General features: G+C 47.6%; 3 protein-coding genes and 1 non-coding gene across 12 annotated transcripts in view; 3 read left to right on the top strand and 1 right to left on the bottom strand.

The window, feature by feature from the left end:
• Positions 1 to 44,219: 44,219 nt before the first annotated feature.
• LOC144175304 (uncharacterized) lies at positions 44,220 to 55,953 on the top strand. The gene is made up of 3 exons (XM_077704387.1): positions 44,220 to 44,235; positions 51,993 to 52,376; positions 55,724 to 55,953. Exons 1-3 carry the CDS (start codon positions 44,220 to 44,222, stop codon positions 55,951 to 55,953), a joined length of 630 nt encoding a protein of 209 aa, XP_077560513.1.
• Positions 55,954 to 58,767: 2,814 nt separating this feature from the next.
• On the top strand, positions 58,768 to 58,841 carry Trnap-cgg (transfer RNA proline (anticodon CGG)). Its single transcript has one exon. It is a non-coding gene; the product is annotated as a tRNA-Pro (tRNA).
• Positions 58,842 to 70,623: 11,782 nt separating this feature from the next.
• LOC144174763 (uncharacterized) lies at positions 70,624 to 121,103 on the bottom strand. 9 transcript variants are annotated; one of them, XM_077703625.1, is made up of 9 exons: positions 120,981 to 121,103; positions 118,675 to 118,826; positions 110,445 to 110,604; positions 107,836 to 108,012; positions 106,260 to 106,356; positions 99,174 to 99,296; positions 92,815 to 92,995; positions 87,782 to 87,953; positions 70,624 to 71,082 (listed from the first exon to the last, which is right to left on the bottom strand). In XM_077703625.1, the coding sequence occupies exons 2-9, from the start codon at positions 118,816 to 118,818 to the stop codon at positions 70,952 to 70,954; spliced, it is 1,185 nt and encodes a 394-aa protein (XP_077559751.1). In that variant the 5' UTR covers positions 118,819 to 118,826; positions 120,981 to 121,103; the 3' UTR covers positions 70,624 to 70,951. The 9 variants fall into 9 exon arrangements, with proteins under 9 accessions (XP_077559751.1, XP_077559755.1, XP_077559749.1 ...); XM_077703629.1 differs by having other exon boundaries at positions 121,012 to 121,086; XM_077703623.1 differs by lacking the exon at positions 120,981 to 121,103 and adding an exon at positions 120,407 to 120,586.
• A 22,224-nt stretch (positions 121,104 to 143,327) lies between these two features.
• The window catches only part of LOC144173314 (uncharacterized), a 22,008-nt gene continuing 21,156 nt past the window's right edge, over positions 143,328 to 144,179 (top strand). The window contains exon 1 of the mRNA XM_077701797.1: positions 143,328 to 143,462. The gene's annotated coding sequence lies outside the window, so the exon portion shown is untranslated. The remainder of the gene's footprint in view (positions 143,463 to 144,179) is intronic.

Here is a 144,179-nt window from a genome sequence, read left to right as displayed (position 1 = left end):
TATAATCACGGTACTAAAGCACCGGGAAACTCGCTTACGCCTCACGCTGGAACGTAACGCGTACTAAAAAACAACACCGGGACACTCGTTTACGCCTCGCGCTAAAGAGCTTCATGCTTCAAAGACAGGAGACTTTTACAGCAAAGCTGTATACCTCTACCCCCCAACGGTTTCATCTCTGTTGGCAAAAATGCCAAGGCGCCAAGAATACACCTATACATACTCATGCTTCGCCCCTCACCAGGTTTCGCGTAAGTGGAGATGGCCCGGGATTTTTTTTTTTCTTTTTCAGCACCCTAGTCCTTCCAGTCTCCCCAGTCTATCAATGGGCTCAGGCGACCTCTCATGCGATTGCCTGAAAATAGGGGAACCCAACATCACGCCATTCCGTTCACAAACACTCCCCTCCACCGTTCGACCATGAAAAAAATGTTCAAGTTAAAATATAAAATTGGATATATGAAAACTCAGATGAAGTTGTGAGGTATTGCGGTCACACTATCATGGAACAGAACGAGGGCCGGGAGTTAAACACAAAACGCAGCGTCCATTTGAGCTAGCAGAACGGTGAGCATGACGTGTGTTAAGTACTCGACCGCTCTACGGAACTCGGACCGGCACACAAGTATTAGTTCATGGTTAAATAATAGGTCAGGTACAGCAACAGGTGAAGGCTTCGTAAGATGTTGTATGCTCGGCAGCACTTCTCAGTTTCAGTTCATTATCGCCATTATACATGTGAAGTGCATGAAGCTTAATACCCGTGAAATCTCTTGCGCGCACTTGCAGCAAGAGGCAATTGAAATCGTTATTTGGTAGCATAGGTCGGCAAAACAGAAAGAACTAACTCAAACTCAATCACTATTTTTTTCATTCACGCTGTACTCAATCAAACTTTCAGACTCAAAAAGTTCGTCTGTTCACAAAATCACTCGTACTCACTCATCAAATACTCATTTGTAATCGTACTCACTTGTACTCAAACTCATTTGTCCTCACGAGTATTCGTACTCAATCTGTACTCATGAGTACTGAATCTGTACTCATGAGTAGTCATCTGTACTCATGAGTACTCAATCTGTACTCATGAGTACTACTCATTCTGCACTCATGAGTACTACTCATTCTGCACTCGTGAGTACTCAATCTGTACTCATGAGTACTCAATTTGTATTACTCACGAATAATCAACTTATCTGCACTGTTAGCTAGGTCGTAGCTCGAATGAAAAACTAAGTAGAAAAAATAAATTGTTTAATTGATTAGAAAAACACAGGTTACATATAAATCAGGACAGAGGAAGAAAACGTTTGACGCGGTGCACTGTCGTTGGGCGGCTTACTGCGCGAAGGCAAGTACATGTAAGAAAGCGAAACGGAACGTAAGCACTCGCGTTGCGTCTGGCGTCTTCTCTTGTTCTCAGGCCGGGTCGGGCTCAGGGGAGCTCGGGGCTTAACGGTGCAGCCGTGGCCGTAAACTGCGTTTTTCTGCGTGTCTTCGGGTGGCAGCTTTTGTCGTCCGTTTTCTTGTTTGCACTACTGTTTGCACTACTCAGGAGTGCATATACTCAAGAGTGCAAGCACTCGCAAAAACAGTATTCATGAGTATTGTGCTGTGTACTCATGAGTGTTGTGTACTCATGAGTGTTGTGTACTCATGAGTACTCATACTCATGAATACTCAAACTCATGAGTACTCATACTCATGAATACTGTACTCATGAGTACTCATACTCATGAGTAGAGTACTCATGAGTACTGTACTCACGAGTAGTGGACTTACCCCTGTACTCACTCGTCATCGTACTCACTGTTTTTTTCTGGGTGTGTGATCACTCATCATCATACTCACTCGTGAGTTTGAGTACAAATGAGTATAAATGAGTGTACTCACGAGTGAGTACGCCGACCTATGTTTGGTAGTTTCTCGGAGCAAAGTACCCTTTCATCCACACCCAGGTTTCATCGCTAATATCACCCTTTATATACCAAGAGATCTTCGGCAAGGCAACCACTTATATCCTTAACTAGCCGGCTTTTAGGAGACGCAGATACACGCAGTTACCATGCCGACCGGTTAGCATTTCGCCGTTTCAAAGATTATATAGTACAGCTCGGATAGGATGAAAACAAAGGTTGGCTTCTCAAGGCGTCATACCGCGTAATAAACAACTCGGTGGATGGTTGGACGAGTTGGCGGTTGTTTATATTGAAGTGTCACAGTGGAAATGCACGAAGGACAGAGGAAGACTACACAAGACGGGCGCTGACTCGCTACCTCTGTCCTTCGTCTGTTTGCGCTGTGGCACTTCAACACGATCGCGTAATAAAGCCCAGACCGGACCAGTTAAATAGGCCAGCCATAAACAACTGCGTGCTCCGTCCGCCTATACAAGGGCGCCGCGTTGTCGAAAGAGGCTGACGCCATGCTGCTGTGAAACCGCTTGTATACACGGGCGCGCGCGCAAGCGGTTGCGCAGACACGAGCGGATGCGCGGAACCCGGAGCCAGGATCCCGTTCCGGGAACCGCGTTCGGATTCCCGCGGAACGGCTTCCTGCGGCGGGAGGCTCTTCTTCGGCGAGCCTATTTCTCACCGCCGCCCGCAGTGCGCTGCTGCGGTGAACGGCCGACCACCACCGCGCCCGGAGCGGAAGCCGCGCTTTGCCTGCTTGCCTGCATGCTGATCACTGCAGCGTCCTCCCTGAAGGCCCCACTCGGCTCTCGGGAGAGCAGGGCTCTGACCGCACATATGCACCCTGCCTCGCGAGGGAGACTCCAGACCCTTGCGTAATGGGTGCGCTGCTCGCTTTCCGAGTGGGCGTGCGTCTGTGTGTGTGTGTGCGCCGCAAGGGAACGGTTGGCGAACGGAGTCTGATGGTTCTTGGCTTCTTAGCTGCCCTTCCAAAGAAGGCCAAAGCCGAAAAGGTGTAGTGTTTAAGGTGTGCGAAGGGATCGGCGCTGAATACCCCGAGGAAGAGAAGACGCGTTTACTACCAAGACGTTCTGCGAGAGGGAGAGAGAGAAACAATTATTTATTGGAGAGTTTAGCTCCAACCCAAACAGGAGCTGGCTACTCCAGGCATTGGAGTATACAAAAGGTACAATACTTGCCCTAAGGAACCACAAGGTTAGATTAAGTACATTCGGACAGCAGCAGCTGAAAGATCGCATGCGCACTCAGTAACTACTTTCTCTGTAGAGTACACAAGCACACACACATATATATATACACATGCATCCTTACAGCAGCGGAATATAGTAAAAAAAAACCTATATACATTTTTTTACAAGCAATACAAAATATCCACGATGCGACACAGATACTTTCACCAATATACATACACCCTTGTGTGTTTCCACACCCATTCAGAGGAATGTACACGCATTTAATAGTGTTCGCACATCTTCGTCACTTGAAAAAACTTCCTTAAGGCAAGGAAGGCTTTCGTTTGGTTGCGTACATTGTCCCACGGACCCAACAGTTTCGGCAATGATAGGGGTGTCCGAGATAGCAGGCTAAGCTTGTCACTTAATTTTTTTCCGCTCGGTCGCATATAGAGGGCACTCAATTAGGACATGAAGCACATCTTCAGTTTGGTGTCCACAAGCACAGCAGGTGTCATCAGTGAATCGAATACGGTAAAGAATTTCTTGGTGTAGGCTACGTCAAGACGAAGGCGATGTAATAACGTGTCGACCGAACGACCGAGATGAGACGTAAGAGGGTATGCAAGGTACGGGTCCACTTGGTATAACAGCGATGAGCGATATTTATCGGTAAACCTGGTTTCCAAAGTAATGTGTGCCCTTAGTTTGTTCAAATAATTTTTAGGGCTCTACAAGCCCTAAATTCAATTGCGGCTTACAGTCATCACAATCTCTTGGCAAGACTCATCTGTGATGTGATGGCAACTGAAATAGGAAAAACTCAGAGAATAACATTTCAGTGGATTTCCGCGCACATTGGAATAAGTGGAAATTCACGAGCTGACCAACTAGCAGCAACCGTTCATTCAAATTCCACGTGTAGCGCCGTGCCTCTTACGTTCTGCGAGATTTTGCGTAACGGGCGGCGACTGAAATTTGGAAGTTCTTCATTGACAAGGGAAACGACACGCCTGGTTACATCCGTGTATGTATGGTCATACGCGCTGCGAGCGCACAAGCACAGCCAACGCGTATTACATACATACATACATACATACATACATACATACATACATACATACATACATACATACCTACATGCATGCATACATACATACATACATACCTACATGCATACATACATACATACATACATACATACATACATACATACATACATACATGTACATTCCAAGTTCATATATATGTATGTCATTCCATTGAACTGAAATTAAAAATAAAAAACAATATTTTATACCCCTCAAAGTTGCTTACTTCCAAGGGTATCAGCTGTCCCTGATGCTGAGATCTGTTGCCTCAATATGTAACCACGTCGAGCCCATCAAGTTTTTGCGGCACCAACAGCACTCATGAGCACACGCATTTCTGCCTTCGTGACAAGTCTATGTAGACTACACCGGGCCATCTCGTTTACACTTGACTATACTGCCATACTCCACCAATTCTTCTTCGCGGTCGGCCAGCATCACAGCCTTGCAGACGGCGTTACTGCACCGCATAACGGGAATCGCGAGAGGTCGTCGCACTGTAGGTCGGAAAATTCGCGAAGGTAATCGCGTGACCCCTTATCTATCTTCCTTTAACGTGCTCCGGTCGGGCGAACGCCGCTTCACTGCGGGACTTCCAAGGGGCCGGCCATTTTGCCGCTCTGTCTTAATGCATTTTTTCGACAAGACCGACCAAACTCCTCTACCACAACCGGTAATACAGGACCGGCTTTGGATCTCAACGCATTTACTGGGCGAGGGGAGGGGGGGGGGGATGTGCGCCGCGACGGGTTGCTCCCCCTCGGAACATCCTTCTTTTCCAGGCACGTAAGAAGCATGCGCAACCGTCACGAAACGTAACACACACACACGCACAAACGCACACATACTATACCACAATGTGGCGCAACAAGCGGTGCATAACAGCGCAGGCGTGCTCCGCAACTGTACGCAACCATCCCCCTCCCCCTTCCGTCCTCCCTGATTCTCAGTATCCTCTTTCTCTCCTATTCAGCTGTCCGCTCCACCCGACGTCCCTTTCCTGTTTTTAAGCCTCAAGGGCTGCACGATGCCCATTTGGGAAACAAAACAAGCACCCCTGTGTTCGACGAAAATCCGCAAGTTAAAAAGAAGCTCCAAGAAGGAAAAAGAAGAGAGGGGACGTTTTCAGAAAAAGTGAAAAAAAGTTGAACAGGAATCATCATCAGAGAGGGCGGCCGCCGGCAGAGGCCAACGACCTCGTGACGCAAGCATCCCGACTCCGGCGGTGCCCCTCTCAGTGGAAATACTCGACAACTCCCCGCCGATCCCCCTTCTTCCTCGGCTCGCTGCTTTCCATCTCGCCATCTTGTTCCGTATTCCCAGTTTATTTTTTAACCAGCCCTCTTTTTTATTCTGTTGCTTCTCCTCCCCGGTTACGTGATTCCTCCCTCCCTTCTGTTCCTCCCCTTTCCAGTCGACCTCAGAGACAACCCCCTCTCCCCGAACCTTTACCCTCGGTGAACATAGTTGAAAAGTTTTCGACCCCGGCATGCTTAGGCCTCGGGCCACCGCGTAAACCACGTTGTCGGGAATGCGCTCCACACCCCCCCCCCCCTTTCTTCGACTGCTATCCCCCTCCCCATCAACCTCCACAAAGGCCCCCTCGCCACACCGCTCTTCGGCAAACACAGACAGACCTCTTAGGTGCATCCGTATTTTTATCTTGGTCGCCGTTATTTTCGCCGTCCCGAACAGGAAGCGTATATAAACTTGAAATATTGGCCTACACGTGTACGCGCTGCATTCTATGGTGCCGGGTGTATTCGCAGAAGTTGGTCGTCAAAGGACGCGTAAATTTGCATTGCAGCCGCGAACGTGCCCGCTGCGAGCTCGCGACGAAATTCTCTGTCTGCGCTGCCCGAGCGGAAACGACGCGGGTAGTCTTGTTGGGCGACGCGCTTACACGTCTAGTGTAATATCCTTACCCACATATATACACCATATACAGCCGTTCGTGACTATTCGAGGCATTCGCTCGGTAAGGCCCTCGGGGATATTTTGCGACCGCTTATATCTTATTTCCCCTAAAAATGTTTTACCAGCAATGCATTTGTGTATAGTGGTGAAACAGACGTAAAGGAGCTGTGTGGCTAGCGTTTACTAAGGAAGCATAGAGTCTTATGGAGGCATTTATTATAAAAACGCCCTAGGGTCTTCATCGACATCAGAATGCCTATATTGCTCTTGAAAAACCGTGTTTCTAGCAACGCATTTGTGTATAGTAATAAAGCCCACTTTGAATGGGCTCGCTGTATAGCGGTCTATAGGGATACAAAATAAAGGCCCTAAGGCGGTCGCACTTTCGCATAACAGTGCTTGCATTTCCCATGAGAAAATATCGTTTTTGCGATGCATTTGGGTTCGTTAGTCAAGCCAACTTTAAAGGGGCATTTTACTTTTTCTAATTCTCTCCACGTGTTACTTACGCAACTAATGCGACGAAAGGATGCCGCTGATTGCCTCCACGGTTGAAAAGAAGGGATAGGTTGCAGCGTCTAAATGCCTAGGGCCACCCGATATATGCCTACGTAACATTTTCCCTGTTGGAAACTTATCCCCGTGAAATACAATATGTACTAATACTCGGAAAATGCCTCGACCTTTGCGCATAGACCCCGCCTGTGGTCGGCTTACGCAATTGTGCTGGACAAAAAAGGGCTGTCGCTGATTGCCTGTGGACTCAAAACAGCAGCAACAACAAGAAGCGTGCTTACATTGCTCCGTCTGCTCTAACGTTAAATGCCAAGTATCAAATTTCCCCCTTCGAGATTTTAAAACTCGGGGGCTGTAAACACACATCTACATTTCTCAGAAACATAGAAAGGCTACGCAACATGCACAGCCGAGAAAATACCTCTTGATTGAAACAGGGGCCCTTGCGACCCTCCCCTTGATGGCAAGGAGAAGCTATAGTGCAGAGGTGCGAAGGAGGACGAACGGGGACAATGGAGGCGATTGGAAGTTTTACTGCAAAACATGGTTAAGTAGCGCGTTAAAGATGGGACAATATAGAAGAGATCACACAGGACTAGCGCTAGTCCTGTGTGGTCTCTTCTATATTGGCCCATCTTTAACGCGTTGCCATGTTTTGCAGTTCGAACCAACTAGCCCACATTTATGCGCTGGGAAGTTTTACGCATCGGCAAACCGGGGAACAGTGTACGTGTTAGTCGTTGACCGATCACCCCTTCATCAAATGGGAGCGGAAATGAAAAAAACAAAAAAAAAAATGTGCACGCACAATTTTGAGCGACTGAGGTCGAACTATATCTGACCTTACTATATAGAATACACACATGACAGTAACGTAGTAGTCATGACCACTGTCGTTACAAGAGCGCGGTTCTGAATTCGCCCGCAGTATACCGTGGGTGTTTTTTAAAGCGAAGCTTTGTATTCTTCACTAATGGTGACCATCCCGTCACCAAAACGCTTTTACCAATGGGTTTCCCAAAACGACGATGATGACAAGCTGAGGCCCATCAAGAGACCCAAGAAGAAAAAACCGCTTCTCCGTGGCCGTGGAATCAAACCTGGCACCCTACAGCGTTACGAAGCCGCCGTCTACCCGACTGCGCCATTACGACACGGTCGAAGCACTTTGGACTTGAACTTTGACTTTAACTCAAGCTGCACTTTGACTCAGCTTCGCGTTGCATCCATCTTTCTCGTTAGATGAAAGGATCTTCAACTTTTTCTTCAACCATCTGGACATCGCGAGTTCCGAGATTTCACAAAACAGCAAAACAAACTCGTGTTGATTATCTTCTACGCCAGAAAAAAGCTACACTGAGAAGGCTTGTCCGGTGTGCCCTCTGCAGCACACGGTGCGCAGAAGATGCACACTTCGGGTGTTTCGCATCATTACACAGCCCTTTATTTCAACACGCTATGCGCTTCTACCGCGTTTTGTTAAGCCACTGCTAACATTTTATACTGCACAGCGCGGACGTATACTGCCTAATTTCTAAACCCTGTGCCCTCGGAGGCTGCAGAAATCGACCCTTTTCGGTTAAAACCCAATTCGGCAGAGTTTTATCCGTTTTTATTATCGGTGTGAACGTCGAAAACGCGCACATACATGGTATACGTATTCCCGATAGATCGCACCGTTCTTCGCCGTACACAGCGCTGAAAGAACTCTGCCCAGACGTGACCAAGCTGAGAATCTCGACTAGGCCCACAGCGCAGGCGCAGCCGGCCACGCGAGCACCTGTGAGCGCGCAGCGGCACACCTCCCCCCCTCGCGCCCTTCAACGTCCCCAGCGGCCCAGAAGGGCTCGAGTGGAGGCGAGCCGGGGCCCGGACCCGAGAACACGGATCGCCTCTTAGGCACCTGATGAGCTTTTAATGGAGGCAACGCCGATTCGCAGCGGCCCTCCAAATCCTTGCATTATTCCGGGGATGCATTAACCGTTCAAGCCGCTAATTGGCCATCCGAATCCGCGCTGAAGGGTGATAAAAGGCAGCCTACGAGCGGAGGGCTTTAACTCTACGACGCTCTTTCTCTTCTTCGAGAGGCCGCTGTCCCTTTTCGCTGCCCGCAGCTTCCCGGCCAGGGTATGTAAATATATATATCTATAGGCCGCGGCATGTAAACCGAAGCTCCTCGTATGGGCCCGTGCACGTTCCAAGGGCCCGCCAAGAACGTGCGGCTTACTTCCTTCCACCTTCGTTTGCTCGCTTCTGTGCCGTGCCTTCGACCGATATCGGCTGAATCTACTTTCGAGAGGTCCGAGCACGTTCCAAAAGTTTCGTCCCGGAACCCGCACGGGGATCAATGATTAAAATGGACAAGAGATAATCGTGGTTGGCAAACTGGTTCTCCGATGCTCCTTTAGATTCCGGCTTCTGTGCAACATTTTTTTCCCCTTCTCTTCCCCATCCTTGCATCATTTGAATGTATTTGAATGCGAAGTTTAAAGGGAGACGAACGGGATATTATTACAGTTTGAGAAAAATTTCCTCGCAATCCCTTCTGCGGGAAGGACGTGGATTAAAGGTGAATGTATGTGCTTACCTGCAGGGAACAAAATCCCGGGTGGTATTTCAAGGAAAGCCCCGACACAAATTGCTTGAAGCCTTAAACCATGAAAAGGGAAGGGTCGGAGTTACGCTTTGGGATAGGGAACGAGCGACCGTACATGAGCTATTGCGATTCTTAACTTGTTCCCGAGTATAGACGTAGGGGAAACATAGGGAACTCCATACAGGGATGAGATGAGGAAATGTAGTGACAAATAAAGAGTGTGTACAACGCATGAAACTGTGTCTATGGAAGAAACTGTCTGCAGCCGACATAAACATGATGATCATCATCATAGTGATGATGATGACATCTGCATCTTTCCGTAAAATCGTATGATCGAATTGGCTAAGGGCCGTATAACGAGCAAAAATTATTTCAGCTGTAAAAGTTTTAGCACGTCTGCCTCGATCAGAGGCAGAGGTACGATAGTCAAAGGGGAGAGGTTAGGAGATATGGGCTTGCACTCTTCTTTTTTGGTGAGCGAGTTTTCGTCCAGATGGAGCAGACGCAGTGAAAAACCTGTTTTATAAACCAGTTCTCAATCGCCGCCAGTTCTTCATGGCGTACAAACCACAGCGGCTGCTGTATGAAAACATGGCAGAGAAGACACGTGGCGAAAGAGGCCATACAGGAGAAGCACATTACTCCGTTATATCAGGGACATCATGAGATCTGGAAACAATGTATTCTGCTCAGGGTTGGTGCCGAGGAATACAATTTCGCTCATTAGTGACTGATAAATACCTAAAAAAGGGGGGATTCGCTGGGTTGAGTTTCAACTGCAGGGGCAAGGTCGCCATAGCATATGCAATCGCCATGGGAGCTACGAGCTGCCTTTAGCACCCTTTCCCGGCAGCTCGGAACGGCCGTAGAGCGGCGACATGTGGCGTCGCACCCCGAGCCTCCTCCGCGGCCGAGGACCCACTGTCTGCGGGAAGCGGCGACTGTCCGCCGCAGACGCTCGGACTCGGAGCTGAAGGCGTCTCCCTGCGTAGGGGGGGACGCAGCAGGCAGGGGCGAGGAGTGCATTTCCTGGTGGCATTCCGGAACGGGATCCCGCTTCCGGCAAGGGGTTTTCCCACGACCCGCTGGCCGCCCCCTGCACCCTGGCCATCAGCCCTCCTCCCCCGTTCTTCCCTTTCTTCCCGCCCCGTAACGACCATACCGGGCATCCGCGCGGAAAGAAGAAGAAAAAAAAAAACGCATCCAGGCCTCGGGATGCGATGGTGACAGTTTGTTGCGGCACGGTTACGTCGGCTCTCCGAGCTCGTGTCGTCAAGTCGTTAGGTCGGCCGCGGTAAACCCGCACCCAGTGCCGCCGATTGCAGCCAGCGAGTGCGGTGCGGATGTGTGTTGATGCTTGGAGCGGCAGCGCTGCCTTGGCACGCGCGGTGGTAGTGGTGCCAGAGCAGCGTATGGCGATACGTCATCGTGACGTTGCTGCTGAACGCTCGAAAGAATATTTTGCTAATTCTATGCGATTGATGACTGGAGTGCGGCGGGCTCAACCTGACCCTCCAGAGTGGCTGTCCGTGATGGAGACGCTAACGAACCTGAAGCAATTTTAGCCGCTTTCTGCTAGCGTGGTTTTTGGCTAGCAGTTTTTATTGTTACTTTGTTTTGTTTCTTTGGTTCAATGTTGTGCCCAAATATGGCAATAAAAAAAGTGGTAGTGGTGCCAGAGGTATGACTCATAGTTACTCAGGGGGATTGGACTGGAGAAACTGTTTTACAAGATACATAAATGATGCACTTAAAGTAGCCTTCTGGAAAAAAAAAAGTGAGTCGATAAACAGAAATACATGCGTTCTAATTATTTAATGCTTCTGCACCCTTTTTCTTTACCTTCTTAGATGTAGAGGACCGCTGAGACCAAGGACGCTGGTCCGATCCCGACCATGGCTGCTGTTTTTTTTTTCATTGTCTTTTTTTATGGGAAGTGAAAAACGAGAAGCTCCGGTGTGTCGATATTTCGGCGCACGCTAAAGATCACCACGTGGTCGAAATTAATCCGGAACCCTATATTAAGGCGCGCCTCAGACCCAGGTGTAGATGAGGCGCGTAAGCGCGTAAAACACCATTTTTTATTTTTTTGAGTATGCGAATGCTTGCTCTGTCGTGGCTCCGCGCGAAATAGTGGTTTGGGCTTAGCGCGGTGATGTTTCACCGGCCGGATGCACAAAAAAAAAAAAATACCATAAACACAACGCAGCACTGGCGTGTCGAAAGTTAGCTATAGCATTTGTATCCTCCCTTAACCGTCAGATGTACAATAGATGAAAACGGTTCAAACACAATTCAATAATTCCACAACATACGTATGCTAATACCAAGATCAAAATCATTACTCCGAATTTTTACTCTCACGAAGCATTCAACTTTCGGTGCTATTATCCAGGAAACGTGATCGTTAATTACTGGTGTCGCACGCACACTTACGAACGAACGTAGTTGCGCGTAGAAGAATGACACATGTGCTACAGCTAGCCCAGTTGGCACCGCTCGGGGTAGAATGAGTTCATGCGCCTGAACACAGGAAATACGCGGTTAATTAAACCAAAATATCTCTGCGAATCAATGAAGAAACGCAGAGAGTGTATCTCGATGTCCCTAAATTGTTCAGTTTGGGGTCAAGAAACGCCCGCATTTAGAACGCCGATTAATGTGCACTTTATTCGTTGCTGTGACGTTATACTTCCATATAAGTATAGCGCCATGCAACGGAACGTTGGGGAGATGACGTGCGACGTCCGGAGCGCAATGACATAAAAGCAGGCTAGAACATCGATGTCGCGGGCCGGTATACCAGCGATATATATGACGCCACACACCTGCTGCGGAGTCGAATGATGTCGCATCCTGTCCTGCTGGCAGGTAGGAGAGAACTCACGTTCTCTCCGCCGCATCTGGGTTTGCCGTATCCGCAACTCTTTCAGGAGCAACCACCTTATTTTTTTTTTTTTTAGTTACGAAACCGTCCTTGACGATCTACAGAGTTTTATTCACACCGTAACGCCAATTCATGAGCCAAAATTGTAACATTGATCAGCCTGGTACGACTTCTTCTGGAAGGTTCGCTATGTTTTAGGCTGGACCGTGTTTAATAGCGATCAAGAATTGTTTGAAAAGCTCAGAACGGCAATGCGAACAAAGTGATGCCTACGTGTGTGCTGCAGACTGACGAATAATTATTTCAAATTGCAAACTATTTTTGATGCACCATGTCTGTATCAGAGCTGTACGAGGGCCTTTCGCAACACTCCGTACCTGTCCTGTTATATCTATAAATGCCTTCGCAATTTTCCCGCCGTTTCGTTCCAGCCCATACATAGTCCGCACACGGCCGCTACAGTTGCCAGCTCCTACCTCCCGCAGACGGAACCTTCTCTACGCGAGCAGACGCTCACCGCATTACGTAACACCAAGGCGTCTCGTCAGACGGTCTTTCCCGCAACGCCCCGATGGAAAGTCAGTACCTAAAACTAAACGCTCAAACGCACGCGATTTCTCGAGAAAAAAAACACACTCACAAACACGAAGTGACCGGCCAAGCCAAACCGCGGAACGGGGGTGTTCATACGTTCATCTTCTAATTCTGGAAGTTGGCCCGAATTTTAGGGTATACCGTGCCCAATGTACATGCGTGTTGATATCGCGACGGGCCTCTTGCCACCCGTCTTCCTCCTCTCTGGCCTTGGTGGTACGGATGCGCACTACCGTTCTGCAGGAAGTGAGAGTGACTGCAAGGCGGAAGTAAGCGTCTCTGCGCTCAGGGAAGAGCAGCGTACGCGTCTCGACGATCGAGGCTTTTGTATTTTTTTGGCAGAAACTAGGCGAACGTGTGGGAGCACGAATTTGATTGATAACCCCCGTACAAGCCTCACTGTAAGACTAGCTGTCACCACCGCGGAAAGCAAAAGAGACACCGTACCCGATACGCCTCCTTCAAGCAACCATAAAATTGCCATTGAGTTCCTCATTCGTCGACATGGGAAGTGAAGACATCACGAACTTCTTTTGAGGGCTTCCTAAAACGCCACAAAGCTCCAGGATCGCTTTCTACGTGTAGATGCATGTGGTTTAGAGGCGTCGGTTTCAGCTTGTATTATTATTTTTCCTTCCCTTAACAAAAAAAAAAAGCGGAAGTTAGCTGCTTATATTGTGAGTGACAAGGAACGGTGGAATTAAAAGATGACGAGCAACACCGGACGTCACTGCGTGGGCGATACCGGAAGTGACGTTGCGAGTAAATAGGTCGCGCATTGTCTCAACTGAAGCAAGTCCCTCCTAGTGAAGATGCTTCAAGAATTGGCGTGATGAGTTAGCCATTTTTCAACGAAAATAATAGTAGACCATGCAATTCAATTGGAGCTTGTTCTTACCTGAGCACGAAAGGTAGTTGAACTTTGTTTTGAAGGGCCGCGCGGAAATGGTTTACTGGAATAGTTTGTAAAGTTTTCGTGGATTTCACTAGCACCTATGAGATGTTTCAGAAACAGAAACGAATAACATTTGTTCTGTTTGAAAGCGTACAGGTGCCGTCAAAAGTAGTTGGAACACGTTCTCGTAAATTTACAGGAATTTCTTCTTCCGGAAACTGCAGTGGTGTGAGACAGTGAGACGGGTATTTTGTGATATTCAGACGGCGCCTGTACCTATAGCTTAATTCAAATTGCGACGTCACGAAGACCCGCTGGGGCTAGAGTCACTGCGACCCCAATAAAAATAACAAGAACTAATGTCGGCGGTGGATGTCTACATCTTTCCCTCTGTTTAGAAATGTGAATCATTTCTGTAAAGAATCTGCAGAGAATCAATAGAGAGAAGCAAGACATGTGAATCATTGCTGCTTTATATCTAGAAATGTAGGTTACGACTTGAAATAAATCTTTGTGTTCCCGCGTCTCTGAAGGCGCACGAAAAATCTTTCTGGCGAAGCTTGGAAAGAACGGTCGCAGTTGCTCTTGTTTCCTATACCACATGTGAGTAGTAGTAAAACTTCCGCTGAACACGACCTTTACGTGCAGTGATTGGAAATGAATTGAAATTTCCCGTTAAAAAGTTTCAAGGTCAAAAATAGGCTGACGGCGAGATCGATGCTGCGCTACATAAGAAAAGCGATATCTGAACTAGAGCAGAGGTGTGACTTGGGAAATTTGGTAAAAATTCTTGTTTGACACAAGTGAACATGCCCGCTACATCCCCGAGACACATCCATACATTCCGGTCAAATCAGTGATATATTTGAGACGAAGCATGTAGAAGCACAATAATATACAATCATGTTGAGGTACAACACTTCATAGTTAAATCGCCGATTTTCCTTTTTTACCGTGATCCCAAATTTACACGAATTCAAGGGGTATTTCGCTTCAATTAAAATGCAGCTGCAGTGACAAGAAATGGAAGCCCCAAAAGTTTTCAACGGCACAGTACATTTAGACGGCACGGCTCTGTAGCGAAGCACCAACAACTTAACTTGTACGCCGCTGCTCCCAGAAGTTGGTTTCACAGCAATGCGCTTCAAAAAGAACGCCGCAAATCTTCTTGTAACGCAATTTAATTCAGTAGAATCGACTTCCTCGTTTAGGTGCAAGCTTCAATAAATCCACGAACCACAACCCCCACTTCCCCCTCCTCCTTCGCGCTATCATCATCATAATATAATAATCAGCATTGTCATCGCTATCACCACAACCACCAATTTGTTTGTGCCCCCTACAGGATAAAAATCCTCGTGCATATTTTCCAACCGATGCCCTAGTCTTCCGGTGCCCTAAAGGAGAGGTCCACGCGCGGATCCTGGTGTTCATCCAGGGCGTTTCATAAATCCGCTAAGCCCTCCCTAACCCCCCCCCCCCTCCCCTTTCGCTATTCTTATCTCTTTCTTGACAAACATTGCTGCTAATTCAAAATGCAAAAAGGTGGCTTCGCCGCATGACTTGTACTTCAAATTCTCCGCGGGGCACATGTTTTAAAGTTGGCTTTTTGCATAGCATGTCAACTATGCTAAAAAGCGTTGGCTTTTTGCATAGCATGTCAACTATGCAAAAAAGCGAGACACAAAATACACTGCTATAAAGTGCTTGGGTAACTTCTAGCTGCAAGAGCAAATTGTTAGCCTATATGACACGCGTCGCCTTAAAAATTAAGCTACAAAATGCTAAAATTGAATAAGTATGTGGGCGACTTTAGCTGCAAGTGCAAATTGTTTGCCGTTATGATACGGATCAACAATTATGGATCAACAATTTTGGGGGGTACCCCATCGCTTTTGCAAGCCTGAAAGGGGTCTGCGGTAGACTCATGGTCGAGATCCTCTGCCCTAGTCCACTACTTGCCTCCGAATCTTCCGCTCTACATTGAGTTAATGCTCTTCCTTCGCTTTCGGTTCTGTCTCTGGGTAGCCACTCCGTTACCTCGACAGTCCACCGAACCGCATACGAGCGGCAACCGCAGGTGTGTGCCCGCCACAAGCGCACATGCCTCGTTCGGCCCTCGGCTGAATTCGAGCTGCGGTCGTCTCTTCCGTAACCCGTCAAATTCCACCCACACCAGAGCCTGCGCCTCCTGCTGTCAACAGATCGTGCGGCATCGTCCTCGGATGTTCTGTTCGCGGACTGGTTGATTGCAACAAAGAACATCACCGGTGCGCTCAGAGAACGTCCGTTGCAGTGCCGCCACTCATCCATTCACTCACTGGCAAGCGGATGCGCACCAACAAGTTGATCCCGACTCACGTGCACCGCGCCCCCGCGGGAAGGTTTCTTCTCTCCTCCTCTTCTTCTCCATAGTATTTTTGTACGTCTGTGTGCGCGCATTACGTGGCTCGTCATCATCGATGCGCGGCGGAAATTGGGAGGGAAAAAAGAAAGAATGAAGGTCGCGCGCGTGAGGGAGTGCGGAGGAGAAGGAGGAGGAGGCCGCTCGGCCTGCGGGCTTTTTTACCGGACTGACATGCTCTGGGGTGAAGCCAACGTGCGACGCTGCCGAAGCCGTTCCGTCACGGCGGCGACGGGAAATAAGCGATGGCAGCGGCGCGGAGGGTGGCTCTCTTCATTGCGGGGGTGGGTTTTTTTTTGTCTCTTCCACGCAACGCATCGTGTCTCCCGCTCCCGCCGAGCGCAGGAAAAGGGGAACTGGAAGCAGTGGGGAATAATAATAAAAAAAAGAACAGGGAGAAAAAAGACAGCGCAAGCACGCAGCCGCGTGTGTCCACGGCCACAATAACGTCCACTTCCACCCCCGCCGCCCATTTTTTTTTTCGCCTCTCCGGAGAGAAAGGAAAAGAAAGGGGGACAAGAAAGGAACCAGAGAGGGATGTTGGATGAGGCCACTAGGGAGGATGAAGAAAAGAGGGGACACCTTTCTTTCGGGTCAGAAAAAGAACGTAGAAGCAAGCGAAGAAGCGAAAAAATAGAAGGGGGGAGATTTTTGCGCGGTGGCCGCTGTGTTTTGCTCCGGCCGTGACCCGTCCAGATGCGGGGTCCAAAGGGGAGGGAGGGTTGGCCCGGGCGACACTGAATATGCCATAAATCACCCGTCCTTCACCCCTTTCGCCGCGCGTCGCGGTCGGGACGGCGCGATGAATGGAGGCGATCGCCGCTGCGGCCGCGGTTGCGCCACGTTGCGGAGCGGTTGCGGAAATGCTGCGGTTGTCCACAAACAAGCGAGCTGCCACTTCCGGAGACTAGAAGGCCATTTGCATGCGCGGGGAATAGGAACGGGAAGTAACGACTGCGTTGTTGACGCCAGAAGGGTGAGTGGGCAGCCGCAGCACGGTGGGGTTGTTGGGGCGAGTCGGCGTTGTTGTTCAGCCGTTGGCGAGGACTTGTGTTTCCGCGGACCGGCGCCACGGCCGAGCGCCGTTAGCCCGACGAGCGCCCTTAAGTGAGCTCATTTGGGAGTCGAGGGTAACCCCTTAAGCGGATATAAAGAGGGGCAAAAGAGGCTTAACTTCCTCGCTGACTCCGACAACGGCAGCGACAGCGATGACAGCAGGCACAACCAGCGGAACAACGGGGGTTACTTAAACTCAAAAGGCTTCTTAGTTTGTGCAGCCTGACCCACCGCGGTGGCTCAGTGGCTAAGGCGTTGCGCTGCTGAGCACGAGGTCGCGGGTTCGATTCCCGGCCGCGGCGGCCGCTTTTCTGATGGAGGCGAAAAGCAAAAACGCCCGTGTGTACGAGATTACGGCGCACGTTGAAGATCCCCAGGTGGTCAAAATTAATCCGGAGCCCTCCACTACGGCGCGCCTCATCGCCTGTGTTGCGTCGGCGCGTTGAAACCTTACAATCAAAATCAATCAGTTTGTGCAGCCTGGGACGACAAAGGGCTGGACAAATGCCCCCTTATGTCTGGGCGCACCCATTCTGCAGCGGTGGCATTTATGGAGAAGTCGAAGCCGGGTGAACTTCTGGTGCAGCTGGTCGCAAAATGTTATTTTTGAAATCTCCATATTCACCTGAAACCAGCTAAATCTACTTTAACAAGCTAGGGAAATGCGGGGAAAAAATCAGTTAGAAAAAAATGGTTTGTTTTTAGACTGCGTTTAATCTCACGGCAACCGTGAGAACTACCTCCGGGTAATTCTCACGGCAGTTCCTGTAAAGCTTGCTGGCCTAAAAGTTGCTGAGTAATATCCCCTCCCAACGTAACTTCACATTACCTAACCTCGTCGAACCCAACCTAACGTAACCTAACCGAACGTATTATAACCTACCCAAATCCAGCCCAACTGCAACAGACCTAACCTAACGCAGGCCAACGACACAGAACACAACCTATATTAAACCTAATCCAGCCCATTCTAGAAGTCGTGTACGTCGATCTCTTGGTATACTGATAACCAGAATGAAAAAAAAAGAGCAATAACGAAATCACGATGAACGAAAACTTCAAATATTCCGAACGCAAAAGAAAAACTTCACCATGCCGGACTCGAACCTAAGCTTTCTCGTTTAAAAGCAAGTGCTATACCACAGCGCTACAGGAACAAACGTAGGACCCAGTTTATAGGAAATGTTTGTCCCAGAGAATCTCCAGGTGGCATGCTAAGCCAATCAGAGGCGACTGCGGTGAGAAATTTCTGACGGTAATTCTCACGGCTGCCGCGATATTAGATACTACCTTGTTTTTATGAAGAGCGTGGGGAAACAAATATGCTGAAAAAACGAACGAATGAAAAAAAAATGAACCTTGTTTCGCTGAACTCTCCCACTTTGGGAGAGACACACCTGAGGTGATCGCGTCTTGTACCTTTTTATGTATATAGGAATCCACGTCAACCTGCTCCTGATTTCTAACCTCGAGTTTTTTTTTTTTTTCTTTTTTCCTGCATTCCAAGATCAAAACCACAGCTAGGGTAGCTGGATAAAGGCTACTGCAATTCAAAAGTATTGGAGAGGGGGGGAGGGAGGGGGAGGGTCTTGTAACTCACCTTTAGTAACTCTTTCTTTCATTTTTCGCGCCACGTGAGCACTATAGGCTCAGAAATTGGCATACATTTTCTGAACTTACACGAACCAATCTGTTTTATAAACTGCTCCTTGGTGCGGTCGTGTGCAGTGCAAGTCGATTTTTTTATACTGCTAAGTTTGCAAAACGGGACATTTTAGTTTTAAAAATTTGCTGCAAAAATAAACTGTTAGCAGTTTCTGTGCTTCGCGGAGTGTTATTTAGGCTAGATAAATCACGTGCGAATTATGTGTTGTTTTTTTTCCCTAACCTCTGATATTGCTCGTTGCCGAGAAGCTGGCGGAAGCATCACCATCCCCTTCCAAAAAGATAGGTGCCATGGTACCTCAAGTTGCTTTCCGCAATCCGCAAGTTGTTTTTCATTTAGGGGAAAACAGAAGCGGGTGAGGCGAAGGAACCTGACTATGTATATTTATCAAATAAATTAGATATGAATATAAGGTAACGTTTGAAGCCCTTCTGTACAAAAATAAAATGCAGTTAGGTTCCGTACTTTCTGTCTTATTTAATAGAAGACGGAAGCTGGTTCATAATTCCTTCGTCACTGTGCGTGCAGCAGTTCTCACAGCGCATATATAGTACACCCAACAGCATCAGCGGCAATGGGCGATAGGCAAGCGGGTGACGGTGGTGGTGGGAAGATTTATTGAGCAGTTCTGTAAGAGTGGGCCCTCAGTCCAGGGAACCATGACACGGTCGGGAGGTCTTCGCAACTAACGTAGCTTAGGCAGGTCTTTCTCCAAATTGAAAAGAGCTTTTGTCGAACTTCTACCAAAATGTGAAAACTAATAACGTGTTCTTGTTCGGAGTGGCATTACAGCGGAAACTGGCGGCCGCAGTATTCTTAATTAATTTAGTCATTTTTAAAAGGGCACAAATGTTTCTTGTGCCCCCCCCCTCCAACCTCATGTGACAAGTGACACCCAGCCTACACCTCCCCTCTCGCCTCTCCAGCCCACCCATCACTGCTTGATAAAAAAGGTCTAATAGACGCCTAAATTTCACGACAAAGGACCCAATACAGAAAATGGCTCGATTTAGCAGAGCCCCTTGTATATCCGGGCTTTGGGTCATCTTGATTTTGCGTAAGGCAAGGCGGCATAAGTGTGCAATTAATTTAAGTTGAGGTATACAACAGTTAAAGACACAGATCTGATCTCACGTGAACTGAAGAAAGGAAACAAAACAGCCCCTCGCCTTGTATGTACCGAATAAATCAAACAACAGTCGTCCTTCATCGGTGTGAACGCTGTTTACATTGTTTCCAACATAACCTTCAAGCGCTTTTGCTAGAGCGTTTCCGTATACGCCTTCGTTAAGTTTGACTGATGCGTAAAGGGAATGCTATATAGCCCGACAGGCTCAATAAGCATAACACATAGGAACAGCTGAACAATACGTCAGCCTCCTTAGAGGCGGGATTGTTCGTCTCAGGAACGCTGCTGTCCTAGGTCCTTCTGAAGAGCTTGTATTACGTTCATCGTCATTTCCACTGTTTTTTTTTTGTTTCTTCAGCGAGTAACATACGTCCATCGCATAATATTTTGCACTAAATAATTATGCTCAGAAGTACGCACTACGCTACCATGTGCTTCCCTTGTACGAGAAAACTGTACATACCGAACGTTTTTGCGATTGTCGCGAGTGCTACTGTAACGAGATATGCCGTTATGCGCACTCCATAGGTTCGCAGTGAAAGAAAGTTTCGGAGTCATGAGCGAAAGCTTCGTAAAGAGCTGAAAGAAAAACGTCAGTAAAATAAAAAATTCGGAAAGTTTGGAAGTGAATTGAAGGCCAGAGTACGTGCAGAGTTAAAATTGTACGCCCCTTGGTAAACTATAAGAGCGGCTGCATTCGGCTCCCGGCCCCTTCCCTAAATAAGTCGCCACAATGGAGGTTTCTACCTCATAGTAGTGAAGCATATTTCATGACTGTGGGCTGTTAAGAAGATTTAAAGCATTAGAAAATTGTGACGAAGTGTGGGGGCCCACTGCTAGTCAATGAGATACTGAAAGATGGGAAGTTGGTCTTAATATTCTCGAAAGCAAATGTCTAGACATTCAGGAGATCGTATAGGGCACGGACACACAACATAATCCCTCCATGAACTGTTGCGTCAAGTTTTTGTGCATTTAACAACAGCTCCACCCCCCAGCACACACACCTCTTACCTCAAAAGAAAAGAGAAAGACAACGTGAAGCGAGCTTTTCTGTAAGTGCCAATCAGTGTCGCAGTCACCGTATTGAAAAGTGGTGTAAACACAAGTGTTGTAAAAATGTTCGCTTTCAAACATTGCAGTGTCATCATTCATGATTTACCAGCGCAAATTAAACGGGACGAGAGAGGAGCACACAACACGAGCGCCACTCCTCTCTCGTCCCGTTTATTTTGCGCTGGTAAATCATGTATGTATACCAACTAGCCCAGTTCTCGACCTTGTGTCATCATTTAATGTAAGCTTCGCAACTCTCTTATTGTTGCATCAAAAGCAAAGAAAAAGACGGCAATCCTTAGTAAAAGTGTCAAGAATCTGCGGTTTTCTCACCTCAGTGCTTACGTATTTCATCGCATTATACTCGAACCATGGCTGCTCTGTGCCTCCACCCGAACACGAGAAAGTGGACATAAACGGACAAATTTTAGTAATACCTATTTAGGAACGAGCATAGGTTCGGGAACAATGTTTTGGACTTCTTTGGGACGTGTGGTACTGAACTACAGCTCGAAAACATGTCCTGAATTAAGTAGTATACACTGGCAGTGCACAGAGCGTCATATAGCGCTCGAGCAGCCCAATGCATACGCCTTATGAAGGCGTCCACAACCTCAGGGAATAACGCTGTTAGTGTCGTGGCTCGTAAACGCAGCCCGAATGTTAAAGCTTCATATACATGAGCGTACGTGTGTGCCGCAATGTTATGCTTGAAACGTGCGTTCTGTGTACTTTACTGTGCGTGTAATTCCCAACACTGTGTGTATGAGTGCTAGTAATAAGCACGGTGTCATCTATCGACTGTAGTACTTTTTTTTTTCGTCACAGCCCGTCGTCGTCTTCAGAATCAAACGTTTCACGCAATAGTATGCCTGTTGTGAGCTAAGTAAATTGTTTTATTTTGCTTTCATCGATATTGACTCAAGATAAATTATGTGATCCGTTAATACCTGATGTACGTCCGGATATGACGCCGTGGTCCCTGTGCTTTGTTTCCTTTCAGAATACAAAACAACGTATGAAAAAATAATCGTAAAAATAGGAGATGAATGTTCGGTGGTCAGGAGGAGAGGTTGCTTCCCGACCAGTGTATGGAGGTCTTAAGCGTACCGTTTCATTGTTTCCTGCCGGTGTCATCGCGGAGTGTAATTACCAAGTTCTGTCTTTAATGAAAAGTACCTCATTTTTGAGCCACATTTCCCTACAATTTCACCCTCAATGATGGCTAAAACGACGGGGCTAAACCCGTTACAGTAACCCTCGTTATAACAAATTTCTCGGGACGGGCTTTGTTATAAGTGGTGCTTCGTCAAAAGCGCGTATGATTTAATCTCTATGCACTGCAGTTGAAACCTCAGGAAAATTTCAACAAAGCGATAGTTCGTATCAATTCATTTCGTTATAACGAGGATCTCCTGCTTTTAGAAATATTTCCGTTTACGAAGCAGAGACGCTACCGTCCTAAAAAGTTTTTTTTTTTATGTCAAGAAAACAAATAATGTTCTTAATGCATAAAGCCTGGAAGCTGTCTCAGTAAAAGAGATCAGCACATGGTTATTCGATTATTAAAAAGTTCTTTTTGTTTCATTGACGGCTACGCAAACTTTACTGGAAGGAAATTTTTCGAGTTAACGCTGTTTCCGAAACCTCAAGTGTACACGCTCAGAGAAAATGACTATGGGCCTTAACGCCAGCCCATGCGTGCTACTGCAGTTTCTTGTAACAATAAATTAAAATGGTGATGAATGGTGACATGCCCAATGCACTGACCACCTTAAAATGACTGTTGAGACGGTGAGACGAAGGAGTAATCGCTGCCACGTTATTACTAGTTGTTTGGTAAAACTTAGCCGTGTCAAGGTATTTCGGGCTACAAATGAATCATTTCTGCTCCTTATTATTTCCTCATTGATGGCAGCCGAACCCGAATTGATTCCATGTGGAAGTGATAATCTGAGTTGTCTTATCAAGGCAGCATAGCATCGTCCTATCTTATCACCAATAATTTTGAAATCTATGACGCCGTGAAGAGAGTCCTTCAGTGCATTCATGTGACACAAATAAAACTTTCGTTAAAAAGTTCGTTAACTGAGTTGTGACACGCACTGCTGGCCTGTACAATACGGAAAGAAAAGTGATAGAAGCGGTGAGTGGACTCAAGAACGACTTCTTGTTAGCGAGGACTATGACAGGATTGTTATCGGTATCAAAATACGTGGCGGTTTAAGGCATAATCCCAGATTGTAAAAAAAGCATACTTTCGGGCATTAAGGTGGGTCGTAGGAGCGATCATCCGAGCATCATAGACACCATCCAGTAACTTGCTTCCCCCATATTCCGCTGCTCAGACACCCACATCGATGATAAAGATGAGCATGACGCCTCTTTAGGAGGGAAGGTTGCGACAGGGACTTATTTTCAGAACAAGTGCAATTTTACTAGGTAATTTTACTTTTGTTTGGTTCTGGTATAGCCATCATCAGAAGAGACTTTCAAAAATATACTTGGTGAGAGCTTCCTCCCCTTTCACACGTAAAAGTAATCAGCTTCCTTGAAATGGGAGGTAGCGCCGAAGTGAAGTTTTGGATTACAACGCTCTCAATAAATTTTTCAAGAATGAGTTTTTACATTCGGACGTGTGAAACCGGCCGCATAACGAGTGTAATTGTGTATGTTTCTGGGTGTTTCGAAAACGTCATCTTCAATGTTTGCTTTGGTCCAAAGTTTTCAGTGTTTGTGATGCGTGTAAAAAAGTAAGAACGCTTGTGACTACCGTGGTTTCGTCACTTGCTACTGTAATTCTCAACTTTTCGTTACGCCGTTTCAGATTCACCTATCCTCCCTTCCTTCTCTTTCCCTGCCTTTCCTTCTTGTCTCGTTCTCTTTTATGTTCGTACGCTAAATGGCCTGTGTTTGACTAATTTATAGCGCTCTGGTTTGCAACTGAAACGTGCTCGGCTGATTATTTATGGAAGGAGTGGTCGCAATTGAAGCGGCTATACACGAAGTGGGAAAATTCCCACGTGCACAGTGTAGAAGTTTGGACACGTTAAGAAATCTCACATTGACAAAAATATTCCGCAAACTTAAACCCCGAAACTGGTTTTATGTCGGATCGGCGTAATAAGGCAATAAAAAAGATAAGAAAAAAACGAGCGAAGAAAAAAAAGAAAATTTCCCACTGCCGTTTTTCTTTTGGTTTAGTGCCGCAACTTCAGATAAATAAGCGCAGACGTTGTACTTCGACCTCAGAGGTGGCATGAGCTTATTACCTTACCAAAGAACAAAGCGAACTAGGTGTTTCAAACTTAAAGACGCGCACCTGCCCGAGACTCAAATTGCTCTCTGTTCCTGAGGCGGTAGAGTAGTTCTTAGTGGGGCTCTTCGAATTACAGTTTCGTACTCACCACGGACAGTCCACGGGTATTCCGAGGATTCCGCGAAGCCATAGGGACACAGGAGAAAAATTACACCATCTTCCCGTAGGGGAACCCTGAGTAGTATGCGAAGCAGCCATGGGGTCGACTGAAGTTCCCATTAGTTTTCAGTTCGTCGTTTCCGTTGACGTTCAGCGTCGCGTGCGTTCGTTGTATCAGTAGCTTCTTGACGTAGTTTGAATGAGTGAAGGACATAAGGCGCGTTCGTAGCACATGCTCCCGTCTCGGTTTGTAGCGCAGTGGGAAGAGCGCCACGTACCTCCCGTTGCGGCCGCAGAGTTGTGGGATCGAAACCGGGCGCCGCCTAACTACTTCTTTTTATAGTGGACTGCGCTGACGTCAGCCCAAACGCTGACGGGGCTGAAGAGACGCGCATGCGCAGTAGAGTGCGGACGGCGGACAACGACAACGAGGGAGGCAGGGACACAGCCCCGAGCATGAGATGCTTCGCATCTAAAAATCGAATGCTGGACTGCTTCTAGGGGAGTCTACTGTGATCCCGAGACTCTAGATCGAAGAGCCCCAGTATTTTGTACCACCCCCACCCCTCCCCCCACCCGCGAAATTCAAAAATTGTATATGTCGCGCTTGCCGGCTTTCAAAGCGATGACGGGCCCAGTCCGCGTGAACCGAGTGCCAACGTTCGTGTTACCTGTTGTGTACCACAGTGTTTCCAGCCACGGCATTAAAAGTCTGCGGCGAAGACCGCCCGACATAGAGTTTCTTACAATATACACTAGAGAGGAATCTGGCGCTAGCGTCTATGCGTCTCACATCAAGGCCGGCTGTGTCGTCATGAGCCGCCATTATACATCACGCTCGCCTTAGTTTCATCATTGGCTTGGATTGAAACGTCGTAGTCACTGCAAATTTAAACAAAGTGCCACAAAATGCGAAGAATAGTGTGCAATTATGTAAGCGGAAAATAAAAACAGGCTGTTTTAAAACTAAGGAAAAAGGAAGTATAGCGTATTTTTGCCGGAACAGTTGTGCCTGCTATTCCGCAGGCCAAGGTTGTAGTTACGAACAAGGTTAATATTTGGTGGGGAAACTCATTAGAGACTCTGATTTTATTAATTGTACCATTATTGCAAATATTAAGTTGCTTGGAGAGTTCGGAAAGTGTTTTGAGCGTGCCTATTAAAACGTTGCCTTCGTGGTGAACCGGTGCACCGACCGCCAGCTAGTTTAACAAGAAAAAAAAAAAACGTGGCGTTAAACATTCGTGGACGATGACAAGATAGGACGCATGCAAACGCCCGTATCTGTCGTATCTTGTCTTCGTCGAAGTACGTTTTGTTTCTTCTTTTCGTCGGCTACAAATTTCGCGGCGGCTCATTAGCAGCTCAGTCATACGTCCTTCGACTGCGGCATGAGCAACGTCAGGTGCGATCACGCACTGCCTGCTGTTTCACCGAACACGGCTACCACAGAACAGGGAGGATGTCTGCTTCTTTGTAGCTCGTAAACGTGTTAATGCATAGTGAAGAAAGCAAATCCCGAAAACCGCTTAAGAATCCAATTGTCATGCCAAGCCCAAGCCAAAAACGGGGGTCTTCCCATGAACCCCACGACGACATGGCTTACGAGGCGCAGTTTCCTCTTTAGTATACTTACTAAGAAACTCTATGCCGCCCGACGCGCCCGTGGCCAATTCTTCGGCTACTGGCGCGAGAGCTTCACTTCGGTAACTGTATCCAGGATGTCCGCGGGCGCCACCTTGTTGCCGAGCTCAGTGTCTCCGCTGTATAAATGACGACCCAAACTTCGCTTTGCGAGGGGTGTTGCCCATTCTTTGGAATGTGCTAAAAATGTGTGTTTGTGGAAAAATAAATATTTTTACCAGATCGCGAGTGTTGTCAGTCTCTCTTGTCGCGTATAGGCAACCCACCGCTGTGCTGCTTGTTCAGCATTTAAAGTGGTTTTGGGTATTATATTCAGGCAGCACGCGGCACCACCTGGCGCGTACTGTATACGCCCATATATTTAAACGCAAGATGCTTCTCTGAGCAGCATGTTGCGTTCGATACAGCAAATTTTTATGTCGTCTTTTCAGGGCTCTGCGCACGACCGAAGAAGTTTAATTTCTTGACACTACGGGGAGCATATTGACACTGAGGCTTAACTTCAGGACCATAGAGGTGACGAAGAGTCGACTGGAGGGGTGGTGGAGGAAAAGTAGGGAAGGGATGGGTATGCAGGCGGAGTAATCATACGGATGAGAATTTAGAACAGCGAGGGGAGAAAAAAGGGGGGTGGGAACGATGAGTTTAAAACAGGGAAGAGGGGGAGACGGGAGGGAGGAAGCAAATCTATTAGGTTAGCTGGGAGTAGGGCAAGTAAGCGTAATAAAACACGCAATTCGGTTGCTGACAACCGACGCCCCGATTCAAAGGGAGAGCCACTGATCATCATCGTTGTGCTGAAGTTGTTGAGGATTAAGGTACTTGTCTAAGTTTTGTTTACCTTGATATTCTTAGAGGTTGAATCCAATACGTCGCTCTGAGCAAATCGTTGCACTATGAAGGAAGAGTTTCCGTAGACAAATTTTTACAAAAGCCCAGGTTCGCAAATTTTTATGAAGACAGACGGAGGCTGTATTGTTTTAAAGGCAGAGGTATAATTATGAGAAAAACTGGCGTCGTGTGCTGTAGCACCAAGAGACGGAAGCCATATAGGGCCGAGTTTGCCGTTAAATTAATACACATTTTTTAATGTGGAAGCAGTGTGCCCCATGAGGCGAAAGACCCGCAGTTGTGAGCAGCTGATGGCCACAATATTCCACGTGTCTTCAACTTAAAAAAACAAAACAAAAACCGTGGCCGGGACAGGAACCGAACACTGGGACGCGTGGTGAGAGCCAACTGACTTAACCACTACTCTATACCGACTTTCTTTTTTCGTTAATGCATGAAAATTTTAGACAAATTCACACGTGACAATTAACACACATTATAAAAAACTAACAGACAGCAAAAAGCGAGCACATAAGTCTAACAAATATTGGCATTATTCTAAGACTCACGTAAGCAGACGCACGCATCCAAAAGATGCAGCCACTGGCCAAACCAAAACCCCTTAGTTTTATCATATTCATGGCCGCTCCAGACATGTCACAAAACACCTTAGTCAATATAATAGTTTCTTGAACAGTACTCTTGTCAGCACACAAATAGGCTATGTCATCGGCATACGCAAAGAATTTAACTTCACACGGCGCTAAAGAAAAACTACGCTCTCCTTGGCTCTATTGCATGCTAAAGATGTTCTATGTGCAGTGAAAACTGTAGAGGTCATAGAGGGCAAACCTGTTTGACAGACGGCCTGATCTGAACTGGCTTCGAGAGAACGCGGTTGACAAAAAGTCGTGTAGCGCAATGCTTGTAGCAAAGCTGAATGCCTTGACATAGCACATCACCTACATTAGCCGCTTCCGAAAGTGCAAATAAAAAATTGAGAGACATCCGATCAAGTGCTTTTGCAAGATCAATTTGGATAAGGGCCACCTGTTCAACCGAATCAGACACGCATTCCAGTATAGAACGAGCAATATGTATATTGGTTTGAATAATTCTGTTCCGAATACCGCATGTTTGGTGAGACCCAACTAAACTAGAAATTACATGTTGAAGACGGTTAGATAAAACTTTTGCAAATATTTTATACTCAACATTGCAGAGGGAGATTGGCCGATAGCCCTCTACAGATCTCAGCTTGTGTTCATCCGCAGTTTTGGGTATTAACACTGTGTGCCCTAAGTAAAAGGTTGGTGGCAAAACACCGTGATCGTATGCGGCTATGAATATGTACAAGAGGACTGGAGCAAGGATATCAGAAAACGTCTGATAAAACTCCCCGCTCAGTCCATCCGGTCCAGGGGTCTTGTTTGTCTTAAGCGAAGACATGGCAATCTCAACCTCTTACAGTATAACAGGGCCGGAAACCCCAGCACGCTCATCATCCGCAAGCCTTGGAAGTAAGCCAATGAGAGAATGAAAGCCAATCTCTTGACCCACGACATTAGACCCACAAAATAGCCTGCTTTAATGAGCATGGAATGCACCGGCAGTATCAGTTGCTTCGGTATACCTAGTACCGTTATAATTAATCTCAATTATTTCCTTTGCAAGAGCCGATTGGTGCTCATCACACAGTGAACGGCGAGTGGGATAACTGTAAAAAACATTTCGTGTTCTAGACCCAATTAAGGCACCGTGGTATTTTTCAGTAACATAGTGCTGTAATTGTCCTTTAGTTATGCCAATTTCATCTATAATTTATCCTGGCATTGCTGCCTCCAGTTCATGAAGTTCCTCCGACGTCCGGGAAAGTTCACGTACGTACATCAAAGCGTTTTAGAAACGCAAGACTAGCTGACTCTTCTATGGCAAAGTTTCTCACCTCTTGCTTAAAAAGATCCCATTGTTGATATAAAGATCAGCTATTGCGAAAGTACTGTGTAAACACTCCGAAGTGCTTCTGCAAAAGATTTAATCCACCAATAAGGAAACATTGAGCTTCCATAGATCCCACTGAGTCAGCCCACCACACGGCCTTGATCTACCGAAGTGAACTGATACCATTCAGTGGTCGGTGAAAAATATAGGGTGCACATTAAAGTCCGAAATCCCTGAAATTTCTTCTGCAGAAATGTAAATTCGATCCATGAGTGCATTAGAGCTACACTGAAAGGGAGTGAAGTGCACGGAACTCCCTTTCCTCTCTTCAACATCAACAAGACCATGCTCGTGCACTAGATCAGTCAGGGTGTCTGCGCTGCGGTCATATTGCATGCTAGGCCTAGAACGATCCTGCGCACTACATACACAATTGAAGTCCCCCATGAGGATGACTTTTCTTTGCGTAGAAAATCCCTGAGCGACAGAAAAAACGACGTACGCTCACGGCAGTTCACGGGTGTGTACAGGCAAATGACACGCCACTCGACACCCGCAATGACAAGGTCCCAACAAATAAAACGCCCTGAAGTATCGGTGCTACACGAGAGACAGGAAAATCCTATGCCCTTGCTGATGAAGACGAAGCATCCCCCAGACAAGCCTGCGGAGTGGCTAACACAAGCACTATACTGCTCTAAAAAAGGCTCTAATGCAGCCGATATGTCCTCATCTCCGAAGAGCTTCGTCTCCTCAATGGCCGCAATGCCTACGTCCATCCGTTTAACCCCTTAAGTGCTTTATTTTTTTTAGAATTTCCCGACCAAAAGTGCCTATTTTTTTTATTGCTGATTTCGAATCTGATTGTACTAAAAAGTAGCTAGTCGATGTTGAAAAAATATTTGTACCCCACAGTTAGTCAAATCAACACAATAAAGTTTATTTCTGAAGAATACATAGGAAACCAGGTACCTGCTGCTAACAAAATTAAAAACTTTATAAATAGAACAGTTGCAGATGCCACATCTTTCTTCACTTGTGTAGGCTAAGCACCTTTGCAATAGCAGGAGTGCAAGGAATACCCACATCTCTTTCTTTGTAACTGGTACCCATTTTTTGAGGCGGGAGTGATCACTGGGAGGAAAGCATTTCAACTTTTCAGCCGCTTTGCGATTGGTTTTGTCTACCACATATTATATAAGTTCATCATCTAGAAACTGCTGAATATATTCCATAATGTCACCCGGCGATGACACTATGAAATTCTTGCCTGGAATGGCCAAGAATGGAAAGCGATGAGCCTTCACAGGAGGATTGTCCACATAAAGCAGAATCCACTCGCGAGCATTCGCGATGTTCGCTTCCCCGCTGTCTTTGTCATCACCGGAGGAGCCGCTCAATTCACCGTCATCGCTGTCTTCACTTCCAGAGACAAGATAAACATCTGTATCCGAATCAGCATCACTTGAAGAAGATGACGAAAATGAACAGCTTCTTTTTCTAGTTGACGGGCCAGCTATGCATGGGTCGGCGCCACCGCACGCCATATATTCATACAAAAAGCGCGCCTTGCCGCAGGAGAAAACTAATTCGTCGAGTAAATGCTGCCATCTAGTGGATGGCACGCAATTTAAGCCGCAGACGAGCGCTTCTCGTCCTGAACAGTATAGGGCAGTACCTATTCCGCTAAGACGAGCTCTGCTCGTCCAAAGCAGTTTGGTGACAGTTTGGGCAGGACGAGCTCTGCTCGTCCAAAGCACTTAAGGGGTTTTAAGGAGGCGCACGAGCTGATGCTCTCGTCTCCCGCTCCTTTGGCCTCTCACATTAAGTGTGGCAGCATGCAGTGCTGTGACACTTGCCCTTCTGTCGTAGCATCTTACGTGTCCTTGTCGCCTCCAGATAAATCCCCCTTGCGGGTGGTCTTGGATGACAGTGTCCTTCCTGTCTTCTTGAAGCCAGACAGCGGCACAAGACCACTAGCCAAAGCAGCCGCGTCGGAGGAGTCGAGTACGGTGGACGCCTGCTTTTTGCCGGCGATCGATGACTTCTCGCCATCCACAAAAGCAGGCCTCTTCATCGGTCCGCTGCTGCCACCCGGAGCATCCTCAGGCAGGGCCAAAACATCCGCCCAAGATGATGATGCAACCTCTACGGGGTAAATAACGGAGACATCGCCTCCAACATCACCAGACGACAAGTCGCTTGTCTCATCATTGCAGGCAGGCAGTGGCAGTAAAGCATGGTCTTCCTCCAAGGCTTCACTGGCAGTCATCGAATCCATGCCTAGTGGATCCTCCTGTTCAGCACTTGCCTTCCAAGCTGACTGCTTATGATTAGGATCACCATGCCGCACGTGACCAGGTAGCACTGTATGTGACTCCACTAGCTCGCTATCCCCCGCTGCAGGATCCGTTGGCACAGCCTCTGGATGCCCCACCAACCCCGACTGGCTAATCTCCACAGATGCGTCCACTACCTCCGTGACATCCATGACACGAGCGGAAACTTCATCATCAGTTGTTATTTCCTGGCCCTGATGGAGCTTGTCAGCATATGTCATGACGCACCTGTCTGCAGTGGGGCCATACTGACGACCCTCGCTGCACCGCGGCATTCGGCACTGTCGCCATACGTGCCCAATCCTGCTGAAACGCAGAAAAAGAGGTGGCCTGCGCGCAGGGATCAGTACAACGCACTGGCTCCCATAAATGTCCATCATGTGCGGTATGTCAGTGGCCGAAACGCCGTCCTTCAAAATGAGGGGCACCTCCCGAGCTCCGGTCTCCATATGGTCCATTCCTGGACACCACATCTCTCTGGCAACAGAACAGTGCCGAATGGTTCCAGTGTCTCCGTACGGCGTGTCAACCAAAGTAGCTTCATTTTGATGGTCCTTGTGTCCGGGTCAAACAACATACACTTTAGTCCCTTGACGGTGATCTGTTCGAGCTGGATTACTTCTTGACGTTGTTAGAGACGCAGGTCAGCATCCCGATGCACAACGCATCACGGAGGTTGATAACGCCAGCCAACTCATCCCGAAATTAAGGAGCACGGTAGGGACGGCCTTTCAAGTCCACATGCAGGAAAATGGAGTTCAAGACAATTTTACCGGCTGGGGGACGAGGAAGACTGACCTTGTAGTTATCCATATTAGCTGCAGACGAAGTAGTACCTCGGCCATTCGCTGATGCTCTGTTTCCAGCTGAGAGCATAAAAAGACAGCCGTTACGAACGGCGTCTCCTTCTACTTTTTTTTCTATTGCCTACTTGGACATTTTCTTCACATAATACAGAATACAACGGAAGCTGTTAAAGATTACGATAAAATTTATGAAAAAAAAACAAAGGACCTCATTTTAAACACGCAGACACATGATGGAATCAAGTGCGAGAGATCACATAGCTGTAACCAATGTCAAAAGTAACAAGAGCAAGATTGGAGACATTCGTGCGTACAACCTGACGAAAATTGAAGAAACACTAAATAACGATGGTAGTTAGAACTTAGAAAACCATAAGAGAAAACTAGCTATTGGTAGGAACAGAAGGTGCTTTCAGGGACAAAAACGGCGAACTAACAAGCAACACGGAGGATATAGCGGATAAGTATTACATAAATATATACGCACCTGATCCTGATACCGAAAACGACCCTAACCAACTGCTCCCGTTGAACATGCTCCAAGCGTAACCAAGAACGAGGCGGATAAATCCCTGAACGGGAGGAAAAAGTAAAAAGCTCCAAGAGATGATGGGATTACAGTCGATCTATATTGCACAGTGGAGAAGACATGCCGATCGAAAAACTCGCGAAATTTCTCGTGTGTTGCGTTATTATCTCGAAGGTGAAAAAGGCAAGAAAAACGCCCACCTAATTCGAATTCATCAGATGGGTGACGTCAAAGACCTTCAAAATTAGCGCCTACCTGCGTGTTCTGCACAAACTATACATAAAAGCAATTCTTCATCGAATAAGTGACCCAGTAAATTTTTAATAGCCCAAGGAGCAAGCAGGCTTTCGAAAAGGTCTCACAAGACTAGATCACCTTCATGCAACCAACCAGGTAAGTGGAAAATTTGTTGAGTATGCCACATCTATATATGTAAAAATACTGCCACCTACGGCGGTGGCAGCATTGAGAAGTTATACAATTCAGGGCGCCTACGTAGCGTTGGTCGAGGATATATACAAACAGTGCACGGGCGCCATAAGTCTTCCCGAGAAGACTAAGCAGTTCACTACCAGAAAAGGAGTCAGGCAGGGAGGCACATGTAGTGTCACCGAAATTGTTTGCAGTGTGCCTAGAAAGGGTTCTTAGAAAACTCAAACTGGGAGAAATTAGGAATACGGATCAATGGGGAATACTTGAGGCGACACAAATTTCCTAATATTGTTGGTGAGTCGCCCAGTGACTTCAAATGATTCGCATAACTCTGCTCGGAAAGCTTAGCTGTGGGACTAAAAATACGCGCGAAGATTGCTGTTAAACATACATGCAGAACAAAGCTACTTCAAAATAGGTAACGAGGTGCTGCAGTAAGAACTATTTTCGGCAAATTGTTTGTGCTGATACAAATCACGGGAAGAAAATTAGGCGCAGAATTAATTTGGGCTGGGCGGCATTCGGTAAGTATCATGATGTTTTAGGCAGTAACCTACCTCTATCACTGCGAGAACTGGCATAACCAGTGCGTAGCACCAGTTGTGACCTACGTGGTAAAAAAAAAAAAAAAAAAAAAAACTTGGGGTCTCACTAAGAACCTTGGAAGAAAACAGATCATCACAACGAACCATGGGAAGAAAAATGCTAGATGCTTACAGTTAAGAAAACAGCAGCACTTGTCGGGGAACAAACTCGAGTAGAAGATATTCTAGTTCAAATTGTACCAAACATGTGCCCTGAGTGACGCCAAACTTCGCCCTCACTCGCGCGCGGGAGCTTGTCACGCTTGATTAATTTCTAGTGCGGCGTTCGGTCGCTCCGCTGATGACGTTCGCGACGAAGGAAATCATACGTACATCGTCGTTCGTCGAGCACATGTCGCTGTCACGCAGTGGCGTACGATTGCAGGGCATCAAACCACTTCTCTGCGAATGAACGTAGTACACCCGTTCTGTTAACAGCGGAGTTGTTCTAGCGCTGGACTTGACTACAGTCTCCACTCGTATCGTGTTACGCTCTCTTTGTGGAAATCTGTTCCAGGGAGAGCGTGACACCATGACACGAGCAGCTTTCTCCAGTTTAGAAAAAGAATTGTAATAATAAAAGACAGGTCCTTGGGCCTTCATATTTTGATATAAGACGCCTCATTTTTCCCCATAAGGAATGTATTCCCAGCAATGCATTGTGCTTGGCAGTGGAGCCCGCTTTAAGGGCAATAGTGTAAGCTTAGTTTTTGCACGCTGGCTTTTCCATATGGTTTTTTGCACAGTGAAGCAACGCATTGAACGGAGGGACTGTGATTACAAAAAACGTCTCCAACTCTTGTGTTATCCGAAGTCTTCCAAAACAGATTGCATGACAATTAGCCGCTAAGACGACTCTAACTTTACACGCAAGAAAGAAGCCGAAGCTAAACCGAATCTTCGCATAGAAGACAGAATCTTCGCATATAAACAGCGGAGCTGTTTCTGCAGATTTCACACTGGGTGTAACTGGGTTTACTTTTTTTGTGTGGGTGATTTTCTTTCGTCTCATGTTGCATATAATTGCCTGACGCCTGCGTTCACCGATGCTTGATCTTAAGCAAGACGCCGCAGCAGCGGCTGCAGTGACGCACGCTTTTTCCCGTCGGAGAGATAAGTTATTGATGTGGCGAGGTTGGCTGCTTGCGCTGCTTCTCTGTAGAAATCGCTTTTCCGGCGTCGTCTCGGGCAGTGTGTTCAATAATTATTAGAGCGAGTCCTCTGAAGACTGTTTTAATTGGCTACTGCGATATGTTCTCGATTTTTAATTTTTTTGCAGGCGTCAAGCAGTCGTGATTGGCAAGACGAATCGGAAGCCAAGACTTTCCTGAAAGTTTATTCGCCGAAGTAGACAGCAATGACATCCAACGGCATGACTGGGCCTCAGTGCGATGCAAAGTTGCCGTCGACCACGACGACTTGGCCGACTCGCCTTGGCATTGAGTCATAGAGCGCCGCCACATAGCTCCGGATGGCCGCGCAGCGCTTCTAAACTCTTGCTTCATGGCAAGCCACAGCTAGAGTTCCTGTATCGCGTCTGATTGCCACATGCCGCGGTTTCCAATCCTACAGGAAAGCCCGCTTTCAGTGCTGCGCACAAGACCCCGTATTCAGTCAGTTCTGCTCAACTGAGCATCGGCGGTTGTGGAAGCGGCGGCAGTGGCGGCCGCTCAGCTGATAAGCAGCCGAGTGGCCGCTCCTCGCCACATACGAGAAGGGTGGCTTTCCCGCACGACATAAGATGGCGGATGAACGCGCAACTCTAGCCCCAGCTGCTCCGCTGTGCCGCCGCAAAGCCGCCGTGACTCAAGCGCCTCCATCATTCCCCAGATGTTTTCAATGGAGTTGAGTTGAGTTTCAATGGAGTTGGGCAAGCCGGGTTTAATTTTTTTTTTTCATTTTATTCTTTGGAACGGTGCCCCGATATCTGTATAGCAGAGTGCGCCACAAAGCGAATATTCCGTTTAGCTTCGGCTTCTTTCTTGTGCGTAATATGAGAGTCGTCTTAGCGGCTAATTGCCATGTAATCCGTTTTGGCAGGCTTTGGATAACACAAAAGTTGGAGACGTTTTTTGTAATCACAGTTCCTCCGTACATGGCCATGCTTCACTGTGCAACACACCATGTGGAAAAGCCAGCTTGCAAAGACTAAGCTCGCACTGATACTCTTAAAGTGGGCTCCACTGTTATGCCAGATTGGATTGCTGAGAAGACATCTTTCATGGGGCAAAATAAGGCGTCTGATATGAATATATAAAGGCCCAAGGACCTGTCTTTTGTTATTATAATTTTTTTCTATACAGGACAAAGCTCCTCGTGTCATGGTGTCACGCTCTATCTGGAGCAGGTCTCCACAGAGACAGCGTAACACGATACGAGCAGAGACTGTAGTCAAGGCCAGCGCTAGAACAGCTCCGCTATTAACAAAACGAGTCTCAGTTCATTCACAGAGAAGTGGTTTGATGCCCTGCGACCGTACGCTACTCCCTGACAACGCCATGTGCTCGATGAACGACAATGTACGTACGATTCCCTTCGTCGCGAACGTCGTCAGCAGAGCGACCGAACGCCGCACTAGAAATTTATCAAGCGTGACAAGCACCAGCGCGATGATGATGATGATGATGATTGCTATTGGTTTCCCCTTTGAAGCGGGGCGATGACATGTCATCTTACCAAAAAGGACTAATATAACCATGTTTTACACTCTTGGTTTAATACTAGCGCTGCTTAGGGCAGGCACTAAAGTTTATTAGGCCCGAAATACTTTCTTTTCCCTGTTACAGGTGGTAACTGTCCTAGGCAATATTCCCCTCTCTGTTTTCGTCCACCAGCATTCTAATCTTCTTTTCGTCTCCTTGACAGCCTTGAAGTTAACTTCCTCTCTGATAACCTTAAATCCTAGGGCTTCTGGAAGCCCAATATTCCCTTCATGTAGATTTGGATGGATACCCTCACATTCTAACACTATGTGCCGCATAGTTTCTGTTTCTTTTCCGCAGACCACTCATACCCCGTCATTTTGTGAATACTTCCCCACAAAACTCTTAGTTCGCGAGAGTGCGATAGCAGCGCCGTGGTGTGGCCCCGCATGCCGCTTCGGCTGCCGCGGAGCCGTGGTCCGTAAACTTTTTTGGTCGATAGTACACTCACGTGCTTTGATTACGAAAGCATTATGGTTTCCCCGGCGATAGTTTTACTGTTACATCGCAAGTGTGTCACGCTAGATCCATGATTGTTGTTTTTGTAATTGTCAACGTTTTCAGATTAGTTGGTTGTTGTTCCTTGTGTCATGGCACATAACCTTGTGGGGGACTGGCCAGGAATCTGGCGTAAGATTGATTGATTGTAGGGTTTAACGGGCCGACGCAACGCAGGCGACGAGGCGCACCGTAGTGGAGGGCTCACGATTAATTTTGACCACCTGGGGATCTTTAACGTGCGCCGAAATCTCGTACACACGGGCGTTTTCGTTTTTCACCTCCATCAGAAAGGCCGTGTCTAGAGTGCCGTCCAACGGTATAATAAGCACTCCACTATATCGACATCCACCGGCGTTTTGCCGCGTCTCGGAGTACATCACTCTAGATAATGTAAAGCTAGGCAACCGTACCTAAACATAACATAATCATTTAAAACACCAAAACTAACCTAAGGCATAAAAATTTCACTTCAAATAATAAAAAAAAAACCGAAGCAGAAGCCGGTCTTGAACCACCGACTTTGGGAACAAGAAACTAAGACGGATCCTCTAGACTACAAAGACTTTTTTTTTTATTGCCTTATTGCCTGCTTGTCAACAACACAACGCGCACTGTTCAGTACACAAATTACTAGCTCCAGCCACCAATCGGCTGAAGGGAGTGGCTTAACAAAGACAGACTCTTCAGCGGGTGCTAGCCTAGTGTTAAATATTCGAATGTCGTCGGACGGCACTCTAGCCACGCCTGCAACAATCAGCTAGAGTGCCGTCGGACGGCACTCTAGACACTGTGCATCAGAAAAGCGGTCGCCGCGGCCGGGATTGAACCCGCGAGCTCGTGCTCAGCAGCGCAACGCCTTAGCCACTGAGCCACCGCGGCGGGTATATCGGGCTTAAGAGGGGCTAGAGCGCCCGCTTTACAAGACTGTGAATTAGAAACAAGCATTTTAATGAAGACAGAGCGCGTAATCAGAAGAGAGAATTGATAAAAAAAAATCCCAAGAAGTTGGAAGAGAAAAATAAGCTTTTTGTACATGAATCTACCACAATACAGATTCGCAGCGTCTTGTTGTCTTCGGACTGAGTACATACCCACTCAAGGGACTTGATCAATGACTATAACAACTGGCGTCAGTGGCAGGAACGGCAATCGGGACGCGTGGTGACAGTCGAGTTACTTAACCACTATTTAGCGCTTACGTTACACAGAACTCGCCTTTCGGGACGTGCTTGTAATGCGAAAGCATCATGGCTTTCCCTGACGATACTTCACTGAGGATGTGTCATATGGGTTCCATGAAGCTACCACAGCACATTCCATTTTATTTTTATTATTGCACAAGTACGCCCTCCAGCACAAACTGATTGAGATTGACTATAGCCCCGTCTCCACAATAAAGCCCAGGAGGAGCCGTTATTGGGGACCGTGCGTCCAACGGTGAACGTCAGGTGGTCGTCCTGGGCGATACCTGAAGCCCAGCATATCATGGCGAACGCATGCTCGCTGAAGACCTGGACGTGTCCCCAAGAGGTGGTCCAGAGTCGTCTCAGTGGTAGGGACTACAAAAGGACATGTGCCGGGGGAACTTGTGCCGCCCAAGAGGTCCTAATCGCCGGGGTCAAAGCAGCGCCCACGCGGATTCTCCAAAGCGGTGCCTCCTCCCGACAAGATAAACCGCCAAAAATATCCGACCCACGCGGACAAAAAAAAAAAAAAGGCGCGCGTGGAGCGCCGGAGAGACTCATTGTGAATTAAGAGAATGCAACTCTTGGATGGTGTAGCTGGAGTAGTGGTGGAGCCACACTCTGGGAATGGCAGGCCGTGTCAGCGTCAGTGTGGGCACGTGTCGAGCGTCGATTCCACAGAACTCACATGGGGCACGGGAATGAGTTTGCAATGCGATGCACATCACAGATCGAACCGAAGTTTGGCGACGCGTCCGAGTTCCCAAAATATTCGAGTGGAGTTTGTGTGAAGATGAAGGCACGGAGGCGGGTTTATGCGGAGGCGAGGCTCAAACGCGGATAACGCATCCCGCATGGCGAAGGAAGAGGTGCCTCGGTAAGGTCTAGTGTACTTCCGAATGAGTGTGCTACACCAGGCTGGTGTGGAGGTGCTTCGGCCCATTTGTGTGTCGACGTGCACTTGAAGTGCAGTGATTGTGGCGTCCGGGCTCAAGGGAAGAAAGTGGGTCTACAGTATACCTGGTGATGGAAGGGGCGTATGCGGGGAAGTGGCCAGCTCTCTGTGGATTTGCTTCGATTCCAAGAAGGAATGTCAGGCAATTTTTGCTGTACTCAACGTGACCTGGAATCGTAGCAGTGGACTTACGTTGCAGCAACAGGAAATTTTCAAAACTTCAGGCGACGCGCACTCTGCCGCTGTTCAACAAGGTCATCCAGGGTGTTCAACTGCGCCTCGCTCAAAGCGAACCCTTTGAAACGGACACGAAACGAGCAAAGCTTGAGAATACCGCCCCAGAATCACGTCTGTGCGGGGTAAGTGAACCAACATGACAACCACATTCTGCTACGCGCTGCACCAAGACACCAACGGCACTTGCGTCTGGGCGTAACAGGCGGCTATGTACGCCGCAACTTAAACAAGGTGGACCAGACGTATTGCTGCAACGGTGGTCCGGAATGAAAGGGAAAGAATACGCAGTGAATCCCGAAACGCGTGGCATTGAGCTGGTCTCCTGTACCAGCATCCGCTCGAAGTGTGCCTATGGGTAGGCGTTTGGAACTCTCGCAAGACTCCTGAAGTTCCATTGAAGTACACAGTCATGTCAAGGCGGGCTGAAGGCATCATGGGCGTAGGTGTGCCACAAGAACCGTTGCCAGACGTAGCAGTTGTCCTGCCACAAAAGCTAGAATTTCCGTGCCCGGAGAGAAATATTGGCCGAGGTGGCGCTGAAATGGCAGAAGGAGGAGCAGGTGCATCCTGGTGTTGTGTACGTTGAGCTATGGTCGCGCGATGTTGCACTGAAGTGACAGGTGTCGAAGAAAGTTTTTCTCGGTGTTTCGCACGTTGTACTAAGATTACGCGCGACATAGTCGCAAATGCTGGATTTCTGTTTCTAACTCCCTCAATCGATGATCCAGGGCAGCCACGCTATCCGTAGTTGCAGGCGGTGGTTTTTTTACCACAGCCTTCAACACGCTCATGAGCAGTCAGTAGCACCCGGCGGCCGACGTCGGCGTTTCACAGGCATGAGTGCTTGCGCGTGCGCGCTTGTGTGTGATGTGTGTGTATGCGTTTGAGTGTGAGTGTGAGTGTGCGTGTGTGCGTGTGTGTGCGTGTGTGTGTGTGTGTGTGTGTGTGTGTGTGTGTGTGTGTGTGTGTGTGTGTGTGTGTGTGTGTGTGTGTGTGTGTGTGTGTTCCGTCACCGCACAAATTCTCCGGCAGCTACGGCTGTTTGACCGTACAGCAAATTCTACGGCAGTGGGTGTGCGCGCACGCGCCGTGTGCGGGATGGAGCGAGAGAGGAGGAGAAGGAGATAAAGCGAGAGAGAGAGAGAGATAAATGTATTTTCTTCTAATTAATGAGAAGCCGCGGCAATGTAAGAAAAAATTCTCTATGGTTTCAGGTTCATCACAAAGAGCACAACGACCAGAGGAGGTGAGACCAGTGATTCGACAGAAGAAAGAGAGAGAGAGAGAGAGAGAGAGAGAGAGAGAGAGAGAGAGAGAGAGAGAGAGAGAGAGAGAGAGAGAGAGAGAGAGAGAGAGAGAGAGAGAGAGAGAGAGAGAGAGAGAGAGAGAGAGAGAGAAACTTTAGTCAGTTTTTCCAACTGTGATGCTTAGTGCCCTTGGGCTCTGGCAGCATCCTCAGCCAGCTGGACGGCTCAGAGTTGATCTTCAGGGCTGGAGCTGAGCAGCGCGGTCTCCCAGACAGGATTCCCGCAGTTCCTCAGTTGAGCGGCACTTGCTGCGGGTGCTGCGCGGTCGCTGCGGCACAAGGAGCAGATACATTCTGGCATTGACGGAGCCTCCATGCCCTCTTCTGTTGGAGGAGTCGGACAGAGGCCTTCATATGTCCAAGTCGTAAACACTGCTAACGGAATATCGCGGAAGGGTGGTATACGCGCGAACACGAAGGATGCACCCAATGTAATATATAAGCAGGCGGGTGGTTCCGGCGGCTCACTTAAGACCCAAGGTATGTACTGTTCCGTCTATAGGGTATCGTGCTGAAACCACCTTATTAGTGGGACAAGTGAGCTCTGCAATTAAAGCCGCTGGGTCCTGCCCTAAATCTGCTACACTCACCACGTACCTTTTGAGGTTTTTGTTACGAAGGTGAGATAGGCTTGAACTGGGAGAGTGAAAGTTTCTGTGGCCTGTATTGATTCGAGGGTCTGCCGTTTGGCGTTGGCTTATGGGATAGGCACCGACACCGAGATCGTGTGGGTAAGGCGGTAGTAAGTGCACCCGCTAAACCTTGTGGGGCCGCTGCAAGCGCCAACAGCGCACTGTATGACTTAATTGGGCAGTTTAGACATGTCGTAGCCGCAGCGCTGCTTGACAGGCGTCTTGTAGGACCCTTCAGATGCCAGGAGATCGGGTATGGGGTGACGGGAGTGTCAGGCACTGGCGTTGGCCCCGCAATCTTGGAAACCTGCAGGTATGGTGCCTATACCGGCGGACGTTTCATCGGCCCGTATGAAGTGGCCTAGGCACAGGATACGTTGGGGTATCCCGGAGCTCGCCCGAATTCAACGAGGCACGTTCCATTGCTGTCGAGGACTCAGTCCAAGGCCGGCGTCGATGAGGCATGGTTCATGGGCGAGCCGTGTTTGTACAACGGAGAAGTCAGCGAAGCCGGCGAGAGCCCGCGAGCGTCCGCCGACGTGCCAGAGCAGCCAGCACGAGCAGCAGGACTGGTGGCACGTGCAGCAGCGGAAAGTGTCTGCCGCCGGCGTTCCCGGATCTGGAAGCGGCGAGCTAGGCCTAGCAGCCGAGCGAACGGCAATGCATTCGCTGCAGAAGGGTGCCCGCCGAAGTACCGCTTTCAATGGCAGGATCAGTCAGAACGTTGATGGTGTCTTTTCTTGTGCACAAGGAATCGAGGGGGCGCTGAGAGGTCGATGACAGCGGTAGGAGCACAGGGACACGTCCACAGGCTCCCGGCGCTCGCAGCGCCCCCGTTAGAGACTCAGGCCCGACTCCCCTAATTTTACGGTGCTTTCGCATACAAACCACGCAAGTGCCTCCAGTATTTTTTAGATGCAAAGCATCTCTTGCTCTCGGCTCCGTCGTCCGTCGTCTGTCGTCCGTCGTATGTCCATCCACCGGCCCAGGAAGACACCGGCAACTCTGCCGCTCCAGGAGCCGTTTAAGGGGAAGCGTGCTCGTCTCGTGCCGGCTTAGGAAGACACCGGCAACACTGTCGCTCCAGCATCCCATGGTCGGGGCTATGTCCCTCCCTTGTTGTGGCGCCGTCCACACCCCCACTGCGCATGCTCGACTCATCTTGGGCCGGCCCAGGAAGACGCCGGTAACACTGTCACTCCAAAAGCCATTAAAGGGTAAGACACCACCGGGCGTTCAGCAAGCCGAGCATGCGCAGTGGGGGTGTGGACGGCGCAACAACGACAAGGGAGGGGCATAGCCCCGTCGCATCTAATAGTGAAGTGAAGTGAAAGAGACTTTAATGATCGCCGGCAACAGGCGTAATGTCTCCACTACGCCCGGACGTAGCCACTCGTCGATCCTGGTGGCATTCTACTAAGCAACACTTTCGCTACTCACTGCGGGGGTGGACACCCTTGTCCCCGAAGGGAGGGGATCGGCCCGCAGCTTTCTCTCCGGTGCTGCCGTTCGAGAGCCGTTAGGACCTGCTGGACGGCTGAGAGTTGAATGTCCTTGTCGTAACTGCGTATGGCGTCTTGTAACCACGGCGGAAGGTCGGTCCTGGTTGAAGCTTCGTGTGGTCGCACTTCACAATCCCATAATAAATGGGCGTCTGTTGCCCTGGAGTTACTGCATTAGGACCTGCTGGACGGCTGAGAGTTGAATGTCCTTGTCGTAACTGCGCATGGCGTCTTGTAACCACGGCGGAAGGTCGGTCCTGGTTGAAGCTTCGTGTGGTCGCACTTCACAATCCCATAATAAATGGGCGGCTGTTGCCCTGGAGTTACTGCACAACACACACTTGTAGTCCGTGTAGAGTTCTGGTTGGATATGTTTCATAATGACCGGGGTCATTAATGAATTTGTCTGTAGCTGTCTGAACGTAGACGCTTGTTCTCTAGTCAACTCGGGGTGAGGCGGTGCCAGCACCCTCCTGTTGTTCCTGTAATACTTAGTGATACCCTGAAAGGTATCGTACCTATCCTTTGTCTCCGTCCACCACTCTACAGACGAATCCATTACAGCTGCGCGGCCTGCTAATTCTCGCGCCACTGAATTTGCCGTATCGTTGGGGTTGGCAGCCGATTCTGACACATCGTTCCCTGCGTGAGCGGGGAACCACTTGACTGCTACCTTACGTCCGTCGATGTTCACCGATTCGAGCAACCGCACTGCTCCACAGCACATCCGGCCTTTGGAGAAGTTACGCACTGCACTTTTGGAGTCACTTAGCACGGTCGTTGTTTCTGGGTCCGCGATGGCCAGGGCGATGGCCAACTCCTCTGCACACTGCGCTTCTCGTGTAACGATGCTCGCAGCGTTCACCGTGTCTCCCGTCCTTGCATCGATGACTACTGCTGCAAAGCATCGGCGGTCGCTGTACTCTGCAGCGTCTACAAATCTGGTGCCGGGAACGCTCAGGTGCTGCTCTAACATGGCCTTCACCCTGGTCATTCTTCTATCCTTGTTGTGAGTCGGGTCCATGTTCTTGGGTAGAGGATAGACTCTGGTAGCATTCCGGATGACAGCCTGGATGTCTCGTTCTTCTTGCTTGCCGGGGCTACGAATGGTGGACGCCGTTTCCATACCGAGTCGGGCAAGGATGGATCTTCCCGTCTTCGATCCTTTGAGCCGCTCGATCTGGGCTACTTGCTGGGCTTCCATGATTTCCTCCAAAGTATTATGGATTCCGAGCTCGAGGAGCTTTTCGGTGTTTGCGATGTCGAGAACACCGATGGCTGCCTTGTATGACTTTCTTATGGCAGCGTTCAGTCGGTTACACCATCTTCCCGTAGGGGAACCCTGAGTAGTATGCGAAACAGCCATGGGCTCAACGCAATTTTTCATTTCGTAGTTCCGGTAAGTGAAAAGTGTGGTAGTTACCATGGAAACCAACTTACCGGTAGCTACGTACCTCAACCTAACGGAAACGACGAACTGAAAACTAATGGGCACTTGAATCGACCCCATGGCTGCTTTGCATACTACTCAGGGTTCCCCTGCGGGAAGATGGTGTATTTTCTCAACTTTTTTTCTTCCTAGCGTATACACAACCCCAAATCAATGGGGGTAGATGGTAAAGACACTGCAGCCCTGGCCAATAGCCCCTTGCGGGTACGTGCACACAATTCAGGGGCATCTCCATCGTCGTCGTCATCCACATTGCCTGCATCATTTCTACCGACAAAGAAGAAGTCGACGAGTTACGCCCCCCAGAAGGATGGCCAAAAATATGCGTGAGTAGTTGCCTGTTTTGTTGCCTTGGCCCTTCGATCGTTATTTTCCTGCTTCGGGATCAGCGTCAGGTTTTTCGGGACGAAATTTATCCTCTCAAGCCGTAATAAAGTAAACAGTTCTCAATATTATTAGCAATACTGCGTTGACCTCTACTATGATTGATCAGTCTGAAGCTTTTGGGGGCGTAGTATGATGCAATTCGTCACGTCTTCAAAACGTTACGCCATAACCAACACGCGCCTTCTGCTCTCGTAAGCCGCGTTTGCCGCAATACAGCGCTGCTGTGCGCTTTAGCCAGCGTCTGTAGCGCGTCTCCGCCTTTTCTATGCTCAAACGCAGCCGTGTGACGAAAATATGCAAAGCAGCATGTTGAGGGCCTTTGAGACGGCCCGACTACTCAGACTCCTACGCAACTGTACGCATCTTGTATTGTTTTAGACTTAAGAATATAACCGGGCCGATGTTACTGTTGCTAGTTTCGGTTGTATTATTGCGCTCCTAAACGTAGCGGGCCTGGGGAAACACGCCTACTCTCACTTTTTTCTCTCTCCGCCTCGGCGCGGCTGGGGGCGCGCATGCGCGGTAACCACCTCCATGGCGATAACGGTCGTCGCTGCCACCGCGCTGCAGAGCCGGGCGGACGCACGCGTCTCACGTTGTGGGAAATTTCTCGTGTATGCTATCTCGGACATTACGGTGCAGAAAAAGAGATGCAAAGAACACCAGGGCGAATCTCAACAAGAGGTCTTTTTGCATCGTGGTAGCTATGTTCGTTTGCCGTGAAGCTGAGCTGAAGAATAGGACGTGTTATTTTGTATTGTGCATCAGTGTCGCCACAAATTGCGTTCGCGCACTTAGCGCGAATGGAGCTGGCGATTTGAGCTGCCGTCTGTAGTGCCCAAGCGGCGTACACTGACCTGGCCTGGCAGAGTCGCCGCTTCCGATAGAGGCGGCGGTGGGCGGGCGAGGAGGGGGAGGGGTGGGGAGCAGAATCAAAGGTTCCAACATCGCCTCTTCCCCCATCCGCTGCGCCTCCTCGCGTGGTTGTCATGACAATTATAACGCTTCCAAGGTCAACATGGCGGCGGCGTGGCCATGGTAATTACCACGCACTAATGTTTCCCCAGGCTCATTAGAGGAGGACGTGGCGCTAGTACCATAATTAGTCCGGACGCTGGGTTGAAGGCTAAAAGACCGATATAACTGCCTTGGACACGTTGTCAGTGCTGATCCTAACCACGAGAAAAAAATCCGGCGCAGAATAGGCGAACAGGCATGGGCTGGGGTGCACGCAGCAAGCACTCCCAAATAACGAAAAGTAGGCTACCAGCATCAATAAAAAGAATGGTATTTGCATCCTGCCGGTGGTGACCTATGGGGCGGAAACTTGGCGCCTTACTGAATAACCGGAAAGAAAAATTGGGTAGATGCAACGGGCCATGGAACGAAGGATAATAGGAGTGACACTTGAGCTTCCTAGATCAGGGAACAAACTCGAGTGGAAGATATCATAGTCCAAATTAAGAAAAAGAAATGGACTTGGGCTGGCCCTGTAGTGGGACGAAATGACAACCGGTAAACCACCAGGGTAACAGGGTGGATACCGAGAAACGGGTCCAGAAAAGGGAAGTTCTGTAACTTTAACCCCTTTAACTGAAAAAAAAAACCTAGGCATGTAGAAAATGAGGGTCTCAGTAGCATGATACGTCAGCAGACAAGCTAGGGCGCAGAGCACGCAGCAAAGAATCCTGAGACGATGCGAAAGCAGCACAGTGCCAAGTGATGGGCAAAGAATGGACTCGGCGCTTTGCTGGGGCAAAGAATCCTGGGAGAGGCTTTCGTCTTGCACTGAACTAAACAGGCTGATTGATGATGATGTTGATGATAATGAGCAACCGACGCTATTGAGAGTAACCGATAACGTTTGAAATTCACCGCTATCTGTAGAGAGCACACGATCTTGCCAATGAAGTTAGTATTTAGTTGTGAGTATTTTTAATAAAATTCTAAAATTGTTTTTTTGTCTTCTTCTGTTGTTGCTCATGTTACATGCACCTGTAGTCGATAAACTGTGTCGAAAGCCACTGCGGTTCCATAAAACGTGAATAATGAAGAACAGGTTAGAAGTATTAAAAAAAACTTGGTGGCTGATTAAGCATGTGTGTGCGAGCGTCCGCGTGTGTGTGTGTGTGCGCGCGCGTGCGTGCGTCTCGTGAGGGGGTGTCGAAACCTGCAGGTGAATAACAAATTATAAATAAAGCATAACAAAATGATTTCGGCTTCCATTTGTAAATGTCAAGGAGCACCGAGTGTTCAGCATCCCTACAGTAGTGGTTGCAGCCCTGCTAAGCCTTACATGAGGCTAGAATACTGTGTACAAAACGGCAGCGTGGGTTATTAAGCGGTTACATTGCAAGTTGGAAACTCTGGCGTGGGAGGTCAACATGACTACTTACTAACCAAAACTACGAGAATCGTTTGATGGCGCCACAGTTAATGTGGTGACGTCATGACTTGGAGGCGTCACTTTTTAACTGCAACTTCCCGCGTGAGCAAGGAGCGGGATCAGGCCCGCATTAGCAGTGCTGTGGGCCCGGTTCAAAAAACAGAGGGTTTAAAAACAGCAAACTGCGGGCAGACATCGGTGTAAGCGCTCAAGCGAGCTGTGAGAGCGTGCAGGAGACGTCAATCATGACGAAGAAGGTTTGGATCTATCGTGCTCGTGCCTTCAGTGTTGTCGTATGGTATCGATTGTTTCCGCTTATTCTGGGTGCTTGCTTTGTACAAAGCATTGTCCGACGCTCTCTTGGCAAGCTTTTTTTAATTTCATAGAACCTATCTTAAGCTGGATACATATACACACAACGATTTCAACAGGCTTACGGCAGAATTTAATGACAGTGTTCGGATCCGAAGTGCCTTGCTGGTGGCCTTAAGGCGCTGCAAAACTCTCTCGCAAAAGTCGGCCATCAGTGCAGTTTCCAACATTGTCATTGTCTCCAGCAAAGAAATTGCCTCGTGCTTCGTTTCTGCGCGTTAATCTTGACCTTCGGATAGTTGCAGCACGGCGGCTTTAATTTCTTTAGAACCTGCCACGACAGCCTTCGTTGCATCCGCTCGCCGAGACCACCGCATGTCTGAGACTTGCTTTGGAATCACCGCTGTCCTATTTTGTTCCAAAAAGGCATGGAGTACATACAGCCCAGCGATAAGTAGGCGCAGCAAAGAAAACGTATGTACGCTGTAGAAGCCCGAAAAAACTAACGGCTGCCGACAAGAATCTACGGCGTGCCTCAGACTGAAGAAATGTGAGCTGGCTTTATTGATTGTGCACATTATGCAACGAACAAGCTTTTCGAAGCACTCATTATTGAAATAGATCATCTCTGTTTCAATCAGGGGAAATCAGCAGGAGGCTGGGTCTTTTTCGCACCAAACCTCGACGTCTACCATTTTTTTCAGTCCTCGGGGAGGCCCCTCAGCCCGAAGGGCCTGGTTCACTTAAACCCTTTAAACTATGGATAATCCGCCTCTGAGCGGGATCCTATTCATCACACTGCTCGTCCAGTAGCGCACCTACCCCCCCCCCCCCCCCCCCCCCCCCCCCACCCCAAGGTATGTCACACCAACCCCCCTCCCTCTTCTACGGAACCGACCACCGAGGTTAACGAGCGAAGTTTGTATCTCGGAAGCTTCTATTCTTAGACATTCCTAGTTAAATCTCGAAAAAGAGTATTGTTTTACTGGTATTAAAAAATAAAAGAAGAAGAAAACAGGAGCACGAGCTCTTAACACTACGTGCTTCTAAGACTGTGCAGACCAACTTGCGCATAACTTCAGTGTAAGAAAAAAAGCGAGAATATTTCTTAGTGACAGAAAAAGTGTCCATGCGTTGGAGATTTTTGAATGCATAAGAGTCCCTGGCCGGTTTAAATTATTCCGTAGCCCCCGTATCTCATCGAATAATAGTCAACTGTACTGCAAGGTTTTTTTTTTCTTTTTGCATTCCTTTTTTTTCAAAAATAAGGGTCATGAGGAGACTTCACGTGCTTTACGTGCAGTCCCCCCCCCCCCCCCACCCCCTCTCTCGCAGACAAAAATCCTGGGTGCGCTATTGTGCTCGTCACCCCACCAGGAGGAACGGTCGAAACGTCACTCCCCTCATATCAGAAAGAACTCTGTTTGTTACCTGCGGAAACCACGTGAAAGGGTGGGTAGAAGGGTGGAAAGGCTTGTCACGTTTCCGTATTAAGTAAGCCTCATAAGGCTCTACTCGGACTGACTCGGAAAATTTATAATCTAATTTAAAATTCGACTTCAGTGGTTTATAACTCTTACATTAAGTAGGTTACAAGCATGCAGCAAAAATGCTAGTTCACCCTTAATGTTCTGGTTCGCCTTCAACAGCTGGACAAAGCACGCATTTACTTTCGGCTTCGCGCGTGCACGTGTACGGTTCTGCACAGGTCACGCACGTCGTCCCTGCCGTTAGTACGGCAGAGCATTTGTTTCACCGAGACAAAGCAAACTTTAAAAAAAAAAGATGAAAAAAAAACATTAGAATGCAGGCCATGAACAGCTGCCTGGCGCTAAGCTTGGTATCGTCAAAACTAAGTTGTACGAAGCCGCAAGGTGCGGTGAACCATAGAGTTCGCGGAGCACTGTACTCGGAGTTCGCTTGTCGACAGAGGCGCCATCTCTCGCAGCTAGAAAGAACTAGTCACGCGTGCATGCACGCGTGGCCCCTGAAACGTGTTTGCCGCTAAACTCAAACTGACAGTTGAGAGCTGAAATCAATAAAGCTTATTCCCTTATTCACCGCTTACTATGCTATTAGCGAGGTTTAGAATACACGCTTGAAAAATGTTCTGGTCGGAGTCGCTTGTAGCGATCGCAGAGCCTTATTTTATCCAGTCGCAGCACTGAAGAAGCAGGTAAAAAAAATCCACACTCGCACAGCTTTTAGCTTGTAGGGGCGTTTCGTTGTACAGTTGAACCTCGTTATAAGAGACATGGATGTAAGAGACAAATGGGTATAAGATACATTATTCACCCACAGGGTTGGCTGCCCTACCTTTCCCATTAAATTGACCTATTTTGTAACAGACATCGGATGTAGAAGACAGTTGGTTATAAGGAACAAGTCATCCTTGAACTTTAATCAATAATCTCGCTTGTAACAGACATTTTAACTTCAGATGCAGTGCCACCAGTCACTAATTGCAGTTGCTTCCATTGTGGAAACAGGTGGACGACAGACGCCTGCAGGCGCTATTTATTATAATTTCAATAAACACACAGTGGTTCAGTCAGCTATGAAATGAAGATGAGAAGCCCTGCCAATGGAAATGCAACTTACAGAAATGGTTGAAGCTTACTGCCATCCATTGGAGCGTGACCGCACATGCAGGCTCTCCCACTCGCGTAGCTCGCAATCAGGAAGCATCGCAGATGTTGAGTCCTGCAAGCGTAATGAATAGCCTGAGCACACAGCAGAAGAAGCTGTGCGCTCTGGCTATTCATCAGGCTTGTGAACTCAACATCTACGGTTCATCTTCCACAAACAGTGAAAGGAAAAAAAGCTTGTAGAATCGGTTGTAAAAACAGTGTAAATACAGTCATGAAGCAAAGATCCAGAACTGTTTCATAAATTCTGGCGGCAAAACATAAATTAGAATGAATCGTTTGCAACATGCTGTAGCGTTCTTTTGAGCTTATTTTAGTCATACGGTGCCCACATTGAAGTAGGGTCTGATTAGTAAGTGAAAACATGGTTCCCTGCTTATAAGAGACATCTCGTATAAGAGACAGAAACTGCTCCCCGGTACATGTCTCTTATAAAGGGGTTCAACTGTATTCATTGTATGTGTCGCACTTCCATCTCGTGATATGCCTTCCTGACACCAGGCTACTCAGATTTTCCCTCTCAGTTGACCAGTCCTGCGCAACAAACGCTGTCCATGACATGGCCCTAAGTTAGAATAATGTTATAGCCTAATCGGGTGTAGCTGATTATATTAGTGCGGTGTGCAATAACTAAGCCTTCCTGGTTGAGCTCCTCGAAAGGGTTTACAGTGCCCTAGTTTAGGGATGACGCCTGAGAAGGTTCGGGAAATGAAGTTTTCACGCTAGAGCCATTTTCACTGGGGTCAGGTATCTTTTTTTAAGATTATGTAAGATTTTAAAGTATTCTTTTTAATTTAAGGTTAATCCTTTTCATTGCCAAGGAAGTTTCGAGCTTACGATCACATGCTATACGTTGGTGTAATCATACCAATGCAAACGTACACACGCTCCTAACCAATGCACTCCTGACAAATCTCAAAAGTGACTGATTAAATACAATCGCCCGTTTTTAGGACCGGGTTACTCCGCTGGATGACGCATTGCATCCTTCATTAAAAAGTTGCCCAGGTTTAACCTTTCTAAACCTTGTCCTCTCGAGCGAAAGCAGAGGCTAAGCGCGCATTGTTTCGTGAAAGTTTGCCTTTGCTCGAGATTTCTCAGCAACATTTACCGCATGATTGTATTCACATTTTCCCTTGCAGTGAAGGTCATGCGCAGACAGCCCAGCCCGCGTGCGGTTCCAAGCGCCGGTAAAGTAGCCGTTGTACTGTCGCCTACTCATCCAACGGCTGTCACAATGCCTGCCGGCCGGCCTTACGCACTCCTTATATCTCTTTCTTTCTCTCTCTCTTTCTCTGTCCCCATTTGGTCTCACTTATCCCCTTTCACTCCCCCTCTCCCCTTCCCCCGGACTGGGTTGTATACATATATGCTGGCGAACTCCCAAATGAGTTAAGAATATCCTCAGTCCACTTCTTTTCCACCTTCTATATCAATAAAGCACTCACTCTCAATCTCTCTCTCTCGCCTACTCACTTGGTTCGTTTGAGCGGAAGCGCACGCGCAGACGGCACAGTCGGTGCTGAGCTATCGAGCGCAGGCGATTAGCCGTTTCATCGGAGCGGTAGGAAAGACACACCTTGCCCTTCGGCGACTGAAGGTCAATGAGACGTGACGAATGACCTTTATGTAGCGTATGGAGCTTTCGCACTAAAAAGGACCATGATCCCGCCGCTCCGCAAGAGGGACAGGTCACTGCACTCTACTCGTACGCCAGGATAAGGATTACCCGACAGTGTCAGTTGTTGACAGAGGTATCGCGGTACCACAAATCAGCTAAACGTTGCCATACCCCGGTTAGTGAGGAGCCAGAATGGCGCTTTCGCCAGGTTGTTGCCATGCAGGTGATGGCGGAAGCTTTAACGATGCACCTTGGACACATATTTGTTGGGATCCGTCGTCTTAGATAAAAAGATGCTTACTAAGGAACGGTACACGTTTAGCCCTTTTGTTGATACATGGGTCAAGCGGGTGCAGCTAAGGTCGGAGTGAGACTAACAGTAGGGAAGATGCAGTCGCTTTTTAATACTAGACGCAACTAAAATGAGAACATTCGGCGTTTCACCCATCATCTTCGTGAGTTATAAAAGTCGGTACTCATAACTCCTTGCTGTATACCCTCATACCACGGAGACATGCATCAACCGTTCGCACCTCTGCTACAAGGTTCTGGTATTTGCCTGTCCTACGAGTTACTTCTAGATTTACCGCTAAGCCTAACCACGTGGTTTATACAAGGAAGACGTGTTTTTGTGGTAAGTGGAGATTCTTTGTGGTGAGCTGACCAGCCCCAACGAGTGGAATCGAACCATCGGCGTCCCCGCTGTTCTTGTGGCGCGCATGCGCGCAGGCAACATCCGCAAGGCGCGGGAGTATGTGGAAGATGTGATGCGGCGACTGCGCGAGAGCTCGCAGCTGGTCGAGGCGGTCGAGCCGAGCGAGCTGTACACCACGGACGATGGCGACTGGAAGCTGCAGGACGGCGCCATCCACGGTCTCGCCCGCGTCGGCCACGACCACAAGCCCTACCTGCTGCCGGCGCCGCCCCGAGGCGAAGAGCGGGACGAAGAAGGGGACGCGAAGGCGCCGCCGGCGCGGTTCGACGTGGCCCTCACCGTGCTCGTGCCCGACTGCGAGTTCGATGCCTGGTACGAGTACGAGGGCGCCGCGCAGCCCATGTCCGGTTCGCTCACCGGCAAGGTGGACATGGTGCGCGTGGACCTCGTCATCGGCCGTGAGTATACATACGCACTTCGTACGCGCGGTCACAGCAATGATTAGAACAGCGCGGTGGGTGCTCAACAACGCTAATATAGGACACGAAGAGAGCGTTACGTGGCTACGTGGCCAACCGCCAGAAAGTAGAGCGACTTCCGCTACATCGAATAATGCAGCAAAGGGTGTCGAATGCAAGGTCCGCTACGGACAAGCCATTATATTGGAGATAGTCGGGGAGTGTATCTTAGAAGTTGTTCATCGAGCTCTCAAGAGACGTGCCGGCAGCTATAGTGCCACACATGTAGTCTGAATCTGCATGGAAAGCATTTCTACATTTCTACGACATTGTGTGGAACGTAGGCCGTGTAGGATTGCCAGGCAATGAGCGCGCTAAAAGGCTGGTCCGCGCACAACGTCATTGAGCGCCGGACAATACCGTAAAAACCCGCGTATAACACGGACCCGCGTATAATACGAGGTGTAATTGGGGACAGCAAAATAAAAAAAAAAGTTTTCGTCCACATATAAAACGGGGTAAAGAGCACAGAAAACATTTATTTGCACTGCAGTTACCCTTCAGTCATTGTCAGTTTTCGCTGGAACTGTCTCCCGACGTCCGTTCAGTCATCGTCAGGATCACTGCCGCTGTCTCCTGAAGTCGCCTTGTTGGAAATGTCTTCCCACAGAAAGTGGTCCTCAGTGCCATCCAGGGCGTTCGAGATGCCGCATTTCTTAAAAGAGCGACTGACGAGCTCCTCGGCGATGCTGGCCCACGCATCCGCGATCCAGCCATAAAGCACCGCTGGAGAAGCCCGCATCAGCCATCCGGTAGCTGCCACTTACGGGTCTCCAGACCTCATCCACTCTTGGTAGCAGGACCTGATGCAGTCTTTGAAAGGCTTGTTGATGCAAACGTCTAGCGGTTGCAGTTGGGATGTCATTCCTCCTGGAATGACAATGAGTTCGATGCGGGGTTGGCGCAACAACTTCTTCACGGAATCGGCCAGGTGGCAGCGAAAGGCGTCCAACACGAGCACTGACGGGAACCCCCAACAGTGCTCCAGGCCGCCGACACCACACAGACTTTATCCAGTCAAGCACCAGTTGCTTTCTCCACCCGCGAATGCTGCCTTCGGTGACGCCGAACTGCCGTCCTGTGGCGCAATTCCTGATGGTCTCGGCACATAAAATATATTTTCTTTCAATTGCCGCTGAATACTGCCTTCGTGCACCCGACATCGTGATAGACTTGCGGTGAACGTACTGATCCTTCGCGTGGTCAAAACAATCACAATTGCGCCGGCTGAGAGAAGCAGCAGCCAGCTAACGCCACCGCAAGATGGCCCACCCTTCGCTGAAACCGAAACCGAAAGTGCAAATTTTCGGGTGAAAACTTTGGGATCCACGTATAATACGAGGAACAAATTTTACACAGTAAAATTTGGAAAAAAAAAACCTCGTATTATACGCGGGGTTTTACGGTAATCCCGCTGCAGATGGTCACTCAGCACGCTACTAAGCAACTTAATATATTAACCCAGAGGTTCTGTTTTGCCCCCCATTCGTCTTTTACAGTTTCTCCACGCTGGCCTATATGCACATAACACCTCCCAGAACTCAGGTCCTTCTGCATGCAAGCACTGCGCGGGCTGCTTGAACCATGCTCGCTTACACTGAAAATGCCCGAAAAGTGCACGAAAAGTGCATTGAAAGTGCACTGAAATTAGGCCTTGCAGAACACCCTCCCTCTTTTCACACGACACTGGGCATATATTTGGTTCACTCAGACGGAATAGGCTGCAGGATATAAAGTAGAACAGATCCTGCTCGCGACTTACACATGTTACCAGAAAGAAGACCTATACCCGAGGGTATCGCGCCGTATACCATTCACCCATTCCCCATCACGTGGGGTACATTATATATGGCGCATCAACGTCGAAGCGGCACAGCCGGCGGCAACCCGCCGGCCCCGCAAAAAAGCCCGTGGCGTCTTTCTCTTTTTCAAGCTTATTTTGAAATTGACGGGCGCAATACATCCGATAAGAAGCTTTGTTACATTAGTTGAACTACGTAATGCAGCAACAAATAAAAATTGCAACAAAATACAACCTTTTCAGTTTGAAAGAACTAGCCTTTGGTAACCCACTCAGCTCCATTACAACCAAACAAAATATTGAAAGACTTTCAAATTTCGCATTACAGTATAACGTAATACAGGCAGGGGTGACGCAATATGGGCCAGTACTAAAAATCTAGTTGTCAGTGTGTTAATGTGTGTGTGTTTGATATGATCAAACGGGAGTAGAGGCCCCACTACAATCGCACACCCAATCAACCACAGACATCCACGGGACGTCCGAAAAACAGACGAACATCCAATGCGAAGTTTGGACGGCCATTCTATGTCCACTGTACGTCCATGAGCGGATGTACATTTGCGGACAAACAGTGCACATCTAGCAACGGATGTACAAAGGATATACATTTCCGCATCTCCGGAGGACGTCCGCCCGTAGACGTCCAAAGTTATCATGAATGATCAAATAATGGCCTACATTGAATATAAAAGCAAAAACAGAAAAGCTACTCTGTTTTTCAGAAATATTTTGTACATCAACACCCTTGTATATTGCAAGTTTCATCTGTATAATGCTAAAATTAAGCCCAATTTCTAAACTTTTTCCCAGCACCTCACCGACGCGCGATGATCTCTTTGGGGAAGGGTATATATAAGGCACCGCGAACCAACTGTGTGAAGCAAGTTGACCGTGTTGCATACTTGTCTGCCCCGTAGAGCGTTGGTGTTGTGCGGTGTAGTATTTGTTGTAGGAGCGTAATCTCGTCGTCAATAAAAGATTTTTGATTCTGTAAATTTTTCCTGAACATCCAAACTACATCCCGTTTCGGACGTCCGAATAAATATACGCAAGTGTTAAATCTGGACGTTCCACGGCCGTACATTGTATGCCCATCGGCTCGATAACGGATCCAGCGGACGTCCGCTAAGCCGGAACGGACGTGACTTGGACGGCCGACAGACGTACGGTGTTTTTTTTGGGCAGTGGTATTTCCAGGCGGTAGCCCATGTCGGCGGCCATTAATCGCACAAACAAGATTCTGTGACGTCAAAGAGATATCGCCGAAAAGTGGCCGGGGAGTCACCGCTGCTTCGTCTGTTCTCCGTAACACCACCATTATTTGTTCGAAGTTTCTGATGAAATTGCTGTCATTGTTATCAGGACGAAACAGTTTTTTTTTTTTTTTTAATGAATCATGCTTGTATTTCGTCTTCATGGCCCGTTTTAACTCGGCGGCGGGCACTCACCGCGTCGGCGATTTGTCGGCCCGTGCATGCAGCAGACCCCGAGAAGCCGGGCGGCGGTGCCGAGCTGAAGGTGTTCGACGCCAAGGAGTTCACGGGCCTCGAGGTGTCCAAGCTGAAAGTGGGCCTGATGCAGCAGAAGTGCATCTCGCACGCCGCCGCGCAGGCCGTGCGCAGCTGCGTCGCACTCGCCATGGCGCTACGCGTGGCGCCCATCTTGGCCGGCCTGCTCAAAGAGGTGCCCTACCCGGAGTTCGCCCTCGTCTAGCGCCGTCACAGGGATTCGCACGAAACCGCCGTTCCCGCTCCAACGTTTGCTGTTATGTTTAAACGGCGAAATAAACGTGCCCTTCCTTTTTAGAGGCGAAGCACCTTAGGGGCTCGGGCTGCCGGCGTCTCCTGTCGTCTCATGTAGTCACGGCAGTAGAACACCGGGACGCTTGTTTTCCAACGCCTCGCGCTCATCTCGCGCTAGAACGTAACGCGTACATTCAGTGACCCGATAATTGCTCAGAAGGCCGGCGGCCGAGTCCACCTTGGACCCGACGGCGGCGCCCGTAGCCGGGCCGTTCACTGAGGTGCATGCTGTGGCGGGTCTCGCCGAAACACCGGAGCACGGATCGCCAGAGCTGAGCAGTGCGCTTCCCAGTCTGATTCGTCGTGATTAAAATTGTTGGTCTGCATTGTGGGGCAACATGTGGTGCATGTTGGCCCAAACTGCGTAGGTAGGACAGAGTGGGCTGTACAAGGTACGGATCGCCAGAGCTGAGCAGTGCGCTTCCCAGTCTGATTCGTCGTGAATAAAATTGTTGGTCTGCATTGTGGGGCAACATGTGGTGCATGTTGGCCCAAACTGCGTAGGTAGGACAGAGTGGGCTGTACAAGGTAGGGTGTATTCTGCTGCGTATGAGAGGGTGTTCGTCTGTATTTGCCATAGTACGGTCGCTTGGTATCGAGAGAGTGAGGCGTGCGGATGTGGATAAATGCGTCTAATGTCCTTGTAGTGAGTTAGGACATCTTGAAAACTAAGGAGGGGTGCTGAGGAAGGAGGAGTGGCAGAATAATCTGACGCCTGGTTGGTGAGCTCGCAGGCCAGCTCATGAGCCACCCCATTCCCCTGCAGGCCCGAGTGCGCGGGGGTCCAAAGGAGACGCATGGGAGTAATACGGCGCAGAATAATATTGAGCTTTTCCATTTCAAGGGGAGTCAGCTGCAGATGTGGGTGGCATAGGTTATCTTGGAGTGTATGAAGGCTTGTACGAGGCGAAGTAGAGAGTGTTCGGATATTCCCCGTCGCCGATTATCTACCCGAGTGATCATGCGACCGACCTGTGTAGCATGAACATCAAAGGAGGCGGATGGTTTCGGAGTTGGGACCGTTTGCTTGAACGTGCACCCCCAATATCCGAATAACGGGAACCGGGGGGATGGGCGTTCGCGTGCTGGAGTATAATTGAATACTCTGATTGGGTAGAGGGGTGTGAGAGCCTGGGTAGGTAACCAACAGTTCAGGTTTCTGCTGAGAGCACTGTAGCCCCTTGCTGTTGGCATAGCGTTCCACTGTTCTAATTCCGGCTTGAAGGGCGTCCTGGATGTCGCCGTCGCTGCCCCCTGCTATCCATAGAGTGATATCGTCCGCGTACAAACTGTGTCGGAGATTAGGTATCTGGGCTAGTGCTGGCGGGAGACCCCGCATCGCCACGTTAAATAGGAAGGGCGAGAGCACAGCCTCGGGGTGTCCTCGCATCGCCCAGGAGGAAGGGATCGGTTTTGAGGTCCGCGATTGTAAGGCGTGGCACGCCTTAAAATCCTGCATGTAGTGATGGGCTCTTGGGCCGACGTTCATGTCCGTGAGGTCGCGTAGGATGGCATCATGGGCTACATTATCGAAGGCGCTATTGAGATCTAAACCAAGGACGGGCCAGGTGTCTCGTGGCGAAACTGGATCCGGTGCCCAGTAAGATGCCTTGGTGTAGCTGTATCAACACGCCCTGCGTGGAGGGTCCCTGGCGGAAACCTTACATATATAGTTACGGGGAGTAATTGGTGTGTTTCCACAAATGCAGCAAGACGGTGGGGAACCATACGTTAAAACAACTCCCCTAAGCATGAGGTTAGCAAGACGGGACGAAGGTTTTCGATTTGCAGGGGCTTATTTCCTGCTTTTGGTATGAACGCGGCGACGGCAGGTTTCCAGTCCTTGGGGCCACTCCGTAAATTCAGCATTTGTTGAAGTAGCCTGTGAGTGCCGTGACAGAGGCGTCGTCCAAGTTTCGAAGCGTCTTTTGTTGATCCCGTCGGATCCAGGCGCCGATTGCGTACGGAGTTGGGTCATGCAGACTACGTGTACGGCGCGTCAAACGCCGTATTGGCAGTGACGTGCTATATGCGTGCAACTGACGGGGTGTCTGAGTAATGTAGCGGGCTCGGAGCGCTGCGAGAAGTTGCTGGGGGTCGTCTGCATGGGTATTGGTGCAGGAGTTTGAGAAGTTCCTGTCGTTGGGACGTTCCGGTCTTCGTGTCGCCAATGCGATGACAGAGTATACGCCAAACGCGTGAGGCACTCCTATTAGATCCCAGGTGTTGGCAGAATGAGTACCATTGCTGTGCCGTTACGTGGGCGGCGCGATTCTCTACCTGGCATTGGAGCTGTACGGTTCTACAGCGCAGCGCCCTGCTACCCGGTCGGGTACGGTACCGTCATTGGAGGCTAGGATTTGGCTTCCCATAACCGTAGCAGACGGGAGTCCGCCTGTTGGATCTGAGCTTCCTGTGGCATTGTGCGGGTTTGGCGTTGAACATCCTGTCGCAGCTGGGTCACCCATTCCGAGAGATTTTCTAAGGGCTTATCGAGTTCGGTGACCTGCAGTCGCACCTTGCGTAACTCCGGCCAGTCAACGAGTTGCTGTAAAGGAAAATTTGACATCCACCTAAATGCAGCCATACGGCTTAGGTGGATGTCAAATTTTCCTTTACATAAACTTACTCCACCTTGGGGATTTCCCCTAAATCTGGTCGATTAACCCCTGTCCTTCACTTCGAGTTGTTGATCGATTCGCTTTCGCGCTACTAACGACTAGCCTCCTGGTTAGCTCAGTTGGTAGAGCGACTGCTCCGGATAAGCAGTGGTCCCGGGTTCGAATCCTGGACCAGGACGAATTTTAAGTGCGAATGCACTTTATAAGCGACCCCAAACCTTCCACCGCCGGCGGCGGCGGCGTCCGCAGTCCTCCTCTCCCTAGCAACGGCGTGGAGCGGAGAGGAGCGTCGGTAGCAACGGCGCGGTGACGTCACTTCACCACGTGACCGCGCTCGCTCCGCCTCCTCGCCGTGGCTGCGCGCCGCTCCCCGCACCGCTCCTCGCGCCGTGACGTCATGGTATGACGTCACAGCGCGCCTCCTCTCCCCAGCAGCTGCCGCGCGCCTCTCTCTCCACCGTGACGTCACACTCTCTCCTCTCCCCCTCGCTCGGCTGCAGCTGCCGTGCGCCGCTGTCCCTCTCCCCTTGCGCTCGCCTCCTCTCTCAGCCACCTGGCTCGGCGCGGCGTACCCCCCTATATATGCAGCGATAAACTGCCAGACCTCCGTGGGTCGGCTCGCGCGCGCTCACGGGCGAATGCCAACGGATTTTAACTTTACTCCCCCTCATAGCATCACCCCGTGCATTCGCACTTAACCATGTTCACCCTCGGGGAAATGCTTGGGAGTTTTTTTCTTCAACTGCGAAGTTTCCGAGAAAGCTGTATAGCTTTCCTTTGTAGCCGTATGGCTGCATTTAGGTGGATGTCAAATTTTCCTTTACAGAAACTTACTCCACCTTGGGGATTTCCCCTAAATCTGGTCGATCAACGAGTTGCTGAGCAACGCCATCATGAGGTCTGTGCAGGGGCGTCTCTAAGTTAATGCTCAGGATGTAGTGATCACTACCCAGGTCGACCCTGTTGTGTTGGTCCAAGAAACGGAACGGTGATGATTTCGAATAAAGGTGAGGTCGGGGTGGTGTATGGTACTCGTACCACGTCTTGTGGGTTGCATGGGATCGGTCAAGAGCGTAAGGCGCTCTTGTTGTGCATCAAGCCCTACGCGCGTGACCTTCGCTGTGTACCGTCCGTAGCCCCATGCTGCGCGCGGGGCGTTGAAGACCCCCAGGATGAGGAGCGGGGAATGATGGCCCGCCAGATCGGCCGCACGTCGGAAAATTTGGAAAAGCGGTCTCAATGTGGCAGTGGCAAACACCGGCAGCACGTTAGTTCGAAATGGGTAGTTCACGCGACATACGTTATCCCGTGGAGCAGGCACTTTACGATAGGCGACGCTGCGATCAGAAACGGGACCGAATATTGTCTACGCCGTGTCGATGCTGCAGCCCGGGCACAAGAACAAGCTTTATTGAACCGTAAGGGGTAACGCACGGGTAAACACGTTACGTATTCGCTGGTTAGCCATCTGCACGGAGTGCATGGGTGCATATTCTTGGCTTGCCCCACCGTCTTTGTGGCAGAGGCGCTGATGGAATTAAGTACCGTTTCCCACTGAGGTTTGAGCTGGTGAAGTTAAAAGACATGTCTTCTCCCTTGTTGTGACAATAGAGTAAATCCCCCCCCCCCCCTTTTAAAGCAACAAGCTTAAATTTCTATCTCTACCAGCCAACGGTTATTTCGCGGCGTGCGGGACAATAAACTCCCAACGAGGTGGAGGCGGGGGCGGGGCGCGGAGGGTTTCGCTCACGGAGCCCACTGCAGATGGCGCGGCGAATTTACCCAGCGTTCCCCGCGCGGAAGTGCATGCTCGCCGGCGGTACGGCTCTGTCTGCTTTAGCGACGGTTGTTTTTGGCCTGTTTTGGCGCAGCTTCGCGTCCGCTGCGCGCTTCCTTCGCACGGCTTGATTAAGTTGCTCGACAGCACCTCCTGGGTAACCAGGATCCGACGAAATAAAGTGGTCGTACGGCAAAGATACGTTAAAGATTGGTTTGAAGGGCAGGAAAACAAAATGTAGAGACATCTGGCCGCCAGAGAAATGCTACCTTTTGCGCACTGCTTGCCACGAATGGGACTCCGTTTTCTAAATTGATGAATACCAATTCGGCTGTGTTTGATGAGGTATTACAAAAGGCGGAAGGAACAACTGGTCCTGATAAATAGCGATTATAAAAGTTCCTCAGCTTTCTTGCAATTCTCAAAGTTACTAAACTAACTAGTGAGAGGCTCTGGGAGTCGCCAGGCATGCGATCACAGCGCTAGGAATTCCCAGCAAGCATAGAGTTTCATACTAATATATTAGTATGAAACTCTATGCCAGCAAGAAACGCGATGTCGATGACAGTGAGTGAGTGAGTGAAAAGACTTTATTCGATCATCCGGCGGACGACTGACACTGTCACTGCCGAGATGAAGATGATGCGATGATGATAGGGTGCACACCCAGAAGAGGGCGATTGCCCACATGCTAAAACATAGCCTGTACCACTTCTCACACTAGTTTAAATCGGTATAAATGGGAATCACTAAGCTCACATGCTGAATTTCAGGATGGCTAGGTTCCGCTGCCTCACCCTTCGAAAGACAGGACTCTCTTAATGAGCGCGTCATCTCCATCACAGTCATTATCATCATCTCTTCATCGATTTCATTTTTTTTATACATCTGGTGTAGCAAGCTAGGCGCCTTGGCCAGGCTAACCTCACCAGTATCATTAAAGACTATTCTCTCTCTCTCTCTCTCTCTCCTCTCCGTCTTCTTTCTTCCGACGCATGGCCGGGCTACGGCGGCGGCGTCCACCACTCTAGCCCGGCTGTGGCCGACGCTGCTGCGTTCGGGACGCCGCCCCTGCGATTTCCAGGTAACGGTTGGCAGAATCTCTGGTTTCACTCTTTGTAGAGCCACGTATATGAATTCAAGTGACATCGCATGGGCAGTTGTTGTGGGTGTCGTTTAAAGCTTTGCTTTCCAACCACCTTCACAGCGTGGATTGGAGCCCTTTTTTTTTGAGGCTGTTCGCTTCTATGGTTGGAACACCCCTTAGTGTGTGTACAAGATAAAATAAGGGAAGTGGCTCAGTGATATGAATGACTGTAACCAAGAGAAAGCTTGATGGTGAGAGGAGGAAGCTGAGGAAATGTTGAGAGTTCCCTACACTCTATAAACACTTTCGAAGCCACTGGGAGGTATTAATACGTGAGCACCACCTCAATGTTACTTGGCTCATTTGGTGAAAAAAATCACAGCCCCTTCCAAAAGAGAAAGATGGTTAAAAGGCGAAGCTTTCTTCTTGCAAACCGAGTCATATCAGAGTCCTAAATCCAAACTGCCAAAGTCCAAAGACAAAGTCCACTCTGACTCAACCAAAGCCCAAAGCCAATGCCCACAAGCGAACCAAATGGAAATGCGGAGCGACACAAATGCGATGATGGAACTTTGATCATCATCAGTGATTCTATTACAATACGAAGTTTCTCCAGTGTTACGTTTTGAGCATAAAGGGCCACGAAGACAATACACAAGTTGGTTTTATTCGAAAGATTTCGTGTTCTATAGTGCCCCCCAGTGCTCGCCCAGAAGCAAACGATGCTTTATTCACGGTGAAATTAATCAATTTAAGCTAAAATTTTGGTTTTTGCACCGAAATGTGTGTTTGAACGACGTTTGCAATGACATCATAAGAACAGGTCTTTCAGCTAAACTTAGTGTGGCGCGGCGACTTGCTTACTGTTAGTCAACCTAGATGGCGCCACCACACCGTGGCAAGCCGTTTTCTGCATTTGGTTTGTTTGTGACCGTATTTAAGCCTGGCTTGTTTTTGTTCATGGAGAAAATTTTCTTTTCGTAAAACATGGTGCTCGCTCGACAAATATGGCCACTTAAGACGCCGTCGCTTGCGTCAATCGGCAAGTGTCGTCTGAGACAACCCCAAAGCCCCGCAGTGCTGTGCATCTAAACGAAGCATAGTGCATGCAGTAAAAGCAGCAGTACGAATCGGTACTTCTATGTTTACGTGTGCTTTCGTAACTTCCACGGTTTGTCCTACCATTCTTCCTGATATAAAAAGAATGTGCCCTAAATTTAAGCGCAAATAGCTCATTCGGCAAGTTTACAAGTTCTGCATTATTTGCGTTTGTTTTTTCCAGCCTCTGCCAATCACAGAGCTGGGTGGTATGACATCATAGGTTCTGTTGCGGGAAATGAGCTAGTGGGTCGCATGGCTATTCCCTTTTTTCCTAATTATACAGCTTATTTGAGCGAAGTTTACGTTAAAAATGGTGTCAGCATCATTGTAACAAGGCAATCTTTTGAATGAACCAAGCTTGCATTTTGTCTTCATGGCCCCTTTAAAGACATCCCGTTGTCTACGGGCGTGGTATGATTAATGTGCTTCTGTGGAAATACATTGTGTAAAGGTGGCTTTCCTGCAGTGCATCTTGGCTTAACCAGTAAGGCTTAGAAAGCTTCGCTTTAATACCACGCTCGAATGGCAAAATCGGATAGAAGTCGGCTTCATAACCCCTTTTTTTTCTTAAGGCGCTTGGTTTTTTTAACACCATTACAAGCCTGATGTGCCTTCGTGGAAACCCACTGTGTAAAAGTGGCTTTCCTGCAGTGCGTTTTGCGTAACCACATCGCAGTCAGTGAGGCATAGAAAACTTCACTTCAAAAATCTGCATTCCCATATCCACATCACTGAAAAGTGTGGTAAGAGCCTGCCATCAGTATTCCCATTGCCAGCATGAAGGCCAAAACCCCGGCCTCGTCCAGGCCCCCATTGGCTACAACCTAGCAACGGTGGATTGGCCAGTGATGATAGCAGGCATCACATAGCCATGGTAAGTTCAATGTTAGCCTCAACGTTACATTTTGAGGTCTAACACCGGCAGCCAGAATCCGCAGTTTACATAGAACGAGTTCGACATTGCTTGGCATGTTGTTAAGCGCGACGGCACCTAACATTAACTTTGGGGCCAACGGTACCAACTCAGGTGCCATGCCTTAGTCATCACAACATCAAGGTGGTGGTAGTGAGTGCAATCGATCTGTGCGTGAGTGGTTTCCCGACAAACAAAGATTTCTGCTGGAGGCAAGTTTGTAGGCAACCTTGAATAAAATCAACAATCAACTTTTGATGCTGATTCTCACTATATGAATATGACATCATTATCATCCTATGTGTGTCCACAGCAGGGCAAAGGCCTTCCTCGAAATGTTAAGCCACTTATATCGTGCGTTATTTGCGTCCATTCTTTTCCCCCGAATTTTCTTAGCTCTACTCTCAATCAAATCCTTGGTCTTCCCTGCGCTTATCACCGTTTGGAAGCTATTCCATTACACAGTTGGTCCACCTGTCGTCCTTCATCTGCATGACATGACCTGTTCAATCCTATTTCTTTTACTAGAATGTCTTCCACCAGAGTTTGTTCCCTGGCCCACACTGCTGATTTCCCATCTCTAAATGTTACCCCTAACATCTTTTTTCTATGGCTCAAAGCATTGTGGAAAATGAGCTCAATCAGATCATTGAGCTAATGTAAGTTTTCTTTTTAAGGTGCTTAAAAGGAAACCAATTTTCTGCCCCATATGTCATAATGAAAAGTACACACAATACACCAGTTTTTGTAAGGACAGAGGTAGGCCACTGCCGAAAATTTCAGGATACTTAAAAAATGCAGCCCAGCCCAAACTAATTGTGCACCTAATTTCTTTCGGATGATTGGTATCACCACAAACAATTTGTCCAAGGTAATTATAATTACCTACTTGTTTTAGTATCTCATACCATGAAAAGGCAAAGACCTTGAAAAGGCCTTGTTTAACCTGCTTATTTAACATTACATCAGATTTCTGATTGTTAATTTTTAGTCCTGCAGCTAAGCTTTCCAAGTAGAGCTCCCAAAGTATTTGTATCTGCGGGACAGACCAAAAAAAAAAATGATACCACCTGTGAACCTGAAATGGCTGGGGTAATCCCCAGTGATACGTAATACTGATGTTTTTTTATCTGAGTTTCCTAAACACCTCTTTAAGGCAAGCTGCAAATAATTTCAAAGCAATTGTGCAGCCCTGTCTAATCCCTTTCTGATAGCGTGGACTGCATGACTTTCACCATGTCCACGGTTGACAGCTGACACCGTTGAATGAGAGGCCGGCAGTCCATTTTATTAAACCTTTTATAGCTGTATATTTCATAGACACACCATAGGCTGCACAAAAAGCGTCATGGATATAACTGGAAATATGTATAAAATTCAACATCGCTTAATATAAAAAGGGAGGTGCCACAATCCACGTGAGCATCAATCCGCAGGATACAAGTGTTTAAAAACTTAACTGCTGTAAATCTATGTGCACACGCAAAAAAAAATGTATCGAGGGCATCAGATTCTGGGAGAATTCAGATTTGAGTATTCTCTACCTTGGACATGGCTGAATGGCTGGAAATGCAAGGTGGTGAGCTAAATGGTCAGGAATAACACAGGTTGTTGTAGTGTAAAGTTCCATCCACAGGATTGCTTTCCAGCCTTTCACAGAATCTGACACCAGAAGCATTCACTTCTCCGTCAATCATTCATTTGGTCTCTCACCGGGAGAGGCCAATAAATACCTTTGCAAACAAAAAGAACACTCATTCACTCAGCAAATTGGTTGGTTATACATGAAACAGCATCAAGGTCATTTACGCATGCACACGCACACACACATAAAAAGGAAAGCGTCACGGACTGTGGTCCACATTACTGATCCGTGCATTTTTTACCAGATCTTGGTTGATGCAGATAGCTTGTGAGCAAAGGTCCCAGAACCAAAACATAAAAACAGCAAACTGAATAGAAATTTCCAAGAGGAAGTTCACATAACCCAGCAGCCAACTACACTAGCCAGGAAGTTCAATATTATCAACTAGTTCGACAAACATGGCCCAATTTTTATCTCATAAAGCTTTGCACTCAAGCCGACGAAGTTACTGCTGCTGTGCACATAACATGTACACTTTTTGGTTCTACCCTCAGGAGGTGATCCCTTGCAGTCAAGGTGGCACAACAGCCAGACATTATTCTTAATATTCAAAAAAATATATTTACCTCAACTTTGGTGGTTTCTGTCAAAGTGTGTCAAGTTGGAAACCGACAAGGTGTAAGTCAAGATTGATTTCCAAATGCTTTTAAAGCAAGTGCTCGTAGGCACCTACATCTTCCTATTCCCTGCATCACACTGGTGCCACCGCATCCTTAGGGTAGAAACACAATGTTCATTAACACAAATCTGTCAACATGAAAAACGCCACAAATCCTTCGGAAGAAAACAATGTGAACCAGTTAACACACGCAACTGTCCACTATGCACAGCAGCACCAACGTTTCCTAAATCTGTTTCTTTTTTCCAGCATTAATGTAATAACGGACAAAGTAAACAACACGGTAGTTCCTACAGCCAATGCTAGGGTTCACACAGTGTTAGTTTTGGCATAAAAGGAAAAAGACATTTTGCCTGTGGTAACACAAAATGAAGGCAACCCAGAGGAAAAAATCCACGACGACTTAAAAGATGACCATGTAGAATACACACACAAACACAGAGAAGGTCAAAAGGAGGCATTAAATGTTGTCCACTGAATGTTCCCCATAGTCTCACCTCTGACATGATGCTAATGACAAAAGCATGAGCCATGCACACTAACGAAGATGATTGAAGGGGCTCTAAAGGCAAATTAGAGCTTCATTCTGACATGAAAATGGGACCTTTTAAGGTGAAAGAACAGTGTTTTCAATGTTCAGACAAAAAAGATAAGGATTCATAACTTTTTTCTTCTAGGGACATTGTAGCAGCAGTTAAAAAAAAAAAAGCAACATGTTAGAAGTTTCTAACAATCTTTTTTACACATTTGTAAACAAGTAGGTGAACTTTCTTTGCCACAACCCAATTAAATATCTCCAAAAACCCTTAATGATTTATGAAATTGAAAATTGTGTTGTAGGAAATGTCCCCTGGTGGCAATGTCAGTTTCTCCCTGTTTCCACAATTTTTAGTTAACTATCAAACAATGGCTGCCACCAAGTGTGGCATGTGAAGTCGCACGGCAAGTATATCAATGTCAATGAACTTGGCTCTAATGTCTAGTGTCCGTTCAATTGAACTTGCATACCAAGTCAAAAAGAAAAAAAAAAGGAGTGAGAAAAAGTTTTCTTAAAAATTGTGCGCATTTGTGACATCCTATCAACGCCAGTACAGAACCACACGTTCCACAATAGTGTCATACAGAAATTTTAAACACTGTGTGAAAGACAGATGCGATACAAATGATGATAAGTTCGGGGCATGGGTTGTGCAAAAAGTGATAACATTCCTGAGAAGTGAGAGGGACAGCCTGAGAGAAGAATATATCAGCCTGAAAAATGGTAGCAGCAAATAAAACGCACTGCGGTACTTGTGTGAAGAAAAAAAAAAAAAATTACCTATGTAAATTCTCCGGTGAGCAATGCACACTACACTACAAACTGTCTCTATTACACAATGGGGCTTTCATATCTGTCCGTGACGCTACCTGGCATTCATTTTTCACATATATTCTTCAATTGAGCTATCTATGGTGTATCCAGGAAGGATAATCCAAGAGCTCTGATGTCACCCATAAAATAAATACTTTCCGCAGCTCACGTTGTGCCAAACATAAAAACTGGAAAGATCAGATTAATAAAATTATCGCCTCAAGGGCGCATCTCGTTGGATGCGTTCTAGAACTTCGTAAGGCAATTCATCCAAAATTAAAAGAAACAGCTGCACAGCTCTTGCGTTCGGTTTAACTGGTTTACACCGGTTTAAACTAAAACCAAGACACAGACGTTCTTGTGCACATAAATACGCAAAGATGGGGGCAGCTTTTGCATTTCTTGCACCTAGTAAAAGAATACACTGAATAACTGAGGTTCAAAATGAAATTGCCTGATGGGAAAGCTAAGCGATACACTACAAAAGCTAACGCGTGCAAGAAATAATAACAATAATAATAAAAAAGTTGCCATAACACAATTAGCACAGCAGAGTAAAGCCAGAATTATTTCCTTAAGGCCGACTTCCATGCAGCGAAATGTAGGCGAAAAGGCGGCCGCCGCCGGCGTCGAAAATACGGCTGTTCGTCGGCGATCTACGCGAGCTAGATGTCGAACGCGCGGCGGCGAACGCGACCGGAAGCGGCAAACTGCATTTTGAGGCCGCAGCCAATCACAGCCTCGTACTTCGTTGTACTTCCTGTCCTGTCTTCCATCGGCGGCGTTCGCCGGGTCACGTTGCATGGAGGTTGGGGTGGACGAAAACTGAGCGGCGCGTCAAACCACGGCATCCGCCGCGCCAAGTTCGCCGAGAAACTTCGCTGCATGGAGGTCGGCCTTTAGACTACTGTTCACATCTGCTGCCAATCCTGCAATGCGGAAGTTATGATTACTTCTATACATCTATTAGCTACACCCTTTTTTTTTTATAATGTGGTGTCACCTTTCTAACACCACCTGTCCTGATTTCCTTAGCATTATGGCTCTAAGTGACTCATCCTAATGCCTTGACTCGAAACGATAGGAAGGTGCACTTAGTTTTCATTCACATCGGAAAACTTGTGCCTCAAAGCTGGAATGATCTGCATTCAGCGTAAGTGCAGTATCCACGGTTTACATAAAAGCCTCGCACTAACATCAGCCAATTGAGAATGTGTGACAGGGCTTCTGTATGTACAACTTGCAAGACTGGCTCAGATCAAATCATTGTGTCACATGCCAGCATGTTCTCACTGATCTCAAGCATTCCTATTGGACCTTGTTCTTACACAAAAGTGCAAATTCCCAGTGAATCTGCCATGCCGGGATCATCCATTCATTGCACCAGAGAATGAGTCAGCTGCCTTAGACAACGCCAAAACGTGATCCTTCTAATCTATTTTCAGGTTGGTCCTCCAACCGCAAGTAAAGGTTGATCAGAACATTGTTGCAAAGTGCACAGTAAAGTGTATGCAAAACTGTGAGACAGTGTACTCCATAAACTGTCCGAACATTTTCAAAAACCTGAGCGACTTTAAAGGGGTCCTGAAACTCCCTCCGCCAGTGCCAGGAAGCCAAAAGTCACGATGAAACTCGCTCAAAACTATAGCCCCTGTTACTCTGTCAAGATTGCACACAGCTGACGCCTTGCGCATTCATTTAAAAAGCATGACGGGGCAATCTGCAGAGTACTATAAAACAAAGCTCTCCTGCTGCTGGGGATGCTTGCAGCATTATCTATGAGCAGCCTCTCGCAATGTCAGCAAAGTAACAAAATTGGCATAGCTTGCACTGGGGGTGCAAGGCTGGAGAAACAGCCGAACTGAATGGTCGACCTAGCTTCTGCATGCGAGTGTTCTGTGGGCCACACTGATCGGCTAAATGCCTAGGTATCAACAAAGCCAGCTGACAGGGAGCATATCGATGCAAGGACAATGCTGGCACACTATTTGGATGTGCACAGAAAAAACTTGTCCGGTAGCGAAGCTAACTAGTTTACCATACTCAAAACAAGTTTCGGGACCCCTTTAAAACGATATTACTTAATCTGTTACTCTTCTGTCTGAGCTTTCTTCTTTACGCACCAAAAGAAGAAATGCTGGTTAACCCTTTGAGGGTCACGCCCATACCTGTACGGCATCGGCAAACACTTTCGAAATGGTCAATGACGTACATGTACGGCATTGCTTGTATCTTTAAAAAGCGCGCCTTTTTCGCCAACTTCTCTTGCTTGGCATGTGCTGCCACACTTTGGAAATACATCAAATTTTTTTCTTGCGCCGATGGCTCTTCTTTTTATTTTTTTAAGATTTACTTCAGCGGCGTGCCGGCTATCACTTGTGCATCCGCTAACGAGGGGGCGCACTGGGTATCGCCTACCGGGCGCCCGGGCGCCTCTCGCTCTTGCGCCTGCCACAGACCAAGGTCGCCTGCGAAACTGATGAGGCTCTTTTCTCCTTTTTTTGTATTTTATGAGTGGTGCGCCGTCAATCGCTCCCGCATCCGGCCACGCCGCCCACGCAGAGGCTGGTTTCGGTATTGTCCTCCGGGCGATTCCTGCTTTTTGCGCCCATGAAACTGATGTCTATCTGATCTTGATTCACTCAAAAGGTGCCGGTTTGTTACTCTTTCGTTTTTATTTAGAATTTTTCTTGTGTTACTTATGAATAAACCACTTATATGTAACAACACAAACGATTTTTTTGTCACTTTATGGTCACCCTAAAAAAATTACGATAATTTTCCCTCGAAATAGATTCATCCGAAGAATTTAAATCAGCAATAAAAAAAAACGACCCTGGGGGGTCGCATTTGGCGAAAAAATTCGACCCTCAAAGGGTTAAAGGAGTACTGACACGAAATTTTTATGCTACGTTTTTTTCGCTGCTATGCGTGCCTACCAGCCCACTAATCATAGAATGACAGATTAGGCGGTCGAGCGCAGCGTAAACATTCATTTACGGCGTCGTTTATTCGTGCCAGTTTCGGTTTCGACAAAAAAACGCCGAGCGGCCGCCATGATAGCATGTATCACATGGCGTCACCATTCTTGCCGTATCGCTGCCTCTCTGGAAGCGCGCGCGAGCGAGCGCGAGCGAGCGCACGCGCGCGCCCAGACCGGCCGAGGTCTTCGCCGTCCCCACAGGCCCTGGCAGCATGACGTCAGTCCCAAAACCATGACGTGTACACACGCCCGAGCAGCGCGCGCCAACCACAGCCAGCGCGTCGGCTTCGTCACGGGAGCCCCGACGTCGACAGTTTGGGGCACGTAGCAGATGATGTCACGTCGACCCGCTCTGGCCTTTCTCGTGCGGGCGAAGATTAAAATGGATTTTAAATATGTTTCGCTGAACGGTTGCTGTTGAAACTTGCTGGGAGATATCTCCTGATAAAAAGGAAGCGTTTTACATAGTTATCTCAGCTTTGAAATTTCGTGTCAGTACTCCTTTAAGCAAGTCGATAGATCGAGAGGCGGAAGAAGGTTGCCTGCCTACGCCTTACAATAATAGAGCTATCGAGATGTTGAGGGTATGAAAATGTTTGCAATGTCAATGCGACATAAAAAGGAGGTTTCTGGAAAACTCTAGCAATTTCCCCGTGTCCTTGCACCCAGTGGAACTTGATGTTTGATCGGAAGACACCAGCGCTAGTTTCTCAGGAAGAAAGTTTCCAGGCTCGAGGTTCCGGGTGGTGATCTAGCACAAGGTGCTGTTGCTTTGCCCTTGGGCTCTTGTGCCAGAAGCTGGTGCCAGCAGGCTACTTCCTTGCAGCACAGGCTGTCTGCAGAAGCTCCAGCACCGCGGAGTTGACAACCTCTGGGTGTCGGCGGAACAGGTAGTGGCCCCCTTTCTTGAACAGCATTACTTTTTTTGACCCTTGTGTTGCTCCTGCAAGCACCAAAAACACACTGCTTAATAATCAAGCCACTATGTTCCAGCAAGGTGGCATGGCAGTGACAAATAACACACACACACACGTGCACGCACACTTGTGCGTGCGCGCACCAGATGCATATTCTGAAGGTCATGGGTTTGGATCCCACCCCGCGGGCATGTTTTTCTCCACTTTCTTTCTTTCTTAAAAAAAAAAAAAATATCCGTTTCAAATAGAATAAAATAACTTACCCCATTTTCGAATTTGCTTTCCTAGGCTTTCTTGACTGCCTACCCTTATTTCTCTCCATATGAAGTTCGATGCGAATGAGGGCTCGGATTTTGAGTGGAATGAGTTAAGGGGAGTGGTTTTTCAGGGGCATATGCCCTGGGATTTGTAAAATGTAATGACGCATGGTTGTATTGGAATGTCCGGAGAGTTGCGCCAGGGTCCTTCAATGCTTTTCTGGTCATGAAACTTCGCCGTCACGCTATGGGAGAGCTTCGTTCGCTGCCTAGGGAGGCTGCGCCGCGGCGCTGGTGTTGATCAGAGGGGAGCCGCGGGCATGGTCAGAGCGCGTTTGGTAGGGAACGGACCACAAAGTAAGACAAAAAAGACGCTCGCCGCCTTATCAGCAGTGCGCTTTCGCTTTACGTGTCGTGGGCTGCTGAAATGGACTCATCATTTTGTGAGTGATGAAGAAATTTGGTGTGAACAGACATGCTGCTACTGCGTTCCTGCCTGCCGGTCTGGCTACAGAGCAGCGGTGGCCGCGCCCGATGCCCTCCGATCTGCGGTGGCGACCCTCGCGGTAGCCTTTGTCCCCGTACCAAACTTGGCTGGGAGTTTCATGACCAGAAAAGCATTGAAGGACTCTGGTTGCGCTGTCAAATTAGAAAATGGGGTAAGTTATTTTATTCTACTTGAAACGAATATATATATATATATATATATATATATATATATATATATATATATATATATACACACACACACACACACACACACACACACATGCACGCACACATACATACATATATTGACCCACCCACACCGTAAAGTTCCGAAATAACCCCCCCCCTCCCAAGCATCACCCGCCCCGCTTAAAGGTGTTGTGCCACCAAATTTGTTGCTTGTGCATTCTTGGTTGCAAACGTTTTATATTTCATTAGAAAGCATGATACATGCTCTCACATGCACATATTCTGAGTAAAGAATTTATTATCGCACGATTCATGTGAACAGGATTCGGTTTCGGTTTCTGGGCGCCGATTCAAGCAGTGACGTCACAGCGTTGCGCCATAGCCTCCTTTAGTAGGTTATATAGGAGGCTATGGTTGCGCGGACGCTCTGTCACGCGTGTCTACCATGCGGCGCTGCGGTACGTTGCGACTTTACTGCGGCGTCTGCTCCCCCACATACGTGCTTCACCACGGAAGTAAACACGCCGACTCGTCACGTCAAGCCGCGACAGCTCCGACGCGGATTCTTTGTCTGCATCCTCGGATGCAGACAAATGAAAACCATGGATTTGCAAACCATAAAAATGCTAAAAAAACGCTCAAAAAAAAAAAAAAAAAGCTGCCCCCGCCGCGTATCGAACCGGCTACGTTGACCGGATTGGCGGAACGCGCGAGACCACTGAGCCAGCGAACAAACGATTCCACTCCGCGATATAGCCGGTGTACTAGATGGAGGCCCATCCTTGGAGTCGTACGTCGGTGTTTACTAGCTAGTTTACAGAATTCCTGGCTTGCAAACTCACATTTTTTAAATAGCGCTTGCGCAGCAAGGTTCCGCGAAGCCCCCGCGACAGCTTATCGCCATCAACTCTGCTCTTCTGCGAAAGCGCTCGCAAAAATAAGTGTGCCCAGCTGCGACTGCGATTTTGCACTGAAGGGATAGTGCTTGCCGTACTTTGGTTTTACGTTTTACGTTAAAAACCTTTGCCGATACTGATCTCTTATTACCCAAATTACCCTACGTAACTGTTCTTCTGCACGAAACTGACCTTATATTTTCTACAGGCGAGCCGATCGCACACGCATTCCGGGGTAGCGGCGTCGCCGAAGAGCACGGCCGAAGCGTCGAACGCCAAAATACGGATCGCATTAGCGCTAGTGTTGAGTTGTATGGGCTTCATGGAACTTACTGAGTTTATTACCCTCCAGAAACTAACAAAATAGAGCCGCGTTCATTGCGGCACGAATGTTGTCAGGGCGCAGTTTTCGCTTCTCGGTCGATTGACGACGCGTCGTGCGACCAGTCAGGCGACCGGTTTTGTTCGCGTCTTCGGTCGGCGAGTCAGTCACACTACGGCGACTTTCCATCGGCCGACGTGTTTGTGTCGCCGTCGGCGTGGTGTGACAACGCGGTCTGGCAATTCGGCAGTTGGCCGATGTTTTAACGACTCGTCGGCGTCGCGTCGTCGTCGCCGTCGTATCGGTATAGTGTGTCGATACGACCAAGCGACCAAACAAACTGTGGTAACTGGAGTTCACGTTCGCGTCGCTCGAGTAGCTAGCGTTGTATGACGTCACAAACTTTGCTGCGCTGGCAATTCACTGACGTCATGGTTAGTGGCGCTAGCGATGGGTCCCGATTTCCAGAAGAGCATTTAGGTAATTTTTAGAAGCGAATTAAAATATATATTAAGCGCTTGCTGTACCCAGCACTTCGTGTTGAGGGTCGTTGCATGCAGAGGAAGCCTACAGCAGGCTTTTTACAGACTTAAAATTTGGTGGCACAACACCTTTAAGGGTGAAATATTCAATTTACGAAAAGACCACAAAAATCGTCCACCCCATACAATCACTCTAGCTCTGACGCCTTCAAATGCCCAGGGAGCTCTCTCCGCGAAAACGTCCCATGGTTGCGAAACTGCCGAAATCCCGATTTTGAACAAACAAGGCCCAACCTGTTGAATTTTTACATGGTATCTCTGCAGTTTTTGTGGGAAGTGCGGCCACTTTGTTGTAATTTTTCGCACCTGACCCCTGATGTTCGCCCATCCCATATTTTTCAGTTGATATCTCTGTAGTTTCAATGGGCATTCTTTCGGAACTTTATGGTATATATTTATAGGCTGCCACATATTGTTGCTGTTGAACTGAAGGTATTAGTCGGGGGGGAAAAGATGGCAATCACTAGTGCTCTGCATAAAGATGGCAACGATTAAATATGCCACATTAATGGAAGACAGTTTAACTCTTTCGTTATGGCGGAAAAATGGCCGATTTGGGGTGCTTCCACAAAACGTTTTTTTTCTCTTGCGCTACTGGACACATTTAGCATTGCTATGCATGAAATCGTAGCTTATAGACTGCTCGTTCAAACACATAACAGCAGTTTTGTGAAAGGTACAGATACAGTTTGTTGGTTTGATAGACAGGAAAAAAAATGCACAACAAGCTTTACACACAATGCATATAGGCGATTGCACTGAGCCTAAGAATTATTTTAGGAATTTTAAGATATGCAAGTCGTTTCTACGTTCCTAAGCTGTAATTCAATATGTGCGTCAATGCTGTACACCAAGTCTTCGATTTTTGCGGGCCCGCCAACCTAGCAGCCCTGATGGCTATGCCACTTCGTGAAGCCACTTAACAGTAGGTCAGTGGCTCTAAAATATGCATCCAAGCATACTTGTTTGTGCTTTCACACAAAATCCTTATCACTTCAGTGGTAAAAAACAAGAGAAAAAGAAATCCAGCGGTATTGAGAAGCGGCGCGCATCGTTCCACAACACTACTCTAACGTGAACGTCAGGCTATCTTGAAGTTGGTAACACGATACGGCGCGGTGCACTTGGCGAAATATCCCCGCCGCACATTGTCCAGACCCTACACATGAATGCAAAACCACAGTTGTCAGATAAAAAGTGCATTTTGCTTATAAACATAGCGCAACCAAAAACAAACCTTACCCCCAGCACTTGTCGACGTCTGAGGCCTCTATCAGAACTAAAATCTGACGAACCCACATCATTGCTAGAGTCATCACTGCCGCTGGGGTAAGAAAAATCAGCAGCTGCAGCTGCTGAAGTCCCTGCCAAAGCTTTCCGCTTTTGCGGAGTGCGCCATGAAGTGGACGCCATTTCCGTGCAACTCACCGCTATTGCAGGCTCAAATTTCACTTTGACGCCGTCTCCGCACGCGAAATGCTAACAAACGATAAGGAAATTGAAAAGGGAGTTGCCAATGAATACGTCAGGTAGCATTTGTTGTCCGCAAAGCGCCGTTTTTAGCTTTCGCAGGACGTTTGAAAACATCAGAACTCCGTGTCCAATGGCCTATGGCGCCGTAAAGGAAGAGTTAAACAAATCGGAAACATGGTGGGGTGACAGACATTTGGCACTAAAAATCTATATATGTCCTTCACATTTCTGACTTGACACGCCTTTTACATATTGTGCCGTTGGTTGAGCCTTTTGAGCTATTTGGTTATTCAAGTGATTTCTTGAAAAAGCCTACTTGAGCTGAAACAGTCCTGACGAATTACTCAGCAAATGACACATACAGTTGAACCTCGTTATAAGAGACACTGATGTAAGAGACAAATGGGTATAAGAGACACTATTCACCCACATGGTTGGCTGCCCTATCTCTCCCATTAAATCGACCTCTTTTATAACAGACATTGGATGTAGAAGATTGGTTATAAGGGACAAGTCATCCTTGAAGTTTAATCAATAATCTCGCTTGTAACAGACATTTTAACTTCAGACGCAGTGCCATCAGTCACTAATTGCAGTTGCTTCCATCCTGGAAGCACAGGTGGACGACAGACACCTGCAGTCGCTATTTATTATAACTTCAGCAAACACAAAGTGGTTCAGTCAGCTATGAAATGACAATGAGAAGCCCTGCCAATGAAAATGCAACTTACAGAAGTGGTTGAAGCTTACTGCCGTCCATTGAATGGAGCGCGATCGCACATGCGGGCTCTCCCACTCGCGTAGCTCCCAATCAAGAAGCACTGCAGATGTTGAGTCCTGCAAGCGTAATGAATAGCCTGAGCACACAGCGGAAGAAGCTGTGCGCTCTGGCTATTGATCAGGCTTGTGGACTCAACATCTACGATTCATCTTCCACAAATAAGGAAAGGAAAAAAAGCTTGTAGAATTGGTTGTAAAAAACAGTGTAAATACAGTCATGAAGCAAACAAAGTTTCATAAATGCTTGGGCCAAACATTAATGAGAATGAACCTTTTTCAACATGCTGTAGCATTCTTTTGAGCTTATTTTAGTCATACGGTGCCCACATTGAACTATGGGTTGATCAGTTGGTAAAAACATGGCACCCTGCTTATAAGAGACATCTTATATAAGAGACAGAAACTGCTCCCCGGTACGTGTCCCTTATAAAGGGGTTCAACTGTATACGTTTACTTTATGTATACAGTTAAACCTTATAACAAAATTGAGGGGCGCCACGATTTTCTCACTATAACCAATATTTCGTTATAGCCGTAGTGGGCATTACTGAAATATGGCGGGTGTACTTGTCCAAAACAGATAGCGGGCGAAACTGCATCACACCACAAGGCAGTACACAACAAAGTAACCGCATTCCGGAGATAAAAAGGAACATTCGCGCACCCACTTTATTGCAGTTCAAAATACGTAACTCGTATGTCAAACAGGCTCAGCTACCAAGAAGTTCACTTTAAATCTCTTCACTCTGAGACTTTCGCTCTTGCCCTTTTACTTAATTTCGTTGGTCCCTCTCTCAGCTTGCATCTCTTTTCTGCCCTCCTCTCTCTTGGGCCTTTCTTCCTTTTCCCCCTCCCCTAACAGAGTAGCATGAAGGCGATTTTGTACGCCGGCTAAACACTCTGTTTTCTAATAAAGAGCTTCTCTCTCTCTTTCTGGACGCTGATGCACCTGATGCAAACGATGGCTCGCTCAGCTTTGTGCCTGATGTGGCGGCTTTTATCGCAGCTGCCTTCACGTCCAGCGTCTTTTGCTTCCCGCCTGGCGCATTCATGCTGCTAGCACGATAAAAGATAAGGCTGAAGCAGTTAAAAGAAGAAGAAAAAAGAAAAAGAAGCACGAGTGACAGTAGTTGCGTGCCGTGTGAGAGGGAAATAATTATTTATTGGAGAGTTTAGCTCCAACCCAAACAGGAGCGAACTGGCTGTGTGCCGTGTGCCGTGTGCAGCGACAGGAAGGCGGGAATTGTTTTGTGGGTGCAGCGGATGCATGGCGCGCCGTCTGGCTTCGCGCACGTTGCGGGAGGGTGCATGGCGGGAGTTTCGAACTGCGAAAAATACAGTTGTTGCCTTGCACACAGTCTCAAATTAGCGTTGCGCATTGCCGTGAAATTGTCTCAAAATTTTGTTTTCGAACGAAATTTGTTCGTTATATTTCGCAGCTGGAAAATTTACCTCATTAGAACGAGGTTTTAAATAGATTGGTTTCTATGAGTACTTTCAAGAGGAATTACGATTTGCTCGTTGCCGCCATTATTTCGTTGTAGCCCATCTCGTTATAACGAGGTTTACCTGTATTGCCAATGTGTCTCTTGGGCCTGTGAAACAAAGAAGTTCTGTCTAGTTTAGGCACAACAGCTGAGATTATAGCAGGCACTGCCATTGCACTTTAAAGGCCAACTGCACTCAAAATTTCGACCTCTTGAAAACACTGTTTCCATATAGTCTGGCGAAAAAGAAAGCACGATGCAAAGCACGGTTAGCAAAATATCCAGACCCAGGAGTACGTATTTGAGCCATAATATCAATTTACAGCACCAACGCCCGCTAAAATCGGCCAAGATTCGACGCGAAAATAGCATTTTTTCGACGACTCGCCCCTCAGGTTCTACATGCGCCACGGCGTCCATCTTGGTCTCATTCGAAAGTGCGTCTTTTCGTTTTCAATGGACCTCTCCCGGGGTACGTCACGCGGCGGCCGTGACGTCACGGTGAGCGCACGTGCTGGGTGTGGCCGGGAGGGTGGTTGGCAAAACATTCGGACCCGCGCGCGGCGCGTATGCAGTGAGGCTGCATTAGACACGCGCTAAAGTGGAGTTTGTGTTTATGTGTTCGGTTTTCTGATGCCGGTGGGTTGCTGTACTCTCGGCTAAGCAAATCGTGCGAGCAAAATCAGCGGCATCAGGCTTTGCCGCGTCCCCAAACACGTAAATTCGGCAGGTATTGTGGATGCGCGCAATGCGCCGAAGAGGCTAGCAGCACAAGCAGCGACATCGTCCGCTCTTACTCATAGCAACGTTTCTAATTCTCGAACTTCTGCTGTTCTTCAAAGCGCAGTCATATCGTCTACATTGGCAGTCCGCGCTGATTACTGCCATGAAATGGTGCTGTTTATTAATCATCTGCTATCATGCAGCACCAGCAGAAATAGTACCGGGGGTTGGGGTCAGATGGAAACTTTCTTGCTGGGAAATATTGTCATGTTTTGATGAGATAGAGTACTGTATTAAAAATACAATGAATGCCTGACCTGCTTAGCTACGCGAAATAAATGTTTCGAAGAAGTATCCGCGATAGCCGCCTGCCGCCAAATCGGCCACGACAAGTTTGGTCGTATGGGAAGATCTGTTCAAGACGAACAAAATTCATTGCTTGTAAAGGCAATAAAGTTTTACCTTGATCAAAGATATTATGCCTTAAGGACGCGGAAAAACTGATATGCTTGCCGTGCTCACATTCATGTAGCATCATGCCTTCGGTGTGAGATGGGCCGCTCACGCGTCTCGAAAAAACTCGATATCTGTTGGCCCTAAGCGAACGGACTCAGTGAATGTATTCTTTTGTTGCGGCCTCCCGACGCCGGTGAATTCAGCGGGTCTACAAGGACACTAACTTTAACTCTCATGAAATAATGAGTACCGATAATTATTTCAGTGCCACTGTCGCAAACTATACGCATGCACTAACAATATGTGGCTGCTATGTTACTCTCACAATGGCGATGAGCCGTTTCGCGATTTTACTGGGGAAAAATGCAACAAAGCAATCGGTCACCTACGTATGAGCACGACATCATCGCAATAATTTTATTTGAATAATTTTTGGTTTTTGCTCTTTATACTTTTGTTTCGTTGCTGCTAAATTTACTTTTTAATATTTTCATGCTTTACCTTTCCTTTCCCCCCTCGACATGAAATCGTTCGTAAGCCACTGTATCCGGGGGACGCAGAGATACCAAGAACAGGGAGCGTATACGCTGCCTGAGGCACTGCGCTCAGCTTAAGGGGAGACGTGGGTCTTGAAATGAACTTTTTTATTAATTGGTGTGTGATAATGAAAATCACTGTGCATATGTGTTTTGTCTTCCTCATTTCAAATATGTAATTAGTTTTCAAGTGGTAGAATTATTTTTTGAGTTATAAAGAAAACACTGGAGCCTAATTAAGTAATTTCTTACGGGCCTTTAAGGAACTTTTTATTCAATTTTTTTTTTAATAAATGGTATGGATGTGTAGCTTAAGACCTGCCATGCATGCTGGAGCTATTTATATTCCTGTAAAGATAGTTGATTGGATAAAATTAATCTAATTATGCCAAGTACAGTTTTAAGTGCGATGCACTTTATAAGCGACCCTAAATCCGCCGTCATCCGCGCTCCTCCTCCTCTCCCCTAGCAACGGCGCGAGGAGCGGAGAGGAGCGTCTGTAGCAACGGCGCAGCGACGTCACACCCCACGTGACCCGCGCGCGCTCCGCCTCCCGGGCCGTGGCTGCGCGCGCCCGCACTGGCTCCCGCACCACTCCTCGCGCCGTGACGTCACACTCCCACGTGACCGCGCGCTGGCGCCTTTGCGTCTGCTCCCCCTCTCCTCGCGCCGTGACGTCACATGCTCTGCAGCTGGCGCGCCTCTCCCCCCGTTAGGTTTGCACTCACCCTCGGCGCGCGCCTCTCCCCTCGCCTGACAGCTCCCCTCGCCGGTACTGCGCCTCTCAAGGCGATGGCAGAATTACTACGCCGTGTACTCTCGGCGCAAGAAATGCATTCGCACTTCCTCACGATTCCCTTCGGGGAGGGGGGGGCAATTTTTCTGAAAACTTAATGACCTCTAATTATTACTCATAACTAGGGGTGTGCAAACATCAATTTTTTAATTTCGAAGCGAATTCGAATAATAAAAACAAAGTTCGAATCGAATCGAATATTCTTCGAATATTTTTCGAATACGATTACTTGTTTTCACCATCTAGAGACACAAAAACTGCAACTTTATTGCACAACAAATCACACAAAGTATAATTAGGAATTACACAATACCATTGCACTCAACAGGTTAAGGTCTGCACTCACTTAAATGTTAACATGGAGAAAGGTTAACTGCTCCACATGTTCGGGGAGCAGTGACAACCTCCTGCTCGTCACGACTCCACCAGATACCGAAAACAGCCACTCACTTGAGACACTACAGTCGAATCCCGCTACAACGAAATTGACAGGACGTGCGAAAAATTTCGTTGAAGCGAAAATTCGTTGAGGCGAAATCTGCCGCAACACACAACGGAAAGGCCAGAAAAATAGCCCCATATGCTTCCGCATCATTGGCAGCATAATACAATGTTTAGAAAAAGGAGTGACGCGCAATAACGTCATGTTTATTCGGATAACAAACATACCAATGGTTATCTGTTCTTTCACTGCACGCGAAGAACGCGTTGCGGAGTGGGGTGAAGAAATGCAGGCGCAAAACGTATTGCTGTACAACAAGGCGTGTCCACCGAGCTGATTACTTGCAGATAGCTGCTAGGCCGTCGGAAGCCCCCCTCTCACTTGTAGCAGGAGCAGTGCCGTTATCTTATCATCTGACACGGCGCGGCAGCTACTGACCTTGGCAGGTTAGACGCGCGCGCTTGCATTTAAAACTGCGCGCTCATGACTAAGATAGGATGACTTGGCTTCAAGACCAAACACGCAAACATGATTTTTGCTCTTGGCTATTAAGAATGGTAGAAGGAAAACGGCAAGGACAGTTGCTCACAACGTATACACACATTTGTGCGATTTCAACTGGATACGGATTGGCTGTAGCTCCGGCTTGGCGAACCGGGCCTGCGCCTCATATAAAGACGGCCAGCCACATCGTTATCACCATCAAACAATGGCGTCCGCCTATGAGTTTTTTTTTTTTTTTTGTGGCGGTGTAGCCGCACCGCGCATGTTTTCGGTGAAACTAAGCGTCCTGAATGTATAAAAAGTTACAGATAGCTGGCGCTATGCTTATTTTATTGTAAAATAATTGTTCAAACCCAGCCCAAATCATCGAAAATTTCGTTGAAGCGAAAGCAAGCCTGACAAATGGTTCGTTGTGGCGAGGACTTTGTTGCATGGACTTCTATGGCTGGCTGACGGGGAATTGGAAATATTTCGTTGAAGCAGCAATTTCGTTGAAGCGGCGTTCGTTGTAGCGGGGTTCGACTGTAGTGGCTGGCATGCCCGAGCCCGTGCACATTGCCGCGCGCTGATACAGTAAAATCTCGTTGATACTAATCTCGCGGGACCGCGAAAAATATTCGTATCATCCGAAATTTGTATGAACCGACACAGACATAAAAATTGGACGCTGAAAAAGTTTTCGTTTATTTCTTTTCTTACTTTCGCGTGAAGAAATTCGTGATTTTTTCTGCATTTTTTAACCCCCATGTGGCAAAGCAGCCCTTTCTGGAGCACGTAAAGCTTCGCGCTCGTCTCCTCACTCGCTGTGCCCAGGCTCGCTGCACGCCGCAACAGTCAAGCGTGAACCGCATGGTGCGTTTTTGCACGCGATTCGCTCGCCTCGGCTCTGCAAGCGCTGTATTTTCACGCCCGCATCGACGATTTCGCGCCCGCGGTAGCGCCTACCTCGGTCACAAAATGACGCACGACGCGCGCGTTAGTATGGAGGAGCCTGACTACTTGCGATGAGATCGAGACAGCCGGCTTGGCTCCGCCGGAGATGGTTAGGCGTAGCACCCCGACAAATATTTTACGGGCGCTTTCACTAGCGGCGCGGATGATGTTTTATAGTACCGTTTTCGCATGCATTATCAGCTCCTTTACCGCACAATCAACTTCGTGTCTCCCTTGAGCCGCATTTTAAAGAGCGGTTAGAAGCGGTCGCTCGAGCGCCCGCGCCACTTCGCGGCTGGAGCCGACGCCATGTTGACGCCGCCGGCCGCGCCGCGCGCAGTGTGGGGGTGGTTTCGCGGCAGTGTCAGCGCGCGTTGGGCGTGCGCAGAGCGTTTTCGCGAGCAGAAAACTACAGCCTGGCCGTTTCTGGAAAAAGAGTGACAAACAGGGGAGTGAGAGCCGTCACTTGCTCATTCGGCAGTCGGGTGCCTCGCCGGCTCGTTCGTATCTTCCGCCGGGCCGCGCAGGTGCCGAAATTTTAAGTGCGAATACACTTCTTAAGCGAGCCTGAAGCGTCCGCCGCCGTCCGCATTCCGCCGCCGTCCGCATAGCAACAGCTGCGGGTGCGCGCGCTCCTCGTCTTCCTTGGCAACGGGGGGAGATAGGCGCGCACTGCCTGGCCGCTGACATGGCACATACCCACGTGGGGGATTGGCCAGGAATCGGGCGTGAGAAGGGCTAATGCACCCGCTTAAAGGAGTACTGACACGAAATTTCAAAGCTGAGATCCGCTCTAGCAATCAAGTACAACGACAACACAAATAGGTGTCTGTGAATAAATGCATCTTTCTTTCTTTGTAGTTGTGTGTGTGTGTGTGTGTGATCTCTCTTTCGCGAACATTACCGAACCGTGCAAATTCAACTCGTGCATTCGCACTTTCACATTCTTCCCCTCGGGGAAATGCGGGGAATTTTTTTCCCATTGCAAACAATGCAATTTCGCCGGGACTTTTCGGAAATTCGTATCATTCCGAAATTCACACCCCCAGGATCGTATCATCGAGAGTCCACTGTAACTACGAATAAACACCGATACAGTCTGCGAAAGCACGTACCGTTCGCCGTGTATATGCTTCGCGACTTTGCTGCTGAGACACGCTCTGAATTTATTTTTATTTTTTTAGTTTTGGGTGGTTCGATGATTTCGAACAATAAAAGTTTCGTTCGAATCAAATCGAATACCAAAAAATTCGAATCGAATATTCGAAGTTTCGAATATTCGCACACCCCTACTCATAACATTTATTTGAGGCAAAATGAGCCAATTAAAATAGCTTCAGCATGCAGTTCATTTTATCCCGAATTCAACGGTATAACACTTGTAGAAATCCTTTGAAAAAAACTACTTCAAAACCCCTGTAAGGCTAGGCACATATGCAAAAAAAGGGAAGCTGAGAAAATCGCAGTTGAAGTTTTACTACAAGTGACAGTTTTATCTATTGAGCATATGAAAAAAAGAAAGGTTCTAGAATGTAGCTCGCGTTTCGCTCAAGAGGAGCATACCAAATTTGCTGAAATCAGTTGGTGGGAAAATTATGAAATCCTCTGTCTACAGATGGCACCTGGCAGAAAAACTGAACAAAAGCAAAGCCAGAACGTTGCTTCAATTTTTATGCTGTTGGCATCGCGCCGTCTCTCTTTGGCGACTAGGGCTGAGGTGCCGAGCGTGCACCACAGTTGTAAACGCTATTTTGCTATGTTACTGCTTCATTTGTAGCAATCAAATCGGATTTGCATCGCGTGAAGTGAGTTGCAGCGAAGGGGCTGGTAACGGAATGCCCGCCACTGTTCTGTAACGTGCATGCGCTTGGCTAGGTGGGATAACCACGTTTTCGGTTTAATCTACTCGTATATCACGTCACCAACGCACATTGTGCACAGTGCGAACATTTATAATTCTCAAATCGCTCATCTATATGGTAACCTGCCGACGAGGAAGCACGCGCCGGAGTGCGGGCCGAACCGCCGCAGCATCGTTGATAGCAGAATGAACACACTTCCCTTGCAACGTCGGCATGTTGCATCCTCCACTTTATCATTTTTTTTTTCTTTCTATTTGCTGCTGATCGAAAGATAGAGCCTCGCAGGCATAATCATATCGCTACGCTATCGTCTCGGCAGCCCGCGCGGGCGCTAAGCCTACCTCCGTCTCGGCACCGTTCTCGCGATAAGTCGTCGTCACAGGAGCAGAAAATCGTATTTCAGGCGCTTTTAATAATGCCTGTTCTTCCTTTCGGTTATCGATAGACATCTTTACTTTATTTTTACACCATGCGGGGCTTTTGCCGGTCCTTGCGTAGACGAATACATGAGCCGTTGCCCTGTGATGAGAGTGCCGAGCAGACGACCCACGGCGCCCAGCCAATGAGGTTGCGCCCTGCGGTCACGTGCAGTCAGTAACCAATTAGGCGGCGCGATCCGTCTCTTTTCTACCCCGGTTTTACTCGCAACCAACGGACGAAACGGAGTGGTTCTGGCAGGGAATGGACCTCTCCCTGTATGTAAACACCGTGACGTCACGAAGCGCACGTGCGCGACGGGTGGCGCCTGCTGGCGGCCGCGAAATGCGGCTTCGGTTGGCAGAACGCGCCTGCGCCGCCGGCCCGGCCTGGCCGCGCGGTGCCCGAAAGGAATGATGTGCCGATGGTTCGGGCCGTCGCTGGCCGCCTACATTACAGGTGGGGGTCTGGCTATCCTAGCTGCTGACGTCGCACCTCCATGTAGCTTTCTGCACCAACAACCTCCGCAACACTTTCGTATATGACGAGTGACGCTTTTGGATAATCAGTGCGTGTCAGAACAGCGTTAACGAGTCATTCTGAAGATTGGGGCGTTTGCGACGCGTTCCAAGAATGTTTTGTTATGATGCTTTATGTTAGGACACATGCCAAAGAAAGCTCATTCATCGTTGTTTTCGAGGTCCGCTTAAGGGGGGACGTGGCTTTCAAAATCAACTTTTTTATTTCTTTGTGGATTTTGATGAAAATTGGCACAGCAACTGGAAATGCTTCTGTGATAACACTATAAAAATTTCAAAATAATATTTTGAAAACTTTTTTATGTATGAAATTTTCTTTTTGTTCCGCTTGTACCGAGCTTGAGCGGCTTATAAAACATGATAGAAAACTTGTTCGAAGTGCTTTGCATTCCCAAATGAATGGACGAGGTCGTGACAGTTTTAGAATTTTTTTTTGCAACACAATGTTTTTTAGTTTTCATTTTTTTAGAGGTTAATGTGCAACAGGCATGTCAACTGTGAATGATTATTTGAATAAAAAATCACAAAAAAACAAATCTGGAAAACCAAAAGTGTCACGACCTGAACAGTTCATCAAGGAATGTAATGCAAGAAACGGAATCAAAATAGACCCAGTGGTCATGAAGAAATCCCTGGTACAAGCGACACAGGTGGCAAAAAAAACTGTTTTGAGAAAACGGCTTCCGAAGTTGCAACATGGGTTTCACATATCAGAAGTCGTCACGGTTGTAGCCTTTCATGTCCTTTTGAACATGGGGCTTCTGGAAGGCCTTGCCTTGAAATTGGAGTGCCTTTTACAGCCTTTCTCTTTCCAGAAAACATTATTTTCAGCTCCTCCGTGAAGAGTACATACCCCCCTTTGCAAACCAAACGGAGGGGGAGATGGGTTTCAATGGGCTTTCAATGCAAAGTAGGTTAGTTGGTTGGCTGTATCGCACTGGACAACCTCCTTTTGCAGTGTTGTCACCATGGCAACAAGTTAAGCATTTTTTTTACTTAAATTTGAACATTTTTGGCTTTTTTTTATGTTTTATCTTGCCTGGCACAGCAACTTAGTACTCATAGTGCAGGTGTTCATTGCCAAAAGTTTGCATACCACAAGGTTGAAAATGAGCTACTTTGAAGCTTGGTAGAGTATTCTGCATAACTCCCAACTTCAATGCTAGAGCATATTTTTTTTTACTACTTTTGACATTCAAGGCATCCAATATTTCTCGCAGCACAGCCAGTATGCCCTGAGCAATGGTATCAATAATTTACCTAAAAAAATCACTGTTAAATGCTGCCACAGTAACGTACATTTTTAACGCAGAGAGCATATTTTTATTCCTATATTACTAACTCAAACCTGTTTGCATGAAAATTACAAGTGCACGGGAAACGTTGCGCAAGAAAGGCGATATGGATCACGCGCATCGCAGCGCACGCTTACCGTGACATATCTAGCTTTGATTATACCTGATATGGCTCGTCAGGTCGCTTTTAAGATTAAATCTAACGTCGCAGGCATTAATTACAACTCCTGGCGTTCAATCGTAACCGGTTGCCCAGTCATGTGATGCTCCAATGCGCGTCGGCTATGCCGTGCGCGCCGCAGCGTTTGACGCGTCGACCATTTCTTTCTCAAGGCTAGCGAGCCCACAGTCAAAACACAGCAATAACTAAGCGTGTAAACATCGCAAATCCGATAAAAGTTCACTTCACGAACCGCTATCGCAAGCGCGCACACCGCGTCACCCTCCGGGGTCTGGCGACGGTAGAGTCACGCGCACCACGAAGCGTTCGATGACCTCCGCCTTTCGAGCCACACAACTTCCCGTAATCCGGCTCGTTATCTCTGGCATTCCCATCGCGATAACGTCCGTGTTGAATACCACAGATTGAACAGAAACTCGGCCGAGCGCAGCAGCGAAAATGAACTCAATCCGCTCGCTACGCAGCTCAGGCGGCCGCCATCTTGCGTTGCGCCCGCAACATCCAATCAGGAGGGTCGTTGTTCTGTGCCCCGACCGGGGACCAATAGCGCTTCAGCATCTATTCCTAGCTTCGTTTGTGCGTCGTTTCTTTTCTGCCGTTTGTGCGTTTGTGAATGAACGAAGATAAAAGAGACGAGCAGAACCGGAAAGACGATCGCTCGGCCGATCTAACCACATCAAAATGGCCGCGCCCTGTGGCACCGTTGCGGAGATAGAGCGCTCCGAAAATTGCCGTTTTTTCGCCCTTTTGCGCTGATAGTTTGTCACCGCGCCTGACAAAAGTATTTTTTTATGCCACTTTGCGACGCTTTTCAGCGTAAAAACTTTGCAGACGCACAGAATAGGAAACATAGAAGCCGAATATGTGGGTTTCAAAAAAACGATGTTTTGGTCATTTTTCCGAAGTTGAAAGCCGCGTCCCCCCTTAAGTCAATGTCACTATTCCTTGGCAGAGGAGAAGGAGGAGCAAAACTTTATGAACAGTGAAGTCGAGCGGGTTTGTGGGCGGGGTCCTTAGTCCAGGACTTGGTTGGTGCGGCCTGCCGTCTTCACCCTTTCAGCAAGCCAAAGCTGCTTACTCAGTTCTGAGCTGGTAAGCTCACGCTCCCATTGCTCATGAGTCGCGTGGGAAACTATTTAAAGGATCCATAAAGTGGGGTTCTCGCCTTGACTGGGGAGTGATTCGTTCTCGCAAGATAGGGATTCGAAGAGTTAAAACACCTTTGGCATTCAGCGTCGAACCGGCTAACTGATTGACTGGTATTTGTTTCATCAGCTGTTTTATGAAGGCCCAACCGTCTGAGCCAAAGGACCAACTGTGCTGTTCGGGAATGTGTTACTTTTCCAACCTAGGCCCTAGTTCAACTCAATGTATATGAATGAATGCAGTGATCCAAGACCTTGAAGCCGATACTCTACAGATTCCGTGCATGTACTAAAGTCAGCCTTCTTCGAGTTTGCTCCAGCAAGGCTGGCTGCAGTTTTAGTGAATGAAACCCAGCACAGGCTGAAAGGCAATGCCACCTGTATCATAAGAAACACGTACTAACGCAAACTTCCTGTTATTAACCTACAGTCTTAACCTTTCCAACTGACACTCAACTCACCTTCCCTGACCAGCTTGCCATCGGCATCGTACAGCCAGAAGTCCTCGTTGCGGGTTCCAATGAGGTCCACCATGTTGAAGATCACCTCGGGGTTGATGGCACGGTCGTTTTCACTGAACGCTATCAGCAACGGAACACCGCTGTCGGCAACCTGCTTGATCTTCTCTCCTGCCTGCAGAGACCAATGAAATAACACACAAGTCAATGGTGTTCCTTTCTTTTTCACTGCAGGTGCGACTAGACACTTATGAGCATCATCATCATCATTTATTCAATCCTTACGGGCCCCATTGGGGTATTACAAAGTGGGGGGGGGGGGCTTGAATCGTCATAGTACATAGTGGCACAAGAAGAAATACAGTTCGATACATGTAGTTCATCAGAAAATTTATACGACAACAAAATCAATAAGAAAACAAAAAAGGCGGCAGGTGGCAAGTCGTGGAGGTGATTTGAAATTAAAGGCTTCTTTGAATTTAGCCAGATTGCGTCCACAGACAACAGAATCTCGTAGCTTGTTCCATTCATCAATGGCACGAGGTAGGAATGACATATTAAAGGAAGGAAGAAAGGAAGGAACAGTACTGGAAAGGCAGGGAGGTTAACGAGGGTACTATCCGGTTGGCTACCCTACTCAGGGGGGCGGGGATATGGGAAATGAAAGGGAAAGAAAGAACCACGGTACATATCAGAGGAGGAAAGATGAGGAAGAAAATTGGAAAAACACATGCATTAGATGAACCATGCAATTGTTGGATGCTCATGCAATTGAACAGACGGTGCGAGTAACAGGATGGTGTGAGAAAGAGGGAAGTGCGGAGGTGATGGAAGTGATAATAAAGTTTGTGGAAGAGGCATATCAGTCCAATTTCATGTCTAGTTGCCAGGGAGGGGAGGGAGAGGGACGCTTTCATGTCTGTGACGCTGAGATTCCAATTATATTTAGAAGTGATGAAGCAGGCTGCGCGATTTTGGACTGACTCTATGGCATCGGTTAGGTAAGACTGATGAGGGTTCCAGATAGCAGTTGCATATTCTGTGTAGTGCGTATGCAGTGACTAGGAGCTTTAGGTTTTAGCACCTGCTGCTTTGCTTTCTCACTATGCAAAATAGACATGCCACAAAGGAAAAAAAAAAAATTCTCACCCTTTTTGCATAACACAGCCAAACCCAGTCAAAAGAAACCGCAGTGTGCCCCACAACTACCGTATTTACAAAATACAACACAATTTTTCCCCAAAAAATTTTCACATTCAAAACACGCCTCCTGCTATATTCGGGTCCACAAGAAGAATATAATGCCACCATTTTTTCGCCTTCAAAGATCTTCCCCCTTAGAACGTGCATAATACTGTTTTTGGATGCATAACACAATGTGCGGTCTAACTGTGCAATAACAATATCCCAAGACTATGTGATTCTCACAGCAGTGACATAGTTCCGGATCTTCGGCAAATATCCATGCTTGCCAAACAAGCTATTTGCGCTTACATGTAGGGCACCGTGACAAGTGTGTGGCGCCCCCCCGCTAAGTTCGGTGGCCCCACCACGCTCGGTGGGAAACATTGTGCACGGCTGGAAAATAAACACTGACGAGCACAGCCGCTCGCGGTCAGTCACCGTCACCCCCAGCACACTGCGCGTCGTCACTCGGCTGGAGGGTATCGCGCTCTCCCACGTTTACGAATGCGGGCCAAATCGTGACACTGTTTTTTTTATAGCAGTAAGAATGGTGGGATTAACAGTGGAAGTTATGAAAGCACACGTAAACATAGAAGTACCGATGCGCACTGCTGTTGGTACTGCGCGCACTATGCTTGTTTTAGCTGCACAGCCCTGTGGCTCTTTGGGGTTGTCTCAGACGATTACGGGACCATATTTGTCAAGCGAACACCATGCTTCACGAAACGATTATTTTCTACCTTAACAAAAACAAGCCAGGTACAAATACGGTCAAAAACAAAGCAAAGGCAGAAAACTGCCCGCCGTGGTATGGTGGCACCATCTAGGTTGACTAACGGTAAACCAGGCTCGCTCCGCAGCGCACTAGGTTTAGCTTGAAGACCTGCTCTTGCAACGTCATTGCAGACGTCGATAAAACACGATTTGGCGGGAGAATCAAAAATTAAATTGATTAATTTCTCAGTGAATAAAGCATCGTTTGCTTCCGGACAAGTGCAGGGGCACTACAAAACCCGAAATCTTTCGAATAAAACAAACTTTTTATTTTGTCTGCATGGCCCCTTTAAGGCGGGTAGATAAAAGTGATGCCCAAAAAGTGATCAGACACATTTTCCTCAGACTAAAATTGTGTGAACCTGTGCCATGGTGCGCTTGCATAGCTGCCACCATTTTTGGCGTATGAAATTCGGCAGTGGAGTTCGCACCTGGCAACCTTGTAGTAGGCAGCAGTGGAGGCAGCCTCGGAGCAACGCCATCAGGGGGCGACGCAGTCCTACCCACCGTGCCGTGCCTGTACTAACATGGCCTGTCTGTACTGTCATGGTGGTGACCCAAAACGTGGCACGGGCTAACGACTAGTGCTTAGCGGCACACATGCATTTGTTACGTGTGGTAATGCATATGCGATGTGTCTGGCAATCAACACATTTTCGCTTGATAAGATGCCCTTGCCAGACAAAAAGCGGAAGTTCTCATCTCTACAAAATAAGGCTGCCATCATTGCCCAAACGGAAAATGGCAGGAAGAAGAGTATCGCCGATAAGTTTGGAATCCCGTGCAGCATGTTCTCTGCTCCTTTGAAAAGATAGCCACCATTTCTGGTGCACTCGGGAACGGGCAAATGTGCAAAATAGAACAGTGATGGCTGTGACCTTTCAGGACGTGGATGAAGTGGTGTTTGCTTGGTTTCGTGAACAGTGTTCATAAAAAGTGCCACTCTTTGGCAAAGTGCTTCAACAGAAAACTCTGATAAAAAAAAAATGTGTATAGAAGGCATATGCATGGAATGTTTTTGATGCTTTTGACACGGTTCAGCCATTGTTAGGCATGCACGACAACAACTTAACAGTAAACCACCTTTTGCAGAGCGAGAGCAGGGCTGTGAAGATGCTGCAAGGTAAGGCTCGGTAAAGTACGCCAACCAACTTCTGGTGATAAATTTTCATTTCGCAAGCCATATTACAGTCTTTCATGTTTCATTCTAACGGACACAAAATAATCACCAAAATAAATTTTTCCGCTATCCCCAGTATATTCGTAATTACGGGTTTTGACTATAGCGAGGTTTTTTTCAGATCTCTGCAATAAACTGCAGTGATTACACTTAAGAATGCCCCGTGGTGCCGATGGTTGTGTGCATCAATGTCGATGCACATGTCATGCCGGCCAAGGGCGTGCCTGGAAGGGCCTACATTGACCTTGTAATTATTTCCAAAGGTATGTAACAGCTCCAGCCATTGGATGTCTGTATAAATAGTACATTCACAGAGCTTCAACAAGGCTAATATGAGCAGTGGCTTGAAAGCAACAATCGTTAGTTTGTGACATGTCACACAAAGGAGCAGCAATGCATGGGAAGCTCTACTATTCGTTGCAGACATGTCTGAAGTGCTCCTTATCCAATAATCTCGATGGCACAATGGGGAGACAGGACAACAATATGAAGAATTCCAATGAACAAACCACAAACAGCTTTGCTCTAAAAGACAACACTTGCAGATTGCAAGCACCCTTGTTTTGTATAAACCTTCGCGTACTAACACCACTTTCCTGCCACATAGAAGATTTGGTTTTTGTGTATTACCACACATTTTCCCTGAATAAGCGTCGGTTGTGAGTGTAGCCACACCCTTTCTCCTGTCCTTTTACCAACAATGAAGATTCTGCCACAACAAATTTTGTTGTAGTGGTGCGTATGCCTATTTTTGACATGTGGCTGTTTGGGCCCCTTGACACTTCCCCTTCAATCTCTTCCCTACCTGCTTGTTTAAGTCTGAAGTTATGCTTTTTCCTTTTTCGTTTAAGTCTGAAGTTATGCTTTTTCCTTTTTGGTTTAAGTCTAAAGTTATGCTTTTTCCTTTTTGATACAGAATTTCTGCACGCAAGTCTGATTTACCTCCGTCACAAATTTTGGCATTCTCTGTCACACGAGACGTTACATATCCCAAGCTATAGTGCAGAGCTCTTGGAACCATGAATGATGTGCCAGGCACCTCTTGAGGAAGAGGAAGGGAGAGATAGGGAGACCCAAAAGGTGGAAAATACTAGCACACGAGATGCATGCTCTTTGCTTTGGCTTTTCTTATTTGTTTTTTTGCCATGACAGTGGACTGAAAATGACCACAAGACAGGGTTGGCTTTTCACTGTACAATGACAGGTTTGAGGGCCCTTGTTAGAGGACCACTGGTGTAAGAAATGATACACAAGCAAAAAAAAAAAAATGCAGAGCAGTGATTTGCTATAATGGGCTGTAGCGCCGTTATCTGCTCACTGCTACCACCCAATGCAATTCGAATTTCCCGCCTTCGCAGTGCTCACGCGCCCCCTGCCTGAAATTGCGCCAGCTGGAGTTCTGTTCTTTTTGTGCTTGCTTTTCCTCCTGCACGTGCCGGCGTTGCACTCCCACTTCTTTTCGCTTACTATCGTAAAAACCAAACCAACGACCGTTCCTAACTAAATGAACGCAGCCGCTGCAGGTTAATTACGTATATTTTGCCTCAAATGTACCTGCAGTTTTCTTTGCACTAAACAACGAGGAGATGTATGACAAGTGCCAGCGGTTCACGGGTTTCCAACGCTTATGACTATATAAACCGCTTGGCTTTCGAAGCCTCTGGGTTACGCTGCAATGACAGCCGCTACGACGGAACGCCGTGTGGCTCTACTTGGGTCCAGCGAGCGAGCTGCGATGACACAAGGCGAGCCCCTGAAGTGCTCTGCACTTAAAAACATTCCACGACTGGGATCCAACCTGCATCCTTGGGCTCAGCAGCACAACTCCTTAGCCAGTGAGCCACTGTGGCAGGGAGACCAAGCTCAGGGACAGAAGTCCAAAGGAGTGTTCACCCACCTCTTCGTAGTCGGAGAAGATCATGGTCTGCAGCGACATGATGGCATCCTCAATGTTAGGCTTGATGGGGTTCCGCGTGTACTTCATGATGGCAATCCCCAGACGCCGCATGAAGCTCTGGTACCGAGGGTTCGTGTAGTGCACGGCAAAGGCCCGCATCACAGGCAGCGGCCGGATCGCCCTGCAATCCAAAAGAAGGCAGACATCAGGCGAGGACTAAGCGTGCATGATACGTGTCATGAACTGACTACAAACATTCTCTTTTTTGTTTCCAACAATATCAAGCGGTTCACGCATTTATACTTGAAGAGACACTTCCTACATTAAGCCCAACTGCCGTATTTAGTTTCCCCCTCCCTCCAATGAATGCTCCTTTACTTTCGACTTAGGAAATGTCAGTACTGCAGAATGTTCTTTGCGTCAGATCTGCAAGCAAAATGTTCAAACTTCTGCGTGGAGCAGTTCGTATGACGTACGCGGCAGCCAACTCAAACAATTGAGAATGTATGCTGTACTCTTCTTCAACAACAAAAGACAAACCGCAGCACAGATGACAGGGCAACAACTTTTGCTGAGCGGTCTGCGGCAGCAAAGGACGCTTGAATTTGCAAAAGCATGGCTGATTTCACCCGAACCGAGGAAACTGCTTGGTACGTGCTAGCCTTGCATTCGGTTGACACCAGTCATGGGCATGTTACCAGTAAAAAGTAACAGAGTTACGTTACAGTTCCCTAAACCAGAAAAGTATCACTGTCACAGTCACACTTACAGTTTCCAAAAGTAACTTGTTACAGTTACAGTTGCTGTGAAAAAGTAACATCGTTACTTTTTTAGAAGTAACGGAAAAGTAAAGATGTTACTTTCCCGTTACTGAATTGATCCCAAACCAAATGGTACAGTTTATTTATAGAAACGTACAAATGCAGGCGTGTAGCCGTAATTGTATGTGGCAAAACCCCAGTGGAAGAAAACCTAAAAGGTGGCACACCAAAGCCCATTGCCACACCAACAATCATCGTGCACGCTTTGTTTTGTTGCATCACCTTTTAAAGACTACCGTATTTTCCGCTCTATAAGTCGCACCTTTGTATAAGTCACACCCCCCTCAAAATGACAGTTTTTCCGAAAAAAAAAAAAAAAAAAAAGAACCACATATAAGGCGCACTGGTGTATAAGACGCACCGGTATACAAGACGCACTTGTTAATTAGGTAAACTCACAGTGAATCATATTGTTAGAAAGTGCGGCGAAAGTACATGGTTGCGGCGGCCGCCGCCTATGAACGCATCCCCCGGTAAGGATGGCTAGACACGTGCATATACCTTCCAAAGTCTAGACAGAGCTTCTCAAAAATGGTTTATTCATATACACAGATGGCATGTACTTACAGACGGCGTTTAAGCGAAACCATCAAAGTCTTCCTCCGAATCACTAACGAATAAACAATTCAGCAACTTCAAGTGGGTGTTCTGCCGGCGCATCGCTGTCGTCCTCTGACTAACCACTGTCTTCTTCGCCAACATCGTCACCACTCGCGGACCAGATGACTCCGGCCTTTATCAACCCGGCTACAACTGTTTTTGTAGAAACGGAGTCCCAAGAGTCGGAGACCCATTTGGCCACCTCTCCGAACATCGCGCGTCTGTGCTGTCGTAAATCAGCGCATAAAGGTGTCATGGCGGACGGAAGTGACGCGAACGGAAGCGGCCCACCCAAAATCGAAACTTATCAGCAAGCTGTCATTTTAAAAATTAGCAGCATGTTTACCTCCTTCAGAGTAACTCTCTGTAATAATTTATAAGCTGCATTTTGTTTTTGTTTTTGCAACCCAGTTTGATGTTACTCTGAATTTATTCTGAACTGTAGTTCCTGCGCGTAGCCGAAAGTGACGCGCGGTTGTCGCAGGCCATTATGTATCATTGTTTTTGACTAAAAAAAGCTGCAAATTCTTAGGTTTAAAGGGGCCCTGAAAGGCATTTTGAGCACACTAAATGAACTAGCGCAATCGCTAGATTGGGTCGCCAACGTCACCTGTGCCAAGTATTACTCTTTTACGCGCAGCGGAAAGCTCACACTTTTGTTGCAAAGTTTGTCGCTTTTTTCTCACCCTTTCCTTCGTGTTTTTGGACGCCGCCATCTTCACATGTCTACATCATCGATTCCCAGATGTTCGTCATGAGCTAGACATCCTGCTATTGGGCGGCTTTTTCACGCACTTCCGGCAAAGAGATGAGTCGTCTGCTCAGCGTCGGCTCGCCGGCTGATCTGCCAGCGGAGTGCCGGAGTGCTTTGACATTTTACGACAAACGAAACAAGAGTAAACAAACGCTTAACCGTTTGTATTGAATGCAACACGGCCATAACACGACGTGGATTTTATCTTACGTGAGTACGTGCCATAAAGAAAGTCCCGTGGCACTTCTTTGGTGCAATCGCAGAGAACGCCCTGAGCCGAATGCCCGGGTTTGACGCGTACATTTTATTCAACTTCAAAACAATCCAGAGATGCGTTTCGAACGAACGCAACGTCACAACATGCGTTGCAAGTCTGAACCGCGACTGACAGACGATGAGTTGCCTCCTCCTGCCCGTCGTAAATTCGGCACTCACCTCACACCCGGTTTGCGGGGACGAGCAGCAAGTCACAACTCTGGCGCGCAAGCGAGAAGGCTTTTAGCCAGGCACACTGCACATACCCCATGCGAGGTTGAGTGGTACGTCGTTCGAGAAAGATAATCCAGACCATGGGAAGCACTATCCACCCGCAGAAGTACAATGTCGCATTTCATCGCCAAACGAACGCGTCCACAACACACAGGAGGCGATGCACACACACACACACAGCTTCGGTCGCTGCATTGGCTTAGCTGCAAGCTTCGTTTCGACAATCAGCGATGCTACGACGATACAGAGCTGCGTGAGGACGACGTGTTAACCACTTCACGTATTTAAAAACACAGGGGCAAAGAACTAGGTTCATCGGAAGCAAAAAATCTTTCCTCCATTATAGTGCCTGAAATATACTGGCTAGTGTGCCGAGGGCGGGCTCCAGGCGGGCGCCGGGAGCGATGTACGCGGCCGTCTGCCGCTTGGGGCGCTGCCGTGCGGGAGTGTGCGCGTTCATCCGGCCCGAGCAGATCGCGCGGTTACCTCCGAGCTGCGTAGCAGACGGCAGCGGCAGAACTTTCCATTCCCGCTTGCGACGAAAGCGAGCGAAAGCGACGGGAATTCTGTCGCGCAACCAAAATTTGTCCCGACCATTCGACAAAAACGATCGTCGCGCGACAAAGCGACGGAATTCCTGCCGCTCTCACTCTCTTTCGTCGCAAGTGCGAACGGGCCTTTATGCGCAATCTCCGCCCCACATAAAACAAGCTCTTGCTTGTCGCCTGAGCATACGGTTGATATCTGACTACGTTACACTGTGCTTGCCAGTGTATTTAAACGATGTCACTAGGTTTGAAACGTACGCGCTCGGCGTGCAGCTTTGTAAACGCAAGCGGTTTCACATACGCACGCTATTTTGCTGCTAATAGAGTTTTAGTACAGCGTTTGTGGCCTTTGCATACGCTAAACGCTAAATTTTTGCGTCCCGCTACGTGACACCGCGATGGGAGTTTTAGTAGAGCGTCTCATCAGTTTGGCGTAGCGACACACTAATGCATACGGCGCCATCTGTCAAATGTTTTCCGAAATGCCTCGCTGGCTGATCTGCTAGCGGAGTGCCGGAGTGTTTGGACATTTTACGACTATCCAAACAAGTGCAAACAAACGCTTTCCCGTCAGTGTTGAATGCAACACATGGGTGCAGCTTGTCAGAACACGGGTTCTCGCTGATCGAGTGCAGCGTTGGTTTGCTCTTCGCCTTCACGTTCATCGCCGCTGATAAAGCGATCCGATTCGGCGCGTTTTGTGCACGGGTTCTGTGTCGGTTGAAAATGTCTTTTTTCACATGCCGCCGGTAGTAGGAATTACAACCACCGCAAAATAACACCCGGCACCAGCGGGGCCACATCTGAGACCGCGCTTTTTGGATAAACAGTGCGCGGTGCACCAAAGGGAACGAGCGCACGATTCTCCCCACGCGGCTGCGAGTTCGCCGCCGATACCAACTACAGCTACGTACACCGCGAAAGGGCGAGGCCAGGCCGCACACATGCGGCCAGGTCATTCGTTCGCTTTTCCAGCCTGTGTCCATGGTGTCTACAGAGATGAAAAAGCCGAAAGAGCTGGCCCGTAGCAGACGGCAGTCTGTGGGAGCGCAATAGCGGAAGTACGTCACCGCTGAGGAGCGGAGCATCATGGGAGGGGAGGCCAACAGCGAAGAAACAGTTGAAAGGAGGAGGAAATACGGCGCGACGATAATTCGCGGTTTTTGATTTACGATTTCTCAGCTAATACTCATCGCTTTAACAAAATTCTTGCAGGAGGAGATTGCTAATACATTGCTTTACTTGGTTACATGTACATCCATGCATCGGCGGAAGGCATTTCAGGACCCCTTTAACGTCCTGAAGCGACTTATGGGCTACGAGAAATGCCGTAGCGGTGGGCTTCGGATGGGCACGTAGTGGTGTGCATGCGCGGCTGCCGCGAACCGGATTTATTCAATACATAAGTCGTACCGGTGAATAAGACGCACCACCGAAAATTTCAGAAAAGAACCACGACTTATACACCGGAAAATACGATATATTCTTTCTTGAATAAAGCGAAAACCAGCGCAAAACGACCACATACAAGAAGGTAACAGACAGACACAGCACTGATACTGTTTGTTACCTTCTTGTGCGTCGTTGCCTTGCATGTGTTTTCCCTTTAGAGAGGTAAAAAATTGCCTAATCTTCCAGTTTAGGAAGTCTTGGGCCACTCAAACGTGAAAATTTTGGGCTGCCTATCTGTCTGTCTGCCTGTGCCCTCAATTCTGCCACCAGGACAAAACTTAGAATTCTTGAACAAGATGTTTAAACAGGCAAAGCATTTCCATACTACTAAATCTAGAAATCCAGTGGTAAATTTCATACTTGTCAGTATTGGGCAAAAAGAAGACTTCCTGCGAGTTTGAGACAAAACATCGCTACATAAGTAACATTTGCAGTGTTATTTGAATTAAAAACACATACCTGCTTGAGTTTTGAGATCGAAAAGAAATAAAATACACCATGAAGAAATGGTTCGACCGCCCAGAAAAAGCGCTCACTCGGTTTTTACTTTGGTGGATTATGGAGCATTTTCAGAGGTCAGGGTAGCAACCAAAATCTTTATGGCACAAAAGAGACATCTTGTCTGTCTCTTTCGTGCTGTTCCAAGGATTTACCAACACGCCGAAAGCTTATACCTCAGTTAATTTCACAGTCATCGTTTTGTGAAGCATTGGGTATGAAATACGAAGGATTTTGGGCACCAAACAGATTGCAGCTCGGCATGGACTGTTATTAATGCGTGAGTATACCAAGCAAGGCTACAGACAACCCACAACAGTGAGGCATGGTTCATTAGCCCCAAGGAGCCGTGTGGATGAAAATTGTCATCAGTACGAAATTTTGCACAGCTAGCGGAAGTAGGCTCGGCAGCACTGCACATGCTTGTAGGCTTCTTCATAACTTCTATTACTTGCCCATCATGTGCACTGCTATAAAAAAATCCCGGCCATCTCCGCTGACGTAAAACCTGGTGAGGGGCGAAGCACGCAGTGTATAAGTGTATTCGTAATGCCTTGGCCTTTTTGCCAACAGAGATGAAGCCATTGGGGGGTAGAGGTATACAGCCTTGCTTTAAAAGTCTCTTGTCTTTGAAGCACGAAGCTCTCTAGCGCGAGGAATAAACGAGTGTCCCAGTGTTTTTTTAGCATGCGTTACATTCTAGCGCGAGGCATAAACGAGTTCCCGGTGTTTTAGTACCGTGACTACATGAGACGACGATAACGACGACGAAATGAGTTGCCAACAGTTTCAGCCCCTAAGGGGCTTCACCTCTAAAAGGTATCCCAGAATGAAATTCCCGGGATGCCCCTTTGCACGATTGCAGCTCAACACCTACACTCTTTCCACAGAACTGAGGCAATGAGTGAGGACATGTACACCTCTTGTCAAAATTCTCTAGGCCAATCCTAAGCCTTCTCGTTCGCAAAGAATACAACAAATAAGGTTTACCTTAAATTGTAAGAAAAATATTGTAGGACAGTAAGAAAGAAAGGTGCGTTTCTAGCTTTTCAGCATAAAACGTTTCAGCCTCGCTTGGGATGTAAGCTTGTACACTGAAATTTTTGCGGCCTGCGCACTTTTGGCTTGGCCTATAAAATTTTGACAAGGACTGTACAGGGCACTTGACGGTGAGGAAAAGGGGCGATGCCTCCTCACCTGACCAGCTGGTGCCCTGCAGGTGCCAGCAGAGCGACCGAATTCACCTGGGGCATGCCCGGCCTGGTCATCACGTTCAGGGTCGGGTAGATGGCACTGCTGTGGGCCACCAGCATGTCCACCCTGCGCAAAAAGGAGAACCCAGCCCTATGCAACCACTGCCGCGTTGGGGGAAAGGCGGCTTGTCGGCACATATCAGGGAAAAGTTTCGGAGATCTGAGATGCTTGAAGAGCCAAGGGCTCGGCGGTATCTCGACTGGTGTCGTAATTTATAATGTAAGTAAGTTGTGGTTTTTTTGGCACAGCAACCTTTCGGTTATAATGCGCCAGACGCAGGGTAGAATAGTTAAGCGACGATTAAACGATGTTATTCAGGGTGTTGTGAGGATTAAAAACATTTTAAAAGGACTCAAAGAAGCACATATCTAAAACCGGTGTAGAAGGCCGGCGTCCTCAAAAAATTGGAAAACGTTACTAAAATCCACCAACGGTTCATCACTAAGTAAAAGCGCAGGGTGTAAAGGGATGCAAAAGGTGTATAATGCTTTGAAATGTCTGATGCGTGCTGCTTCAAGGTGTGGGCAGCTTATTAAAACATGAAGTACAGTAAGAGGTTCTCCACAGTGGTCACACATGGGTTTCTGTTCTTTCTGGACCAGGAAGCCGTGTGTGAGCACAGTGTGACCTATTCGCAGTCGGCATAAAATAACCTCATAAAAACGATTTCTGTGTCTGCAACTTTTCCATTCAGATAGGTATGGCTTCACTAGGTGTAACTTATTTTCAGTCTGTCTGTCCCATTCAGTTTGCCAGTACATTGTAATGGACTTTCGTATGGTGTTCCGAAGGTCCTGGTAAAGAACCTTGGATTTCGTTATTGCACAATGCTTAGTATGGTATGCTGCTCTATCGACAGTTTCATTTTCTGGAATGCCGATGTGGCTTGGTACCCAACATAAGACGACACTAACCCCTGCCGATGTGAGGCAGCACAGTCGATTTTTTAGCATACCTACAGCCGCATTCTTTGAAGGGACAAGGGAGGTCAAAGCACGTATGGCGCTTAAGGAATCTGTAAAAATTGCCACTTTTTGTAGTCCATTTGCTATTACGTCTTCAATAGCTGAGGTTATACCAAAAACCTCTGCAGTGAAGACACTGCCCTCATCAACTATCCTCTCAGCTACAGTAACTGCCGACGAGTTTACAAAAGCATAACCGGTGTGACCAGCAGTTTTTGAACCATCAGTAAAGTAGTGGCAATAGCTACTGTATTTATCCTTAAGTGCAAGAAATTCTTGGCGCAAAAGCTGGTGTGGAAAAGCTTTCTTGTCGTATTTTAACAGCGAGAGGTCACATTTGACAGCACTATAGTCCCAAGGGGCTAAAGCGTCCGAGAAACTCAGAAGAGTTGTCGGGCATATCTTGAAAGAGTACAGAGTCATGTGCTCCTCCAAACGGAGGGCAAGAGGGCGGACCACTCTTGGTTTGTTCTCATAGAGCTTCTTGTACTTAGTTTCAAACAATTCTCTGGCACAAGGATGGTCATTTATGCATGCTATTTTGGCTGCATATACTCCACTTAGGTACGCTCGACGGTACTGCAGAGGCCACTCATTGCACTCAACGTAAAGACTATCAACAGGGGAGGTACGATATGCACCTGATGCAAGTCTGAGGCCCAAGTTGTGCACTGGATTGAGTGAGGTGAGAACAGATTGGCGAGCTGACCCATAAACAATACAGCCATAATCAAGACGAGACCGTACAAGTGAGCCGTAAATTCGGAGCAAACATGCACGGTCGGCCCCCCATGACTTGTGCGACAAAATTTTCAATATGTTAAGTGTCCTCATGCAGGTCATTTTGAGTGTCTTTATGTGAGCCCCAAACGTTAATTTGGAGTCATAAATGATGCCCAAGAATTTGTGCTCACTGTGTACTGGAACGAGCATATCCCTGATTTTTATTGTAGGTTTGGCATGAATACCTCGTTTCCGCGTGAAACACACACATGCACACTTCTCAGGAGAAAAGCGAAAACCGTTTTCATCTGCCCATCGTTGCAACCGATTGACTGTAGTCTGGATTTGTCTTTCACAGACTGATTGGTTACATGACGAAAGGGCAATCTGCAGGTCATCGACGTAAAGGGAGTACATAACCGGTCGAGGAATAACCTTTACCAAGGAATTTATTTTAATGGCGAAGAGTGTCACACTTAGCACACTGCCCTGAGGTACTCCATTTTCCTGGCTGAAAGAACGGGATACTGCATTGCCCAGTCTCACAGTAAAGGTTCGTTCTTGAAGAAAATCTTGTACACATGAAAACATTCGCCCTCTGATTCCCATTGCTGCCATATCCTGCAGAATTCCATACCGCCAAGTGGTATCATAAGCCTTAGCCATATCAAAAAAGACAGCAAGGCAAAACTGGTTGTTAACGAAAGCATCTCGTATCATTGTTTCAAGCCGAACAAGGTGGTCAGTTGTAGACCGAAACTGCCGAAAACCACATTGAAACCTATCTAAGTAACCTGAACGTTCGAGAACAAAGACCAATCTAAAATTGACTATCCGCTCAAATGTCTTGCACAGACAACTGGTCAACGTTATGGGTCGGTAGCTTGATGGACAGTCGGGTGGCTTGCCATCTTTCAGTAACGGAATTACGACAGCCTTTTTCCATGCTTTGGGCAGCCTACCCGTTTTCCAGATTTCATTAAAGAACTTCAGAAGCACTTCTAAGCAGCTATCATTTAGGTGTTGTAGAAAGGCGTAGTGAATAAGGTCAGGGCCAACAGAAGTAGCCTTGCACTGAGCTAGTGCTCTTTTAAGTTCGTACAATGTAAATTCTTGGTTATAGTCTTCAGTGTTGTTGCTAGTATTTTTAATCCTGAGCTTTTCAGCACTAGCCTTATGTCTCATGAACTCTTGTGTGTAATTTTTACCGCTAGAAACATCTGAAAAGTGGGCACCTAAAACATCCGCTTGCGTTTGCAACAAATCATTCCCACCGTCGGTAGAAAAAAGTGGTACCGTAAACTGTAGATGCCTTTGACTTTGCGTACATGGTCCCAGACTTTTTTTGCGGGAGTGGTAGTGTTTATTGTGCTTACAAAGTTTTGCCACGAGTTTCTTTTTGCTTCTTTTCTGATTTTTCTGGCAGCAGCTCGGGCAGCCTTAAAGCTCAGGCAGTTGTCCATGGTAGGGTACCGTCTGAACACACCCCAGGCCTTGTTTTGCTTTTTCCGGGCTTCGCGACAAGCATCATTCCACCACGGCTTTGGCCGCTTAGGGATTCGGCCAGATGATTGTGGGACGGCTACTTTAGCAGCTTTGACAAGTTCCTCGCAAATGTAGGCGTTTGCTTCGTCTATGGACATACTGCTCATGTCAAATCCCTCAAAACTGACCAGATCCTTAAACTTTCCCCAGTCTGCTCTCTCGAGCCTCCATCGGGGTGGACAGTTTTTGAGGGCTGGAAGTGGCTGCACGTCTCGCAACAAGGCGGGAAAGTGGTCACTTCCGTGTGGATCGTTCACTACACTCCACTCAAAGTCCATCTCGAGCTCTGGCGACCCAACACAAAGGTCTAGCGCAGAAAAGTTTCCCGTACCCGCAGAAAAATATGTCTTGTCTCCATTATTGAACACAAAGAGGCTGTTATTCATCAACCATTGTTCGATTTGTTTTCCCCGACTGTCGATTTTGTCACCTCCCCATAGGCAGTGATGGGCATTAAAGTCCCCCATAATAACAAATGGTGCAGGCAGTTGCTCAACAAGGTCATTAAGTTCCTGTAATGACACATTTTCAGATGGTGGCAGACAAAGTGAAACAACAGTGATCAGTTTGTTGACATAAACTTGTGCTGCAACGGCCTCCAGTGTAGTGTCAAGTTGTATTGACTTTAGAATTGTGCCCTGTGCCACAACCAAAGCCACACCCCCTGAAGCACGGGTGCTCTCTTCTCTGTCCTTTCTGAGGAGGTGATAACTGCGGAGAATTTTATCATGTTTTTTTGTTAAATTTGTCTCCTGCAACGCCACCACTTGGGGCTCATATTCGTCTATCAACTTATGTATATCATCAATGTTATGAATTAAACCTCTACAGTTCCAGTGTATGAAGGGAACCGGCATTTTAGTTTTTTGAATGAGGTACAATAACTTTTTTTTTTTTTTTTTACTTTTTGTCAGGTGGTTTCCTTGCAGGAGGTTCACTCCTTGCAGGGATCTTGGATGCATTCTTCCCAGTACCTTTAGAAGGCACGGGTAGGAGAGATGTAGAGTGTCTTCCAGTGCCCCTTTGGGGCCCTGAAAGGGACGAGGTGGAGGGAACAACGTCCATGGCCTCCTCAGCCGGAGCAGAGAGGGCCGGTGGTTGCACAGCCTCGGGGGCCGGAGCGCGTGCAGTCGGCTGTGGCTGTGCTGGCTGCTGCACGGGGGGAGACTGGGCAAGGGCCAGGTCAGCAGAGCTAAACTGCGTCCCTACCGATGCCCGAGGCGGCCCGGCCCCCCGGCGCACCACCTCGGCGAAAGTGCCTTTTTGCACAAACGAGAAGCGTCTTCGCGCTTCTTGAATTGACAGACCTTCTTTTACCTTGATAGCCATTATTTCTTTTTCATTTTGGAATTTCTGGCATTTTCGTGAGTACGCAGGGTGTGGCCCTGCACAATTGACACACTTTACTTCCTGCGCTGCGCAGGAGTTCGCGTGATGATCAGTACTCGCGCACTTGGCGCACGTCTCTTTGCCCCGACAGCTCTGCAGTGTGTGACCAAACCTCTGGCACTTAAAGCACCGGCGTGGGTTTGGGATGTATGGACGGACTCGGTGGACTACATAGCCAAGTTTCAGGGATTCAGGAAGCTTGGTGGAGTTGAAAGTCAATACAAGGTGATTAGTGGGGATGTCAATGTCGTTACGTCGGATCATGATACGCCTGACAGCAGTAACATTTTCCTCTTGCAGGCCCTCTAAGATTTCATCCTCCGTGAGGTCTGCGAGGTCAGGATCTGAAATCACTCCTTGGCACGAGTTTAGGCTTCGGTGAGCCGATACTTTTATAGTTAGGTTTGCTAACCTTTGCATTGCAAACACTGCATCAGCCTGGGCTTTGTTTTCGCATTCAATGAGGATACCTCCAGAGGACATCTTTGTAGCTTTGCATTTACCGCCGAGGACAGCTTCCAGTTCTTTAGCGACTACGAATGGCGAGGCCTTTCGTAGGGGGCACTGGCTGTCGGTCGATTCGATAACAAGAAATCTTGGAAAGCTTTGTTCTTTTAGTTGGAATGGGACCCTTGATACAGGGTAGCTTACTGCGGTGCGAACTCGTTTCCGAGCCCGATCATGAGGAGGTTTTGTCGTAGCCATAAACTAGCAAATAAACATTCAGCAGCCATGCTGGCCACCCACCTCGGAGCCCAACACGGGAACGCAAACTTGCGTTAGCCATACGTGGCCACTATAACCCTGCATAAAGAAACCTAGGGTGGCCATTCACACAGGGTTAACCCTTGCCGCCTGGAAGAGGAGATCGGAAAGCAGAAAAAAATAGAGGACAGGAAAGATGGAGAAAGAAGACAGGAAAGCGAAAGAGTGGAGAGGGGGACAGGAAAGGGCGACTGGCTGATTCCCCCTCGGCCGGGTCAGTCCGGGGGTGCCGTCTACAAGAAGCGAGGGCCAAAGTGGCGTGTTGCCTCCACCAAGGGGCCCTAAGGTCCACAACAACCTCGGTGTCGGCTCAGCCACCAGGATCCCCTTTTCCCTGGACACGGCTAAGCCACGCACAGCCTAAAGCGTGGGTGGGTCCAACCCACATGGGCTCGAGGTCCGCGGTGTCGCCACTACCGTCACCTTGAACGAACAAGGTGCCCCTGCGGGGGTAATTTATAATGCAGAAACCACTCTTTTCAGCACTTAACTCGCTTGGATTTCAACTTCAGAAAGACAACCAGAACATCCGTGTTTGTGAAGGCCACATATCTGGCTTTTATGTTGCTTTGTATTCTGTGCGTATGCGAAGTTATTCCGCTGAAAACCGTCGTGAAGTGACATTAAAAAATGCTTTTTTCAGCCACGGTGACAAAATATTTGCCAAAGTGGAGGAAAAACGGCGATCTTAGAAGTGCTGCATATCCACAACTGCACCACTGGGCGTGGCCATTTCGATATCGTTAGATCGACGTAGTCATCTTTTTATCATCGTTAGCTCACAAATGCCCAAACAGCAGAAAAAGAAAAAAAGGTGAAACAACGCCAGCAATAGATTCTAGAGCGCAATAGGCCGTCCAGTCGGGGTGTGCTGTAACGGCCTTCCTGATTGGGTGTTGCTACGGCAACGCAACATGGCGGTCGTGCGTACAGCGTAGGTCGTGTTCCAAGTTCATTTTCGCTGGCCGAGTTTCTGTTCAGTCATTTTATCTGCTAACACAGACGTTATCGCGATAGAAATGCCTGAGATCATGAGCCGAATTACGGAAAGTTGGGTAACTCGAAAGGCAGAAGTCACTTAACGATTCGTGGTCCGCATGACTACGTGGCCCGTCTCTGGAAAGAAGCACAGTGTGTGTGTGTGTTTGTAATGGCATTTGCGAAATGAACTTAGGCTGATTTGCAATGTTTACACGCTTAGTTATGCTGTGTTTGACAGCAGTCTCACTAGCCTTGGAAAAAAAACGATCAACACGTCAAAAGTTGCGGCACGCACTGCATTGCCGCGGAACAGAGGGCATGAGTAGTTGTAATGAATGCCTGCGATGTTAGGCTTGGTGTTAAAAGTGACTCTGAAACAAAGAGTACGGTATTTCAAATCACAACATGCTGTGATAAACATGCGCTGTGAAATCAATTCTGTTTTCCCACCCACTCTCAAAAAACAACCCTACGGCCCGCGATGTATAGCACACAATATCACACTTAATTGAATTGACCGAGTGTGATATTGTGTGCTATACATCGCGGGCCGTAGGGTTGTTTTTTGAGAGTGGGTGGGAAAACAGAATGTTTCTGAGGGAACATAAGTCTGCAGTAAAGTAATAAGCCTGAAGGAACATAATTGAGGATAACAAGTTACTTGCTGATCCTGATGGCTTTGAGGAAGTCAATCAGCAGCTGCGTCTTCTCTTCCGCTGAATGCCAGAAAGTTCCAGTCTGGTAGCTGAGGCGCAGGTCTGTTGAAAAAATAACGAGGAAGGGCTTAGGGACTATCCCCAGAGAGAAAACGGCACCAGCATGACTTCAGACCCATACAAGGTCTGCGTGAATCGTTTCGATGTTACTGGAACAAAGAAGCCTCTACCCAGCAAAAAAACACAAAACAAATATGAGCCTAATAAATACACAAGTCACCTAAATCAAACCAACATAAAATTTTAGAACGCACTTTTTTTTGTGGTTACATACAACAATTTGGGCTCAATACAGTGGGAAAAAAAAAAAAAAAAAACGAAGAAACGTTATCTCACCTGGTCTTCAGAACTTCAAATAGGTACAATCAAGCCTCGTTTTATGGTGAATTCCTCCTTACACAAAAATACTGATTATGCACATTTCCTTTGAAAGTGATATGCACTTCTTTTTCCACACAGCTTTGGCACGTTGGCGTGGCATGAAGACGAACTATATACGCACATGACTTTTTTTCCCCATCAGAAGGGAATTTCGATAAAAGCAAACAGAAAAGGGAGTTTTCACAGCCCAATGGGACATTGCAGACCTTAGAAACACTTCTGCTGAACCCTTGAGGTCTGTGAATCACCAATCTTATAAATCCTTCATCGCTTTGACAAATCCCGACACATATTTTGGGTGCTTCGGTTCAGCCAACATTTGGAAATATCAAACACAGCCTCCAGAAAACCACGGCATTTCAACTTAGTGAGCGTCTTGCAACCCCCCCCAAGTCCCCAATGAAAATTTTTGTAATTCTAAACAAACAACAGAAACCTCTGTCCTCCTGTTACAAATAGATGCTTTGTCAGAGCTCACAGGGAAGCCAATAAGCTCTGTCTTCTGGCATTCTTCTCCCAATAAAAAATAAACAAGTTTACCCAACAAATGTTCAGATCGGAGCCCTTTGAATAGAGTCACTCTCCCTAACGAAGAACACAGGCAAGAAAATTCAGCAATATTTGCAATTGACATGCGAAGACTGAGAAAACAGTGGAGCCGGTGGTCTTCACCAGCTTTAACTTGGCTTTTCTTAGGTCTTCTTAACAGAAAGATGGCTAAGAAGAGAAGCTTTCTCCATGCACACCAAGTTAAATCAAAGTCCACAATTTACCCTCCAAAATCCAAACTGCCAAAGTCCGACGCCAAGGTCCTAAAGCCAACGCCCGTGCTATGAACCTAAATGAAACGCTGTGCACCCCGAAAACAATGCTAGCGCTATCAGATAGACGCCGGTTGAATAACGCGAGGGACCCAGGTTTGATTCCAACCACTGGAAGCGTTTTTTTTTTCCATGAAGGCGCGCACTCCCAACACTTGCTCGTGGACTCCTTGCCTCCTTGCCACTTTCCCTCACACTTCTTGGCCTACCATTTCCCCCTCTCCACTTTGCAGAGCGGAATTTCATGTTAACAATTCGCGCGAGCACAAGAACGTGTCCGACACGCGCCATTGCATGGTGGAAGCGTTCCCCCGCTCACCAGGCCACCGGGGGGAGATGACAGTGGCGCCCTGCTGGTCCAGGAAAGGCACGAGCTGGGTGAAGTCCCGGTAGCTGCCAGGCGCCCCGTGCAGCAGCAGCACTGTGGGCCGGCCCTCTCGTTGGGCCGCAGGCTTGTCCAGGCCCGTGTGCATGTAGCCCAGCTCCACCTCCACCCCTGCAGCGGCCACATTGTGGGTGGTGCACAACACCGGGGTGAGGTGGTACACAATGAGGTGCACAACACCGAGGTGGTACACAATACTCCTACAGACCTGATTAGACAAACAAGTGCAAGTTACTAACTTGTCCCAGTGGCTGTGCAAGTATGAGGATCAGTGGACTCGTCCCAAGGCTTCAAATGTTCTCAACAGCTCTACTACCCCCTTTACTGTTTGTATTTCTTTATTCTAGCAACCTCGCAAGCCTCCATTATCCACAAAAGCCACTTGCATTTGCAATGCGTAACTCCATAAAGAAATTAAAACAAGTCAGGCGAGGTGCTCTACCAGTATAGTCGAATCTCACTGATTTGAGTATGCTCCATTCGAACTTATGTATTTCTCAAACTAATGCCAGGGTTCTGTCAACAGTATGTGCATTTAAATGTGTGTAAACACCTCACCAGTCGTTACACAAACACACCGTATACTTCGAACATATCACGCCACCAACCATGCTCCCAGCAATGGGTGAACTCATGTTGCTCAGGTGGCTGGCAGTAAAATTGCCAGGTTTGGCGATTTGTCACCAAAGTGGCGACTTTTAGAAGCTCGTGGCTTGCCACAGCCAGTCTGTAATCCAATCCAACTAACTGTGGTTAGCAGCCCGATAGCCCGATCTCTATGCGCCATTTCTCGTTTTTCTTTTGCCGGTGTCAGTTTCTTTTGCCGGCAGCATGTGCTTGATTTTGTTTCCGAGGCATGAGCCGCTGTATCCGAGGATACTGTGGTATGGTCTTTCAGGGGCTGTGGCATAGGCAACGCACTAGATGACTCGGAGGAAGGCGACCAGCATGGTGGACTGGCCGATGTGAGAACCAGGGCACCATGAGATCGGGGTAGGCTTTAAGTGGAATACTGCAAACTTTTTTTTGGACTGACTCAGAGGAGTCTTTTGATAGTTTTGAGAGTGATTACTAACATTCTTTGGCAAAATATTAGGTACATGTGCATTCCGTGTTTTTGCTTTTTTTCTGTTGGGGGGTAGTTTCAACATCCGTAAGTGCAGAGGTGCACTGCCTGATCGTTGTTGCCACCATCTTTAATTTTAGTGCCGTTCCGGGACAGCGTCCTCTCCTTTTATTTGCCAGTGATCTCGACTTGCCTGCAGGGAGTGCTGGCTCGGAATTTTACGGTATAGGCTGCATTCACTGGTGAGGCACGCATGCAGGCAACCATGTGAGTGCGTCGTCAGTGGTTACGTCGGGCTCCGCGGGATGGCGGTACTTGCCCGTGCTAAGCACATGATGCGCGTTGGACGTTCCTAACTCTACCCCACCCTCGACTCCAATGTGAGTGCGATAAATAACCTATCTGTTGACACCACCGTTGAGAATCGGGTTGAAACGAAGCAAACAATGCACGCCAGTGTTTTTTTTTTTTTTTTGTGGCATGCAGGAGCAGTGGCACAAGCCACGCCACGTTATGTGCCGCTTCGGCCACGTCCGTGGCCGTTTCCACAGTGGCCAAGCGAAGAAATTGACAGCTGAACTTTTGAGTGAATACCACGTATAGTGTTAATTTTGTTTTTTTCGTCCGCTTTTCGTTTCAAGAAAGGTGCTACATACGCTATGCGACTCAGGATAGACGCTTGTATTAGTCTGATCAAATTGGCCTCCTTCATTCCCTGATGTCTGCTTGCTATCCTGGAAATCAGTCTAGCAGTTTGATGGATGCTTTTTTCTAAAGCTTTAACAGTTTCAATATTTTGTCCGTCACCCTGAATTCTCATACCGAGGATCCGGATACCCGTCGCAACCCAGCGACATTTGTTGAATCACGGCTGAACAACTGCGCAGGTATGTATCACTGATTACTTCCATTCATAATCAGCATAAACAAATGTTCCAGAACTTGTCCCTCACGTGTTTGCTCAGTCCAACTGTGCCGTCTAACACACAGTGCAAACTTCATTAACTGAGGTTCTGTTATTTCGAGATATGTTTCTTGCGGAGAAATTTTTGGTCCTCATCGATGCACTTGAGTTAACCAGATTCAACTCTAATGATTGTTCCAAAGGTAAATTTGTCATCAACACATGTCAAGTGGCAGCAGCCATGGGCCCCACCACCGACCTGTGACGGTGCATTAGACTGACTATCAATGTTTTTTTATAAGCAAAAAGCCAGCACTGATTGCAATTTTCACCCTGTATGAAGGAGAAAAAAGACAAGGTTCTGGCCGGGCCCCGAAATAGTTTTCCCAACTGCACCTCAAACCTACCAGAGCATACAAGGCTGCTGTAGCAGAAATAAACCGGAGGAATAAACCTACACAGTCCCGTTATTCTAGTTCTGTTGTACAACCAGTGTGTGCGCCACCCTTTTGACAAACGTCTCCAACATCCCCACTGCAGCAGTTTCAGCCCTGAATAGCTTGGGTTTCGTACCTTCGGCGGGTGCGTTGTGGTAGCCAGGCTTCCATTTCCTCCACTCCTGGTACAGCTGCGAGCACGTGTGCACCTTGACAAAGCGCTCTGTGTACGACCATTCGGGGGGCTCCACTGGGGCGGGCTGCTTCTTCAACGCAGCCGCACTCGGCTCCAGAACCTGTCCAATTGCCCCATGGGCCGGGAAAGCAGAGCAGAGAAGTCAGGCGCAAACACACCGCGATATTTCCAGCCAGGCCTTCTGTAACAGCATTCTGAAGTATTCCTTCGGCCAACAGTAGGTCTAAGCAAAACGTAATGCCAGAAACATGAACAGTAACAGCAGCCAAAACTGCCAAAGATGAGCAACTTCAGCTAATGCTTCAGGAGAGGAAAAAAAAATTTCACCCTGAGGAACAATTAATTACACTTAGACGCTGCAAATTTCAGTGTGTTAGCAGAATGCATTCACAATAGTTCTGTGGACTTTCACGTACACACCTCATGCGCAGAGTTTAGTGATCACAAGCTCGCTGTCTATTCCCCTACTGTCCATTGCTTCCGTGGCAATCACAGCACTACTTCCTAGCCGATATTGACAATGTGATGGGAGGTTGCTGGGTATGTCAACAGCACTATTCTACCAAAATGTCTGCACTTTAAAAAACCTCCATGTTAATTATGTAAGATATTACCTTAGCAAATGACAGCGTACAAAAATACAGCAATGAAAACTGCAAAATGCTACTAGTACACTAAGTCACACTAGTACACTATACACTAATTACACTAGTTACACTTTTTACATTATGCTACTTAGTTACACTAGCTACACTAGTACACTAAGTGCACTGAACCAAGTGAGAAAGCATAAAAACAGCATAAAAGACTGCATAAAAGACTGTAAATTGGTTCTTTCCTTCTCGAATCTTATACAGAGGTCTATCATAGCTTGCAGGTTGCATGTGCAACAAAAAATTTGTTACAATGCTCATATGTTATGGTATTACTTGGTGTTTACTGTGCAGACGCTCTTTCTTGTCCTGATAGCAACAGCACTAACTGGAAGGACACAAAGTCCTGTTGAGCCACAAAACCAAAGAGGCCATAATGTGCTAGCTCCCCGCCTCAATTAAATTAAGTCTTTCCCTGCTGCCGAAAGTACACACCTGTTCATGTATAACCTCTTCTCACGAATTCAGTCCATATAGTAAGGAGGAAGTAACTTCATTGTGTCTATAGTAAAGGCCTAGTTAGGGCCAGTGTATTTCAGAAGACAGCCAGGATGGCTTGGCTCCCAGCGGCGCCTTTGGCCCTCTGGACGCTGATCAGTTCATGCTGTCAGCCATCAACACGACCTAACGACCAGCATCTCTTTCAAGATGCGTGACCACCGATATTTTTCGGAATAAAGCTTATTCTCTCTCTATGGACAGCCCACTGTTGGACGTCAGGGTCCTCACTAAGCAGCACGGTCACCCACTGCTCTTTGCTGTTGATAATAAATGTTCCTTTTGGGTTGCTGAAGTCTGTTCCTTGTCTAGCAGGCCATCCCCAGAGCATGTGTGCCAAACTTGCAAGCTGGGGGCAGTGTTTGCATTTACCGTCACGAATATCTGGGCAGAAGTGCTTTTAGAGGAGTGGGTTTGTGTATGTATAAGTCTGGAGACGTCACCACGCTACTTCTAGTTTTTTAATCCACGAGCGGTTGGCTGCAGGGTATTTCCATCTTTTGCCCCTGTATTTATCGAGCACATCACAGTAGGTGCAGAGGCCATCCTTGGTGCTGTCGGTAGGGTGTACAGCGGGCTCTCAGTAAGTGAGCAGCCTCGTTGGGCCATTTGCTTCCCTCCAGTGCCACGTGTGCGCGTGTCCATATTAAAGTTGTTCTGGTGTCTTGATTCTTGTCTTGATGGGCAAGGACTTGTAGTGCCATGCTGGAGGTTGTCCTCATTGTGAAGTTGCTGATTGTGGGCTGAGAGTCGCTGATAATTTTCCTCGCTTGGGTTGGGGCTAGGGCTAATGCTACGGGCAGTTCTTCATCTTTTTCGAGGTGTCGTTTTCAGGTACAGTAGGTGGTGAGACCCTTTCTTGCCTGGTCAGTGACAACTGAGATGATAGCCTTGCATTGCTTGCAGGAGGTAGTTATATCATTAGGTGGTCTGGCAACTCTGGCCAGACCGGTCGGTATAAAAAGGAGCACGCGCCGATAAACAGCAGTCTTGCTGTCACCCACCCATGGTCTGTCGTCAATCGAAACATGGTGTCAGAAGTGGCTCGACACAAATAAGCGGCGTGTGCGCAGTGTACTCGTCGTCCAGTTTCGCCCGGACAAAGCCAAGATGGAAACGCTTCCACCTCCAACCGACTTGTCCTCTCGGATAACGCAGCCAAAAATTGGAAGGAGTTTAAGCAGTGCATCCAACTCTACTTCAAGGCGGTGGGCAAGGACAGCAAGACCAGTGCGGAAAAAGCTGCTGTATTCCTGCATGTCGCGGGCCAGGAGGCCACTGACGTGTACAAAACATTTCAGCTCGCTCCAGAAGAACAAAAGAACTGCGACGTCATCGTTGGAAAGTTCAAAGAGCACTGCATGCCTCAGCGTAATGAAACATACGAAAGGTATGTTTTCCGCTCCCGCCTGCAGCAGCCAGATGAAACATTTGAACAATTGCTGAGAGACGTGCATATAGCGGCGCAGACGTACAACTTTGGAGACCCGAGAGATTCAATGGTGCGTGACCAACTCGTTTGTAAGACGAAAGATAAGAAGCTCAGATCCTGCCTTCTAAGGGAAAAAGATTTTAGCTTCTCCAAGGTTATCGACTTTTGCAAAGCAGCTGAGCTTGCAGCCAACCCAAACCAAGTTTGGGACAACGAACAAACAGCAAAGGCCTGCGTCGTAGAGAAACGCGCTTGAAGCGAAGCTCAGAAAACGTCCCCCCAGCAATGCAGCTATTGCAACAGATTCCACTCACCAGGAAGTGTCCAGCATGGAAAAAGGCATGCACAAGCTGCGGTAAGCATAACCATTTTGCCGTTTGCCGCAGAGCAAAGAAAGTGAATGAAGTGGACCTTGAGCATGCGAAGACGGCAAAGACTCTATGCATGACTTCCAAATTCTGGCTGTGCAAATCAGTGGTGTAGCCAGCACGGCGGGTCGTGACTGGACAATTAATGCAGTAATAGGCACAGTAGCTGTGGCATTCAAGGTTGACACTGGTGTGCAAGCGAACTTGCTGCCTCCCTCTCTTTTCACAAAGCTATAACTGGCTGCAAAAGTTCGTCCAATCAAGACAGCGCTCACAAGCTACAAAGGAAACGTCACTGAGCATTTTGGCACAGTGTCATTGCCACTACTTCTGGGCAACATGGAGCAGCAGGTCACCTTCTTCGTAGTCAAGACAGGCAAGCAAGCGTTGTTGGGACTTTCAACCTGCAAGTGTTTTGGCCTCGTCAGACGCGCCCACGCCATTTCAAGGCAGTCAAGTCTGGGAGTGCAGGTGACGGCAGAATTTCCGGAGTTGTTCTAAGGACTCGGCTGTGTGAAGCGTCCTTACAGGATCACCATGAAAGACGGAGCCAAGCCGGTAGCAGTGCCAGCACGACATGTGCCACACACGGGACAGGCCCCTTTGCGCGAGGAACTGGATCGTATGGAGGCCGAGGGCATCATCGGGAAGATGGAGGAACCAGCAGAGTGGGTGAGTCCACTGGTCATTGTTTAACAGAAGGGAGGAGGAGTAAGAATTTGTACGGATATGCGGCACGTGAACAAAAACATCAAACGAGAACGATACGAGCGTCCAATAAGGGAAGACACTGAGGCACAGTTAGCTGGGGTCAGGTGGTTCTGCAAGCTTGAAGCAAATCGAGGGTTCTATCAAATACCGTTGGACAACACATCATCAAGAATTTGCACGTTCAGTACCCCGTACAGACGATATAGATTCCCGAGACTACCATTTGGCCCGAGTTCTGCTTCCGAAATATTTCAGAGAGAAATCAGTGAAGCACTGGACAGGACTCCTGGCGTGTGAGTATACATAGACGATGTGCTGGTGTGGGGAAGGACAAAAGCAAAGCATCACGAGCGCTTGAGGGCCGCACTGACAGCGATACGTTCAGTTGGTTTCATGCTTAATGCAGAGAAGTGTATATTTGGCTCGCAAGAAATCAAATTTCTTGGAGACGTGATCTCAAGTGAAGAAATCGAGCTGGACGAACAACTCGTGCAATGTATCGCCAACATGCGAACCCCAACGTCAAAGCAGGAAGTGAAGAGAATGCTAGGAGCAGTAAATTATTTCAGAAGGTACATTCCATGCTTGTCCGAAAAAACTGAGGCGCTGCGCAGTTTAATGCGGGAAAGTGCGTGTTTTGAGTGGAGCAACATTCACGACACAGCATGGAAAAGTATTCGCACTTGGCTAACGTCAGCACCCGTCCTGGTAGTTTTTGACCCGCAAAAGCAAATCAAGATTAGCACTGATGCGTCCAGGAATGCGCTAGGAGCTGCGCTGATGCAGCTTCATGATAAGGGCTGCCAGCCAGTAGCTTATGCATCGCGTGTGCTTACGGAGACCGAAAGCAGATATGCACAGATAGAAAAGGAGGCACTCGGAATCACGTTCGGGTGCGAAAAGTTCGGAGAGTTCATTAGTGGCACCAAGACCGCAGTACAAACTGATCACTGATCATCAGCCTCTGTTGGTGATAGCCAAAAAGGAACTCGGTGAAACGTCTCCTCGGCTGCAACGATTTTTCTTACGACTGATGCGTTTTTAACTTACCTTGCAGTTCGTTCCTGGAAAATACTGCTACTAGCCGATGCACTACCCCGAATTCCATCTCAAAACAATAGTCGGCCAAACGAGGATGAGGACGTTAGCATGCATTCTGCTCAAGTCCTGGCAAGCCTCGCAAGTGAAAAAATGGAACAAAAGCTGCAGACAGCGACACAACAACACGTACAGCTATGGGAAGCCATAACAAACCTAGAACAGGGCAAAATAACGGGTCCATTCGCAGCAGTGAAATCCGAATTGTCATGTGTTGATGGAATACTAATGAAGGGGTGCAAGGTGGTTATTCCAAGGCAACTGCACAAGCAGTTGCTGGAATGCTTGCATGAGGGGCGTCTCGGGCTCAACAAAGCGAAAGCAAGGGCACGGGTGCTAATGTACTGCTGGTCTGGCATGCACAAAAAGATCGAAACAAGTTAAGTGGGTAGTGCAGCACGTGTAACCAGTTTGCTTATCGTCAACCTGCTGAGCCTGTCATCCCAAGCCCTCCTCCAGACTTTCCTTGGGAAAGAGTTGGAATACATCCGTGCGAATACTCTGGGACCTCATACATGGTAGCGTATGATGCATATCCAAACTATCCGGAAGTAGAGCTCCTATTGCAGACGTCGAGTGAAAGCGTCATAAAAAAACTTGAAATGATGTACACACCGACAGGGGTCCGCAATTCACCTCCGGTGCGTTTCGGAACTTTGTGCGGGTGTGTGACTTCTCACACGTGATTTCTAGTCCCAGGTTCCCAATAGAGAATGGTCTGGCAGAAAAAGGAGTACAGTTCGTCAAACGTCTCCTGAAGAAAACTAAGCACACCAGGGAGCCATTCTGGGTGGCTCTCCTGAATTATCGTCTGTCTCCTCTGGAGGACGGCCAAAGCCAGCCTGAACTGCAATGGGGAGGCAGCTACGAGGACGTCTACCGAACTTCGCTGTTCAACCTTCGGCAGAAGTAAAGAAGCATGTACAGAAGCCAAAGGGCTACACCTCACTTCCAGTCTTGGCCAAGGGAGACACTGTGCGCCCTAGACGACACCTAGACGACTTCGGGTGGACGGCCAAAGCCACCATTCAGGACCAAGTTGGTCCCCGTTCTTACTTGCTCAGGACTGAAGATGGACGCAGCCTAAGAAGAAACAGGCAGCACATTATTGAAACAAAGGAAACGTTCAGGCTGCGAGACATGGACGAGGAGTACGAAGGCAATGCGTGGGATGTTGCTCCGGCAGGGCATCCCCAGTCAGCAGAAGAGTGTCCTCTGTCACGCACCATCCACCAGCCAGACTCGGACAGAGCAAGCGGAGCCCGACCATCCAGAGGTGAAGCCAATAGACGACAATGCTCCGGCATTGACTACTGTTCAGGGGCCGAGTGTGATGAAAGCCCAAGCACCCGAGCAAGATGATGACCAGGCAAACGACGGAACAGCTGGGACGAGCAACGACACGGGACCGCGGATTTGGAACTCTACTTGCATCAAGCGCCAGCCAACGAAGCTTTCATACACAAAATACTTTCAGCAAATTGTGTAGTTTCTTTGTTTTTTTCTGTTTTTTTTTTTTGCTTTTCTTGTTGCAATTTCTAAGTTGGGTTTACTAGAGCCATTTACCCTAAGGAGGGATGATGTATCGTTATGTGGTCTGGCAACTCTGCCAGACCGGTCGGTATAAAAAGGAGCACGCGCCAATAAACAGCAGTCTTGCCGTGTCACCCACCCGTGGTCCGTCGTCAATCGAAACAGTAGTTGATTGATTGTGGGGTTTAATGCGCCAAAACTTCAAAGGTTACGACGCACGCCATAGTGGAGGGTTCCGGATTAATTTGGACCACCTGGGGATCTTTAACGTGCCCGGAAATCTCGAACACATGGGTGTTTTTGCTTTTCACCTCCATCAGAAAAGCGGCCGCCTTAGGCCCAGCACACAATGCCATAGCCACTGAGCCACCACGGCGGGTTTGTAGGAGGTAGTGTCCGTGCAGACAACTTGAGGTTTTCCTCGGAGCTGTTTCCCTAGTGCTAGGGCTCTCATTTCTCTTCATTTTTCATTGTAGACTGGGTGTATGTTCCTAGGGAGGGAGGTACGTAGATTCCTTTGCGCACTTCAGCTCGAATGGAGTGCTTTTCTCCGAAAGTGCTTGCGACAACAGCACTTAATGCGCAGGTGGTCGAGGCTTTGCAGGTGTCTTGGTCAAATGTTCGAGGTGTACAATGCAATGCGCCTCGATTAGCTCTTCGAAGGTGTTGTGTACACCCAGTGCCTCAAATTTCTCCTTAGAGGCACATATCGGGGTTCGCAGAGCCTGCTTTTGCGCACTTTTGACGAGATTGTTGATTTTGCGCTGCTCTACCTGCTTATAATGTAGAAATAGTACTACTTACATAACTCTACTAATTACAAAGGCATAGAGGAGTTTTTACAGTGTCTTCTTCTTCATGCCCCTATGCTTGTTGGCTATCTGTGCAAGAAGTCCCGTGACCTGGTGGGTGGCTTTCTCTAGGGCTTGTGCGGTCTTGCCATTGTGTCCGTTGGCCTGGAGGTGGAGGCTGAAGATACGTATCTTCTCTGCCCCTTTGGGAATTAGAGTTTCACCTACTTGTAGCATTGTGCTGTGAGTTTGTGGGGTGTCTTTAGGCTTTCGACCTCTTCTTGTGGGGTTGTACAACAGTTGTGATTTTTCCAGGAAGCAGGAAAGGCCGAGGGCTTTGGCATGTTCCTCAACAGTGCCCCCGCCATTCGAAGACGATCTTTTACATCTCCATCTCTGCCCCCCGCCGTCAACAAAGTGATGCCGCCACCGTAAATGCTGTGGTGTGCTTCATCAATATTTTTATATTCACACTGACAACAGCACTTAAACAATGTGGTCAAAACAAAATGCTGTTTCCCGGAAAATCTATTTCACACCATGAAACGTTGCATCTACGGGATTTTTTTCTTCCGTCTCGGACAACGGAGAATTTCACGTATCGCAAACAAACTTGGTGAAACTTCACACAAACCATCACTTGATAATAGATTATAAACTTGTAAAAACAATTATAGTTTCCGTAATAAACAAGCAAGCGGTATTATTAATTTTTGTGAACATTGTTGACACATGTACCAACACTACAAAAAACACTGCATGCTAAGAAAAAATGCAGTGCTAGTAGACAAAAAAATTAAACAATGTGAAGTCAACAAGGGCATCTATTTAACACCAAGGGTTGAATTCAGGGTTTGGTGCGTTTCAAAGTGGCCACTTTGAGCAAGCTCTGCTTGACAGAAGACAGACAACACCGTTGTGACTCAAAACGAGCAAGGCTTAGAGTTTGTGCTTGTCAGAGGCCCGGCAACAGGGACTACGCCAAGACTTGAAACGGACGCAACTTAGAATTCTGCACTTGTAGTAAATTTAGAGACACTCATGGCTCATGAGAATGCATAGTGGTGAGTAGGAACAATGGCCTACCTGTGTGGCGACAGCCTCGATCTGCCCTTGTGATCTTGAAGTGAGTAACCCACGGCAGAGCAGAACGTTTATGGGGAATCTATTTACTGTGCAGATGCTCTTGCTTGCCCTGAGCTGGAGCATGACTGTGATTGTGCTCTGCATTTTGTTACCTGAAATAGCAATGAGCAGGCATCAGAATCGCAAAGCATTATGCAAAAAATGCACGACATTTCTAGAACAAGATTGCCTCCTCATGAAAAACTCAATGATATGCTAACTTACGTAAGATAGTCCTTGAAGCAATCAAAGGCTGTTTGCGGGATTTCTCTTCTTTTTTGCAGTGCGGTATTCGTGTGTTCTAGTGCGACACAAAAGTTTTCTTTAATGATCTTCCAAGAAATTATAAGAAAAATTCGCCTGAAAACAAGGTGAAGGCAACTTCTATCATAAACTGGACTGAAAATCGTGTTTACATGACATGCATCTAAATTTCCACAAATTTTTGCTCAACGTGCCAATTCAAATAATGTGTGATGTTCTGTCACTGCCACACTTCTTGCTAACGTGCGAGCTACACTCCTCCAACAATGGCATTTATGTGTTGGAGCACTGAAGCAAAAAAAAGAGAGGAAGAGGTGCCAGCACAGAAAATACAGTACGTAAAGTAAATATAAGTAAGGCTCAAAAAATTTTAATTACAATTATACGGAATGGGCCTTGAGACAAACAGCCGTGTCAATTAAATTGAACATTTGTAAAACATGATGCGAGCGTGGTACAAGAATTTGAAACCTATATGTGCTTGCAAGGGATGTCAGAAGTTTACACCTAGAAACAAGGTTGGCTCGGTGACGTTTGACTCCTGAAGAGTCCACGCAACCTTTTCCCTCAATAAAGATGTTTATCCTCCTCCTCCTCGGTGACGTTTGACTCAACACGGAGTGACCCGATGGCTACAGCATCAAACTAACAATCTGTTGTTTGTTAGCTCCAAAATGTGTTTTGGCTTGCGAAAGACAGTAACAAAACAAATAACAAATTCTACCCTTTTTTCCATATTTTGTGGCAAGCACATGCGGTTCACTGAAGCCACGCACGACAACTTGCGACATTTGCGTTGCACTGCAATGCTCACTACTAAATATTCGTTGCACCCGTATGCAAGCGCTCAACCTGGGATTGTTAGAAACGAAATAATTAAATTAGCCACTTTGACAACCCCCACAGCACACGAAGCTCAATATGGAAGATTCCAAGCTCGTGGGGGTCCCACGTGCAGTTTAGCAGGAAAGAAAACACGCTTTACACTCACGGAGACCTAATCGCACGTGACAACTCTAGCCGGTCATCTCCAGCTCGGTTAGCAACGATCAACACGCGGACACGAACAAACCGGTAACACCGCTTCTCGTCCAAATGCTCAACAAGGTTTCCCACTATCCTGCATCGACTGCAGTGAGCTAGCAAGGCCCTTTAAAATGTTTCATTTCTCTTGTACTGTTCAACGATGAGAATAAGAATAGACGACATTTAGCGATACCACTGACACCAACTGCTTGCCGCGAGAAACGCGACAGGGCTTGAAGCAGGAGCTGCCGATTGGCCGCCTTTCAACCCTTTTTTCGCTGCTCGCGAGGCACGCCGCGCAACAAGCGCGCGCGCCCGTTCAACTGACATCTTGCCGTCTGACAGCCGCTGCGAGCGCGGAGAGAGACATCGAGCCGCTGACAAAGAACTGACAGGTACTCACAGGCGCTGCGAGACGAAGATTGGCGCACTCGGCAAGATAAGAACGGAGACAACTAGCGAAACCGGCCTCGTCTAAGGCACCATAGCAACGCAGCACCCTCCCCGTGCCAACAAGATGAGGAGCTGCTGGCGCAAGTTGAATGATCGGGCCGAGAGCAGCCACACAAGAGGGGGGTTACGTCACGCGGATCATGCGATGCGTCTCCCCACCAAGGCCACGTCCGAGAGGTGGCGCGACTTGCCCTTGAGCGGCGAAAAATGGCGGCCTTTACGAAACCGAAATGAAGGCAGTGCCGCGGTTGTCGCGAGCTTGCGGCGACGAGCTTTCGATGCGAGCTCTTGGGACGAGGGAATACCGCTCACAAGTCTGCAAAAGGCTCCTTGGACGCGGCCCGGCTGTTTTGTTAGCGTGCGACCGCGGCCGACTGTGCGGCTCGAATGCGTAGAAAACCGGAATTGAGGTCATGAGCGTGCGATGAACCGGGGAGTCGTGAGGAGGCAACTGCTTAATGGTCTGAGATGTCGTTTACCCCTCGCAGGTATGAGTTTCGTCCAAGCACAACAATAGGACTCACTGCAGAATGTGATCTGGAGCGCCGTACTCACGCACTGCCGTCGGGCCTAACGGGTTCGTTTCACTGTCAGGGGTTCATGTCACGACCACTTCCAAAAAGCATCGCAAAATACGAAGGGAAAAGAGACTGAAAAGGTTGAAAAAACAAAACAGAATATGGCGTTTTTTTTTTTTGTTTTTTTTTTACGCCAATAGGTCCTTATCGCTTCGGAAATACAGTTTGCCCGAGCACTCAAGCATTGGGTAGATACGCAGTATATGGGGCTAAGGAACAGCAAATCTGCTTTACTTAAAGCAGAACAGTTTAACAATGATTTAAAGTTAGTTTTTACCGTTGATCGCGTCACGATGTCGCCATTTATTCCCAGTGCTAACTAGAAGTAAGCTTGATGACACATCTTTAAGTGAGGCGGAAATTCTGTGCCTGTTACACGCCTCTGATTTAAAAACAAGCAGTTCAGACCACATACCTAACACTTTCCTTTGCAAATACGCTGAGCGGGCAAGCAAATACTTACATGCGTATTTCCTAAAATCTCGAAAACCGCTAAATGCGGTTGCCGTTCATAAAGCAGGAAACAAAACCCATATCTCAAATTTTCCCCTTACTACTAGCAGCATACTTATCATTAGTTCCCTCAGTTCCAGGATATGGAATAATACGTTGGCTTCTGTACACTAAAAAATGCAGAGAAAAATTAGAAAATGTTTAACGAAAAGCCACCGGGTTTACTTTTAAGCGGTACCGATATTGCGCACGATTTTCCTACAAAGCTTCTTTCCAATTCTGGTTTCGTCACAATCAGCACTCGAGCTATAGATTCCTGAGTCTAGGATTGACAAAAACCAGTTGCTTGATGTACACTCGAATGCAGGAAGCTTTAGAGCGAAACGTAGCAGGCACTTATTTCATAAAAATTCCACAACGATTCATTCAACACTCATTTCCTCCACAAGCTCTCAGGGATTGGAATGCGCTGCACGACAACGTTGCTAAGTGTACGAACGTTGATACTTTTGTATCGGGCTTATCGATCATAGATCGCGGTCGGACACCTTCAGTAATAACAATCTTTTGTGCTTGCCACCCTGCCATTTTGTGCGCCTGTTGTGCGAAATATTCTGTTATGGTCAGCTCCAGATAATTCGAAGCCGCTTAATTGGAATTATCGGCTAATTGGAAGTGATGTGCAGGTCCCGATAATTTTACATGCATTCCAGTGGAAGAAATCGCTTGATAGTGCGGTTTCTTCCCATTACACCGGTTAATTGGAAGTTATTTCGAATAAGAAGCATCGAGGTGACCGTCCTTTCTCGATAAAATTCAAAATTTTTCAGCGCAAAAACAGCGCCGTGTTCTGTACTGACGTCGGCGCCGTCGCAGTTGAGGCAGCGCGCAGTTGATAAAGCGACAGGACAGTTGAGCCTCGCGTCAGCGTCTGCATCTCTGTCTTTTACAGAAGATAAGATAAGATAAGCTATTTATTTCTCTGTGTACAGTACAAAATACAATGCGAGAGGGGACGGAAGGGAAAAAAAGCTACCCTTTTTGCGGCTTGAGCACCCCTTACGCCCTATAAGACAACAGCGCTGATGTAACACGCAGAGAGGGAACGACTACATTAATTCAGCATTTTTACTCAGTAGTAACGGTAATATCAACACTGTACATGACTATAAAAAAGAAGCTTCTATAGAAAAAGAAAAACCTATACAAAGCAAAACTGGTAAACCGACAAAGCGGCGACCAAAAGTACATGTAAATCCTCAGTAATGAACAAATTCGATTACGTACGTCAGCTTCGTTAACATTTTATTTGAGACTTTCGTTATAGAAACATTATTTTCTTCCAGTGTAACGTGTTCAAAACAGATTGCTAACACTGATTGGTGCGACAGGATGGCTAGCTATGACCAAGGCGGGATGGCGTATACACAATATAAGTTGGTTCATGACCAACTAGCTGAAACACATAACAACATGACACAGTTATTGGCGACTACAGCAGTTTTGTAGATTGTAAGTAGTCTGAACGCGTAGAGGGAAGTCACCTTAAGAATATTAAACTCAATGAAGTATTGTTCGGTATATATATATATATATATATATATATATATATATATATATATATATATATATATATATATATAGGAAATGAGGGACTCGTTGCAAATAAGACAGAACTAAGAATTGGCAGTCAAGAAGACCTCGGAAAGCAAAGGGGAGGATGTAGTAGCTCAAGATAAAGAATTTTGAAAATAAGAAAGTGGAGAAAAAATGCCCTTTCTTATTTTCCAAATTCTTTATCTTGAGCTACTACATCCTCCCCTTTGCTTTCCGAGGTCTTCTTGACTGCCAATTCTTATTTCTGTATTATATATATATATATATATATATATATATATATATATATATATATATATATATATATATATATATATATATATATGCGCATTCGCCTCTAACTTACACTTACATCGGTGTCGCTGAGATGATATAGGACCAGAACATCCTTGCACTGTGCAACCGTCTATAGACTTTTCACGTGTCGCACTGACGGTCCCCAACATACACGCTACCTCCTTTTCTTACTTCTTTTATTTCCTTCTTTCTTCTATCCCTTCCGCCTTACTTCCTATTGCAACTTTATTTCCTCCCCCCAGCCCCGCAAAGTAGCATGTAGGCATTAACATGCCGGCAGATCTCTCTGCTTTCCTGTAATATAGAGCTCTCTCTCTCTCTCTCTCTCTCTCTCTCTCTCTCTCTCTCTCTCTCTCTCTCTCTCTCTCTCTCTCTCTCCTTCCATTCTAACTTAGCAATAAGCCTTATTGCTCGTTTTTGCGCTACAAAATTTTTTCGATTATTCTGCTTAGTTGTTCCCGAAAGTGTGTGGCAGTAGCTAATACCTGCCAGCATAAATGCATTGTAAATTAATCATTTAACCCGTCTGGGAGGGGTGTATCGGTGTCGACATATCACGCCATTTGTCTTATTCCTTTTTGTACGTACGCCGTTAATGTGCATGTCCCAATTTAGCGTTTCTGAGAATATAATGCCCAAGCACTTCACACTACGCACGATCTCAATCCTGTCGTTACCGAGCCCAAGTTGAATATTGTGACCCGTAACTTTATTTTTTACTCGAAATATCACAGCCTTTTGAGGTTCTCACCTTTTCTTTTTCTTTTATTGCCCACAGCGTTCTGCGCCATTAACATCCAATCATCATCATCAGCCATGTCGTAGGTGCGACTTGTGGATGAAAGTAGAGATTCTGAATGGAATCAAGAAGGGAGACGCCTTGGAGTCTAATAAAAATGCTGTTATCGCGCTCTTTGCTTAATTGTAAGTTCGGATAATTTGAAGTTTTTTTGCGGCCCCCGTTGACCTCGTATTAACGGGAGTCGACTGCATATAATTAACATATATTAAAAATCTAGAGGCATGTTCTAAATAAATAAATAAATAAATAAATAAATAAATAAATAAATAAATAAATAAATAAATAAGTATTCTCTGATTGTTTACCTTTCTTTGGAATTTTCCCGTGACGTTGAACCTGTTTCACTTATGCGCTTTTTTTCAATTGTACGTTTTTTGTGTGAGTAAAGTATATTTCTTAGAGTGTACGTTGTAACTGTACTTAAATGGTACGTTAGTTACGTTGTAACTAAACCTCTGAGGAGGAGGAGGAATAAACTTTATTTATGCGAGCCTTAGGTGCTGCTGTCTGGGCACCCGCCTGGTGGGGGGTTTCCTCTAGCCCGGGATACCCTGACCTGCACTGGCCACCCGGGCCCTCTCCACCCATCGGAGCTGGTCAGTTGTGCCACCCACTGCTCGTAAGTAGGTTGGGGATTGGGAGTAAGGGACGGGGTTTGTTGACACCCCCATGCCAGATGGTATAGGGTGCCAGGATGGGGGCAGTATTTGCAAGATGCGGGGTAGAGGGTGGGGTACATTGCATGAACAAAAAAAAATTGCAATTCACTGAATAAGTTGTTTTGCCTGCCTGGCATTCTTTGAATTCCGGTGGGGTCCTTTATTACGTAATGTGTCATCAGAGATAACATCTTTACTACTGGCGCGCGTCCTTTTGGTCTCAAAAATAAAAGTACTTGATAACAACATGAAAACCCAGCAGCATTGAAAAAGCATATATTACAATAATCTGTCTTAAGGATCTGTGCTGAGCTGTTTACGTAGTACGTTCCTGCGCTGAAGAAGCATTTTGTCCACCGCTCCTTAGCGTACTTTCAAGGACAAGCGCAACGCGAAGAGCTGATTTATGAGAGTAACGCATTTTGCATCACTTTCCTTGAAGGCAAAGTGGGGCCCCGACCCACCAACGTCCTACACACGGTAACCACACACCACATACGACGTACGGATTGTGGCTTCTCAAGGTATGCCATATACTCTCTGGTACCTCAGGAATGTGACGGTCGAGGCTTATAAACTCAGGTGACACAGTGGACCCAGCGCAGGATGGACGTCCGCTAACTCCATGACATAGCCAGTGGGGCGCACGTGACATGTAATTGAACAATCGGATACCCATACACTACATCCCGAGCAGCCGTCCCGCATACCACACTCCGGTATGCGGGACGGTATCCGGTATGCGGGACGCGTCCCTTTCCGTACGCGAAGCGCTTTACGCACTGTCTGAATTAACTGAACAATCAAATAATTCATTCACTAACTGATTAATCTGTTTGCCGTTACACGAAAGTTATAATGGTCCAGACAGATGGGTTTCAAGAAGACGCAAAATAACCCAGCGCGCAATAAAACCCAGCTCATATCACGCAGAATTACATCCAAACAATTTTTGAAACGCCTAAAGCTTTATTTCCAGGGGCTCATCATCAACGTTCACGTATGCTCGCCTTTAAAGGGCCTTTTAATAAACAAAGGTCTTTTTATTAAATATCCCATAAAACATGTGTACACCTATTCAGCGCATCGCACCACGTGTAGCAGACGGACGGACAGACATCTGCGGGGAGCCGCCTAAGAATAACGCATAAAAAAAAAAGCGAACTACACGTCGCAATAAATGCCACCAACAATGCAGAAACGAGTCAGTTCATTTATTTTCCAAAATAACTACGCGGGGTAGTTCGTTTGCACACTGCGTTAGACAATACGGCGCGCCGCATAGTGGTAAGAACTCTACACGGTGCGCAGACATATCACTAGGCATCTTCAGAAAGCGAGTATAATTTCGAATCAGGTTTTTCAGAAACCATGCCCGGGGCTCGACGGTCTCCTTTTTGGGTGTGGGACCCCGTCTGTATATCCGCATGCATACATTTTTTCTTAAATCAATAAACCTACCCGCCACGGTGGCTCAGTGGCCAAGGCGTTGTGCTGTTGAGCCGAAGGATGCAGGTTCAATCCCTGCTGCGGTGGCTGCTTTTCAGACGGAGGCGAAAAGCTAAAACGCCCGTGCGTCAAGAATTCGGCGCATGTCAAACATACCCGTGATCAACCGGAGCCCTCCGCTACGGCGGCGCGCCTCACAGCCCCAACCACCAAAATTTCAAGTCAATAAACCTGATTCGATCTGGACGAGTGGGCACTGCGGCGCACCAGAACAAAGATGCACTCACTGTTTTTCCGCTTATATATCCTCACTTAGCGGCGACGTCGTTGACTCACTCCATCCGGCTCGAGCGGACGCCGGCAGCGCGGAGAGAGGACGGCGTTTTTTCGCGTCCCCAGTGGTGGAAGCTTTCTGGACCGCGACAACGACCGTCCGGAGGCTGCTGGGGCGAGGAGGAGCGTGGCCAGCCGCACGTCTTGCTTGGCTTCGGTTCGACGCGATCTGGTCCAAGGTGCCCGGACGGGCGACATTTGCGGCGATGCGCGCTTCAGCCTGCAGCGGGCGCAAAGAAAGCGACCCCCCTTCCCCTTTATCTCCGCACCTCTCTCCCCCCTTCTTTTTCCAGACACGCGAGCAGCGAGGGCCGACATAAAGGAAGTCCGCGTAGAACAGGCACCGAAAAAGGGGGCCAGGGATACGGCGCATGCGATCACGCGGTGATGGCGGCGGCGGCGGCAAGACCTGTTTTGTTTGTATACGTGTTTACGAATTAGTAATATGTGGCTCAGCCGTTCAGAGACACAGATGAGGTCATGCCCGCCCCGGGCTCCCTTGTGCGGGCACGCAAGCAGTGGCGCCACATCGCCCGCTGAGGTGCACGCCAAAGGCCGTCTGGGGCAGCATAGACGTCGAGTACGTGGGGGCAGGGGGACACGTGCCCCCATCGAGATTCTTCGGAGGGGGCGACGCTCCCTCTGGGAAAGTTTGTGTGCACCAGGGGCGCAGCCAGCGGGGTGCTGACCGGGCTTAAGCCCTCCGAAATTTTCACCGTCGGCGCCATGCTGTCTGTTATGCACGGTACATCGCGTGTAAATAAAGGTGCATATCCTTCGAACCAGTCGCTTTTAGAATCATACACGTCTCAGTGCCTGTCCGACGCCTGCGCGCTTTCGTAGGGAAGCGCCTGAGGAAGGATGATTGCGGAGGTTGTGCAGACCCAAAAACGATGGGCCCCTCGAGTCAGCTAAGCGCGGAACGCCAAACGCGTGGGTCATTATTATTTTCTTATTATTTTCTACGATAACATGCCTTGATCGGGACGCCAAACGCCTGCGTCGTCCTTTTGCATGGTTCCATATTATTCTCCCAAATACGACGTGTTACCCTACACTCAAATGCGTTGCGACATGTCGCCGATGTTGCCACGCGGAGAATAATTGGTCGGCTGGGTCATTTTCTGCACGAAGAGCGCCTTCTCCCCACACCGAATCTGTTTAATTCTTAGAGGCGCGCCCTGTGCAGCTCATGCAAGCCAAACCAGCTTCGGCTTTTGCAGCGGGCTGTTGCGGCTGGCAAGGGATTTGGGGTCTTGGACTTCACCTCCAGGAGACTCTTTTGCCAACAATAAAGTCGTTTATCCTTGCCTGTCTAAGCAGAACTATGCACAGCAGCGGCAGCAAACTCCTGCAAGGTGACCGAAGAAAACGTATCGGGTAAACCGTGGTTTAGGTAAATGAGGACCATGCGCTGAGAAACGGAGAATAATAGCATTCGTTTTTTAGGCTTGCTCATCCATTTTCACGATCAGTGTGTCGAACAGGAAAAAAAAAAAAAAAAACCGGTTCGGTTGCGGTTATGGTACAGGCGAAATCATTTCGTTCCGGTTCAGTTCCGGTTCGACAAAATCACGTACCGAACCGGTTCAAGAACCGGTTCGATGAGTTTAATTATCACTGCAATTAGAAAAAAAAAACATTTAGTAGTTTAAAACGACAGTCAAATCAAAATACAAACGAAAATTCAAACTGCTGCTGTTCCCCAAGGGCAGTGGCGCAATTGCAAAGCAAACTTCAAACAATTACGAGAAATTAGAAAAACAGATGAAGTGGCGACGATTTACCACCTACATTCTCGCCCAGACTTTATGTTGTCCTAGCGACTATTTATAAAGCCACCGCCAAGAGATATAACGGTGGGATATATTTTCTGCCCTTTCCTGTTTTGTTGAAATTGATTGATTGATTGTGGGGTTTAACGCGCCGACGCAACGCAGGCGATGAGGCGCGCCGTATAGTGGAAAGCGGCTCCAGATTAATTTTGAACACTTGGGGATCTTTAACGTGCGCCGAAATCTCGTACACACGGGCGTTTTTGCTTTTCGCCTCCATCAGAAAAGCGGCCGCCACGGCCGGGAATAGAACCCGCGACCTCTGTGCTCAGCAGCGCAACGCCTTAGCCACTGAGTTGTTGAAATCGCAGTCGTCGCTATGAAATCGCCCATCACGCTAACCTGGGAGCCTTAAATATAGGCCTGCGTACTGGTTCAAATACCAGCGCTTAATACCAATGGCGCACGTTTTTTATATATTTGTAACAAAACAGAAAAATCCTACAACAGGCACATAAATACTATCAATAAATTAGATTATTTGGTCACCCTGAATAATTTGTAGCTGTCACCTTACCGAATGTGTAAGCCACACTTTTGTTAAAAGTAAGCTTTAGTTAACGGTCAGTCACTGCATTATTGCTCTGACAACTGCAATTCCTTTTGCTATTACAATCAGTATGTCATCGTTCGTACCGCCTGACCCCCGGCCATCGTTCCGTGTGCTATATATTGCGGAATCTTATAACAGATTATGCTGTTACAAACTGAAAGGGAAATTTGACGCACGGAGCATGAGATGGTACTTTTTTGGGTAGACGCTCTTTAATTCGTCCACAGCAGTACTCCCCTCCGGAACGAGTAGAAGAATAAGTAATGTAGCGAGTTGGGCAGCCAGTACAAGTGCATCTTCAAAAAAAAAAAAAAAAAAAGCAGATCTGAAAGAGGCAAAACTGCAGAACAAGTAGAAAAGATGATCGCTGGGCGAATGGTACAGTGTGAGGTGTAATCTGCACGTGTAATCTGCTTTATTACTGTTTCTGCTTCCAAGACAATGTCGAGGGCTGCAGTTTCTTGCCAATGGATTAAGTGCGCATCTTAACAGTTTTCCCTGTCATATCTGTTGTTATTTGTTTCAGTAAAAAAACGGAACTTGTCCACTGTACTGTCCTCAAAAACTGACCACGGAACTCACTTCCTTCGCACTGATGACACGTTTGGTTGTGAAAGGCAGGGCAAAGAAAGGTATAGAGCAGTATCCACGTTTTAGTGCTTTTTAGGGGCGAAGCTCCTCTTGCTCGGGCCCTGTCCCGGCCGTACACGGCACATTGTACACGGCACATTGTACACGGCACATTGATGATGATTGTGGCAGGATCCCCCTAGGGGTTGGCCAACCAAAGATTGGCCGAAGAGGTCATAACGTTCAACGCGTTCGTTGCTACCCAACAAGGAGGAGACTCGTTGCTAAAATGCTTATCGGTAAAACCGTGAAACATTCGCCCACACATCATATAAAGAATCGACACGTCAAGCTTTCCACCGCTCCGTTGACAAGCCCGTCGACGACGTCGATGTTTGTGGTGATTATGTAGAGCTTGTTTGGGACGACGAGAATCTCCATGGGTAAGTTGGCGAATTCGGTGTGTGACATTTTAGCCACCTTGGCCGTCGCCTTCTGCAGAGCGTCTTGTGTCGCGTACCCCCGGTACGTGTCTTCAGCTAGCAGGCGACGAACGACAACCTCTTCTTCTTCCTCTCCTCCTTGTTGGGTAGCAACGAACGCATTGAACGTTATGACCTCTTCGGCCAATCTTTGGTTGGCCAATCCCTAGGGGTATCCTGCCACAATCATTATCATTCCGCCGTGTATGGCAGCAACGAGGGCGGGACAGGGCTCGAGCAAGAGTCTTGAGCTCGCAGGCGACGAACGACAACCTCTTCTTCTTCCTCTCCTCCTTGTTGGGTAGCAACGAACGCATTGAACGTTTTGACCTCTTCGGCCAATCTTTGGTTGGCCAATCCCTAGGGGGATCCTGCCACAATCATTATCATTCCGCCGTGTATGGCAGCAACGAGGGCGGGACAGGGCCCGAGCAAGAGTCTTGAGCTCGCAGGCGACGAACGACAACCTCTTCTTCTTCCTCTCCTCCTTGTTGGGTAGCAACGAACGCGTTGAACGTTATGACCTCTTCGGCCAATCTTTGGTTGGCCAATTCCTAGGGGGATCCTGCCACAATCATCATCAATGTGCCGTGTATAGCCGGGACAGGGCCCGAGCAAGAGGAGCTTCGCCCCTAAAACCAAGTGCACTACTAAGCACAAGAAAAAAAATCACTGAATGTGAAAACGGTGTTGTGTACCGGATCCCTATGTCCTGTGGTAAGGAATATAGAGGCCGATGCCTAAATAAGCGGCTAAAAGAACATGACTGTAATGTCCGCGTCGGCTACCAGAAGCCCACGTGGGGCAGCACATAGTACGTGACTGCCTGCTCTGTGCTGGTCGTATTCCCGAGTTTGGAAAAAAAAAAAAAAACAGTAGTCTTTAAGAGCAGGAACCAAACCGGGAGGGAACTTGTTGACGCTGCAAGGATTGAAACAACTGGTGATAACTGTGTCAGTGTCATAGGTCGGCGTACTCACTCGTGAGTACACTCATTTGTACTCATTTGTACTCAAACTCACGAGTGAGTACGATGATGAGTGATCACACACCCAGAAAAAAATAGTGAGTACGATGACGAGTGAGTATAGGGGTAAGTCCACTACTCGTGAGTACAGTACTCATGAGTACACTACTCATGAGTATGAGTACTCATGAGTACAGTATTCATGAGTATGAGTACTCATGAGTATGAGTACTAATGAGTATGAGTACTCATGAGTACACAGCACTCATGAGTACACATCACTCATGAGTACACAGCACTCATGAGTACAATACTCATGAATACTGTTGTTGCGAGTGCTTGCACTCTTGAGTATATGCACTCCTGAGTACAGTAGTGAAAACAGTAGTGCAAACAAGAAAACGGACGACAAAAGCTGCCACCCGAAGACACGCAGAAAAACGCAGTTTACGGCCACGGCTGCACCGACAACCCCCGAGCTCCCCTGAGCCCGACCCGGCCTGAGAACAAGAGGAGACACCAGACGCAACGCGAGTGCTTACGTTCCGTTTTGCTTTGCCACATGTACTTGCCTTCGCGCAGTAAGTCGCCCAACGACACTGCACCGCGTCAGACGTTTTCTTCCTCTGTCCTGATTTATATGTAACCTGTGTTTTTCTAATCAATTAAACAATTTATTTTTTCTACTTAGTCTTTCATTCGAGCTACGACCTAGCTAACAGTGCAGATAAGTTGATTATTCGTGAGTAATACAAATTGAGTACTCATGAGTGCAGAATGAGTAGTACTCATGAGTGCAGAATGAGTAGTACTCATGAGTGAAAAATGAGTAGTACTCATGAGTACAGATTGAGTACTCATGAGTACAGATTGAGTACTCATGAGTACAGAGTGAGTACTCATGAGTACAGATTCAGTACTCATGAGTACAGATTGAGTATGAATACTCGTGAGGACAAATGAGTTTGAGTACAAGTGAGTACGATTACAAATGAGTATTTGATGAGTGAGTACGAGTGATTTTGTGAATAGACGAACTTTTTGAGTCTGAGTTTGATTGAGTACAGCGTGAATGAAAAAAATTGCGATTGATTTTGAGTGAGTTCTTTCTGTTTTGCCGACCTATGGTCAGTGTGCCCTCGATAGCTATAACGCAAGAGGAAACCGCATTCTCGGAGGCCAGGGAAAAGCGGATGTGGCGATAAATTCAGCGATATCATAATGGTTTGAGAGGGGAAAAAATCGTCTCTCTCTTAAGTGCGCGCTTGATGCATCTTTCCCTGTAGGCGGGCTATTTATTTTCCAGGTTAACTTTCCTGCCTCCCTTGTACATCCTTCCTTCCTTCCTTTTTTCCGCAACTTGTAGTAAAGCGATCAGTTGATAGTCAGCGCTTGTGGTGTGCGTTTCTGTCCGTCCTTTACTCAAAATGTTTCCGATTCCCGTCCAGCCTTGCAACTACTAAATAAGCCGCCTGATTGTCGCAATCAACTTGTCTGCGATATGAACGATATATTTTCTAGTGCGGTGCGCGAAGGACATGAAATTTTCCTTCAGTGGATACCAGGTCATTCTGGTATAACGGGCAACAAGATCTCCGATGCGGTCGCCAGAGAAGCCCACGACCTCAACTTCACCGTTGGAATCCCGTTTTCCAACGAGGATAGCAAAACAGCTGCAATCGACCTAGGATGGCAACTCCAGCTGCCGGCTTGGCAGGATCCTCTGAGCAGCTATGCGCCTCTTCATGCTATAGACCCTCAGTGCGATTTCCCCTATCCACGGGGTCTGCCTAAGCGCACTGAAGGCGTGTTACACCGGCTGCGACTTAATGTTGCATACACCCGAAGCTTCTTGTTTAAGCTGGGCTGGGTAGAGTCGCCATTGTGTACAGTGTGCTCTACTACCGACACCATCAGGCACATTTTAAGCCACTGCTCGCGATATGCCACTCAGCGGGCAACAGCGTCGAAGGCACTTGTGCGACTACGACGCGGAGGTACTCTAGAACTTTCACACTTCCTTGGACCCTGGCAAAATCGTGAGGAGGCAGTGCTCGGTACAAAAACACTGCTTACTTTTCTTGCGGAAACAGGGCTGGAAGAGGTTCTGTGAACTCTCTGAGCATGTACAATTTGTATATGTGTGCATTTCTCCTCTTACTCCCCTTTCTTTCTTTCCTTTTCTTTTTCTGTCTATTTTTCGCTGTCACCTCACTTTATTCACCCCATATGGAGTAGCAAGCCCTACCGTTAGTGGGGCTGACCTCTTCAGCTTTCATTAAAGGCTTTCTCTCTCTCTCTCTCTCGCGCTCTTCCTTCCTTTGTGTCAAAAAAAGCTAAAGCATTTCCCCGTAGACCCGGCTGTTGGTCGACCGGAACGCTCTGACGAGATCTTTGGACACACGACGCATGCGCGAAACCGATCTCCCATTGTGTCAGAACGGTTACTTGAAAGTCGCGAAAAAAGAGCAGTTCTAGATAAGACAATGGGCGCATAGATCATGAAGAAGGGGTAGAACAGTATAGCTTTATTTCATAACCGTATCGGTATAAATTTAGATCGTTCGTTGAGCCCGTTCTACATGGGGTGAATTTCGCTTGCATGCGAATTCGCAGCTGCGGCGCCGCTCGTGCACCAAAACGATCTATTCTCGATGCTGTGGCGGAGTTCCAAATGTTTGTAAGAGTCTAACTTCTCTTGTGAACGCCGCTTAGCATTTGGCAATATGTCGCATGCAGTGAAAATAGGAAAATAAACCGTTTTGCCGCACGGGCGGCGCCACAACAGCGAATTCGCAGGCGAAATTCACCCCGTGTAGAACGGGCTTTAGGCGTTTACTTAGTGTGCGAAAAAATCGTCGCATGGGTTCGTATTTCAATTGCGATTTGTGTTTTTGAAGTTCTAGCGATCGATTTACTCCTTTTCCTTCGATTGGACATAGCGAATTCGCGCTTCTTTCAACTATTTTTTGAGGAAGGGATGGTGAAGTTTTTGATTTGACCTGACGCAACGCAGGCGATGAGGCGCGCCGTAGTGGAGGGCTCCGGATTAATTTTGACCACCTGGAGATATTTAACGTGTGCCGAAATCTCGTACACACGGGCGTTTTTGCTTTTCGCCTCCATCAGAAAGGCCGCCGCCGCGGCCGGGAATCGAACCCGCGTCCCCGGCGGGTTTAAATTTTTTCGTACAGATATTTCAGCCATTTCTACTGAGCGCAGAATGTTTAAGAATCCCTGCCGAAACAGAACACTGGTCTCGCCACTGCTGGGCTGTGAGGCACGCCTTTGGATGGTGCTGCAAAATAATTGACGCTACCCGGGATTCTCGCGGATGCCCAGCGAAATTTGGTTCACACGGGATTGTATGTTTTTCACCCCGGCAATAAGACAGCCGTGGTCGGGGCTCTATAACCATGACGTTCTGCTCAGCAGCAAAACGTTTTAGTCAGTGAACCGCGGCGTCACGTGGCAAAATGGTTAGAGGCGCCGGGTTCACACGGCTTCTTGCAGTTCGAAGCGAAAATTTATTCTCCGAAAGTTGGTATGCTAATGAAGGTTCGAAGCAAAGTGTTTCATTGAACGCTCTGTGCATAACCCAAGGAATGACCAGGGAAGCACGGGGTAGAGCTGTCCACAAAAAAAAAAAAGGAAAGAAAAAGAAGACGAAGATGATCGATTTGATTGATTGTGGAGGTTTAACGCGCCGATGCAACGCAGGCGATGAGGCGCGCCGTAGTGGAGGGCTCCGGATTAATCTTGACCACCTGGGGATCTTTAACGTGCGCCGAAATCTCGCACACACGGGCGTTTTTGCTTTTCGCCTCCATCAGAAAAGCGGCCGCCGCGGCCGGGAATCGAACCCGCGACCTCGTGCTCAGCAGCGCAACGCCTTAGCCACTGAACCACCGCGACGGGTAAAAGAAGACGAAGAAGAAAAGAAACCTGAGCTAGACAGAAGTAAACGTCTACACGCATTCCCAACGCATACAAAACAAGTTTTCCCTGCCAAGGTCACATAGCGATCCTTTTCCAAATTAACATTTATAAATTCATCTGACCAGCCTTGTTAATCAGCCAGCTTTTACGGTTGCGAAAATTGTCGCGAGAGAACGTATACGTGGAGGTAACAAAATACCCAGCTAACATCAGTTACGATGTAAGTGGGGAGGGGTTCTTAAGATGCTGCATCCAATTATTCCAGAGCCGGAAAGTCAGTGCACCAGAATGCCAGGATCTCGCCTAAGGTATTCACTGCTCACCAAGAGGTCACTAGGTCCACTCAAGGCCACGCTGGCCTTGATGTAGACGAAAAAAAAAATAGTGGAAAAACTTTCCTTATCGGACGCGACCTACAGTCTATACTTCATCTCAGAAGCTAGCTGCAGCACTGTGGAGGCTACATTGTTGTCCCCCGCAGGGCGCCTAACTCACCGCGAAGGAAGCGACAAAAGGCGCCGGGGCCGTGCGGTGCCACTTGCCGGGAGGGGAGAAGGGAGTGTCCTTTCAGGACCCCCTTCACGGCGGATTAGGCGCCTTCAGTGGGCGCACTATTGATAACAATGTAGCCTCCACAGTGCTGCAGCTAGCTAGTGAGATGAACTATAGGCACGTCCTCCATGTAACAAATATATAAAGAAAGCGATCCGCAGCGTGGATGTATTTTTATTTCTTAAATTTTATTCAATTTAAAGAGTGCACCCCTGGTTTTCTTGTTTCCGTAAGTCTACAACGCATATAATGAAATGCTGCGTGTTAAATGAATTTAAATGAACGTTGTGAGACAACATGATGTAGAGATACAAATGCTGAAAGCTGCTATCAACTAGTTATCTCAGCTTGCGTGGTTGGCTTATGAAACAGAGGCCAAATCTATGTGACAGGATTTGAAATGAGCTTGATTAATGGCCCAAAAACATAAAATATATAAAATGCCATGACAAAAGTTTTTGCAACTCCTTAAATCGATAAAAACCATCACTTTACAGAGGAACCCAATTAATGATTCACGGGAGGCGAGAAGAAAATATTTAAGGCTTGGGAGCCGGATATCTAGCAACAATAAACATTGATAATACTGTTAACCATTAATCAAATGTTAAGATGCTAGAGCAGATTTAATATACGTTTAAAACTACATGTGCCCTCGCATCACTCACGGGGAAGCTAGCCGTCATGTTGCAATCATGATGATTGAATTTTACACTTCTATAGCCAATTTAGCAAGTGTTCTGATGCGCCTTTAGGCTGCGTAGGAAAGCTTAAATTGCAGTTCGGGACGTGTAGATTTTAGACCATCGAAAGGCATTAGAGGAGCCATGGCTGTCGGTTTCAACTTAATGGTCTGACCCCGGCAGAATATGAGCGCACGTATACTCCGTTTCGCTATGCCGTAATACGATGCGCAAAATATGTAGCAATAAAAAACGCCTGTCCTCATTTCCAATGCCGAATGACCCTAGGGCGAAGCTCGCTATAGCTGCTGCCCAGTATTTAGCTCTGAGTGCAAAGTCATGGTTGTAGTAAAGCCGTTTTACTCGTTCACTCACCGTAACGGAGGTTCGACTTCTCGAGGCATGGTATAAACATATTAAGAGGAGGCGACGTTTCTAGCCCGTTAGTCTCCGCCGATGGTACAGCGGCGCTCGTGGTCGTCCGTCTCCTCCGACCCGTCACTATGTATACCGGTCAGCTCACATCGAGCGTTCGTGTTCCATAACCGGCCGCACCATTTCTGCGGAGGCCTGGCACAACCATGACCGGCGTTATAGATGTAAAGCCTGTCGTGGACACAACGTCACTGTATACTGCATGCGCACGATCGGCGTTGTGTCCACGTTTGTTCGCGAGCGATGGGAACTCACGAGGTGCTTGAGCGTTCCCTGTATACACAGGATATATAAGCGTAGAGGTTTCTGGTTTTTTCGACATGAGAGCGCCTGCAAATGCTCCTGCATTACCGTGAGAAAGTACGGCTCAGTTCTTCCTCTCTTTACGGATGTGGTCAGCAAGCTCGAAGGCCGTTTTCCCTTTTTGAGATACCGTATTTGTACGATTGTAACGCGTCCCCGATTGTGACGCGCACTGGAATTCAACGCCCGGAAACCACAAAAACAACTTGAAGCCGATTCTACCGCTAACGCGAAATAATGCCATTAACTTTGTAAAGTGCAGGTATTTTTTACGCCTATTTTCATAAAAGAATGCGCGCGTTAGAATCGCGCAAATACGGTATTTCAATTTTATTCTCCCCCTGCTTCTCCAGTTATGAGTAAGTTGCTCCAGCGGCATGTGCACCAGCCTACCTGTTCATTTTATCATAGGACATATGGCATGATGTATGACAGCGTCTATGCAAAAATTGCTCCGCAGGTATGTATGTTTAGACAGATCGCCATCGTCAGAACCCGCTAGTGAGTAAGTGAGTAAGATTTCGTTCCTTCTGTTTACAAGAGGCGGTGGCGGGCAGTCAGGGGAACATCGAGGCTGAGGAACGTGAACCCGTTCCTCATGAGACAGATTGAAGCCCGTCTTCAAGCCCGGCTTTTCGTCGGACTTCTTGTCATACTTCTGTTTCATCTGCTTGTTGAAATCTTTACTGTTGGGTCTTACACTCTTCATTTGTTTACCTCTCAACTTATCACGAGCTCGACGGCTACTGAACTTGCAGCCATCCGTGAAGCTCTGCAATACATTATGGCAGCTCCTCCCCAAAAATGGCCCATTTTTAACAACTCCAAAGGCGCCCTGCAAAGTTTCCGAGCAGCCTTCCGCTGCGGTTCTTTCCACCAACTTGTGACAGAAATTCGAGAATTATTTCACCAGCCCGTCATAAAGGGGCATAATATTTTATTTCAGTGGCTGCCAAGCCACTGTGGAATAACTGGCAATGTTTTGGCTGATGCCGCTGCCCGAACAGGCCATGACTGTGAAAGGACCATCTTCCTTCCGCTTTCAAGGACTGATGCCGCTAAGCTGCTTCGTCAGTTTGCGCGCAGGACCTCCATTACTCAATGGAATTCACCGGACTTCGTGCATTCGCGCCTCCACAACCAGGACCCTCTACTCCAGCGTCGTCTTCCGTGTGGGCTGTCTCGATCACAGTCTACTTTACTTTGTGGCCTTCATGAAAGCCTACTCCTTCCTCATCGGGATGGCCAATAGTGCCCAGTGCGACGCCTGCGAGGTTGAAGAGACAATCGAACATGTGCTTTGTTGTGGCCCCCAGTATTCATCGGAAAGACGCGTTTTGGCAGCCGAGCTCAGCCGATTGGACAATCAACAGTTCAAACTAGAGACTATTCTAGGACAACGACCCCTACAATCGACTTCGCGGAAGGCAACAAAAGCCCTTCTGCGCTTTATGAAGGGCACAGGTTTAGCTGAGAGACTGTAGTGCCCACGAAGGGACTAAAGTGTGTGCGCGACCCCGCTCCTATCCCCTCTTTTTTGCCTGCCCTCTCTTTCATCCCCTGAACACTCCTTCCCCAGTGCCGAGCAGCAATTCGGGAAGCCTGGATAACCTCTCGGCCTATCCCTTAGCTTTTCTCCTCCTCCTCCTCTCGACTTTCGTCGTCACCGTACGCCGGTACCTGTAACGGTACCCCTATAGTGCTGAAAATAAACATTGTCGGATACAAAACTGCCCAGGGATCTTCAAAGCCTCACTGATGTCGTCCAATGTTGCTCCAAAATGAAATGAAGGAAAGCCAACTTTACACAATGGGTTTCACAAAACGACGACGATGATAAGCGACGCCACATCAAGCGCCTCAAGAAAAAAATTGGCCGCGTATCTGCTCCTTTCGTTGCAAATGTCGTCAAAAGACGATAGTCTTTATCGGCTATTGCGAAGTAAATGCCTCCCTTCGCTTTGCCGCTCACCTCTCATGTTGTTCCTCTTGCGTCACGCTCCTCCCAAGGTAAAGACGCCAAAGACGCGAGACGTTATTCATGCCAAACGCAGAGTTAAAAGACTTAGGAAATCGCTGAAGCATAAACCTAATCCTTCTAGGAATTCACTTTGCACTGCCATAGTTGAAATGAAATCTAAAATTAAGATGGCGAAATGTCACTATTTTAAAAACGTTCTACCGAGCTTTATTCAAAACGCGCCAAAGAAATTCTGGGATTATCTTAACCCTAACAAACGTAGCGACAAACCGACCACGGGAACAAACCGCACAACAGCAGAGTCCTTAAACACGTACTTTACATCTGTTTTCACTATCGATGATGGTAAACTACCGCACATTGACTCATGTGACGAAAATCACCTCGAACCAGTGTCTGTAACTGAAGCAGGCGTACTCAACCTCTTGCTAAGTCTTGACATAAAAAAAAGCCCTGGCCCTGACAAGATTCCAAACCAATTCCTAAGAAGGTATGCCGAATGGGTAGCAAAGTATTTATATGTCATCTTCAACAAATCCCTCCTGACAGGTACTGTTCCAAAAGAATGGAAGAAGGCAAAAATAATCCTTATACCTAAATGCGATAACACAAATGATGAATCAAACTACAGACCAATTTCTTTAACATGCACAGTATGCAAAATTTTGGAACACATAATTCTTAAACATTTGACCACTTACCTTGAGCAAAAACACTTTTTGTCACCTTCCCAACATGGGTTTCGTAGAGGGCTATCGACAGTAACTCAGCTAGCTGAACTGATACACGACTTGTCTTCGAGCATTGATAACCAAAAACAAGTAGACCTCATCCTACTAGACTTTTCAAAAGCTTTCGATCGTGTCTCACACGAAAAATTAATTAAGAAACTTCAGTCAGCTATAGGAAATTGCTCGGTTGTTCGCTGGATTAAAAATTACTTATCTGATAGGACACAGTACGTCGAGATAAATAATGAAACTTCCTCTATAGCAACAGTAACTTCCGGAGTACCTCAAGGCAGCGTCCTAGCACCTTTGCTGTTTCTTATATTTATTAATGACTTACCCCTGAATATTCCTGTTACCGTAAAACTTTTCGCCGACGATTGCATACTGTACAATGAAATTAACTCCCACGAAGATCATATAGCGCTAAACAATGCCCTAGAAACCGTGTCAAAATGGTGCGCTGATTGGCAAATGACAATTAACGCCGAAAAATCCGCTCTGCTGACAATAACTAGAAAAAAAAACAGGACTAATTTCCCCTACACCATTAATAACATTCCCCTGCCACAAGTTTATGAACATAAATACCTCGGCCTAACAATAACCCAGGATCTCAGGTGGGACTCCCACATATCCACAGTAACCTCAGCTGCGTTACGGCGCTTGATGTTCCTTAGACGACGCCTTCGGTTAGCTCCTGCAGAAACAAAACTAATTGCGTACAAAACTTTCGTCAGACCTGTGTTAGAGTATGCCAATATTGTTTGGTTCCCATTTTCTGTCACTAAAATTAACAAGTTAGAAGGAATTCAGAGGAAAGCAATTAGGTTTATATACAATAAGTATCGATTATCTGACTCACCCACTGAACTTATTAAAAAAGCTGGAATCCTAACTCTTCAAAACAGAGCCAAACTAGCACGACTACGGTTCATGTACCAACTGATACATGGAGAGCTAAAGATTAATAAATCCAAATACATTTCTGTTGCACAAACAAGAGAGACACGTCACACACATTCCCGAAATGCTTGACGAGTGCTCATTCCACACAGATTCATTTAAATATTCATTCTTCCCATTGGCAACAAGGGAATGGAACCGGCTGAGCCCTTCTATAATACACTGTACTTCACTGGATAATTTTACCGCGGCAGTAAGAGAGCATTTACAAGGCGACAACGAATAACTCGACTACATTACAGATTCTCTGAATTACTCGTGTTCTGTACGAATTTTGTGCTTTTGTTAAATCAATAAAAGAAGGTAGTTGTTGTCAGGTTGTCATGGGTACAAGTACGAACATTGATTGTTGTTTTATTCTATATACTGCGAGACTTGTTTGTCATGCTACGTCATACTAGGTACTATGCAAATTATGTTACTCCTTTACTGTTCATTGCCTTTTCAAACAATTACCCTGTGCTAAAAAGTGACTAGCTTTCAACATGTTTCCCCTCGTGTATGTATGTGTTATAACTTGAAAGCCCAAATGATTTGTCTTTTATTATTGTTTACCTTCTATGAAATGCCCTTCCTGCTAAAATCCCAAATAGGGATTGGCAGTATCTGTAAATAAATAAATAAAATAAATAAATAAAATAAATCATTCAAATTTCCCGCGTTCCACTGCTCCAAACCGGGTGTCTCGATGCGAACGCTGCTGTACGGCGGAGAGGCGCGTTAATCGAGGCGCCCTACTTCAACGTTTATAGAACCGCGTTTCCCTACTCCACGTGCGTTGCAAGCAGAACGTGGAACCTATCTAGTGGAACCTTGCGTAACTGTTGCCGGTTGATTTCTTAAAATGGCGCAAGAAGCTATAGCGGCGCGGTTGACAGTAGGCGACGGCGAAGTGAATTCTTTTTATGCAGTTGATGAAGTATTTAATTTCGCAAAAGCAAGCATGTTTGATTTTTTTATAAAGGAAAACTGCAAATATCACTTCTGTATTGATTTGCTGTCTCATATTTGCGTAATGTATTGTTCTTCTTCAACAATGTTGACAAGTATGAACCTTACACCGGACATAGACGGGTAGATTTAGCTGTGACTATATAAGACTAATGGGCAGGCATTGTTTTGCTTTGGCCGGGTGGCTGAATCGAGTCACAGACAGACAGACGGACAGACATACAGACAGACCAAAATTTCTGGGTTTAAGGAGCCCAAGAAAGACTATCGTCTTTAAAAACGCCTCTCGTGGTCGGAATCGAACGTGGGTTCCTCACGTTATGAAGCCCACGTCTATCCGATTGCGCCCTTCCGACACGGTCGAAACAGTTTAAATTTTGGACTTTGACTTTGACTCAAGTTGTATGGCACAAAGGCTCTCGTTTTAACTGTCTTTTTAAGAAAGGGGCTTTGGTTTTTTCTTCTTCTGTGCCTCCGTTGCTATGCATTTATCATACTTTAGCGCCGGAATGCGACTACAAGTAGCCCCATCTCCCATTCCTTGCCCTATATTTGCTACTATACTCGGAAGTTGCCGCTGTGCCTTATCACCGTAGCCGGATGTTTCTCCGCGCGGCGCAAGTATGGCGTTACTGGGAATATTTTGAACATGGTGTGAGCCGTTCCCGTGATTTATTGGACTTAATATGCTTATAAACGACTCCAGTGACGACAAACAAACTGCGTGAGACAAGGCAGACGATATCACGCATTCATAGCAAACCCCTTTCAAAACGCGCGCGCACTGAAGTCACGGGTCCGGCGCTTTGGTGGAGGGATACACTACATGAGGTGGTGCCGTTCTTGAGGTGTAACCGAGTGTAGTGTAGTTTCTTTGTGAGCATCGCCCTTTATCCTTCTTTAGTACATCGTAGGGTGTGAAATTAAGGTCGGCGCGGCTCTGAAGTGCGGGGGCAACGTGAACGGCAATCGCAAAAAACAAACAACAACAACAACAACAAAACAACAATAAAGGAAGGCGTCAGAAGGTTGGCGCTGTGCGGGAAGAACAAATCGACAGTGGGCGTTATATATTGGGCCACGCCCGAACAGTGCAGCGGAAACCGGCACTGCAGCGAAAATCTGAGAGCGATACACACGGCGTAAATATTTAAAATGATTACCTGGCTACCGTTGATATTTAATGCGGGAAGCAGACGATTATATTGGGCCGCAATACGTCCGGATTGCCATGCTTCCCCGCTGCGGCTGCAGCGTCACGTGCGGTTCCCGAATTCGTGTTGTACTGCTGCTGAAAGCACGGACACATAAATTTACAGGAGTGCGCGCTGTGCTGGAGACAGAATGCTGCGCTTCGAGCAATCTCGGCTTGCCACAAGAGTTCCACGTTCGGAGCGCGGATGGAGGCGGCGGACCGTGAACTGAGCGGAAGACGACGCCGAGGTGCGTCACGAAGCATTCAGCAGCCGGTATACACGGGATGCAGCCGAGTGTTGTAAAACCGACACCTGACGACATCCCCGACTTGTCGACAGCGTGTTTCTTTTTTCACGTTTGTTTCAGCGCCGTCTGGATTTCTGGCTGCCCATGGCGGCTGACTATTTCAAGGACCGCCCGGCAGGCTCCACTGGTTACAGTCTCTTCTTCCTGTTCTTGGTCTTCCCACCATGTGTTTTTTTTGGTTTCCCCCGTTTTCTTGACGTTTGCTAAGTGATGCCCCAGCGTGGGAAAGAAAGAGATACAACGAAGCGTTACTTTCTCCATTGGTTGGCCGGGTAACACTGTCCGATGCGTATATAAGAGCGAACGGCGAAGCTTAACGCCACTCGGTGTCTGATCCTTTGGCGGATTGTATCCTCGACGCACCATCGCGGTGAGTTTATGCACTTGAGGATATATCGGCACACGTGATTTTCGGGTTTGCAAGAGCGCACTATGCACACTTTCGCCACTGGGAATAATTTTCGGAGGGAGAGTGTTGATCTTAAAATATTATAAAAATGGGATGAAGTATATGCCTTGCTAGAAAGTCTGCCCGAAGTTTCGTATATACGAACCACCAAAAAAAAAAAAAAAAATGGCCGCGTATCTGCTCACTTAGTTGCAAATGTCGTAGAAAGACGATAGTCTACGGCCACCCCTTCCTCGTAAATGCCTCTCTTCTCTTTCCCGCCTACCTCCCGTCTCGTTCGTCCCTCAGTAAGCACGGAGGAGGTTTGCTAAGCTGAATTCAATTTTCCCGCGTTCCACTCGCGTCATCTAGTTCAAGTTCAAGTTCAAGTTTATTTCACTTTTTTGTCTAACATAAACGAGTACAATGACAAAAGAGGTCCCGAAGTAGAGAACTGTCGGGGGGACCTCGTTATATAACGTAATTTTAATAGAACAAAACGCAGCAAGAACCTTTTGTTGCGGTTGAACTTGGAACACTTGGAACATCGCCACGAGGTCCAGGCTAGCGCGAGCTCTTTTGTATTTTTGGGTCAAGATATTGTTTTCAACGCGTATTGTTTTATTTGCAATCGCAAATATCAAGCACACATTTATTTTAATTAAAAGAACACGGAGAATACCAGTTTTGCGTAGATGT

Source organism: Haemaphysalis longicornis, unplaced genomic scaffold (assembly GCF_048455015.1).
Source record: "Haemaphysalis longicornis isolate Haplotype H1 unplaced genomic scaffold, Haemaphysalis longicornis Haplotype H1 scaffold_3, whole genome shotgun sequence".
Taxonomy (NCBI): domain Eukaryota; kingdom Metazoa; phylum Arthropoda; class Arachnida; order Ixodida; family Ixodidae; genus Haemaphysalis; species Haemaphysalis longicornis.
Note: the sequence above shows the minus strand (reverse complement) of the source record. Positions and strands in the feature narration are given on the sequence as shown.

Excerpts from the sequence above, each read along its gene's own strand:
- LOC144175304 (XM_077704387.1), top strand. Across the intron at positions 52,377-55,723 it reads CGTGGACCTCGTCATCGGCC|ACCCCGAGAAGCCGGGCGGC; the intron begins GTGAGTATACAT and ends TGCATGCAGCAG.
- LOC144174763 (XM_077703621.1), bottom strand. The coding sequence starts at position 120,333 with ATGTCAGTTGAACGGGCGCGCGCGCTTGTTGCGCGGCGTGCCTCGCGA. Across the intron at positions 108,013-110,444 it reads CCACAACGCACCCGCCGAAG|GGGTGGAGGTGGAGCTGGGC; the intron begins GTACGAAACCCA and ends TGGCCGCTGCAG. Across the intron at positions 106,357-107,835 it reads CATCTCCCCCCGGTGGCCTG|ACCTGCGCCTCAGCTACCAG; the intron begins GTGAGCGGGGGA and ends TTTTTTCAACAG.